The 140,698-nt window shown below is 38.2% G+C and overlaps 12 protein-coding genes, 1 long non-coding RNA gene and 9 pseudogenes across 17 annotated transcripts; 4 read left to right on the top strand and 18 right to left on the bottom strand.

The window, feature by feature from the left end:
- Window positions 1-3,686: 3,686 nt before the first annotated feature.
- Window positions 3,687-5,753, bottom strand: LOC111320954 (beta-2 adrenergic receptor-like). The gene has a single exon (XM_022923703.2). It carries the CDS (start codon window positions 5,339-5,341, stop codon window positions 4,385-4,387), a length of 957 nt encoding a protein of 318 aa, XP_022779438.1. The 5' UTR covers window positions 5,342-5,753; the 3' UTR covers window positions 3,687-4,384.
- A 2,031-nt stretch (window positions 5,754-7,784) lies between these two features.
- Window positions 7,785-9,267, top strand: LOC148743163 (uncharacterized; annotated as a pseudogene).
- Window positions 9,268-14,426: 5,159 nt separating this feature from the next.
- Window positions 14,427-17,270, bottom strand: LOC148743162 (ryncolin-1-like; annotated as a pseudogene).
- Window positions 17,271-17,696: 426 nt separating this feature from the next.
- Window positions 17,697-18,434, top strand: LOC148743161 (uncharacterized; annotated as a pseudogene).
- A 1,949-nt stretch (window positions 18,435-20,383) lies between these two features.
- LOC148743160 (microfibril-associated glycoprotein 4-like) lies at window positions 20,384-24,850 on the bottom strand. Its single transcript, XM_088743172.1, has 4 exons — window positions 24,474-24,850; window positions 23,399-23,513; window positions 22,888-23,299; window positions 20,384-21,035 (listed from the first exon to the last, which is right to left on the bottom strand). The coding sequence occupies exons 1-4, from the start codon at window positions 24,795-24,797 to the stop codon at window positions 20,801-20,803; spliced, it is 1,086 nt and encodes a 361-aa protein (XP_088599298.1). The 5' UTR covers window positions 24,798-24,850; the 3' UTR covers window positions 20,384-20,800.
- Window positions 24,851-30,822: 5,972 nt separating this feature from the next.
- LOC148743159 (microfibril-associated glycoprotein 4-like) lies at window positions 30,823-35,637 on the bottom strand. The gene is made up of 4 exons (XM_088762909.1): window positions 35,113-35,637; window positions 33,589-33,703; window positions 33,082-33,493; window positions 30,823-32,386 (listed from the first exon to the last, which is right to left on the bottom strand). The coding sequence occupies exons 1-4, from the start codon at window positions 35,431-35,433 to the stop codon at window positions 32,152-32,154; spliced, it is 1,083 nt and encodes a 360-aa protein (XP_088619035.1). The 5' UTR covers window positions 35,434-35,637; the 3' UTR covers window positions 30,823-32,151.
- A 1,414-nt stretch (window positions 35,638-37,051) lies between these two features.
- Window positions 37,052-38,515, bottom strand: LOC148743158 (ficolin-1 pseudogene; annotated as a pseudogene).
- A 6,331-nt stretch (window positions 38,516-44,846) lies between these two features.
- Window positions 44,847-49,063, bottom strand: LOC148743157 (microfibril-associated glycoprotein 4-like; annotated as a pseudogene).
- Window positions 49,064-49,211: 148 nt separating this feature from the next.
- Window positions 49,212-54,774, bottom strand: LOC148743156 (microfibril-associated glycoprotein 4-like). The gene is made up of 6 exons (XM_088762839.1): window positions 54,400-54,774; window positions 53,608-53,858; window positions 52,964-53,078; window positions 52,570-52,692; window positions 51,928-52,351; window positions 49,212-50,985 (listed from the first exon to the last, which is right to left on the bottom strand). The coding sequence occupies exons 1-6, from the start codon at window positions 54,476-54,478 to the stop codon at window positions 50,748-50,750; spliced, it is 1,230 nt and encodes a 409-aa protein (XP_088618965.1). The 5' UTR covers window positions 54,479-54,774; the 3' UTR covers window positions 49,212-50,747.
- A 4,216-nt stretch (window positions 54,775-58,990) lies between these two features.
- Window positions 58,991-63,594, bottom strand: LOC148743155 (uncharacterized). Its single transcript, XM_088750263.1, has 5 exons — window positions 63,519-63,594; window positions 62,862-63,194; window positions 61,221-61,293; window positions 60,880-61,012; window positions 58,991-60,508 (listed from the first exon to the last, which is right to left on the bottom strand). Exons 1-5 carry the CDS (start codon window positions 63,592-63,594, stop codon window positions 59,975-59,977), a joined length of 1,149 nt encoding a protein of 382 aa, XP_088606389.1. The 3' UTR covers window positions 58,991-59,974.
- On the bottom strand, window positions 60,921-66,599 carry LOC148743154 (ficolin-2-like). The gene is made up of 3 exons (XM_088762981.1): window positions 64,251-66,599; window positions 63,398-64,151; window positions 60,921-63,300 (listed from the first exon to the last, which is right to left on the bottom strand). The coding sequence occupies exon 2, from the start codon at window positions 64,048-64,050 to the stop codon at window positions 63,736-63,738; it is 315 nt and encodes a 104-aa protein (XP_088619107.1). The 5' UTR covers window positions 64,051-64,151; window positions 64,251-66,599; the 3' UTR covers window positions 60,921-63,300; window positions 63,398-63,735.
- A 780-nt stretch (window positions 66,600-67,379) lies between these two features.
- LOC148743153 (uncharacterized) lies at window positions 67,380-70,615 on the bottom strand. Its single transcript, XR_016002415.1, has 4 exons — window positions 70,384-70,615; window positions 69,750-69,823; window positions 69,227-69,468; window positions 67,380-68,568 (listed from the first exon to the last, which is right to left on the bottom strand). It is a non-coding gene; the product is annotated as an uncharacterized LOC148743153 (long non-coding RNA).
- A 3,017-nt stretch (window positions 70,616-73,632) lies between these two features.
- On the bottom strand, window positions 73,633-102,471 carry LOC148743150 (ficolin-1-like). 2 transcript variants are annotated; one of them, XM_088762874.1, is made up of 4 exons: window positions 102,117-102,471; window positions 75,740-75,854; window positions 75,233-75,644; window positions 73,633-74,537 (listed from the first exon to the last, which is right to left on the bottom strand). In XM_088762874.1, the coding sequence occupies exons 3-4, from the start codon at window positions 75,541-75,543 to the stop codon at window positions 74,303-74,305; spliced, it is 546 nt and encodes a 181-aa protein (XP_088619000.1). In that variant the 5' UTR covers window positions 75,544-75,644; window positions 75,740-75,854; window positions 102,117-102,471; the 3' UTR covers window positions 73,633-74,302. The 2 variants fall into 2 exon arrangements, with proteins under 2 accessions (XP_088619000.1, XP_088618994.1); XM_088762868.1 differs by lacking the exon at window positions 102,117-102,471 and adding an exon at window positions 77,264-77,978.
- Window positions 78,413-83,337, bottom strand: LOC148743152 (microfibril-associated glycoprotein 4-like). The gene is made up of 6 exons (XM_088762845.1): window positions 83,219-83,337; window positions 82,467-82,717; window positions 81,833-81,947; window positions 81,454-81,576; window positions 80,496-80,916; window positions 78,413-79,440 (listed from the first exon to the last, which is right to left on the bottom strand). Exons 1-6 carry the CDS (start codon window positions 83,295-83,297, stop codon window positions 79,203-79,205), a joined length of 1,227 nt encoding a protein of 408 aa, XP_088618971.1. The 5' UTR covers window positions 83,298-83,337; the 3' UTR covers window positions 78,413-79,202.
- On the bottom strand, window positions 90,438-92,703 carry LOC148743151 (uncharacterized; annotated as a pseudogene).
- LOC148743149 (microfibril-associated glycoprotein 4-like) lies at window positions 99,410-104,339 on the bottom strand. 3 transcript variants are annotated; one of them, XM_088762864.1, is made up of 5 exons: window positions 104,217-104,339; window positions 103,375-103,676; window positions 101,897-102,011; window positions 101,390-101,801; window positions 99,410-100,694 (listed from the first exon to the last, which is right to left on the bottom strand). In XM_088762864.1, the coding sequence occupies exons 2-5, from the start codon at window positions 103,657-103,659 to the stop codon at window positions 100,460-100,462; spliced, it is 1,047 nt and encodes a 348-aa protein (XP_088618990.1). In that variant the 5' UTR covers window positions 103,660-103,676; window positions 104,217-104,339; the 3' UTR covers window positions 99,410-100,459. The 3 variants fall into 3 exon arrangements, with proteins under 3 accessions (XP_088618990.1, XP_088618984.1, XP_088618989.1); XM_088762858.1 differs by lacking the exon at window positions 104,217-104,339 and adding an exon at window positions 104,088-104,206; XM_088762863.1 differs by lacking the exon at window positions 104,217-104,339 and having other exon boundaries at window positions 103,375-104,062.
- A 6,823-nt stretch (window positions 104,340-111,162) lies between these two features.
- LOC148743148 (uncharacterized) lies at window positions 111,163-112,751 on the bottom strand (annotated as a pseudogene). Its single transcript, XR_015996991.1, has 2 exons — window positions 112,668-112,751; window positions 111,163-112,411 (listed from the first exon to the last, which is right to left on the bottom strand). The product of XR_015996991.1 is annotated as an uncharacterized LOC148743148 (transcript).
- A 3,687-nt stretch (window positions 112,752-116,438) lies between these two features.
- LOC148743147 (uncharacterized) lies at window positions 116,439-118,544 on the top strand (annotated as a pseudogene).
- Window positions 118,512-119,502, bottom strand: LOC148743146 (uncharacterized; annotated as a pseudogene).
- Window positions 119,503-120,879: 1,377 nt separating this feature from the next.
- Window positions 120,880-123,788, top strand: LOC111345958 (uncharacterized). Its single transcript, XM_088762972.1, has 3 exons — window positions 120,880-121,701; window positions 121,852-122,074; window positions 122,258-123,788. The coding sequence occupies exons 1-3, from the start codon at window positions 121,569-121,571 to the stop codon at window positions 122,481-122,483; spliced, it is 582 nt and encodes a 193-aa protein (XP_088619098.1). The 5' UTR covers window positions 120,880-121,568; the 3' UTR covers window positions 122,484-123,788.
- Window positions 123,789-127,953: 4,165 nt separating this feature from the next.
- On the bottom strand, window positions 127,954-132,767 carry LOC148743145 (uncharacterized). Its single transcript, XM_088762950.1, has 4 exons — window positions 132,209-132,767; window positions 130,371-130,485; window positions 129,864-130,275; window positions 127,954-129,168 (listed from the first exon to the last, which is right to left on the bottom strand). Exons 1-3 carry the CDS (start codon window positions 132,527-132,529, stop codon window positions 129,920-129,922), a joined length of 792 nt encoding a protein of 263 aa, XP_088619076.1. The 5' UTR covers window positions 132,530-132,767; the 3' UTR covers window positions 127,954-129,168; window positions 129,864-129,919.
- Window positions 132,768-133,359: 592 nt separating this feature from the next.
- LOC148743144 (microfibril-associated glycoprotein 4-like) lies at window positions 133,360-137,184 on the bottom strand. The gene is made up of 5 exons (XM_088750159.1): window positions 137,161-137,184; window positions 136,686-136,800; window positions 136,307-136,429; window positions 135,349-135,769; window positions 133,360-134,381 (listed from the first exon to the last, which is right to left on the bottom strand). The coding sequence occupies exons 1-5, from the start codon at window positions 137,182-137,184 to the stop codon at window positions 134,144-134,146; spliced, it is 921 nt and encodes a 306-aa protein (XP_088606285.1). The 3' UTR covers window positions 133,360-134,143.
- Window positions 137,185-140,698: the final 3,514 nt, after the last annotated feature.

The following is a 140,698-nucleotide window of genomic DNA, read 5'->3' as shown; positions in this document are numbered from 1 at the left end:
ATCTGACAAAAAAATTCAGGATTGAGAGAGTTATAATTCATTTAAGAGCGCAGATTTTGTTAGGGTACCAAGTCGGCTGGGTTGCTTAAAAAAAGAGAGAACTCTTCAACGTCGGTCTTGCTTAGGAATCAGTGCAACTTTGGTAATATAACATTTTCCTTCTTTGCTTTAGATAGAGAATAAAACTCTTAAAATATCATTACCATTTACATGTTGTGTTCAAGAGCTTTATTGCGTTTTTCTTAAAACCGTTTTTGTATTGTTGATAAGAAATGCCTTGCAAAGTCTATGTTGGCCGGTTTGAACTGATGCAAATAGGTCATTGAAACAGTTTCAACATACATAACCTGTACAATTGTTTGCAGTTCATAAAAGTATCGAACTGAAGGGCAGTGAGACAGAAAACTTCATATGTCTTGTAAAAAAATCACCTAATTATCTTTTGTCCTCTAAAGACTGGATCTATTCTCACCGCGTCCTTTTTCAAAGTATAGACTGATTGGCTAAAAACATCCCTAGTAAGTGTAATTACAAAGAATACAACGCAGATTTTTATATATCACTTAGATTAGCTCTTTATATTCTTACAGAGTCGACTGAATAAATAGAAACGGTTTCATAGAGTGATGGTTCGTTGCTCTCAATTAAGGTTTCTTCTCTCTACTTTCCGACGATGAGGCTAATTTGCATAAAAACCAATCTGGCCTTCCATAAAATGGCCAGATTTCTCTATGTGCAATCGCCTTGGACGTGCTTATGACCTTTTGCAATTAAGAGTTTGTATCCAGCTGTAAAAGTGAGACATTCGTTTACTTCATAAGAATTAGTTACTAGAAAAGAACATTACTTTTCAACTTAAATTGCCTTACAATCTCTTTTTTTCCTTTCTAAATGAGGGTGAGCACAATTTATGTTTCAATTTATGACTCATCGGAAAATAACAATATTCTTTTCAGAAAGAATGAGTCTTTTCTGTCGCAGTATCTTCATTTTGGACAACCCGTTATTTCCCATTGTTTACGCTGACGTACCTCTTGAATAATCAAAGGTTTACAATGACCCACTTCAAAATATGACAATGACAGACTTAAAAACGTGATATATACCACTATCAAGGTTTGTTTAAGCGTTTTAAAGAAACTTTTATATCGATTTTTGTCACTTAAGCTTCAACGCGGAAAGGATCTCAACAAGAAAATTGAGTTTGCCACAGAAATGAAGGAACAAAATAACGATGTAGTGCATATAAAATGCTGTCTTTCAACATTAGATAACATAACAGTTAAATTTAGAACGAAGGCAGAACACGATCAAATTAAATTCTGCGACCAGTTGTATGAGATTCGCAAACCGCGTGCTCCGCTTGCACACTAATTCTGCGGAGCCAAAAGAATCTCACTTCCTCTCTCCGTAACTGCTAAAACTATCTTTTACGTTGAGTTCATAAAGTTAGGAGATATTGTCATAAAGACAGCCGCAACAATTTGAGGTTCATAATGTTTCTAACAAACTGAGGTATTGTTTTTAAATTCCTTTCTTACGACTCGAGCAATCTGTCTAGACAACAAACTCAACAGAAACTCACTGACCAACGATCGTGGCAGAATATAGATAAAAGCTTAATCAAGTTAAACGCTAGTTTAACTCGTAATCAACAAGTAATCATTAAAATGGATTTGATAAAGTCAACGAGACCTCCTCTTCATAAAACTGTGGAATTGTGTTGGTACAATTTAATGATAGAGTGTCATCAACCCATAATGTCGTCGGCCTCTCTTTACGAACTATCAAGGCTTAAGAAAATTCCCAAATAATGAATCTGTTATTGCAATAATCATTATAAAAAAGTTTACGGTATTTATTGTTGGCAGACATCTCGGCATCTTTTGAACTTTCCATACAATCTTGCAGTTTTTCAAACCACCTGTTCGCTGTATTGTGTTGAAGTTCTTGTGGCAACGGAATAACGTTCAAATGAAACAAGTGCAGTTTTGTTCAATTGACCAAAAAAAATCCTACCTGTAGAAGCCAAAATTAAGTTGTTAAAGCTCGTTTTCTTCAACATTGCGCTGGCTATCGGTATCGTCTGCTTGATACTTATGATATAAATTGTATGTGTATTTATGTGGATGCAGTCTTGTTTTGTGGTGGTAAGTCAGTAAACTAGTCAAAGCAAAAAAAAAAAAATGGCTGATCTCAAAACAGATAACCTTATTTGTTCCCACAATAATAAACCAATGTTTTTACGAGGTATATCTTATGTTGAAGGAGAGTGATTTCATGTAAAAATAAAGTCTAACTTCTATTCTCAATTACTGAATTTACCACGTATATGAAGTTTTTGTTCTTAAAAAGGATATTTCGTTTCAGTCAGAATGCTAAAGGGCTCATTCAGATCCCATTCAAAATTTCTTATACGTAATTGACAGACCCAGGCTGATGAAAAAAGGAAAAAAAGAGAAAAAAAAGTATCACACAAGTGAACATGAAAAGATTCAAGAGGTTAGATAAACTGAACACATTCTATTGATTATTGAAAGCTCTATTTTAGTGAATGTAATCGTTACAAAGGCTTGGCTATAGCTACACTAACAGTGTAATGACGACAAAGTGTATCGGAAAACCCAGTCTTGAAAAGATGGGGTTAAACATGTAACTGAAATCAGTGCTAACGGGAAACACTGCTACGAGCTCGAGAAACAAAGGAAATTATTTCTTGATTAATTTGTTTACAGAAAGGTATTTGGTTTGATGAGGGGGAATAGGACTTTTTGGAGTTAAAAAAGATTGTACAGAGGCTAGTGTTAGAAAGAATAGATGGAAAAACGTTAAAACATTACAAATGGTTATAAGCTTAGGAACAACTTGTACATCTTGTTTAGCTTTTTTAGCGTTTTTTCTACTTAAGATAGAATTTGTTTATTATATCAGAAAAGGTGAGGTGTTAATTTAACACTTTTATCCTTTTTGCATGCACTGATTAATATCAAGCCGCTTTAGAAGTCGGGGGTGACGAAGAGGTTATCAGCGGTTTTATTTCATCAGACAATATGACGCTTCACGCCACGAGAATAGAGGTTTTGTTCTGCTGCCTATTGCCAGCGAGAGAGGATTGGTTGGCAAACTTGTGCTATTTGACAGTACTTGGGAACAGGTGTGTAAATAAAGTAATATCAGTATCCATCGTTGTTATATTTCATCTGCTTGGTGACTCTTTCAATTTATACACTGTTGGAATAGGAACTTAAGAAATGCACGAGCGTGGCAGAAAGAAAGTACTGAATATTTCATTGTAGCTAGCGAAGTTTGCTGGTATGATTCGAGCTTGCAAATTCATCTTTGGTTCAAAATCCTCTGTAATGATCACCATAGAATTATTTTTGGTTCACTGACGAACTGTTTTCAAAACAAAATTAATAATGAAAAATATCAGACTTTGTTTCAAATTCACTTTTAAGAAATTGATTCTCTGAAAATCTGCCACCGAATCAAAGAAAGACTTCACATCTACGTCTTCATTGTTAACGTAACAACTTTCTGTAAGTAAAGAACACCTCCGCTGACGCATCTGCAGTAGAAAAACAATGCAGTTTTCCCAAACTTAAAATGACTGCCTATCTTGCTCTTAAAAGGGCAAAAAAATGTTTTATGCTGGGCTTTCAAAGAAAATTAGCTCCCAACTAAAGTTTTAAGTTATGCAAAAAGACAAAAACTTTTTAATGAAAAGTTTACTTAAACCTGTTCAACAGTTGTATTGTACTTACTTATTATGTCAACATACCTTAATTGAACCTTTTTTTGCTATAGAATCTTTCTAAGTCCCGTATTTTCGGCATTGTTTTACTTTGTATATGGCACGAAATGGACGCTTTAAATTACTAATGAGTAGCGACGTCTTGAAAAGAATCACCATAGCTTACTTTGGCATCTTAAGAACAGTACACCACTTATACTAAAACTAGCCAGAGATGCGATATTCAGCTGGGTACATACAACTATTTAGATAGAATTTACATTTCTAAACGTTAAGAATGACAGATCTACGTCAGTTACAAGTTTTCCACGAAGACAAACTGTTTTTTTTTTGGTACTAAACTACCTTGTAATTCGCCTAGGCGGTTAACGTTTATCGTGAATTGTTTCCTATAGTTTCCTTTCTTTTCTTCAGATCAATTGGAAAGTAAATATATCGAACAGTATTTATGCCGTATTAAAACCTATGAAACCTCTCTCTTGCCGAGGTTTACGCATAAATATTAAAGATGCGCCTTGATGAGAGGCAAGAAAGTCATATCTCTATTCTCAGCTCTACAATATGACTTGTTATGTTTAATGGATTGATTGCATTTCAAAGCATGGTTTATACGGGCCGTTCTTATCGTTTTCAACGACATTTTAATAATTTTAAGTATTCCACTCGGAAAGACCTGTTCATTATTCCATATATAAGGGGGTTTATGGCACTTGAGGTGTAAGCAAAGTAGGTGTAAGCTAAGTATACCCGTCGGGTGAACCATTTCTCCTTCATAATATCCATCAGATCTATGACAATACATGGAATCCAACAAATGAAGAAAGCCAAGACGATTGCAAACAGGGTGCGGGTGACAACAATCTCTGCAGGATTGAGACTGTTGAAAGAAGCCTTTGATATCTTCCTGGCGGCCAGTCGACGAAAATGCTTTCGTATTCTAGTAAACACCTTCGCATAGCACCATATGATTACTACAGCAGGCAGTAACACGAACAAGGCACTGGAAACAATGGTGTATACTTGTGCTGTCAACATGCTTCGGTATACGTTGACACAGATGGTCTTACCAGGGTGAAATATGAATGAGTTGCCATGCTGCGCGAATGTGATGCTGCTTAAGATCCCAAGAGACAGTAAACTAGCTGAGGTTATCATCAGGATAGTGTAGCCGGTAGTAAAGACCTTTTTGTACAAATCTGGTTTTATGACTCGAAAGTAGCGGTTTACTGCTGTCATTGCCATCATCTGAAGCGAAAGGAATGCCAAAAAGAGGGTCAGAAATCCTTGAAAGTGGCAGAGAAAGTCCCCAAAGATCCATTCTCCAGCAATGAGAGCACCTTCCGACAGAGGCATGGATGTAATGGACATTACAATATCACACACCGTCAGTGTTAAAACAAATATATTTGTCACTGATCGTAGATTGTTGTTCTGAAAGAATGCAATACATAGAAGTATGTTTCCAAAAAGAGCTGCTAGGTTTATAACGAAGAGAGGTGCAACATCCACCACTATCTGAAACGTTGAACGATTGCTCAATGTGTTGGGAAAATGGGGTTGAGAAAAATTGTCGTCTTCCATGTTCATAAAAGCGTTCGTTTATGAGCGAAGTTGAAACGTCTTATATTAAATATTTTCGTTTTTATGCGGACAGAACTTCTTCAGTTGCAAGCTGTGTCCTGGCCCAAAGCGTTTTAGTAGGCGATTTCCTTCAAAGCGTGTTTCGTGATCCAACCATGCAATTGATAGCGGACAGCTCACTGAAATGTGTCGTCAGCAGGTTGTTATACACGATAATCCTTCCTCGATGATAGTGTAAAGAAACTGCGACAAAAACAAAATTAACGTCCCACATATAGGGCGGATGGGTGCTGCAGGAAATAAAACAAAAGGACACCACGATGACGTCGACACGTGCTTAAATGGAGAATTTTATCAGAAGAACTAGCTAGATCCTTGCCGCTGTTTGACCGCAGAGAGAGACTCTCACGTATTTACATATCAGCCTGTACCAAACTAATGAATACCATTTCTATTGTTTGCTTATTACTGACTAGGTATGTTTAAGAAGACTTTGAAAATTGCACTGGATTCTGAATGTCAAAGGAAACAATAGACTGATCGAGAAATTTGATCTACAATATCTCTAACATCGGTGTTGACAGTTCAAACGAGATCAATTTTTTTTTATTATCTTAGATTGTAATAAAGAAACAGCTGAAAAAGAACTGTTTATGGCAAATTCATTAAATGGTCTTTCCGGGGAAAACCATTAATAACGTTAAGCGGATAAACTTCGAGGATCCAACCAGACAAAATAATGAGAATATCGCAGAAGATTCTAATGTGTGACATATTAATTTCAGGGGGCCCCTCTTGAAATGGCAACCGAAGATCAAATAAAAAGAATGTCAACTTTTAACTTATAACGCCCACTAAGCTACGAGAAAACGCCCACGATATTTGTACCCAAGGAGAAGAGGGAAAAGTAATAAATCAAAGGAGAATCCGATCACGTACGCTGTTAACCACGTATAACATTTTTAAATGAATAATCACTGCACACGCAAATTCACCGCTACAACAAATGTTTAACAAGATAAGGGATAAGCTGGCTAAAATTAATTTTCCAACTCGAGAATCCCCATGCTTCCCAGCGGGGAATCATTCGCGATAGAGACTTATACCCGGCTATTGTAGTCTTGAAGGAAAACATTCTGTTCCAAATTCTAAATACATTTTTGGACTGTTTTTTTGCAGTTGTCAAAAAGGTGTAATATCGACGCAATCAGCACTAAGAATCCTAGTAACAAGAAGACCCTCATAAAACTACGAATCAATAATAATAACTGGCAGCATTCTCGTTTGTTATCTTGACGAATGTGTGAATTCTATGACAGTCAAGAGATTAAGAATCTGATGGAAAAAGTTTTAAATTTTTCAAAATGCATCCAGTTCTTCCTAATGTAGAGTAGATTGTTTTGAAAATGTTATTATGTGGACAATGTTAATTTATTTACTGTTAACGACAAGAATGAATTCCGGGTTCCGGTTAAAAAGAAAAATTTCAATCCAAATTATTATTTCATTTCGCAAATAAAATATCTGCTATGACATCGATTGCTATCTAGTATAAAAGGATTACAGTAAAGCATTTATCTGAGGTTAAGACATCGAATTTAAAAACAGTGTGCCAACGAAATGTGTTTATATAAAGCGGAGTGCAACATTTCTTTGGATTGTCTCCTGCGCCATCAACAAAAGACAAACGCAAACGATAAACACTTTACCTATTTCAGGGTTTCGTTTCCGGAAGTTTCGCAGGTGTTTACAGAGGAAAAACCAGAAATATCGCAAAATACACTTAAAAGTTTTGATATCGTTTTCTGGCGGACTTTTTTATTAGCTAGAATTTAATGCACTGCAGCTTAACGCAAAGCGACCTTAAGGCTAAAATGAGCCTTTTTCAAAATTGTTTTCTCAAATATAAGATATATAACGTAAAAACACGCATAAGACGGAGCTGAGGAGTTTCTCGTGAAAAGGTCACAGTAAAACGTGCTGAATTCATAAACTCGTAAAGTTTTTATTTACTTATCGGGATTAATATCTGTCTGCGCCGACGTGAAAGGCAGTTCAGTTTATTCGCATCGCAGCCCTCGAAACAGTATACATTGACTAGTTTTCTACAAAAGAACATGAAATCAATGTCAGAGCCAACGCAACTCAATATTACCATAAACGCTAATAACTTTTGTTACATATCGCGATTAAAAGTTTGGCCACCATCCACGTAAAGGAAGTTCAAACAGTCTGATTCATACCCTATACCAACGATATCTATTTAATCTATGTGTCAGGGATATTCTTTTGAGAAATATTAGACCAGAATCCAAACTCAAAGTAATAGCATTACCCTTCAAGGAAAACGACACATTTTGGAAGGAAAAATTTCGTGGATCTCAAAGAAGGTAGTAGTAGCCGGCTTAAAGATTGAAAGAGTGACAGTCTTATTACTTTCAGATTAAGATTCACACTTTATAAGATATATTAGGCTCGGTTTAAACGTCAAACTTCACATGTGCCGAACTAAACTCCAGTTTGGGTCGACCCAAACTATAAAATTCGACGTTTGATTTAAACATCAAATTTAATTCTGCCCCATTTTATTCACCAACAAGAGGGAGTTGGTTCCCAGGCCCTATTTTCATTTCCCGCCTTATCCTTTCCAAAGATAGCGGATGTTGGAAGCTTTTCCCGCTCTGGAGGTTTTTTTTCTTTATAAAATGATAAGTGCCAACAGAAGGCAAAGAACTTTTATGCAAATGACCTTACAATATTTTACAGCAAGAAGAAAGCGACTTCTTCAAATTTCCTTAGTTCTGCTGCTGCCAATCTCAGCGCACAGACACAGTATCTCTTCTGTTCCTCGATCAGTTCGATCTCGAGTTCGATCTTGTCGTCGTTTGAACCGGAATGCTGGTTGGTGGCAGAAGGTTTGGGGCAACTATTCTGATATGAGGTTCAAAGTAACTCTTCGAGTTTTTCGACAAACTTTTAATTTTATTTTAAGTCACATTCGGCACCGATTCGAAAAACAAACAGTGACAGAAGAGCCGATCTCGCCAGAAGAAAGACTAGGCATCTGCCTATACAGATTAGCGAGAGGCGACTACCATTATACGATAGCCGAAATGGTAGAAAGGGGTGTAGGCACCGTGAGCCGTATTGTGCATGATGTCTATGAAGTTCCGGTTGATGATTTATGGACTGAAAGTGTATCAACTTTTATGCCATGTACCCAGGATGAATTTAAGGCAAAAATGTTGGACATGGATGAATTTTGGCAGTTTCCGTGCTGTTGGGCAGCATTAGATGGCTGCCACATCCCAGTGAAATGCCCACCCGGAGGTTTGGAAGCCTGCAGGGAGTATCACAATTTTAAAAATTTTATTCCATTGTTTCGATGGGCATGGTGGACTCACACTACTGGTTTGTTTGGGCCAGCTGTGGGTATCCTGGCAATTCCCATGATGCAATAATTTTCAAATCAACACATATTGGGTGGGCAATCCAGGATGATGATTTAATACCCAATATTGCAAAATCAGTTGATGGGATAAATGTCCACCACTTATTTTGGGTGATTCTGCCTTCCCTCTCCAAACTTGGCTTGTGAAATCCTACACCAGTGCAGTGCTGAGCCCTCAACAGAGATACTTAAATTATAGCTTTAGTAGAGCTCGGATAGCTACCGACAACTTAATGGAAGGTGGAGGGTTATTTTGCGAAAAAGTGAAAGTAGTATAGTTCCCATTCGCACAATTACACTTGCATGTGTTGTACTACACAACATTTGTATCACTCAGGGAGATTCCATTTCCTGGAAACTTGATTTGTCCATTACATAACAGGACCAAGAAAAGAGAAATAGGGAAGAAATTAGAAAAATATTACAGATGAGAGAGTGTAGACCGATCAATGACACAGCAAGTGAGGCAGCAAATGTCCGAATCGTATATGTGAACGATCCTTCGCAGTAAAGCACTATTTGAGCAATAGTGAAAATCAGACCTGAAAAAAATTTCAGGCCTGTACGGGATTCGAACCACTGACCTCTGCGATACTAGTGCAGCGCTCTACCAATTGAGCTAACAAGCCAACTGGGAGCAGGTCATCAAATTAATTCGACATAAACCCGTAGATGATAAATCAAACAACAACAAACATATGAAACATATGTATGAACTGCGGTTATGAGACGTATATGTGAACGATCCTTCGCAGTAAAGCACTATTTGAGCAATAGTGAAAATCAGACCTGAAAAAAATTTCAGGCCTGTACGGGATTCGAACCACTGACCTCTGCGATACTAGTGCAGCGCTCTACCAATTGAGCTAACAAGCCAACTGGGAGCAGGTCATCAAATTAATTCGACATAAACCCGTAGATGATAAATCAAACAACAACAAACATATGAAACATATGTATGAACTGCGGTTATGAGACGTATATGTGAACGATCCTTCGCAGTAAAGCACTATTTGAGCAATAGTGAAAATCAGACCTGAAAAAAATTTCAGGCCTGTACGGGATTCGAACCACTGACCTCTGCGATACTAGTGCAGCGCTCTACCAATTGAGCTAACAAGCCAACTGGGAGCAGGTCATCAAATTAATTCGACATTGCTCAAATAGTGCTTTACTGCGAAGGATCGTTCACATATACGTCTCATAACCGCAGTTCATACATATGTTTCATATGTTTGTTGTTGTTTGATTTATCATCTACGGGTTTATGTCGAATTAATTTGATGACCTGCTCCCAGTTGGCTTGTTAGCTCAATTGGTAGAGCGCTGCACTAGTATCGCAGAGGTCAGTGGTTCGAATCCCGTACAGGCCTGAAATTTTTTTTTTTTCAGGTCTGATTTTCACTATTGCTCAAATAGTGCTTTACTGCGAAGGATCGTTCACATATACGTCTCATAACCGCAGTTCATACATATGTTTCATATGTTTGTTGTTGTTTGATTTATCATCTACGGGTTTATGTCGAATTAATTTGATGACCTGCTCCCAGTTGGCTTGTTAGCTCAATTGGTAGAGCGCTGCACTAGTATCGCAGAGGTCAGTGGTTCGAATCCCGTACAGGCCTGAAATTTTTTTTTCAGGTCTGATTTTCACTATTGCTCAAATAGTGCTTTACTGCGAAGGATCGTTCACATATACGTCTCATAACCGCAGTTCATACATATGTTTCATATGTTTGTTGTTGTTAAATGTCCGAATGTTTGTCACAAATTATGGCTTGAAAAAGAAACTGGTCAAGTATCCTGACAATGTTGTAAACAGTGACCATGGAACTGCTTGTATTTGCTGGAGTTATATTTTTGTTATGTTTTTTACACTCAAAAGGTCTACCTCCCCATATTCAAATGATGCCACATTGCAAAACCTCTATGCAGCAAAATTATCAAAATTAAACATCCCTGCAAAAAACACAGTTTTTAACAAACAGAACATTAACTTTGAAATACAATATGAAAATATCAATTTCTGCAATGTCTACCATATCTTACAAGTACACTCATATGTTGCAGTAAACTGCACGTATAATTTTGTGGTCACCTGCATTACAGCTTTGAGTGACTACTGTTTTTGATGCAGTATAGTGATAAACATAAAGTCAATTACTTTTCCAAAACCTCCATATATAATTTGTTTAGTTTATTATTAAATATTACTTCAATATAAAACTTACATGATGTAAATTGATTCATCTTGAGTGATAACCTCTTAAAACAATAAATGGAAACCAAATTTTATAAAATTATATTTTCTCTTACAAATCACTTGAACTTAATTTCTCATATTCACTAATATTTTTCCTGTTTAACTTTTTAAGACCTAACTACGACAAATAACTACCATAAGAAATTCTCCCAAACAAATTCTACATTTTTCATTTTGACAGTTTGGAAGATTTCTCTTAAGTTTATCTTAAAAAATCCACCAATTGTGGCTGATAAACCACATTGGACTGAAAGGATTAATCAAAATTCAGTGGATGATAGTGGTGAATAAAGGTCTTGGTAATAGACTTTTTGGTGTATTAATAAAAATCATAATTATACCAATACAGAATATAACTGTAACAAATATATTTCAGTAATGTGCAATATTCATAATACTTGCTTGCACCAGCATAAAAGTTGTCAAAGGCAGAGGTGCTTGGTCTGTGGTTACGTGTTGGCCAGTACTCTTCTTGCCACTGGCCGTTTTCTCACTAGAGGACGGACAAATCGTCTGGACGGACAAATCGTCTGGCATTTGTTCGTCGAATTTGAATTCGAGAAGGCCATATGCCGAAAAGTTGTCCGTCTTATGAGCGCAAAGAGAACAGGAACTAGGTCGTGCTGTAAAGCAAAAAGGCTGCTGTCATGTTGAAACTTCCCATAAAACCTCGCTCTGTTGTTAGTCCCATTTCCTCGTGGCGAGAAAATCGAACATTTCACCGTCTGATAGGAATTTAAGTCGTACTGTCGTCGACTTGTTCGTCTCGACGGACAAATCGTCTTCAAAAAATCGTCTTTCCAGACGGCCAAATATCAGACGATTTGTTCGTGGAAAAATTTGTTCGTCCCGTTTTCACATCAGACGATTTGTTCGTCTAAGACGATTTGTCCGTCCAGACGATTTTTCTGTCCTCTAGTATGAAAACGGCCACTGTGGATAGTTGTTTGGTGTCTCCCCTAGCTGATGGTTCCTCTGGTACCCATTCTGGGGTGGTGCAAAACTTGTGTTAGGCATGGGGTTGGTAATAAGCAACAGCATTTTGAGCTCATGTTCCCTTGATTTTGCCATTTCATCCTTTAAAAAACTAAGCAATTCCTTTGTGGGGTCATCGTTGACAAGATCCTTAATGACAGTAAGAGATTCAGAAACGGCATTTCCAAGTTCTGTGTTTGACTTTACTTTTTTGTGGCTTTTCACCGGCACAAATAAGTGTGAACTTTGGGAGTCTGTACTGCTACTATTTTCGTGACTGTCTTGTTGTGGTGGTGGGGCTGTTGCTGCTGGTTCATGTGCCTTCTCAGGCACGAGTTTCTTGTGTTGAGGGGTTCTACCACTCGCTTGGCAAATTAGCAAGAGGTACTGAGACTCTGTAATTTTCTTCTTTATTCTCCTATACTGCTGCTTCTACTTCAGCTAATTTTCTCTCTCTCTTGTTCCACTGCTTATTTCTACTACTTTCAGCAAGGAGTGCTCCAGCATTAAATACAGAAATCACAGACATGTTTGGGTTAGCTAACCGTGGGAACTTCCAAAACAGGATGTTCAGTGTGGGTAAAACTCAACGTCAGTTTTACCAACTCAAACATGACCACCTAGCAAACTAGTTATCTTCAACCATAACAAGGGATTAAAATGTCTAGCACGGTAAGTGCTGAGCCAAGTTCAAGCACACACTAAAAATAAATGATCAAAACTATAGATTCATCAAAATAGCATGTAGGGGCGAAAAGGCGAGACTTAATAAAACAAAAGGTAAACCTAAAAAAATGCTTGAAATATCGAGCCTTGAAAACGCTCTGCAACACTTGTTTTAATTAAAATCTGCCGTACTCAACTGACTTAGACATCGAACTTCACATGCATTTAATTCCTGAGTTTAGTTCGGCACATGTGAAGTTCAACGTTTAAACCGGGCCTTACAGCAGTTACGCGGATCAATCACAAAGCGTTGGTGATTGAATTTCATTGCAAATGATTCTGGATTTGTCTTGACAGCCAATCGAACAGTGCTCTTTAAAGTACAAAATCTAAAACCCAGTGAAGCTGCGGGTGATCCTTTTTGTTTTTGTTTTCGTCAGGTCTTTGCAAGTATCCTACAATTTAACCACTAGACTTCGGTTTAACAATTTGATATACACAAAACTCATCAAAACGAAACATTCTTCACACTTCATCAGACGTTTAGGTTATTGCCAATCTAAAGGTCTCAGTTTCATCTGGTTCGTTTTAGCGTGTAATGAGCTCCTCTGAAGGAATTCCATGAGACACCATCAGCATATGCATGACTGAACGGCCCTTAATGATAAAACCCGTTAAAGTCAGAATGCTGACAACTGTTGTACCACCAAACACCCTCATACACCAGTTGAATAAAACGCCATATTACTGCCATCAATAAATCAATCACATAGGCAAACTATTAATCAGCTGTTCAATCAGTCAACCAATTAGTATGTCAGTCAGTCAATCAATCAGTCCATCAATCTGTCGACTTGGAACTTGTGCGGCGAACTGTGAATGGATTGACTGAATGAGGAAAGGGGGGGTAGAAAACTCGCCTGAGGTGAAGGGAGGGCAGGAATCCGACACTAAATCCATATAAGGGGGATTAACGGCAACTGGAATTCAAACAACCTAACAGAAATTTTACAGGACTTGCTTTCACTCGTGTTTAATACTTCGAAATACTCTCGAATACAAGTCAATGTCGCTTTTACAACTTTCGCGGTTTGAAACACGCCATCTTGGATATTGAAGTTGAAGTTCATTTATTTGTTTAAGCAGGTTGATTAATTGGCAGCTGTAATAGCTGATGTGGACCTGCTGTCCTAACCCACCCATCCCACCCCATGGGAGGACATCCGTCACACAGTAATCTCGTGTGTGGGAAATTAACGTCACCTGCCCCAACCCTGCAGGAGACGGGACCTCCATTTATTCGTCCCTATCCGAGAAGACTAGAATATCTAACCATTTCTTGATGTTATAGAAAGGTAGCAAATTCTTCTCAATTATTTTAAGACCTTGAGTGTTGGTCCGGCCGGGGCTCGAACCCTCGACCTCCCGCACTACAGTCCAGCGCTCCATCCATTGAGCTAACCGGGAGGCGGTCAGTTATGACGTAGCAAGTGTCAAACTTCAATTTCCGCGCTTTGCCCTTGTTGACCTGTTTGACCTTTGTGAAAACAATTTCAACTGACTTGTGGTTGAATGTCAAAATACATACTAAAATTTAAAAGGAAAAGGTGTAAGCCTCCACAAGCTACCGGATAGTGAAATATTAAAGAAAAGTTAACGAGCAAGAATAACCCGCGAGGACGGCTTGCCAGAAAGGGATTTTTATGGTACTCAGTTAGTCCACACGAATACCTTTCTTATCTATGGAGTCCCATAGAGTCACCAGCCGTGCCACTGTATCCTCCAATCAAAAGGCGGTACTTATCAGTCTCGTCTGGTACCTTAAAAGTCGTGTAATCAACGTACTTGGCGTTCCAATCATAGTCTTCCAAGTCAACTCTCAACATGACATCTTCAGTGGCTGTCAAACGGTGAAGATTGTCGTTTCCAAGCCAGAACTCGCCATTGAGATCTCCAAAGCCGTATTTGTAAGATTACCATCCAAGAAAAAAAACAACTGAGCCGTCCAGACGTCTCTGAAAAACGGCCCACCCTCCACCGTCCATGGTCATGTCACACAACACTTGGATTGACCTACCGCCGTCTGGATTGATGGTGTATACGCCACACGTCTCCCGGTTAACTCAATTGATAGAGCGCTCGACTGAAGTGCGGGAGGTCGAGGGTTCGAGCCGGACCAACACTCAAGGTCTTAAAATAATTGAGAAGAATATGCTGCTTTTCTATAACATCAAGAAATGGTTTAGATATTCTAGTCTTCTCGGATAGGGACGAATAAATGGAGGTCCCGTCTCCTGCAGGGTTAGGGGTAGGAGACGTTAATTCCCATGCACGAGATTACTGTGTGATGGATGTCTTCCCCTGGGGTGGGATGGGTGGGTTGTTGTCTTGCGTTTACATGAGCCTCTGGTTCGGGCAATATGGGCAACCATGCCCCGCGTAAAGATATTAAACTTGATTATTATTATTATTATTATTATTATTATTATCATTATTGTTATTATTATTATTACGATTTCCAACCGTCTCGAAGCAGTTCGTTGCAGCTTTTCGGCTCTGTAGCTGTAAAACGGTACCAAAAAACAAACAAACAGTCAAACAAGCATACGAGTAAAAGACAGATCTTAACATGCCGAATGAGGCAAACTACTGAAGACAATAAAAAAAGCAGGGAAGCTGAAGCATGAACACTTACTAGACTTACTAAAGGTCGTAGTTTTTGTCAAATTGTTTCGGAAGTGGGTTGTAGGCTTTTTTTTAGATGCTCTCTTTTGAGAGCCTCAGGAACTTCCGCGATCTGAACTCAGTTGGGGGAGAGTTATCCTTTATGAAGAGGTCATTGGTTGGAGCTCTATCCAAGCTTCTAGAGTACTTTTTCTTCTCCAAGTATACCTGTCTATCTAAGCTTCTAGAGTACTTTTTTTCTCCACGTATACCTATATTATTGCTGAAAATACTTTATGTCCGCCTTTCATTGCCACAATACCGAAATCGTTTAAGCTAAAAAAAAAAATGGAAAAAAAAAAATCGAACACTAACCGCAAGCTGGCTCATTGTGGTCATCCTTACATTTGCATTTTACGCTGTCATCTTGAAATTTTGAGATGCAGATTCCGCTCGTCTCACAAGAACTCTGTATTTTGAAAGATACTAACTAAATGCTGATTGCTTACAGCTGTCAAGTTAAAATTTTCAACCCAAGCAAGATAAAATTGGACAAATGAAGAACCAATAATTTAATATTGCTTTGTCCTACCATGATGCTGCTGGGCCTGGGCTTAAAATCGATCATTAGAGCATACAGAGTTTCAGCCACAAACTGATCATGATACTCGAGTATACAATTGATGACTTTGTCCGAAACTCAGCTAAGGCCCGACAGAAACGACAGTGAATTTGGGATCTAAGGTTAACAGCTTTTCAGAAAGAACAGAAAGTGTAGCAATGGCAGGGTTCCGGTGTATATGAAAAATATTCTGTAAGGACAAGAACAGACCGCGACTTCGGAGTGGATAATGTCAGACCGATATGGTTGGAGATTGCGGTTGTAAAATATTGTAAGTAAACATTAATTTTAATTCAAGGTATAAAATTGTCCTTAAAACTTTTGGTGGAAGCTCATTCTCAACGCAACTCGAAGAGAAAAACAATGCATTTTTCCTAAACTCAACATGCCTACCTATATTGCTATTCTTATATGCTGGGCTTTCAAAGAAAAGTAGCTCCCACCTAAAGTTTAAGTCATGCAAAATACAACAATAATTTAATAAAAAGTTTAAATAAACCTGTTGACTAGCTGTATTGTATTTGCTAATAATGTCAACTTACCTTAATTGGACCATGTACTAATACAAAACATTTCCAAGTCCTTTAATATACGTATTGTTTTCCTTTATATTATAATGGCATAAAATGGATGCATTAAAAGGCTAATGATCAGCGAAGTCTTGACAAATATACTCCACCATTCTAAGTACAGTATACCACGTTTGCTAAATAACTGAAAAAAATGAATGAAAAAAAAAGGCTAAAAAATTACACATTAGGTACAGATGAATATCAGTGGTCATAAGGGAGTAGGCCTGACATGGTAAAGTTTGAAGAGAATTTTAAAAAAGGATTCAGTTGCAAAATTTAAACTTTTTAAAGATAAAAAATTCATACAATGAGTTAGAAATAATAGTTGTTGCACTAAGAGGGACGAAGGTTACATTTATTCATCTTTAAATGAAATTTTTATCCGCGGTAAAGTTAACAAATCCAGTCAATCGATCAGTGTCACTTAGTTGACACTTGAATCTCAGTGAGTCGTCCTTTCTGGTCCTAAAGTTGTAAGACTGACAACGCTCTTCATCCACACACTCGGATTGACAAGAAGTTTCCGAATCCACCTCTACCTCTCTTATCAGGCTTCCGTTCAGCTTTTTTCCCGCCATCTTGTCGGCAAAGTTAACAGCCTTAAAATCCCGATCTGAAATACGGCTTATGCCGTACACAACGGCACAAAGAGGAAGCCTTATACAGAGATGCATGTGCAGTCTTCACTGTTAGAAAGTGTAAGATAAGTGAAACATTAAAAAAAGTGTTTTTTTTAATATCTATTGCCTGACTAGGCTAGCAGGTGCCGAGAGATCATTACCGCGATTAAATCAATTCGAGCTGCTTTTCTGTCGACAGTAAGTGTATCCCTGTTGCTACATCAGTATTAGAGTGCACCTGACCCCTAAATTTTTTTTCACTTAAAAAAATCTTCATGCTTTGGTGAGTATTTCTTCGAAAAAATTGTTGGATTTAGTTAAATCCTCAATTTTTTATGGCCCGTTGAAGTCGAGATCCGAACGGACCACGACCGCGTAAATGGGGATCTGGGCAGAGTGGACTTGTGACGTCACTTCGAGAAGACGCTGAAGGAATTCTCAGCCAGTCGTCGATCTGCAAAAGCCTTTCTAGCACGAGATTCATTCTATTTGGTCTTCGTAGCCTGTGAAATTCAAGTGAAAATTACAATGTCCTCCGAGTCATCGGACATGGAGACGAGCTTCGACTCACGACTCGGAAATGAATTTTATCGCTGGATACGAACTTTAACTGAAGAGGGGCCGTCATCCCGCGTTTCACCATTATTACCAGAAACTTCGAGCGATTCAAGCGATGACGATGCTGCTTGTACTGACGAGCCACTGACTGATGCAGAATGAATAGAAAAATACCAAGAAGAAGTGAAGGCTAACGAAGAGCTCGAACGAAGACTAAAGGACAGGTTACGGGGCAATGTAGAACAGAAGGAACGGTGAGATTCGCGGGTTTCTCCCTTATATACATATTCGCGTGAGCTTTAGTTATGCATTACATGTGTTGGCACGATTGCTTCTGGCGCTATTGTGTATGTATTTCTTGGATGATTTTTCTGTAACATAAATTTGCTGAACTTTAGGTGCAAGTGTGGAAATTGCAACGTCACTTTGTTACAAAACATCAGTGAATGTTATTATTGTTGTGAACTGGAAGGCTGCGAGGAATCGATCAAGAGTGACTTTGACATGCAAGATCTTGCCCCTGATGTTAACCTGACCTGTATCACTGAACACCCAGGATTTCATCCCGTTTGTCTTCCGAAGTGGAGTCTGAGATTAGCGGCGGACAACTTCAAAACCAAAGGGAAGGAAAGGTATTGGCAGACGGGAAGCGAAGAAAGGTTAGCAATATTTAGTGCTGGTTGGTGTGATTCCTTTTCGAGTTTATGAAAACATATCGCACCTGGATTTTCAAGTTATGAAGTTCGAAATAGTCTCGTTTGAAAACTGACGCATAAAAAATATCCCGATGTTTGAAAAGTGGCTTTTGTCGTCTGTCGATTGACTTTGTTGAGAGTCTACGGGAAACCACCACCATTCTTTTGCCTCGATTACTCAGGGGTCGTTCGTCCTCTGCTACATGTACTTCAGTATGAATTGTTGGGAAAGTGGTAATTCCGAAGCTGTCTCGCTCTAAATACGGATTTGATAGAGTCTTTTGGTCCTTCAACAACGTGTAGTTTCGAACAAAATCATCTGGCTCGAAATGCTTCGAGCATATCACAGAACTCTTCGATGGCTCCCATTTAGCACGTTTCAGTCTCATAAAATCTATGCATCTCTTCTTTCGTTTCTTCGCCTCTGGACGCTCATCGTCGTAAAACGGTATCGTATGGAGCGCTTTTCCATTCTCCAAGCTTCTGACGTTACTACAACCCCCAACAACACATCATGTGCGGCATATTTGCGACCAATATCGATCTAACCTTCCAAACATAATCAGTGAACTGTGCAAAATGGCGCGAAATACAGATTGTTGGGTTCTCGAAGTGACGTCACATTAGTCGCCAGACTCTTGATCCTTGAAACGCGGTCGTGAGCCAAAATGGCGGTGATTTTAATGCGATATTCCTTACTTGAACGGGCCACAAAAATTCAAGGATTTGACCAAATCGGCCAAATTTTTTTTCGAAGACTCACCAAAGCATGAATATAGTTTGAAACGAGAAAATAATTTAGGGGTCAGGTGCACCTTAAATTCATTGTTCCATTTCTAGTAGTTTATAGTGCTTAAACATTTTTTCACCGAGACTCTGTTGATTGAAGAGTTGGAGTTAATAGATCTACATGTTTACTAATGCAGTGAACCTGAATAAAAGTTATGATGAGGTTTGTTTACTTTACATGAATGCAGTTTAACAAACAAAACCGCTATTCACATGGCAGAGTCTTAAAAGACGTTTTTCCCGCTAATAAGTAATGAATTTTGAAAGCGATGATGGGAGTTTCGGGAAGGTTTTTCGCGCCTTTTGAAAATTTGAAAATTTGAAAATCTTATTAGCCTCTGTGACGACGACTACGGAAATGATCAAAATCGTAAAAGATAAAGCTACCTAAGTTGGCCTCATTTTGTGACATAATTATTACTGTGAAGCCCTGCTTCACGTAAAATATCGAAAATGTAGGAAATTATTGTAGAATTATTGTAGGAAATTAAAGACTGGGGTACTTGCAGAAATGATTGAAGAATTATTAGAAACGGACGAAAACGTGGGAGAAATCAAACAAGTAAAAGAATGAAAACTCTCGGTTCACAACGCGCGCGCGTGATTTTCCGAAAGTTTACCCGCACAAGCAGGTTTAATAAAACTTTGATAAAAACCACTCGGCTGCGCTAGTGGTTTCGCTTTAGTTTTTAACGTTGTTGAAGTCATTTTTATGATCAACAAGGTTACAGACGATGGAAAATTGACGTCAATTTGTTAATTAGATGGGTAATCAGAAAAGAGACTGAAAAGAATTGTGACGAAAAATTTCTGTCTCTACACTACAGTGGCGATAAGTTTTCGACTTAAAAGGTATTTTTTAAGTTGTTGTGCCAATATCTGGAACTGATTTAACTGAACGAACATTGTGGAGAAATTCAACTCAGAAAACTCGCCAGGCGTGACGGGAGGGCAGAAATCCGACACTAATTTCCATATATAGAGGATTTGGGGTGACTGGACTTCGAACAAACCAAGAGAATTGTCACAAGACTTTTTTTCATACTCGATTAATGCTTCACAATGCTCTTGAATACGAGTCAATATAAGTCTTCAATGATGGTGGAGAGAGCACATGATGTGACCAAACAATGGCTGCGAAGGAGACTACAATGTAAATGGTACGTTTAGAATATTGGTCGCAAATTTTGAGTTAATCGAAGTTGTACTTGAAGGCTACTCTTTTTTCGCTCTGACGGTGACGCGAATAATAAATCAGGTGAGCGACCGATGAGCTTTATGCACGAGTTCAGCCCACTGAAAGTCAATCAACACTTTATGGACCGTCATCGCTTTTACAAATGTTCTACAGTCAGTTCCGTACAGTAATTGCTATTACAGGCGGTTTTTTATGAATAAAGGTAGGAAAACGTTTACTTAAGGCTGCTCCTAATTAATTGTCTGTCGGATTTTATTGTATTGAAGCTATGAAAAAAGTCTAACTTAACGATGTCATCATGTGTATGTATTTACTTGCTAAGTTAGGTTTAGAGCGGGTTTAACTTCAAATCGTCTAATTTCCTTGTCAGCTACTCTTGGATAGACATCGCCTTATATCTTGGTTTTGATTTTCATCTCAGTGCGCTTCAGTGAGTAGTGATGACCCTTGAAAGCTTTCCAGTTGACTCCATCAGCAAGAGAAGCATGGGGACCAGCAAGGTATAATCCATTCAGATTTGAGCCATGGCAGTTTTTGTACCACCAGGCTCCCTTGTATTGTTGGGCGCAGTTGGACACGTGTTGACCGAGATCATTGTCTTGATCTTTGGTAGAAAACTGCATATTGCTGAAATGAAATAAAATCTCATGTAAGCCTCTCTCTATCAAACTTAAATGTGTGGAGAATGTATTCTGTTAAGAAGGCTTTGCAACGGAATCTACTTATAGAATTATATCAATAAATTTGCATAGAGATAGTAGAGATAGACACCCAATAAGACAAATAGATAGACAAAGATTGATTGTTAACTTTATTTGCTTACGGTGAAAAATTCCCTCAGTAAAATTTACTGGTAAAAAATCTTTCGAATCTAGCAAATAAAAAAAAAGATAAGACCTATCATGTCCAAAGGATGCTTATCAAGGATGCCGTGTCTCATTAGAAAGCTGTCATGACGTAATCTGTTTTTGGGATTTATCTAAGGGAGCTATAGAACGCAGAGGTTGGGATAGGCTGGTTCACGCTTCAGCACCATGGTAAGAGAAACTTATTTTTAAATAATTGGTGTAGGGCTGTGTAATTGCAAAATTTTTTTTCGGAATTCCTTATTCGGGAGGAAGAAACGTCATTTTCAGGCACCAGTCGAGATCTTAGAAATTAGGGAGTCATTCCGTGCAGTGTCTTTCTTGTACATCACACTGAAGCAGCTGCTAGACCTCTATGATTGAGTTTACGCCAACCTAGGACACGGATCAGCTCCTTAATATTAAGTTCATTGCTTACATGCATTAGATTGCGTGTAGCACGTTTTGGAGCTTCTGCACACTTTCAGAGGGGCAAGTGTGCATTTTACCCAAACACCATTACAGTAATCAAAATGTGGTAGGATTAAACTATTGTACAAACTAATATTATATTAAAAGGGATACGATTTCTGTCGTTTTCTTTTAATTCCACTCAAAGCAGAGGCAATCTTTTAAGAAGTATTCTGAATATTGCGCCGAATAGCTCTTATTCCAGGTCCGCGTGCGCGGTTTAGTTGGACAGCGGCTTCTTGTATTAACTTACGCGAAAGAGAGGCTCTCGGGTCAAGCACCTCTGAAGACTACTAGGAGAATTACATACAAAGTTAAGAACGTCGTGAAAGTTTAGGTAAAACATCATGGAAGCTCTCAGGCAGACGTTCACAACAAAAGTGTGTTCTATCAGTGTCACACGCTAGTTCGACTTTTCGCGCATGACCATATCTAAATAAGGCAAATGCTTTATTGTTTACGTTCTTATAATCTTTATTTGTTTCGTCATCTTGAGCTTTTCTTTCGATGAAACAGCAGACAACGTTTTTGCCTACCACAAACAGGGGGGTTGTCTCCCCCATTTACCAGGGATGAACATTCTGGACAATCAGGAAGACCAGTACTTGTAACAGCTGCGGTAGTAGTTGTTTTGTTTGCTCCGTTCACTTGTTTTCATGCTAAGCCAACTGCTGCCACTTTTCACGAAAATCGTCTTCTCATTCGTTCTTGATGTAGTTCATAATCCTGTTTAAAAGTAAAGGTACGCAGACATTTAAGATTTTGAGATAATTTTTCATCAAGATAAAAACGCCAAAATTTAAAAAAACATTATGAACTCACCTTTGGGTTAGTACGAGTTTCGAAGCTGTCAATCAAGCACATATATCCATCTTTGACAGTTCCTTTACGATACGAAATCCCCTCTTTGGCCCTTTTTTTCGTAAAACACGTAAAAATTACCGCCTGACATTTTCACTTTCTCTTCGGCTGACAAAAACGCTGATTTTGGGAATAATTTAACATTTTCGACGCCCATGCCTATAACTGACCTCGCAGATCTTGGAAACTTCAGAAAAGCTTGACCCGATAGCCTTGCTTTCGCGTACGCTTATATAAGGAACCGCTGTCCAACTAAACCACGCACGCACAACGCTATTTGTCCACATTAATGCCTTTCTTACTTATGGACTCTCAAAGAGTCACCAGCTGTGCCATTGTATCCTGCAATCAAAAGCCGGTACTTCTCAGCCTTGTCTGCCACCTTAAAAGTCGTGTACTCAGCGTAGGTGATGTTGCCATGAAAGTCTTCCAGGTCAACTCTCAACATGACGTCATCAGCGGCTGTAAAACGGTGAATGTTGTCATTTCCAAGCCAGAACTCGCCATTCAGATTTCCAAAGCCTTTTTTGTAGGACTCCCATCCAAGATAAAAGTCAACAGAGCCGTCCAAGCGTCTCTGCAAAACGGTCCAACCTCCACCGTCCGTTTTCATGTCGCACAACAATTGTATTGCTTTACCGCCATCTGGATTGACGGTAAACACCCCACTGGAATTGAGACCATCTTGGAATAGCTGAGAGCAGCTTCTCGCTTCTTTTGGTAAGAAAACGAAGAGAATTTAGAAATTGATTTTATAGATAATTAAATAATAACTGATGTTGAAACAACAAAGTATCTAACTCCTCAGCTTACTGCAAGGTTTTCCCGTGTAGCCATCGTCACATTTGCATCGTACGCTGCCATCTTCATAGTTGGGAATGCAGATTCCTTTTTTGCCGCATTGAAAACTGTCTTCCTCACAAGCACTCTTTGAAGAAAAAATCTTGGATTAACTATTTTTATTCCCTTAATATGAATTATAATAGTTCGAGTTAGAGGCTTTTAAAGGACAAGTACGGATTTTTTTTTGAGTGTTTCTCAAACTTTCTTCAACTGATTTAAAAAAGAGATGAAAGGATTCGACATTTTTTTCGTCGATGAGACGTTCCAAAAGGTTGAAGCCGGGCAAAAGCGCGAAAACGTTCTCGAGCAAGATTGATGTCAACACCAAAATCAATATCAATTCCAAAGGCCTTTTGAAGAACGTTTTTTCCGGTTATTGTCTGGGATCTTAATTTTCATAGTTAGTTTGCATCGCTGCGACGTCTTGCACCGCACAACAGTAGGGAATATCTGTCGCATTTCGCAAAACATTGAGAAATAAGAATCTTCATCTAATGGTAAACGAGAGCAGTCGCCTTTGGTAGAATCTAAGAGAAAGCCTTGTCCACACTAACTGAAAGCGGACTTTTCCTTTTCTCAAACTTTTTTTTCCCACTTTTCCTTTCGTTCCCTGTTCCCAATAAATTTTTGGACTTTGCTTTTATTAATATAAATTCATGTTCCCTGCTGTGGTCGCGAAATGATCTTCCTTGCGAGTTTCAATGAACGTAGCCTAAATGAGGCGTAGAAACTGTAAACGGGCCCAAAATGAGCCTTGAAATTAAATCCATCTATACCTTTCGTTCTAGCATAAAAATATTAAATGTTAATAACTCGGAAAGCTCTAAAAATTGTACTGTTTAGCTTTTCTTACAGAAGGAAGAATTTTAAACTGTAATCTTTTCACCGATAAGTTCAAGGAAAGTGAGTGGTACAACTTGAAAAATTGGTGAGGCATAATATCAAATCAGAGAAGATTTTTTATGGGAAATAAATGCTTGTCTGAAAACTTCTCTTTTTCTTTTCTCACTTGTATTTTCCTCCATTATGCCCAATTTCGCAATACCTGTATTCCCCTGTAGGAAAATTCGTCCTCTTGAATAAAATTTTCTAATGCAGCAAATCGATCAGAGTCGCTTAGCTGACATTTAAATATCTTCCCATCTTCCGCCGGTCCAAAGTTGTAAGACAGACAACGGCTTTCGTCCACACATTGCCACTGGCATGTGTCTTCTGAATCCACTTTTGTCTCTTCGATAACCCGCCCAATAAGCTTACGTCCTCTGATCTCTGCCACAAAGTTTACAGCATGCAAATCGTTTGTACTCATCCGACCAAGTCCTGACACCATCGCTGTTGGCAAAGAGACTGAGAGCCAGAACAAGAACATATTTTGTGTCCCGTTAGTTCGATCTTAACACAAAGTTCGACTTATGCGTTATGAATCCCTTATTCTAATTCCGGGCGGACCCACATGATTTATTCATCGTTGACACAGAGATTGAGATCGGAACAAAAACATGTTTTGTTTTCGTTGAGTGGGATATTGACACAACGTTCGGCATATGCAATATGAATCTTTGACTATAATTCCAGATTGCCTCACATGATTTACTCATTGTTATGATCTCAATAACTGCAGGTTCAACAATCATGTATATAAAAAACTCGAACTTTTCGTTTTTTAATCGACTTACAACGGTTTTCAAAGAATTCTCATAAGATTACGTTAGGCTACGCCCTTCTGTAGACAGAAATTTGGACAAATGCATTTGAAAGAAGTGAGATCTCTCTCTTTAAAGCCCAGGATTAAAGGAAATGCTTCAACAACGAATTAGAGTAATTAATTCAAAGTGTTATTTAAATTTCAGCAACCTCCTGATTAGAAAAACGTATTCCCTGCAGATATCGATCAGATATCAGCAATTTCACTGCAATTACAAGCTACATGTCAATGAACATAATCGGCTTCAAAATCAAGTCGATGACAGATGGCCAAATAACTTTTATCATTGATTCTAGAATTAAGTTTTTTAACAACATACAAGGTTTCAATGTTGGTTTATGGCTCTACTCAATATTTTTTTAAAGAAATCATATTGATCAATTATCGAATAATTTCGCTCAATTTGTGCTTTCTCGAATCTTTATCTGAATACCTATTCATAGTTCAGTATTATGCACTTCTGTTTTTCTGTCCCGATTTATATTTATATTTTAGAGGTGGCTTTAATTTCCGCAACATTCTAGGTGTAACTTGATTTTGCGAGACCATACTCACATGTAGCATGTAGCATGCTCCTTATACCTTTAAGTGCAGGTGACGTTGAAATTTTATCTCGCTTGAAATACTACAAAAAATGCATCTTATCTTAACAATACAAGCTAGAGGTAAGATAGCTTACATGTAGCTGGCTGTCACTAGAACGGAGTATTCCTCGGATCTTTGGCCTTGTGAAATCAATCAAAAGACATATCAGAATATCGGAATAACCTCGACGCAGTTTTTGTCTTCAGGTAAGGGTCGAGAGTTCAAAAGTAAGGATTATAGCATTTCCAAAGTAAAGCGCGTGCTCTGATTGGTCGATTCAGTGTCCACTATTTGGCCATAGGTGTACGCTGCTGACGTGAGCAAATGCAAGGACCAGTTTCCGAGTGCTTTTTTTCTGGTCACTTGAGATTTCAGTGTTAAATAAAGGGGTACTCCTTCGCCCCAATGTATCAATGTTATGTTATAAAACAAATGGTAAACACCATAGTGTACAATATTGAGTTATAGATGCACTTGGGAGGTTTGCTAAGCGATCAAGAGGCTAGAGTCGCTGTTGGTTATTGCCTCGTGCGACTCTTACGCTTCTTTCGTCCTTAGCAACCTCCCGTGTGCACCATAACCTAATAGTGTACGCTGCGGTGTTTACCATTTGTTAATTATTGTATGCTATCGGTATAATAGCTATTTTAATAAACATCTTCTTACAAAATGAATCAAATTACGTCAGTTATACGTGAAAGTTTTTTTTTCTCAAAAATGGCATTCTATAGATAAGGCACCTATACTATAGCGGTAAAGCAAGCCAATTGGCTTTGAAAGATCTTTTTACCGATACTTGGACTTTATCAACGCCAATAATCGGCTTTGCTACGTTGTATTGAAACGAACCTTGTTCCTCTTCCAGACAATGTTCATTTTCTTGAACAATTCCTGTTACAGTACCAATACACAGAAAGAGTGCACAATTATTGTTTATTCATGATATGGGATCAGAGATTTAATATAATAATAATAATAGCAATAATAATGGCAATAATAATAATAACAATAATGAACTAAAATTTATATAACGCTTATTGCAAGCCTCTAAGCGCTTAACAATGTTTTGCGGGGGACTTAAGAGACTGCTTGCAGCAGTTAACAGTTTTTTGTGGACTAATTTTTAACAGATGCCCCCAATTTCAGTAAACAGGCCAGACCACAACACCGGGAGCTACGCGTACGCTCCCTACTCTTTGAGATAAGTGTGTGGGTTCTTTAACGTCCCCTTCTAACCAGTACAGAGAATATGCAGGAGACGGGGCCTACGGTTTTTCGTCCTTATCCAAGAGTTCTAAAATGTATAAACATTTGCAGATATCGTAGCAAAGGCAGCACATTTCCTCAGTTATTTTAAGACCCTGAGTGTTGGTCCGGTCTGGTGCTCGAACCCTCGGCCTCATCACACGGCAGTCCGGCGCTCTACCACTTGAGCTAACCAGGTATATTTAACTTTGTGCGCTTAAGTGAGTATTGAAAATTTTTTAATCGTTTCCCATAAATTCCGTGGACGAGTAATATAAATGCCACTGTGATAGATACCGTTGAGATTGGAATGATGGCAAATATTGTTCTGAAGCACCATGCAGTCCAAACGGTCCAACCTCCACCGTCCCTGATCATGTCACACAACACTTGGGTTGACTTGCCACCATCTGGATTGATGATGTATACGCCACTGGAATTCCAACCATCTCGAAGCTGTTCGACGTAGCTTCTTCGTTTTATAATTGTAAAAATGATAGGGGAAAAAGCCAACAAATAAAAAACAAATTAGAGACCTTTCTCATTTTTTTTCCATGCCCTAAAGGGAATCTTAAATGGATTTTTTTGTGTCAAAAGGTCAAGTTTTCTCGGTTTTGCTTAGTTTTGTTTCGTTCTGATTTTTTTTTCCATCCACTGTACTAATAAGTTTATGGCTCAATTATTTTTCTTTGGGTTCTCCTTCATCTCAGGGGGCAATGATACAGAAAAAAATTATAATATCAGTCGCCTTCAGTTTTCAGGTCACAAGGAGCCAGAACAGTCTTCTCGGGTACAACCGAAGAAGACAAGTATTTGCCGCTGACCGCTAAACCTCCTTCACTCAATTTAAGTTCCTGGCAAGTCTCCGCGGGCAGCTCAGAAATAAAACTAAGAGCGACTGGAAGAAAATAGCCTTGTAAAAGTTGTATTATGTGGCTAATGTATCATAAGCTATGGATTTTATTGGTTGCATGGCGGAAAAAGCTTCTCAATTAATTTTCAAGCAGTAAAATAACGAGAAGAATTATATCAGTCAAGGAATATGGTTTGATTGAACGACAAATTCCTGAAGCCAAAAGGATGCGAAATGTATGGAAGTCAGAGGAGAGAATTTATATCTAGGGCTTGACTGACTTACCTCTGTTAAGATCTCGTTTGAATACTGTTCGAGGTTCGGAACATAATCGTCGGGCCCGGCTTCCTTGGTGCTATTATTTAATTCACAGAACTTTTGGGTAAAAACGTAGTTGAAACTTTGACATCGGATGTCAGTGATACACTCACGGTAACAAACGTCCCCAGGGCAGCTCCCGTGATCCTCTTAAAGATGTGACGTTGGAGCATCATACCAACTTTGTAGACACCTATAAATTTAGATTTCTACATCGAGTCAAATAAAAATCGCTTAAGAGCTGAATAGATCGCTCATGGAAAAAAAAGAAATGAAATACGCGATGGCGCTCGATCGGTGCATTACCATTAGCTGCTAAGAAATGTCATTGAGTTGTTTTCCAGTTCTAAAATTTAGCATGTGCCGAGTTCATCCCGCGGTCCTCAGTTCTGCAGCTTAGCTTACCTTGGCAACTAATGATGCTCGCTTACAAAACTGTTATCTCTAAATAAATAGCGTTTCTAAATAGAAAAAAAAATCCTACTTACGTTTAATCTTCGTAATCTGCTCACTTTTTGTGTCTTGAACTTCATGTTGATACGATCCAAACTGAGATATGTATCTACAAGGGAATGACTACTTTACCTCTGTCAATGAAAAGTAGGCGTCTGAATACATTGGTCCTGTACAGTGGTTAATATATACCTTGCAAATACAAGAATGCTTACTCATGGCGTTGTTTTTTATCAAGACCTTCGACTTACAGAGCAAGGTGAGCGAAAAGATAAAATAGTCATTGGTAGCCTCCTGGACAAAAAAAATTGCTATCGGGAAATCTCTTCACCTATTCTGTTTAAAAGTTTCAATCAAAGTGACATCAAAATAGGAAAAAAGTTTTATCTCTAATTTTATGGGCTTCCTTAAAAGAAGTTATGTCAACAAAGAGTTTTCAAATTAAAGGTTTTTGTACAATAAAGCTTATGCAAGACAAGTGACGTCCTTTAACCGCAGGGGTCGAAAATACAATAAGGACTTTTAGCAGTAAGGAAGGCAACGCTAAGGAAGAAGTCCAATATTAAAAAGTGAATTTATGTGTTTAGGTAGCATTTCGCGAATGGGTGGATGTGTTTACCGTCCGTATGCATAGGACTGCTAAAAAAATTTACGAAGTTTTAAATCGCACGTGCTAAACTTTAGCTCTGCCCATCAGACCTTTTTTCCCCGCGTCCTCGTTGCCGTCGTTATCGTGATCTGCTTAAGGTCCGTAACATTGCTAATTACAACGTCTACACTGTTATAAATCCCTCTCTTTTCCGCTCCTATAAAGTAAAAGCTAAGATAAAAAAAAAAAAAAAACAGTTAAGAAATGCTGACTCTATATTGACGGTTACACTGCATTATTGGCAGTTTCCATTGTGACAGTGAGCCGTGAAACATACTCTGAGTTATTGAATCTGTAATTCGCCTCTGCATCTTAATTGAAAATATCACTCGGAGATATGAAATGTCCTTTCCAAGCCTGAGGATGACATGCCTAGAGACCGTTTCTGTAAAGATCAAACAGCTTGCCTGAGAAAACTGTACGTATTTATTCATTTAAGGCAAGCTTTTCTTGCTTTTGTTGTTGTTGTTTTTTTTTTTTTAAGTCGAAAGCTCTTTCGAATTTCGATTGTAACGATTAGGTAGTAAAACATCTGCCGCTTTTGGGCTGAGTTCATTAAACATTTATCTTGTTTACCCCCTTATTACAAACTGGACAAGCTAATGTAAAAAAGTCCTTATTTGTGCATCACTTATTGGCTCTATAACGTTCTATCCGTTGCAATATTAATGATGGAAATGCGATGCTTAGCCCTTCTATGAGCTGTTCCTCGTTAGTTCACAACATTCTGACCACTGTGATGACAAATATCGTTGTCAATAAGAGTAAAAATCACGCTAAACCACTGTTAATGCGTTAAATACCACACAAGTAAATATCTCCCGCGCTGATCAGCTTGCTCGATAGTCTAGCGAGTACTATTTACCTCCGAGCATCCGAAGAGACAAAATTGCGTTTCATGAGTTTCATTTCCGACCAAGTTTTCGGTATATTGATAGAAACAGTCTTATTTTTCGGTATCTTTGTAGTATATACTAAAATAGTTATTCAGCTGCACTTCGGTAAATAATTGTTCTACGTGAAAGTTCTTTTTTCTCAAAAATGGCATTGCATGGATAAGGCACTTGAAGTATAACGTAAAGCAAGCCATTCCGCTTTAAAGCATCTTTTTACAGATACTTGTACTTTATTAAAACCAATAATCGGCTTTGCTACGAATCTTGTTCCTTCTCAACACAGTGTTTGTTCATTGTCTCTAACAATGACTGTACCAGAACACAGAAAGAGTGCACAATTATTGTTTATTCATGATATGAGATCAAAGATTTATCTCTGTACGCTTAAGTGAGTATTGCAATCCTTTAAATCGTTTCCAGTAAACTGTATCGGCGTATAACGTATATGGCTCATTGTGATGGATACTTTGAGATTCGAATGATGGCAACTGTTGCAACACGAATCACCTTTGTTCCTCAAAGCACAGCGGAAAAGAGAGTGAAAAAAAATCACAGCTGACTGAACCATGAATTTAGTGAGAAGTCCTAGTCAAGTACTTATCTGTGCACCATTGCCAGCAGCACTCCACCTCCTTTCTTTTGGCAAGCGCAAAACTGCTATAAGAATTCGTTCTTTGTTGGGATAATTAATGCCTGGAATAGCCTGTCTAGTAAGGGAGAACAGGTGCACGCTAGATAACTGCCTCTATTTGGAACAAGACTTTTATAGACGTTAAGTGAACTTTAGAATATTCTTAGCTTAATATGTAAATGTCTTACAATTTTCAACCTATAGACTAATTGATATTGCATTTTAATATAGCTTGTAAATAGGTCTTAGATTGTACAAGTCATTTACACTTTTTATTTATGGGAATTGTCTCGCACAGGCTTAAACTCTCGATTTCCACTTCAATTAAGAGGACTTTTTTATTGTTATTTGTATCTCCTGAATAAATGATAAAATAATTAAGGTTAAGCTGTAATAAAAATTGTAAGGGAAATCATCCTATTCTTAGAAAATACTCCATACTCCATCAGTGGCTTTCCCATTTTGCCATTTAGTGCTTTTTATTTTTGACCCCAGAACTTAAAGAGCAGAGATTTTGATCTGAAAAATCGCATTGTAAAGTCATTACTGGAATACGAATTCACTTTTTTTGAAAAAACATTGCTACGTTGGTTGTTCTGATAGCAAGCTGGTATGGGGGACCACTGACGAATAATCCGTGCAGGTTGTCATGTTTATGATGTATCGCTTACGGGTGTCGGAGCCAGATAGCCAGGTAGAAAATAAGAGAGCCGAGAAGACTTTGTTAATCATAGAACCTATGTATATATAAAGAATAAGAAAGGTGGTAAGTTTTGAGCTCGGTAAAGAAATGTAGAATGACGTTTTATCGTCCAGCTACGAGCGTAGGACAAAGATAAAATTCTTAGTTCCCTTGAGGAATCGCGCTCCGATGCTCTACCACTGAGACAGACTCCATGCTGAGCAAGACCCATTACGACGCTCATATCTGACACGCGTCTTTGCATACTGCTAAGATCGGCAATGTACAATCGCCATAATTTGGATATATCAACAAAGTTGAAGTGGTAAATTGGCCACCGTAACGATTACAAAAACTGACGTTTCGAGCGTTAGCCCTTCGTCGGAGCGAACAAGCTGACGTTTCGAGCGTTAGCCCTTCGTCGAGCGAACAGGCTCGGTTAATTCAATTTTATTCATGCGTGGGATCAATGTGGGCAATCCCGAGCGGGCAAGATGGGTTCATCTTGCCCGCTCGGGTAGCCAATCAGAACACAGGATTTGCTTCATCTTGCCCACGGGCGCTGCGAGCGATGTAATAACAACACTTACAATGAATTGTATTGAAGCTATCGAAAAAGTTTAATTTAAAGGTGTCGTCATGCATAATTATTTACTTGCTAAGATAGTTTAGTTTCTTGATCGGGTACTCTTCGATAGACATCGCCTTATATCTTGGTTTTTAATTTCATCCCGGTGCGTTTCAGTGAGTAGTAATAACCCCTGAAAGTTTTCCAGTTGACTCCATCAGCAAAAGAAGCATGGGGACCAGTAAGGTATAATCCATTCAGATTTGAGCGATGGCAGTTTTTGTACCACCAGGCTCCCTTGTATTGTTGGGCGCAGTTGGACACGTGTTGACCGAGATCATTGTCTTGATCTTTGGTAGAAAACTGCATATTGCTGAAATGAAATAAAATTTTATGTAAGCTTGTCTCTATCAAACTTAAATGTGTGGAGAATGTTTTCCGACAAAAAGGCTCTGCAACTTAGTCTGCTTTTAGGATTACGTGGAAAAATTTGCAGAGACAGTAGAGATAGACATCTACTGAGACAAATAGATGGACAAGGATTGATCGTTAACTTTATTTGTTTGCGATATGAAATTCGTTCAGTATATTTAGAAGTAAAATATCTTTGTAATCTCACTTATAAAATAATAGAAAACCTATCATGTCCTAAGGATGCATTGTCTCGTTAGAAAGCTATCGTGATGAAATCTTCGTTGCAATTCACTTAAGGAAGCTACAGAACGCAGAACTTGGCCGGTTCACACAGAACTTAGCCGGTTCACGCTTTAGCTCCTCGGTATTAGAAAATTATTTTTAAAAAATTGGTGTGGGGCTGTGTAAGTGCCGATTTGTTTTTGGAAGGAAGTAATGTCATTTCGCAGTACTAATAGAGATCTTAGAATTTCGAGAGTCATACCGCGCAGTGTCTTCAACGGCCTTTGATGATTTCTTGTGCCAACCAAGCGCACGGAAAAGCTCATCGTTATCAAGCTCATTGCTTGTTTCATTTTAATTTCACGAAAATTAATCTTTTTAAAAATAGTCTGTATGTGGTGCTCAGTTAGTCCACACGAATGCCTTTCTTACCTTTGGTATATCATAGAATCACCAGCTGTGCCACTGTATCCTGCAATCAAAAGCCGGTACTTATCAGCCTCGTCTGCCACCTTAAAAGTCGTGTACTCAGCGTAGGTGACGTTGCCATCAAAGTCTTCCAGGTCAACTCTCAACATGACATCATCCGTGACAGTGAAACGGTGAATGTTGTCGTTTCCAAGCCAGAACTCGCTATTTAGATTTCCAAAGCCTTTTTTGTAGGATTCCCATCCAAGATAAAAGTCAACAGAGCCGTCCAAGCGTTTCTGCAAAACGGTCCAACCTCCACCGTCCGTTTTCATATCGCACAACACTTGTATTGCTTTGCCGCCATCTGGATTGACAGTAAACACCCCACTGGAATTGAGACCATCTTGGAACAATTGAGAGCAGCTTCTCGCATCTGTTAGGAAGAAAACGAAGAGAATTTTGAAATTTTTCTTAGAAGATGATTAAGCAGTGATTGATATCAATGAAATATCTAACACTTTAACTTACCGCAGGGTTTTCCCGTATAGCCGTCATCACATTTGCATCGTACGCTGCCATCTTTATAGTTGGGAATGCACATTCCTTTTTTGCCGCATTGAAAACTGTCCTCCTCACAAGCACTCTGTGAAAAAATAATCTCTTAGATTAACTAATCAGTTTTCCTCATATGAATTATAATAGTTCCGAAAAAAACAAGTGGTTTACAGGACATGTATGGATTTTTAAGTCCTTTTTCAAACGTTCTTAAAATGATTTAACAAAGATATGAGAGGAATCGGAATTTTTCGACGATAAGACGTTCCAAACGGTTTACGCCAAATAACAAAACGCGAAAACGTTCTTGAGCAAAATTGATGTCAAAAAATAAGATCAAGGTTTGTTATTTAACGCATGAATAGTGCCATCAATCGTGGACAACACCTTGCAACTTTCTATAGGGACTTCTGCAGGGTCCTTGTTCATAGATACATTAAAACATGGGTACTGAGTAACTTTCGTGAGGGGTTCAGCAGCGAATAAAAGCATGAAAATTTAAGGGACAGATGGACATTGATGATAAACCAGAAGGGTGAGGCTCATGTAGCCAAGTCAGAAGAGATTTAGCGAAAGGTTTCATAACATTTTCATAATCCCAAAGGCCTTTTAAAGAGCGTTTATTACTTCTTTACATCGCGTCTTGCACCTCACAACAGAAGCAAATTTCTGTCACAGTTTGCAAAACGGTCTCAAGGAGAGGAGTCGGGAGGAGTCAAAGATAAAGCCCGTTGCAAAATAATTGAGAGCAGATTTTTGCTTTTCTCTAACTTTCTTTGCCCCCTTTTCTTTTCGTTTCCTTTTCCCAATGAATTTTCGGACCTCGCCGTATCAAATGTAAATTCATGTTCCCCGCTGAGGTCGCGAAACGACCTTTCCCGCGAGTTCCAACGGACTTATAGTAAACGAGGAGCGAAAACTGTAAATTTCTTTTCAGGCCGAGAACTACAGGTACGTTTTTCGAGAATTACCTCTACTCAATTTTTAAGGGATCAATAGAGTAGATAGAATTTTAATAGAACAGGATTTGTTGGATTTTGATGTAACTTGGGCAGAATATTCGTCAGATATCAACGCATCAACGTGTGTGAGGAATTTACGACGAAGTATGAGTACAACGGAAATATATTCCATCGTCCAACTTTAGAATAACATCACACATTTCTTTAGCCTATCATCTGTTGAGTGATGCTGTCCAGTTTGTTTAGATGGCCGCGATAACGCGGAGGCTGGTGATTCAGTTAAGCAAATACCGTCAGTTTTGTGTCAAAGGCTCGCGTGTGCCTAACTGTGGTTTGTTATTTTCAGAACCTATACTTTATAAGCTTAACAATACTATATAGTTTTGTACGGTTTCCTCTAAAGTAGAGCGTGCAAGACGATTTTCCAATGCCAGAAGATACCCGATTTAGTTGATAGTGAATAAAAGTTAATTTATTTCATTGAACAGTAACTGTCACTGGGACATTGTGATCGTGACAAGTTCATTTTGATTACCTTTATTCCTCTGGAAGTGAAATCATCATCCTTAGTAAAGTTAGCAAATGCAGCAAAACGATCGGAGTCACTTAGTTGACACTTGAATTTCCTTGAGTCGCCCTTAATGGTTCCAAAGTTGTAAGACTGACATCGCTCCTCATCCACACACTCAAACTGACAGGAACTTTCCGAATCCACCTCTGTTTCTCTTATTAGGCTTCCGTTCAGCTTTTGTCCTGTTATTTTGTCGGCAAAGTAAACAGCCTTGAAATTTGGTCCTGAAATACGGCTTATGCCATCCACAACGGCACAAAGAAGGAATAGTATGCAGAGATGCATGTTTAGTCTTCACCGACAGAAAGTTCATGCAGAAATTTTAAAACTTTGTTTTCAAATTTCTACTTATTGCTTGACTATGCTAGCAGGTGCAAAAAAATTGCAAATCAGTTAACCGTCAGCATATCGGTGTTTAATTTCCCCTTTTTTCACCCAGGCCCTGTTTTTGCGGAGTGAGGGTCAACTCAGTCGCCTTCTCCATGTAGTGAGCCTGGTTAGAACATAAAATGAGTTTGTTCACTTAAAAGAATGCAGCTCAACAAACAATAACATTATTCAAAGAGTGGTCGCGACATACGTTTTGCCTGCTGAGTAATTAATTTTGAAATTGATGATAGAAATTCCAAGAAGACTAGAAAATATGAAACGTAAAATAAACGAAATACAACGGAAAGCTTTCTAATCTATAACAAGATGGAGATATACGTTTCGTTAACCAGAATTTTAATTAAACAACTGAATCTTGAAGAAGAATTGTGTCAACTCATTAAGTATTGATAGTTTTGAGGTGCCCGTGTACAAAATTTATAGCTGTTCCTTTCAGTCAGAAACGTAAGCAAGAACAAACTGAAAGGAACTGTGGCGAAGAATTTATACTTCTACACTACACCTTTTGGTGTTCATTACGAGAAGATACGCATTCATTTTCGTTAAAAGGCGAATAATTGCGTGAAAAGACAATCATCAGAGAAAAAAAAGTCTGCGTAAAGCGGTACCATCGCGCCCTTTTGCGAAATTTCAATGAAAATAAAAATATAAAATGCGAATAGACGAAATACAACGGAAAGCTGCCTGAGGTGGGTAAAACATGACTGAGATGAAGGTTTCGTTTTCCAGAATTTTTAATGACTGAATCTTGTACAAGATTTGTGTTATAACTGATTAAGTATTAATAAATTTAGGCGCTCCTTTCAAGTTTTATTCCTTTTCCTTTCAGTCAGAAAGTAATGAAGAACAAACTGAAAAGAACTGAGGCGAGAAATTTATACTTCTTCACTACTGTAGCGTTTATTTTCGACTGGGAGGTAAATTCGCACTTGGTTGGGCGATAACTTTGCTTAACTGCTAGACCAAATGAACTATGTAGGGAAAATAAACTCGCTTGTATAGTAGGAAGGCAGAGAAACAAGACTAATTTTCTTATACCAGGGATCTATATATAGCAACTGAACTTAGAATAACCAAGAAAAATTTCGCTTGACTTGCTTACATTCGTCTTTACACTCCACTATACTCACGAGTGTAATTAGTCAATGTAAATACCCTTTGAAAATCGTGTATGTAGAATCCTGGTTGTAAATCTGGATGTTGAATCGAAGTTGCAGCTTCAGAGTCTATCTCTTGGGGTTCTTACTTAACATAAATTATCACGACGAAACAAACACGCGAGTTATTTCTTTTCAAAGAAGTAGTCGGATCCACTAACGCCATTAATTCAGAGAGATGTGGAAAATTTGGAAAAAAACTGACTGCTTTAAATCAGCCAAACTTACTGATTGGGAAAACAAATGGACTAAACTAAATATTTTCAAGACCTACAACTGTTAGCTTAAATAAATGTTAATCACAAAAATGGTAATCGATCATGAAACTATTGACCACAGTTTTCAGCACCATTTAGTCATTTCCAATTTGAAGGTCGCATCTTCATCTCGGTACGTTTCAGTGAATACATATATCCTCTGAAGGAATTCCAAGAAACACCAGCTGCAGGCGAATCACTGAATGGGCCTCCATGATACAAGCCGTTGAGGTTAGAATGATGACAATTGTTGTACCACCAAGCACCTTTGAACAAAAGTGCACAGTTGTCACCGCTCAGGTCGCTGTCCATATCTTTCGTCGTAAACGACATATTACTATAATCAATCAATCAATCAATCAGTCAATCAGCCAATCAGCCAATCAGCCAATCAGTCAATCAGTCAATCAGTCAATAAGTCAATCAGTCAATCAGTCAATCAGTCAATTAGTCAATCAGTCAATCAGTCAATCAGTCAATCAGTCAGTCAGTCAGTCAGTCAATCAGTCAGTCAGTCAGGCAGTCAGTCAGTCACTCAATCAGTCAATCAGTCAGTCAGTCAATCAGTCAATCAGTCAGTTAGGCAATGAGTAAATTCATAACTCAATCAATCAGTCAATCAAAAATTTATTCAGTCAGTCTCCTTATCATTAATAAAGGCTGATAGTTTCTAAAGAAACTGTTTGGGGCTGCGTCGTTGGGGGTAACGAAATAGTTTGAATATATCAACAAAGTTGAATTGTTAAATTGACCACCGTTACGATTATAAAAGCTGACGTTTCGAACGTTAGATTGCCATATGTTGTTAGAATGGTTAGGTAAATTAAAATGTCTAGTGACTGGTTTCGATGTGTTCTTGTCATTCCTCTCCACGTCGCGAAGGTGTTCTCGGAATCGTAACAGTGGCCAATTTACTGTTTCAACTTTGTTAATATATTTCAATTATTTTCTTATCATTAAGTCCATTACTGTTAATAATCTCATCATTTAAACAACTTGTCCACCAGTTTATAAAATGGTCATATCCATAGGGTTAGGGTTTGATCAATAAGTCAGTCAGTAATCGATGGCAAACACCGAATTGGGATACTAAGTATTCCAGTGCACTTTGTGTTACCGATTCCACATACCTTAGCGGTTGTCCTTCAGTCATAGAGTCCCCAGCAGTACCGGTGTATCCTCCAATCAAAAGCCGGTACTTGTCAGCCTCGTCTGCCACCTTAAAAGTCGTGTACGCAGCGTAGGTGATGTTCCCTTCAAAGTCTTCCAGGTCAACTCTTAATATGACATCATCAGCGGCTGTCATATGATATAGATTGTCGTTTCCAAGCCAGAACTCTCCATTAAGATCCCCAAAGCCGTGTTTATAAGATTCCCATTCAAGAAAGAAGTCAACAGAGCCGTCTAAGCGTCTCTGAAAAACGGTGCAACCTCCACCGTCTGTGGTCATGTCACACAACACTTGGACTGACTTGCCACCATCTGGATTGATAGTGTATACGCCATTGGAATTCCAACCATCTAGAAGCAATTCGGCGCAGCTTTTTCGTTCTATAATTGTAGAATAGTGGGAAAAAAATTAAAAAATAAACAGACAAACGATACCACTTTCCTCATCAATTTGGTAGCCTAGGTTTTATTATTTGCCGTTTTCCATTCATAATAGCATCATTCAGGTTGAGGTTATCTTTCTTAGATAAAAGATACAAAGCGAAGTAAGTTTGTAAATCAGAAACTGAACCCTATTCATAAAAGACCGAGCTAAACAACTTGTTTTAAGTGCGAACCAGTTCAGGAATAGAAGCCTTTAGGCAAATTGAGCAAACCTTATACCCACGCGTCAGTGCCTTGGGCTAAGAAACCTCAGACATTCTGGAAGCCAGCTTCAAATGCAAGGTAATGTTAAACGCGCTTAACTTCTAGGCTTCAAGTTGTCTCGCAGAACCATTCTTAAAAAAGAGTAGCACTACTAGATAGGATCTCAGGGCTCCTCTACCTCACGGTAGCTGCCTTAATGAAAATAGAATCTCTCCTTACTAGAGTAGAGATTGCTTTATACTCCAACTGGAACAAAACTTAATATTCACCTTCACATAGATACCCATCGCCTTTATATCTATCCTTGCACCAGCACCTGTATGACCCTTCGGAATTGTTGCATAAGGCGTTCACGTGACAAGCATGAATTCCTTCTGAGCACTCGTCTACGTCTGCAAAATATTTTTAAAGCTATCTCAAGGATGTCTGATCTGTTTAGTCAATGAAATTAATTAAGTTTTGATATTCCCCCTCCAACCCGTGTTTGATCAAGGGTGATTTCTGGAAAAACTGAGTGTTTTCGATGAGTTACTCATTCACTCGGAAATGCTATAAATCTCTTCGAAAAGAAACTCTCTTCGAAAAGAAACTCTCTTCGAAAAGAAACTCTCTTCGAAAAGAAACTCTCTTCAAAAAGAAACTCTCTTCGAAAACTAAAGGAGGAAAGGATCAGAGTATTATGTAACTGGAAATGTCAGACTAATCTCTCTCACTCACCTGTTTTACACTTGTCTCCAGTGAATCCCGGTGAAAAAACGCAGAGATGAGTTTCGTGTTCAAAATCTGAATAACATCGCGAATTCGGAGGACACTGAGCGGTAGCACATGGATTCTTTAATAAGGTTTAAAAGAAAGTCATGCATAGACTGGACAACTTAAAAAAAAAAATTGTTGGCTTCTTCGAAAGATGTTGAGAAGACGAACACTTCTTTATGTGAATAAAGAAAACAAAGGCAGAAAAGATGGAAGTAACCTTCTCTATTGATTGGCTTTGGTTTCTAGTTAGGTGTTGAAGACGCAACCCTGCCCAATCGCCTCTCCAAGCGCTATAAGTCACTGTATATTATTGTATTTACCGTGTTGACAGACTCGAAGCAAGCGACAACGAAATACAAAGTTTGAGAACTTTTCTAGATGTAGAATAAAAACGTACTAAGCTAAAATCTGCAAAATCCATGGTTTTTCCAAGCTTTGAGAGGTCTTAAGCCAACATTTCGTGTCTCAAAAATGAGCAAATTCACTCTGTATCAAAAGTAATTCTACATATTTGTGTTATTCTTTTCTCCACACTCCCTCTCCCTATCCATGATACCTTTGTCGCGCGATAGAGGAAGTCCTGCCGTGTGACCAAGTCGTCTGGTTCTCTGACACCATCAGAATCACTCAGCTCACACACGTTATCACCATCCTCATTTCGACCAAAGTTGTATGATACACACGTGACTTCAATGAAACATTGTATCTCACAACTCATTGCTGTCTTTGCTCTCGGTGTGCTGATCACGTGATTTAAAAGAGCCTTGTTTGTCACTGGCTCTTGAAACTCCTTTGTTATGCATGGAACTATTTAAAAATCACAAGACCGAACAACTATCAATTATTGATTTCTATGAGTCGCCAACTGTCTCATTTATTTTATCGCTCTTTTATGAATGAAAACATTTCAATTTTATTTTACAGCGAGACAATAATGTTTAAAAGCCCAAATTTCAGTTCTTGACATCTGCTGCACCGACTTTGTGAATCACGTAATCATAATTTGGAATTGAAATTAAAATTAAAACATAATTTCAGGGCTTTGCTTTCCATAGATTCGCTTATTACATCTTTTTTTTATAAAAAAAAAGTAATAGTTATCATCAGAGATTAGATAGTTGACGAAAAACAGTATACTTGGTAAAATAGATTTTCAATAATTTGCAGACATATATAGAACATTTAGGATAATAATGCATTCTCTTTTTTGTTGCCAAGCATATTCATGCTATTTAATATTTGATGACCTCTACGTCCCAATGGGGTTCTTCGCTCCCATACTTTGGGTCCCTGGAAAACAAAATAAAGGAGAAAACTCTCGCAAAGCAACAATTTTGAGTCCTCCATGAAGAAAATCGAACCTCCAATCGAATTCTGCACGTCGATTCTCTGAACCACAGACTCTCCATAGTGGGCTAGATTTTTATTAGTTTAACATCTGACACGTGTCATACTAAGGTCAGCCATCTCGAAATCGTCATGTCTGAGGATGAACTACGGAAAACCATTCAAAGCCACGAGAAGGATGTCTTCATTCTTAAATTCTCTTTCAGCACTTATTCGCACCAACTCCCAAAAACAGTTAACTCGCAGAGACATTCCCTTCAAAGACATGCTTTTGGCGAGTGTTTCACTCGAAAACGTAGCTTTGAAATTCGTGCAGTTAAACTCAGCGGGCCTACGCTTTTGGTGAGTAATGTGCATTCATTCGCATTAACAAATCAAATCAATACTTTGTTTTGATGAGATATTTTCAAGCATACCTAACTTAAACGGGTATCCCGTCAAAAGTACTTGTGGTGGTAAGTCCCTCTGGCAGAAGATGCATCTCTGGACTGCATTTCTTGTTTGTAAACTTATATAAGGCATTAGCCACATTTTAGAACCAGACATAAAAGCTGTCAATTTTGCTGACAGTATAGGTGGGCGAAAGTTGGACGAAAGACTGATGAGAGAAACAGAAGTGTAAATGTCTGGATCGGAATAGCGATAAAGCAGAAGCATGAAGGGTGGCTGAGAGAAATTCTGGTGATAACTAGGTAAATCTAATCGATTTGCTGGATTTTTTAACATCACCCACGATGAAGGGTTCTACTCACAATGGCTGAGAGGCGATGTAAACAACAGATATAAACAAACTGAGTTTGCCAGTGACAAAACATATACGTTATGCCTTGTTACCTTTGCACAATTCTTATATTTTTAAAGCGAATTTAGGGATTACTTTGTCTACAAAAACGACTAGAAAATCCCCATTATTCTTCTGGGGACCCATCAGAAAATGATGTCGCATTCAGAACAAATGTTGAGAATTTTTTCATCATATAGTTGAAACAAGGTCAGACAACTTAAGTGAAAGTCACTTTTGGCCAATTTCTTTTAGCCTAAGCTTGGTTCATGTAAGAAAGTACCTGGTGTTTGCCACAAAGAATTACCTGTTTTGGCTAAGCAAAAAAAAAAAACACTCACGACTAATAATGAAAATATCTGGATGTTATTAATAAGAATATTAGAAAGGAATGAAAGGTGAACTGATTTAACGAAATACATCAGAGGGCTATAAAAGTGCAACATGATGAAGACAAAAGTTTTTTCACAGATTATTTAATATCTGCATACTATATAAAACAATCGTGTTCTTACTCATCAAGTATTGATAGTTTTGTGAATCGAAATTGGTGCTTCCATAAACCAATTAAATTACAAGTAGGGTAAGATCTCGGTCCTGACTAAATTTACCCTTCAAATAATAGAGCTTTTAGTTTTATTTGAAGTTTTAGAATTTTTATAGATTAAACTCGGAAGGTAAACGAAAATGATGAACATGTCAGCTTTCTTGACAAGAAGACGCGTTTAACAAAATTTCATTGATTCTTTAATACAATTATTTTTTATTAAACAAATTGGCTCAAATTTTATTTTTATTCGACGGTAAGAAATCCGTTATTTTTATCAAAATTGTTCAGCCTATCAAATCGATCAGATTCGCTCAGTTGAAGTTTTATACAATTTCTTGCCGTTACAGCATTCAAAGTTGTTCGACAGACAAACTTTTTTCAGCACTTTGCAGTCGAAGATAATTCAATAAATCTTCTTCTATTTTCCTCTTAAATCTCCAAAAAGGTTAACGGCCTCAAAGTTTACTGTTATCATTCGAGCGTCTCTGTTTATAGCAATTGTTGTCACAGAGGCTAAAAGGAGCGTTATGTAAGTACATCCTTTTTTAGTGAGCTAGTCTGATTAATGGTGGCTACAATGGCTGAACACAGCATCCATTTATTGAAATCGATAAGACAAAAAACAAAACAAAACAAACAAAAAAAAACAAAAACAAAGCATCACCCTATACCTGTTTGAGGCGCGTGGTGTTTGTTCCCATCGGATATATACCATAGTTATTACAAAACTATGGTACTGTTTAACCTCTTCTATGGTACTGTTTAACCTCTTCTTCGCCTGCGTTCTCAGCCATGCTGTCAGAGACATCGAGGATGGAGTATATATAAGGTACAGACTGGACGGATCTCTCTTTGACCTTCGACGCCTCAATGCTAAAACCAAGACAATTGAGAAACTGATCCTAGAGGCCCTCTTTGCCGACGACTGTGCCCTCATGGCTCATACAGAATCCACCCTCCAGCTCATTGTCGAAAAGTGTGCTGAGGCATCCCGCCTATTTGGCCTCACCATTAGCCTGGAAAAAACAGAAGTGCTGTTCCAGCCCAGTCCTCTCGCAACAGACCACCGCCCATCTATCTCTATCGAGGGAACAGAACTGAGGACTGTAGAGGAATTCAAATACCTCGGCAGTGTCATTTTCAGCGACGGCTCCCTTGACAAAGAGATTAACGCCAGGATCTGTAAGGCAAGCCAATCCCTGGGCAGACTGCGAGCTCGTGTGCTGAACCAACACAACATCCAGCAGTCTACTAAGCTCAGGATCTACAAGACAGTTGTCCTCACCAGTCTCCTCTATGGTTGTGAGACCTGGACCCTATACAGAAGACACATCAAACTGCTGGAGCGCTTCCACATGCGGAGCTTGCGCTCAATCCTGGGCATCAAATGGCAGGACATGATCACAAACCTTGAGGTCTTGGACCGTGTAGAAATCACCAGCATTGAGGCTATGATTCTCAAAGCCCAGCTCAGATGGACGGGGCATATCATGCGAATGAACAGTGACAGAATCCCAAAGGAACTCCTCTACGGAGTGCTCAGTAAGGGAAAGAGAAAGCAAGGCAGGCCACTGAAGCGCTTTAAAGACTGCATCAAGGCCAACATCGCCTACACTGGCATCGCAACAAAGCAGCTTGAGGAGTGTGCACAGGATCGCACTGGATGGCGTGCATGACATGCGAATCAACAAAAGCCTTCGAAGCACACTGGCGAGCCAATGTCACTGAGGCTCGCGCTAAAAGGAAGGCAGCAGCAGAGACACCCAAACCTCCAGGCCAGTTTCCCTGCTCCCACTGCGGACGTTTTTGCCGTTCCTGCCTTGGACTCCTCAGTCATCAACGATCCCAGCCACGCACATAGACGTCATCATCGAAACCGATGGACCACCGATGATATTACATAATCTGAATTCTATTGGTAAGCACACCTTAACCGCAGTCACTTGACTATTTATATATTTATCATTGTATATTAAGTTCATCAGTATTCTAAAAAAGCAATTGTGCAGAGCACTTGATCTGTGCACGCATTACTCTATAGTAGTATATATTGAACCCTAATACACAACAAGGTGTTTGGGAACGCTTTCACTTCCTTATCAGATTCAGAGTTAACCAATTCCTGGAGTTTTAATCGAGGTTTCTTATGTTTTATAATCAACAAGTTTGAAGAATGTTAATAACCTGATTGTGAACTGATTGACTGAACGGACAATGTGGAGAAACGAAACTCAGAAAATTCGCTTAGCCTGACAGGAGGAAAGAAATTCGTCACTAATTTTCATATACCTGGGATTTGTGGCAAGTGGACTTCTCGTCTTCAATACTTCACAATACCTCCACATAATGTTAGTACATCAGTGCAAATGATGCATAGAGAATCCTGGTTGCCAAATCTTAAATGATAATTTAAGTTACAGTTTTAAGCCTTCCTTTTAACATTATTCTTATGGTTACGCGAACAATGAATCAGTCCATCCCACTAAAAGTTACTTTCAACACTTACATTTCATAAGTCTTCGTTGTCGTTAAAAAAACAAAAACAAAAAAAATTTCAGACAGTTCAGTGAAGTAATTCATGTTGCAGGCGGTTTTTATGCATAAACTTATGAGAACGTTAACATAAGGCTACTCTTCTTTTACTGGTTTGTCGGTATGAATTGTATTGAAGGTTATCAGCTGAAGAAAAGTTCAATTTATTTGCTTACTGAGGTAGGCCTAGTGCAGTTGAAGTTCAAATCATTTCCTTGCCGTTCCCTCTAACGTAGACAGCATCCTATGCCTCCGTTCTTACTCTCATCACAGTGCGTTTTAGTTAGCAATGATGGCCCCTGAAAGTGTACCAGTTGACTTCATTAGCATAAGAGGCATGGGAGCTGTTGAGATACAATCCGTTCAGATTGGAGTAATGGCGCTTAGCGTACCACCAGGCTCCATTGTAAGGTTGGGCGTAGCTCACCAAGTTAAGAAGATCCTTGTCTTGATCTTTTGTAGAAAAGGGCATGTTACTGAAATGAAACAGATTTTCGTGTAAGCTTCTCTGTACCATACCTATATGTACGGAAATTTTTGTTCAAAATCTATGCACCTTAGTGTAATAGAGTTACTTGGAGGAATTTTCATTGAGACAGGAACGATATGCACCAGTAAGAAACACAGATAGACAATATAGGACTCTACTCCCTATTTTAATAATCTTTTTTGTTTCTCAGTTTATTGTATTTTCAAAATCAGCTCGCATTGTAATAGATTCTTTATTTTGTTATTTTTGTATTTCAGCTTTCAAACAGCTATATAAAACCCATTCGTTTAAACGTCAAATTTTAAACAGCCGTATGGCTTCTGTTTCAATAGAAATATCTTGAAATTTCACAACATAACACCTTTTTCTTGACAATTCAAGGAAACTAGAGTTTTTCTCATGATGATAGGCGCAGCAAAAAGGAAACCAAATACAGCGGAGATAGAGAGAGAGATAACCCGAAGGCCGTGCAGTTTTTTGTAGGGCGTAAATCCCAGGCACGTAAATGTAGTTGCAATTTCCGAAATTGACTGGAAATTAAATGGGAGACATGAAACTTCCAAAATAAACATGACTTTTTGTGCGAACATAAAATCTCTTCAGGTACACAATAGCTGTGATTACACTCACCTCCATCCTGAGGTAACCCAATGGTTAATAATCTTGGGTTGGGATGGGTTTGGGTTTCCGGTTAGGTTTAATCCTACGGTTACATCGCAAATAATTACCAGAGGTCAACTTTTGACCTGGCAGTGTTTGGCGGGAAATTAATTCATCATGGAGAACACAAACCGCGAAACCTATGGTTTTATTGGAGTATTCAGTGCAAAGACGAGTGAAACATACTTAATGTGAACCTCGAAAGTTGGTCATGTTTGATGCCGCGTGTCTTGAATTTGGTACTTGCGAGGATATTTGCCGCGATTTCAGCGCAACACCACAAAAATGCCCAGCATGTGCTGTGGTTTCCGGATTTACTATTTTCTTCCATCTGACTGGTTGAACTACTCTTGTGGTTAGATAAACTACTGCTAAACCCTACGACTTGGTTCGGGAAACGTCATGGGTGATTTGTTCTTTTTGATGTATCCATAGCGATTTCCCATGGGCAGTTTCACTGTGGGAATAGAGGTCACACACAAAACACAGACTTCCCGTAGGTAAGGTCTCACATTCTCGTGGGCAAAAGGTCTAGTGTAACCACAGCTAATAGCTGTCGAAATCGCTATGGATATGGTTATTACCCACAGGGTAATAACCATATCCATAGCGATTCTGTGGGTAATAACCCACGGTTATTACCCACAGGGTTACCTCGGGAAGGAGGTGAGTTAAACCACAGCTAATACAATCGAAGCCTGATAAGTGTTTAAGTTTCCTTCGGTGTCAGTTTACTAACGATCTACCCGCTAATTACAACGTGCTCTCCTCAGCTAGTGAGGGATACTTTCTTTGTTAACACGAACACCGTTGTCATCTATGGTATGCCATTGACTCACCAGCCATACATATGACATCCACTCTTTGAGGATCAGGATTTAAATTTTAAAACTAAATTTATACTAAACTTATTAACTGAGGGTTTCTTATTGTGATGCAAATGACCCAGAATCGCCAGCCGTGCCACTGTATCCTCCAATCAAAAGTCGATACTTATCACCCTCGTTTGTCACCTTAAAATTCATGTACTCAGCGTAGATGACTGTGTCATCAGTCTTCCCGCTCAACTCTCATTATGACGTCACCAGCGGCCGTTAAACGATGAAGATTATCGCTTCCGAGCCAGAACTCGCCACTCAGATTTCCAAAGCCGTTTTTATATGAATCCCATCCAAGATAGAAGTCAAAGGAGCCGGTCCATTCTCCACCATCCGTGGTCATGTCACATAGCACTTGGATTGGGCCGTCACCATCAGGATTGATGGTGTATACGCCACTGGAATTCCAACCGTTTTGAAGGATCTTGGTGCAACTTTTTGGCTTTAAAGCAGCTAGATGTGCAAACAAGTAAACGTTAAGCAATAACACGAAAAAGAAAAAAAGGAAAACCTTGCTCAATGGTAGGGCGCCGGATTCGCAAATTACAACTTAAAGCTTTTCAAAGATTGTCCCTAAGATCGTGGTTTCTATCGACTGTTTACATAACAAAACAGTACGAATACTCACCGCATGTTGGCCCTGTATGGCCATCTTCACATTTGCATCTTAAGCTACCGCCGCCTTGATCGTCACGGATGCAGATTCCTTTTTTGCCGCAAACAGAACCACTCGTCTCACACGACCTCTATCTGTGTAGGCTATCCCATGGGGTCGAATGAAATTAGAGGTTAAAATTATTTGTGTTTTCAGAAGTTGTAGAAAACACACTCGATTATTTGTTATTAATACAAAGGGAAGAAGAAGATCAAAACACACGCTCTAAGAAGTCATTTCAGAGTTCACGCAGCTTCAACGAACTGTAAAAGGCAGAAATCAGCTCCATGAAATTACATTTTTGCACAACAACGCCAAAACAATGAAACCAGCCCTGCTAACAAAACATTTGCCATCAGTGAGTTTATAAAATTTGAGGCAAAGTTAAAACGTCTAAAGTTGGAGTAGTTTTGCCCAGGGCAGATATGAAAATCAATGAAAAATGCCCTTTGTCTCAACCATGTTACTTGCGCACCACGTTTCATTTTTGTTTGTTTAGTTAATACTTGTTATCAGTTTTGTTACTTTTAAGCTTTGTTATCCACGCCATGATTGCCAGGAATCAAATTTCGTTACATAACCTTTGAAATCGATATAATCAGCCACTATTACTTTTTATCTGTTGAGTTACGTGATCCGTCGTCCTCTCGCTGTCGAAAGTTCCTAAAGCTATCTTTCTATCGATTGCTATTCGCAGCAGTAAGATCAAGTTCGAACCAGACAACTACAACCTCTATTTTGTCATCTATTTGATTCGCCGCTTCTTCCAATAAATATTCTGATTGATTTAACTTGATTTCTGTGGAATTATTCAAACGATCAAAGTGTGTTAGATTGTTCAAGCTCGTGGGGTTAAATCCCCTCTATTGACACTGCATGTGATTTCGCCCTGAAAGGTCACAAACCAATCCTCATTCAGTAATTTTTCGCTCTTTGTGTCAAAAGAAATAATCCAACTTAAAGTTAAATAATAACAGTTTTGAAGTTTCACACCAAACGAGATAAAATTTGAAAAATCGACAGCCTCATAAAGTGTTCTTTTCTCCTATCCAAAAGACCTTTTGTGTAAGGAAACAAGTATTAAATATTGATTACTCAGACGGCTCTGAAAATTGTACCGTTAGGCTTTTCTTACAGAAGATATGACTTTTGTGCTAAGATATTTTGATATTGATATGTTCATGTCTTTTAATGAAAGCTGAGTGCTAAGGCTACCAAAACTTGTAAAATATACTTCAAATCTGGTGAGACTGTTTATGAGAAATAAATAATGGCTAAAACCTTTTCTTTCTTCAATTTTTTTCTTTGATATTGTACCAAGTTACGTAATACCTGTATTCCCCAGTACAAAAATTCGTCATCTTGAATAAAATTATCCACTGCAAAAAATCGATCAGAGTCGCTTAGTTGACATTTAAATCTCCTCCAGTCTTCTGCTGGTCCAAAGTTGTAAGAAAGGCAACGGCTTTTAGCCACACATTGCAGCTGGCATTTATCTTCTGTCTCCTCAATAACCCTTCCAATAAGTTTATGTCCTCTGACCTCCACTGCAAAGTTTATGGCATGTAAATCATTTGTATTTACCCGAACAAGTCCTAATACCATCGTTGCTGGCAAAGAGACTGAGAGCCAGAACAAGAACATAGTTTGTGTTCTTTTAGTTCTTTTCAAGTTAGTAGCGTCAAGTTTGCCAAATGAGCTTAAGAAAAAACACAGCACTTCCTCTTTCAGAAATGATTTGAGAAATTATTTTATTGATTCTTAGAAAGACATTGATTCTTCTGAGGTTACATTGCAATGTATGTTTTATTCTATATATTCTATTTATATTTGTTTTTAATAGTTACTTTGCTAGGCTAGTTCCAATTTTAATTCTAGACTTGCACGTATTACTTACTAATCCTTAGTTTCGAGGGCCACTGGTTTGTCAGCGTAAGCTGTTATGTGTACACCCTCTTTAAATAAAGTTGACTTGCTTACTTGACTTAGTTCGATGTTGACACAACCCTCGAGTTTTGCGTTGTGAATCTCTCATTCTTATTCCGGGTGGACTCACAGGATTTATTAATCGTTAAGGTTTTCATAATGAACTGCTGGTTCACCAATCATAACTATGATGAACTTAAACCATTCAATTTTTGAGTGTAATGTAAGGTTGCTCTATAAACACGCCACCCTCACGACATAAATCCTAACAAATGCATTTAAAAGAAGAATATGTATGTCACATCTCTTTTCAAAGCTCGTTTCTAAATTGAAATAGTAAGTTGATGAGAAAATGAACTTGGCAAGGTGCTGATAATTGTTTGCTTCAGCCAGCTGGAGTCCTTAACATCTAATTACTGTCTCAAAATAACAGAGATAGTAGACTAAATATTTCTTTTCATTCCTAAGGTTTTTCAGTTCTTTTTTTTATTTTTTAATTTTTTACTCCAACATAACGACAATTTTCTAAACACGCAAATGAAGATCTTTCTTACGTCACATCTATCTACATTCTTGCACCAATTTGTATATACCTTTCACAAGTATAAAACATCAAAGTATAGTGTGATCACTGGCATGGTGTTATCACTGGTATGGTGTTATCACTGGTTATCACTGTGGAATGTCCAGGTGCAAATTGATTCATAACATTCTAGGCCTGTGCTTTGAAGCAGGTGCTTCAACAACGAATTACGGAAAATCATTCCCATTGTAGTTTAAATGTTAGTAAATTCTTCATTAGATATATGTATGCCGTGCACATCTAGCAAGCCATCAGCAGTCTCGCCGCAATTCTTAGATCTAAACGAACATTATGTAAAAGGCCGATCCAAGCAGTATGCAGTAAGCATATGATATATGAACTTCATAATGGGCCTTGCTCACCATATATTCTCTGTGGCTCAGTGGTAGAGCATCGGTGCACGAAATCCGAAGTTCTGAAGTTCGATTCCTGATTCATGCTGAAAGTTGAACTGAATGGCTTGGAAAAATCGAATCCGAATACATAGAACCTCCACTGGAAATATAATTAATCTGGACTACTTTTTTTATTATTATTGTGTATGCTCTAGCCGTTCAGTACTTTTTTAAAGAATCTTTGCGAGAGACGTCTCCCAATGGACACACATACGAGACCCTCTACCATTAGTTTACATTGATAATTTGCTAGGGGTGGGTTCTTTAATAGAACAACAAATAGTCGATTGTGTTTCTTCTTAACGATGCGTGCGGACTTCTAGCTGACCCTTTTGTGATTTTGTTCTCTGATACAATTAGTATATCTATTTCTGTCTAATTACGTGCTGACGTAGGTTTGGCGCTAGTTCAAGTTCAAATTGTTTCATTGTCCGACCGTTTTTATTTTCATCTCGGTACGTTTTAGTGAGTATTTATAACCCCTGAAAGTGTACCAGTTGACTCCATCAGCAAAAGAGGCATGGGAACCATTGAGATACAATCCGTTCAGATTGGACGAATGGCAGTCGTTGTACCACCAGGCTCCCTTGTAGTTTTCAGCGCAGTTGGACACGTGTTGACCAAGATCATTATCTTGGTCTTTCGTAGAAAATTGCATATTGCTGAAATGAAATGACATCTTATGTAAGCTTGTTTGTACCATATTCTTAGTCTACGTATGCTAAGTTACTCTGATAAATTGCATAAAGTCAGTAACGATAAACACTCAGTTGTAATTAACTGAAGCATCGGTATTTTTCCCATACGGCGATCTATAATGAGGAGAAAGCACCTTTATTACGCAACCCAGAAAAGATTTATTCAACTTCTCATCTCCGTTATCAGCATTTTAACTGAAATTTTGATCGCTGCTAGCCATCAGCTTCAAAGTATCACCAGCCAATATTGTTTACAATTGCACGTGGATCAGTTTAGTTTCTTTGTGACGTAGGGAAGTCTCTTTTAACTATCTGTTTACTGAGTTTTTTAAAGGGTGTTCTTAAAGGCGAGGAAATGAAGAATGGGAAATGGGAAATGGGAAATAGGAGAATAATTTTTCTTTTAAGATTTACTGCTTTTTTATTCATAGTTACCTATTTCTTAAATTTTAATTCAACTTTTAAAAAGAGTGATTCGTTTAATCCATCCAGATTTCTATCATGCGTTATATAAGTTCTATGGTCCCTTTTTCCACTGTGTACCTTCAAATTTCAATAACGAAAGAGTTAATGGGTTTGTTATTTATTGATACGGGGATTCCTCTCATGATAATGGTAGTTGTAACCAGACAGTCATCTAGAACGCTGGGAGAGAGAGAAGCAACTTGGAAACTTTGCAGTTTTTGTTGGTCTTATTTAATTATGCAGAACGATTCGAACCTAACACACAGAGGAACACCAGTAAGATGGCGAACTTCCAAACTAAACAAAAACGTCTGAGATTTTTTTTTTTATTTTGCGAATGTAAAAGCTCTTCAGCTGCAAATCCAATCTAGCACCGATAAGTCGTTAAGGTTCCTTTAAAAGGTAAATTCGAACTAGACTTGGAAATTAAGGGTTTCTTACTGTGTTTGATGTGGTTCTGTACCCATAGAGTCGCCAGCAGTGCCACTGTATCCTCCAATCTTGAGCCGGTACTTATCACGTTTATCTGCCACCATAAAAGTCGTGTACTTTGCGTAGGTAATGGTCCCTTCAAAGTCCTCTAGGTCAACTCTCAAAATGACGTTATCAGCAGATGTTAAGCGATGAAGGTTGTCGTTTCCGAGCCAGAACTCACCACTCAGATTTCCAAAGCCATTTTTGTAGGATTCCCATCCAAGATAGAAGTCTACGGAGCCGTCTAAACGTCTCTGAAAAACGGTCCAGCCTCCACCGTCCGTTTTCATGTCACAAAACACTTGGATTGGACTGCCGCCAACAGGATTGATGGTATATACGCCACTGGAATTCCAGCCATCTCGAAGAAGCTCGGTGCAGCTTTCTCGCCCTATCAAAATACAGACAAACGAAAACTAAGAGAGGCTTACCGCATTTTCTCCATCAATTATCAGCGTAGGTTTAGTCAAGAAAGTTTGTCAATCGGCTAGCTGTATCCCACTCATGAACGATAGAGCTGAAAACTTTGACCTTGTGTTAGGCACCAAACCTAGATAGAAGAGGGATGACTTTATAGTCCATCTGGAACAAAACTAACAAACTATTCACCTTCGCATAGAAACCCATCGCCTTTATATCCATCCTTGCACCAGCAGCTATACGACCCTTCAGAATTGTAGCATAAGGCGTTCATGTGACAGGTATGATTTCCTTCTGTGCACTCGTCCACGTCTGCAAAATATTTTAAAAGCTACCTCTAGCATTACTGATCCGTTGAGTCAATGAAATTGAGTTTTTATATTCCCCCTCCAACCCATTTTAGATCAGGCGTAAGTTGTGAAGCAACTGAGTGTTCTCCGTGTTATATTCTCAGTCGGGGGCGAGGGGGGGAATTATTCATTTATTGTAGATGCTATAAAGCTCGTCAAAAAACTATTCGAAAACAACGAAAGGATCACAGGATTCTGTAATCGGCGATGCCAAACTTATCTCTATCACTCACCTGTTTCACACTTGTCCCCAGTAAATCCCGGTGAACAAACGCAGAGATAAGTTTCTTGTTCAAAATCTGAATAACATCGTGAGTTTGGAGAACACTGAGCGGTAGCACATGAATTCTTTAATAGGATAAAAAATAAAATAATGCGTAGATTAAACAAAAAACCAAATTATTGGCCTTTTCGAAAAAATGTTCAGAAGACACTTTTTTATATAAATAAAGGAACAAAGACAGAAAAGACGGAAATAGCCTTTTCTATTGTTTGGTTTATGTTTCTAGTTAAATGTCGAACATTTTCCAAATATTATCGTGCACGCAACTCTTGGTAGGATAAGAGCAATATCTTTCATAGCTGCTAAATTTACGCTTCGTCTACCCTAGCCCAATCGCCTCTCCAAACGCTTTATGATGACCGCAAGTCACTATAGTGACCATGTTTTGCGAGCTTGAAGCAAGCAACAACGAAATACAAAGTTAGAGAAACTCTGTTGATGTAAAATAACAACGAAACTGAGCTACTAAATGCAAAATCTATCGTTGTCAAGAGGCTTCTCTGAGATATGCGAGGTTCTGAGCCATTTCTTGTCGCAAAAAAAAAATCAACAAATTCATGTTATGCTTTTCTCCACACTCCCTCTCCACGATACCTTTGTTGCGCGATAGAGGAAGTCCTGCCGTGTGACCAAGTCATCTGGATCTCTGACACCATCAGAATCACTCAGCTCACACACATGATCACCCCCCTCGTTTGGACCAAAGTTGTATGACTCACAAGTGACTTCCATGAAACATTGTATTTCACAACTTTCTGCTGTCTTTGCTCTCGGTGTGCTGATCACGTGATTTAGGAGAGCCTTGTTTGCAAGTGGCTCTTGAAACTCCTTTGTTATGCATGGAACTATTTCAAATTGTCAACACCGAACACCTATCAATTATTGATTTCAAACAATCGTGAAAAATCTATGATTCCTTTTATGGTATCTTTATTAATAGAAACGTTTCGATTTTACTTGACAACAAAACAATAATGTTTAAAAGCCCAAATCTCAGTTCTTGACATCTAGCCGGTGCACCGATTTTGTAAAGTTCAGAAAATAATCACCCAATCATGATTTGGTAAAAAACCGGCTAAAAAGAGAAAGAAAATAAAATTGAATATATTATGATTTGAGTTAAAGGTTCGCTTTCGAAACGTCTCCTTATTCAATCTTTTTTTATTAAAAACTACTAGTTATCATTCGAGATCAGATGGAAGATAAAAAACAGTATGCTAGTGAAAATAGATTCAAAATAATTCGCAAATGGTAGCATGAAACATGAAACTCAAAAAACTAAAAACCTACACTTATCTTTCGATCGCTATGTTGTCATCGTAGACTTAACTTTATCTATATGGAAATAAAAAGTTGTGTAGAAAAATAAAATCACGATCCTCCTACCTATATTTGAGAGGACAATCCACGAAAGCCTCTCCAAAACCACGAAAAGAAAAATTATCCATAACTGAAAACAATTCATGGAGGCAAGGATGTATTGTAAGTAGCTAGAGGAAACCTCACCTTCGTAGCCCTACAGGTTCAATCGTATTCCTTTATTGCCGTAAGGCTCTATTGTGATGCATAACCGACAAGGTTATGCATCACAAAAAAAAATAAATGAATAAAAAAAAATATATGAACTTCATATATTTATTGAATCGACAAGGTTTGTCTGTGATAAGACTGGCTGGTATATTAAAATTTAGTTATCATAATGATGCATTTTCTTTTATATTTCCAAGCACATTCATGCTAGGCCTCCGGGGGAAACTTTAATCCCATGCTGGGTCCCTGGAAAACAAAATAAAAAAATGTATATATATTACAAAGTTTTCTTTTCTTGTCACGAACGAACGACAAAGCAAAAATTCTGAGTCTTCCTTAAAAAATCGAACATCGAGTCGGATTCCGCTCTGCGATGCTCTGAACTACGGACTCTCTATAATGGGCTTGGTTATTATTAGTTTCACAGTTGACGCGCGTCCTACGCATAGCTACGATCAGCCATCTCGAAATCGTCATGTCTGAAAATGGAATACGAAAATCACCCAAAAACCACGAAAAAATATCTTCACTCTTAAATTGTCTTTCAGCACTCATTCGCACCAACTCACAAAGACAGTCAACTCACAAAGACAGTCAACTCACAAAGACAGTCAACTCACAAAGACAATCTTTTCAAAGACACGTTTTTGGCGAGTGTTTCACTTGAAAACGTCACGTTTTCGAGTGAAACACTCGCCAAAAACGTGTAGCTTTGAAATTCGTGCACTTTAAACTCAAACTCAGCGGGTCTACGCCTTTGTTGAGTAATGAGCATAAATTCTCATTCACAGGCAAATCAATCCTTTGTTTCTATGAAATCTTTTCAAGCATATCTCATTAAGCTTAAACGGGTATCCCGTCAAAACTACTTGTATTTAGAATTTTAGAATTTAGAATTTAATTCATTCGCCACGGGAATGGCAGGAGAAAGGAACAGAAGTTTCGTCCCAATTGACCTTTGTACCCACCATCCACCCCAGGGGAGGACATCCATCACACAGTAATCTCGTGAGTGGGAAATTGACGTCTCCTACCCCTAACCCTGCAGGAGACGGGACCTCTATTTATTCGTCCCTATAAATTTACCACTTGCAGTGGTAAATCCCTCCGGTAGAGTATGCATCTCTGAACGGCATTTCTTTTCTGTAACTTTGTGTACAGCATGGCATTAGCTGCATCTTAGAGCCAGACTTAAAGTACGGCTGTTAATTTTTCTAACAGTATAGATGGGCGAAAATTGAACGGAAGCATGACAAAAAAAGAAACAGAAACGAATTTGGAAAGTTCTTGTCGATAAGAATGCGTGGATGAAGAGCGATGCCAGTCTTAAAACTTCACAGAACCATGAAGGGTGGCTCAGAGAAATTGTAATCATAACTGAGTGAGTCTGATTGATTGGCTGAATTTGTTAATTCACTAACGATGACGGTTTTAATTTACAGTGGAATTAAGTTGATGTAAACAATAGAAATATAAATTGATTCAGTTTGCCAGTGACAAAACATACACATCGATTATCCTTCTCTGGACCTTTCAGAAAACGATCTCGCGTTCAAAACAGATGTTTTCCTATTTATCTCGAAATCTTATAATATTCTGGGGGAATTTTTACTCATTATTTCCAAATTATAGAATGAAGTAATAAAGAGCATTCCTTCTGAAAACCAAAAAGGGGAAAAAATATCAGGATTCTGCCATGAGCGTAGCCCTATGCATGACACTCACCTGTTTCACACTTGTCTCCAGTAAATCCTGGTGGACATACACAGAGATCATCGTCGTTTTCAAAATCCGAAAAGCATTGGGAGTGCACAGGGCACTGGGCGGTACCGCATGGATTCTTATGTAAGATCTAAAAGAAGATAATGTTTAGAGTATATAAAGAGACAACTAGTAGGCTATTTCATGGGATGCCATTTTGAAAATGGTGATAAAATTTACTATCAGTTGGTCAAAAATTCCAGTTAAGTGGCAAAATATCCCAATCTTAATGTATACACAACTCTTGGCAGGTTTCAAATATTAGCACTATCGTCAAAAAACATCCTTGCAGTTGATAACTACGATTTTATATTATTACAAAACGTCTAACCAATCGCAATTGGTTTCTAGGCGCTATTACATGATTATAATGGACTCTGCTCTAACTTATAATGAGCATGTCACCGAACTGGGAATTCACAGGGCACTGGGCGGCACCGCATGGACTCTTATGTAAGATTGAAAAGAGGATAATGTTTAGAATATGTAAAGAGACAACTAGTAGGCTATTTCGTGGGATGCCCAAAAAAACCAATAGACATGAATTTAAAAAAAGGTAGTAAAGTTCACTATTAACTAGCCAAAGTTTTCAGTTAAGTAACGAAATATTCCAATGTTAATGTATACACAACTCTTGGCAGGTGTAAAATATCAGCAATATCTTCAAAAAAACAGCCTTACATCCAATTGGCTTTTAAGCACTTTTGCAGAATCATATTGGACTCTATCTTATAAAGAGCATGCCACTGAGTTTTTGTCAAATGCACTATCAGTGTAAGTCAGATAAGTCGAGTGAAATACATTCTTGATTAGCAGTCTTATAAAAGTTGTAAATGCTTTAGTTTTCAGTAGGCTGGACTGTAATTCCTCTGTATGGTGTAACACATCAAAGAAAATCGCTACAAAATTACAAAACGTGCAAAACTTTGCCGCATGTGTTATAACTAACATTACGAAATACGATCATATAACGCCAGCTTTAAAACGGTTGGTCTGGCTTCCAGTGCGTCAGATGCTAAGAGCAAGAGATGTTGCCATGGCTTCTAGTGTCTCAAAGGTCTAGCTCCGTCGTACAGGTTTATCATAAGATCTGACATCCACGGCCGCAACACTAAAAATAAGAATCTGTTGCAGATTCAGAAGCACTGCTTACCTGCAGGTCAGCGTAGTTTCTTTTATAGAGCTGTTGGAGTATGGAATAATCTACCCGAGAGCGTCAGAAGTATTGACTCTTTTCCAAGTTTTAAACTAGTTTTAAGGAGTATTAAGGAGTACCAATATAATTTTTAAATATAATGATTATGTGCATTATGATATTGCTAGAGTTTTGTTCTTTTAAAATAATTTCTTAAATTGTAATTAAATTCTGGAAAGCCTCAACAGGATAACTTGATAAAGCATTATTACATTATAGCTCACTATATTTCCCGAATTTTGCAAACAAGAGAGAAATGAGCAAAGGCTAAATATAAAAATAAGCAAATATTTTCTTAAACTACACACACGACTTAAGTTTATACATGTACTTTTCATAGCTGACAGTTAGAGTTTAGAATTTAACAATGACTTGTCAGATATAGCTAGCACTCATATTTGTAAATAGCTACTGAAAAACCTTTTTTTTTGGGAGTATTTATCATTAAAGTTTAAGTTTAAGTTTAAGCTGTCGCAAAAGTTTAAGCAAACTTTCCGTCTTTCAAACGATAAGAATTTCAGTCTTATATTCAATAAACAAATCTTCTCTATGTTTGTTTATCTTTGTTTTCAACACACTCCCTCTCCATGATACCTTTGTTGCGCGGTAGAGGAAGTCTTGCCGTGTGACCAAGTCACCTGGATCTCTGATACCATCAGAATCACTCAGCTCACACACGTGATCACCATTCTCGTTTGGACCAAAATTGTATGGTTCACACGTGACTTCCGCAAGATATTGTATTTGAAAACTCTTTGCTGTCTCTGCCTTCGGTGCTGATCACGTGATTTCCGAGAGCCTTGTTTGCAACTGGCTCTTCAAACTCCGAAAAACTAGTTGATTAGAGATAGATTGAGTTGAAACATCAGATTAACAATTATGGATTGCTAAGAATTGCGCAGAATATAGCCATATATGTGGTTTCTTCCAAGGCCTTCACTTGACAGAGAGCTCCATTGCGAGACAAAAAGGCTGAGAGCCTATGTTGCAGTTTTTGACGCTAGTTCATTGACTTCATGAAGTAATCTAACGTCAAATACAATTCCCACTGATATCAAAAGATAGCTAACTGAGGTAAAGGCTTAGCTTTCAAGACGTCCACTCATTTCTTTTTTCATTCGGATAGAAGATGTTATCAGAGAAAAGGGTTTGATGTGAAAGTTATAACCTGTGGCGATAAAAAAAAGTATATTCGGTTAAATGATTTGCAAATAGTTTTCATCCCTTATATGGAACTCGGAAACCAAAAGCTGTACCTATCCATCGATTAGACGTTATCGTGGAGCTATGTGGGTCTATAGAAATATGTAATTGCGAAGGAAAATAAAATCAGATATCTCCTACCTAATCTGACAGGCCATTCCACAAAAGCCTCTCCAAAACCACGAAAACAAACATTAAACCTAACTGAAAACGATTCGTGGGATCCAGGAGCAATTGCAGATAGCTAAAGGATACCTTCCCTTTGAGGCTCTAGAGGAAAAATGATGATTCTGTTATTGTCGCAAGATTTTATTATGATGCATAACCGACAACTCTTATCTGTGATATGACTCTCGTTTATATTACAAAGCATATGGAAACTGATAAATATTCAATAACCTCGACACCTTAATGGGAGATTAGATAAGAGATAAGGTAAGATTAGAGAGCCTTCCGTATAGCACACAAAAAAAACAACGTTGGACATAGCCTGTGCTGCTACTCCCACAAATGGCATTACTTCTTTTGTAAAGTTTAAAATATTAGATAAAAATTTGGAAGCCGGTTACTTTGACCTAAGATTGCAGGTGTGATTGCCCTCGATAAGTAATTGTCAAGCACAGTTCAAATGTTATACAAAATATTTAACTTTCCTTTGCAGGCTCATTGTATACCTAGTGATTTCGTCACTTACTTTTTTTGCACTGGTATCGACTTCTACACAAAGGATTAAAACAACGATTAGAATTTGGAAAACAGCTCCAACCACTGAGGAAATTAATGAACCTTTTGGTTCAAGAAATGCAATCTGGAGTAATCTCAATGGCCTTTATTTCCGTGATAATCACTCCACTTTTAAGAATCATGGAGTCAACTGCTTACACTTGAGAGGATATCGATACTCACCTAGTCGAACTTAATTGAAATTAAAGCAATATTAAGAGGTATTAATTATTGTTCTGACCATTTCTTTGGATTATATATTTCCTTGCGGGACCCTCTTCAATCAGTTTAGATTTCCAGTGAGGAGGTGATAGTTTCGAGGAACAACATTTGCTCGAGGATGTATCTGACTAACTAGTTTGTGGACTTCTACCAGGGTATTTTCAACAATCATGCCCTCTGATATAATCAATCTATCTACCTCAGAAGTGCTCTTAAAATTTCTAAATATTGCGAATGTTTCATGCATAAGGTAATGGAAAGAAGAAACAAAATGCAGTTTATTAGTTAATTATTAGCGTTTCTGCACTTAGTTAGCGAAGCACGAATTTATTTAACAAGGATGTAGCCGTTGGCTTTAATGTGCTTCGCTCCGTTGTCTGGTTTGAAAGCTCCTGCCTCATTTCCACATGAATTGGTACCATCCATTCCACCTCTAGTGCCACCCGAACCAAGTCCAATCCTTGAGTTACAGGAATTGCAATCTTTTTCGTTGTTACTGATAATTCCAATTCTAGTCAAAGCCGAGTCGTCTTTTGCGGTTGGATACTCCACATTGAAACCTTCCATGTTACATTCCTGCTGAAGAGAGGATTCATCGATAAGCGATTTCCATTTGTTTCGACCAAGAGTTGTCGGTTTGTGGATATTTTCTGCAATTAATGAATGCAATGAGGTTGCTTGCAAGTCGATAGTTAGCCATATTGTTAGATCGCCGACCCTCATTCCAAGGAAAATTTGAGTGAAATTATTACTCCAGTAGCTCGGCATCTTTGTTTCCTCAAGGTCAAATCCAGTTGTGCCCGAAACTTCGCTAAATGTGTTCTTGTCGCTCCAGTAGTTTGAACGGTACGAGAAGGTATCCTTTCGAAGAAACACAAGATTGTGTATAAACCTTATTACTCGATAATGCAAAGGAAAAACAAATACATTTCTTCATTTAGAGACCAAATTTTTTTTGTTTTCATTTGCTTGTTTTTTCATTTCTTCATAAATAAGAACTTTAAGATCTTTGATGAAATAATACATGTCGTTGGATTGGTATTACGATTTGGCGGATGGAAACAATATCGGTGGGCGACTAAATTAATGTGGACAAACGATTTTCTGTGTAAGATGAAATCGTCAAAATGTTTCACAGTGACTAAAACTCGAAAGATATCAACATTTTCAATCATTTGTCACAACGGATATAATGGGAAGTCAACGAAAGAGAAAATGTTTCTTGTACCAACCTTGTTGCCATCAATCTTCATGACTAGCGTCCAACCTCCTCTCCCACATTCAGGAATGACATCCATATGACAATAGGTGTGAGCTACTCCTCCCTGCTCCGTTTTGAGATAGTAAGCACCACTTCTAGGATCTCTGAAATAAGACATACTCATGCCTAAAATTGTATTTGGAGGATGAAATGGATATTACCTCACTTTGGACAACTATCATGAATGGTCGTAGCTACAGTTCTACTCTTTTGTCTCTAGTTGTCGTGTTGGACAATTACTTTTAGTTCTTCCAGCCCTTTCAATCGTTTTTCAATCATTCTCTTACTCCCCGCAAATGTGAATAAACTTACGGTCTGTTTGCTAAGATATCTTCACAGGAAATGGCTGGATTCTCTGCTTCATAACCTTTAGGTGCTGCCACAGCTTAGGAAAAACATTTAAGAGAGAGAGATATTAATCTCGTTACCCTTAATATGACCTCCCAAACCTTCCCTTGTTTGATTTTCTCTTTACAGTGTCTAACACAGACACTTTTACGCTATAGAATATCCTTAACTCCTTAAACGCTTAAAGATAACATGCACCCTCGGATATTGTACGTATCAGTCCAAAGGTGCAAACTCGAACCAATCTTTGTATGACAAATCTCATTGAACAAAAGAAGAGGAGTTTCTACTGATACACCCTCTTCTTATAACTGCACGAGTAGTATGTAGTATCTCTTTTTATTCTTGCTGCGATGAAAGGTGTTGTTATATAGATGGAGAAGTTCGGGCAGGGCATCGGTATATTTCAAGGTATTGGCGGCAGTGAAATAGCGATACAGTTTAGATTTTAAGGTGCGAGTGAATTGTTCGGCGATATATTACCCGAGTTGTGTGACCTCATGTAACTAATACACTCCACCTCCGGTATTTCTGCCAAAATAATCCTTTGTTTTATCATCTAAACTTAATGCCCTGTCATTATTGAAAGTGGCAAAAAAAAAAATTAATTTTTTTGGTGAATATTTTTGTCCGACATAATTTTTCTATGTCGAAAAGTAGCATCCAGACAAAGACAGTTTCGACAATGACCGATATGACAGAATCTACTGAGCTTCTAGCTCTTAAAAGACAAAACGATGGCTATGAAGTTACTGTAAAGATTTTCTTGTGTATTTGCGTTGTCCTATCTTGAGACGAACTTAAAGTCGGGCAAAATTAACTTGCTGGCGACCATAAAATATACACGGTGTGCCTACTTGTCGCCTCCATTTACTGGCATAAATCACCACAATTTCTAAAAAAATCGAACATAACATTTTTACCTTGTTTAATTATGATTTTAGTAGCTGTTTCGATCACCATATTACGTTTGGGTTTTACTTTTTTCTAGCAGAAGCCCAGGTTTTGCGTTGTGTTCTCCCCTCATATTATAAGCTTGTCACGCAATAATTGGTACCGACACAAATGAATATTTACCCTGTATAAAGAATTTTGTTTATGTTGAATGGAAAATATTAGAATGTGTGCTTTTTGTGGTTACTAACCGTTGTTTCAGTGACAGCGATGCAGTTAAAGCGGGTTGTTGCTTCAACGCTATCGAAATTTATAGTATACAGACAGGAAGGCAAAGCGAGAGGCTCTGGGAATAAAATGTTACATGGATTGAGTTTTGTTCAAGAACGAGTTCATCCCGGTTGCCACATGATACCAGGGTAAAAATTTATTCCAAACGAGTAATTTTTTTAACAAGTTTATTGGGGTTTTCATTTCAGAACGACACATTCATTCTGAGCGACCTTTTGTACCTGAATGATGTGAACGCTATACGACACTCATATCTGCAGAGAAAAAGACAGAAAAGGACATAGATACTTGTTTTTACAGGCTAAATTATCTCGCATGTAAACGCAGTACCTTAACTACTTTGCACTATCTGTTCATATTCTTTGCATTGTAATACCATCGAAACAATTATGTATAAACAAAACAAGACTCAGGATTTACAGGGAAAGTTCTCCACCAAAGATTCAGTTAGCATAATATATAGTCTCTTGCGCTTTACTTTAATAATGGAGATGTCAAGCTGAAGGGATGAACAGATATCTTGAAGGAAAAGGATGGAGAGTTTGTCCAATTTCTTGTTGGAGGCATAATCACAGAGGTTGTGATTGCCGTGCATGATTGGATGACAGATGGATATGGAATCCATGACGTCCTTCTCAAGATCTTGCAAGACCTTTTCTTTTTCCACAGCCCATTGGTCTTTCTGGGTTTCAGTTTCGACATTTTGAGTGTCTTTTTCTCTGCTGTCGCCAGCGAAGAAAAACTTGCTATTTGCTGAGATGTCAGGTATTCGTCTACTTTAAAAATTGGTTCGCCACTTGGGAGTCTTGCCTTTTCACAAAAATCGTCTTCTCATTCATTCTAGATGTAGTTCATAATCCTGTTTAAAAGTAAAGGTACACAGACATTTAAGATTTTGAAATAATTTTTCATCAAGATAAAAACGCCAAAATTTAAAAAAAACATTATGAACTCACCTTTGGGCTAGTACGAGTTTCGAAGCTGTCAATCAAGCACATATATCCATCTTTGACAGTTCCTTTACGATACAAAAGCCCCTCTTTGGCCCTTTTTTCCGTAAAATCACGTAAAAATTACCGCCTGTCATTTTCACTTTCTCTTCGGCTGACAAAAACGCTGATTTTGGAAATAGTTTAACATTTTCGACGCCCATGCCTATAACTGACCTCGCAGGTCTTGGAAACTTCAGAAAAGCTTGACTCGAGAGCCTTCCTTTCGCTTACGCTTATATAAGGAACCGCTGTCCAACTAAACCACGCACGCACAACGCTATTTGTCCACATTAATGCCTTTCTTAGTTATGGAATCTCAAAGAGTCACCAACTGTGCCATTGTATCCTGCAATCAAAAGCCGGTACTTTTCAGCCTTGTCTGCCACCTTAAAAGTCGTGTACTCAGCGTAGGTGACGTTGCTATCAAAGTCTTCCAGGTCAACTCTCAACATGACGTCATCAGCGGCTGTGAAACGGTGAATGTTGTCATTTCCAAGCCAGAACTCGCCATTCAGATTTCCAAAGCCTTTTTTGTAGGACTCCCATCCAAGATAAAAGTCAACAGAGCCGTCCAAACGTTTCTGCAAAACGGTCCAACCTCCACCGTCCGTTTTCATATGGCACAACACTTGTATTGCTTTGCCGCCATCTGGATTGACGGTAAACACCCCACTGGAATTAAGACCATCTTGGAATAGCTGAGAGCAGCTTCTCGCTTCTGTTGGCAAGAAAACGAAGAGAATTTAGAAATTGATTTTATAGACAATTAAACAATAACTGATGTTGAAACAACAAAATATCTAACTCCTCAGCTTACTGCAGGGTTTTCCCGTATAGTCATCGTCACATTTGCATCGTACGCTGCCATCTTTATAGTTGGGAATGCAGATTCCTTTTTTGCCGCATTGAAAACTGTCTTCCTCACAAGCACTCTTTGAAGAAAAAAATCTTGGATTAACTATTTTTATTCCCTTAATATGAATTATAATAGTTCGGATTAGAGGCTTTTAAAGGACAAGTACGGATTTTTTTGAGTGCTTCTCAAACTTTCCTCAACTGATTTAAAAAAGAGATGAAAGGAATCGACATTTTTTTCGTCGATGAGACGTTCCAAAAGGTTGAAGCTGGGTAAAAGCGCGAAAACGCTCTCGAGCAAGATTGATGTCAACACCAAAATCATTATCAATTCCAAAGGCCTTTTGAAGAGCGTTTTTTTCGGTTATTGTCTGGGATCTTAATTTTCATAGTTAGTTTGCATCGCTGCGGCGTCTTGCACCGCACAACAGTAGGGAATATCTGTCACATTTCGCAAAACACTGAGAAATAAAATCTTCATCTAATGGTAAACGAGAGCAGTAACCTTTGGTAGAATCTAAGAGAAAGCCCTGTCCACACTAACTGAAGGCGGACTTTTCCTTTTCTCTAACTTTTTTTTCCCACTTTTCCTTTCGTTTCCTGTTCCCAATGAATTTTTGGACTTTGCTTTTATTAATGTAAATTCATGTTCCCTGCTGTGGTCGCGAAATGATCTTTCTTGCGAGTTTCAATGAACATAGCCTAAATGAGGCGTGGAAACTGTAAACGGGACCAAAATGAGCCTTGAAATTAAATCCATCTATACCTTTCGTTCTAGCATACAAATATTAAATATTAATAACTCGGAAAGCTCTAAAAAAATTGTACTGTTTGGCCTTTCTTACAGAAGGAAGAATTTTTAATCTATAATCTTTTTACCGATAAGTTCAAGGAAAGTGAGTGGTAAAACTTGAAAAATTGGTGAGGCATAATATCAAATCAGAGAAGATTTTTTATGGGAAATAAATGCTTGTCTGAAAACTTCTCTTTTTCTTTTCTTACTTGTATTTTCCTCCATTATGCCCAATTTCGCAATACCTGTATTCCCCTGTAGGAAAATTTGTCCTCTTGAATAAAATTTTCTAATGCAGCAAATCGATCAGAGTCGCTTAGCTGACATTTAAATATCTTCCCATCTTCCGCCGGTCCAAAGTTGTAAGACAGACAACGGCTTTCGTCCACACATTGCCACTGGCATGTGTCTTCTGAATCCACTTTTGTCTCTTCGATAACCCGCCCCATAAGCTTACGTCCTCTGATCTCTGCCACAAAGTTTACAGCATGCAAATCTTTTGTACTCATCCGACCAAGTCCTGATACCATAGTTGTTGGCAAAGAGACTGAGAGCCAGAACAAGAACATATTTTGTGTCCCGTTAGTTCGATGTTGACACAAAGTTCGACTTATGTGTTATGAATCCCTTATTCTAATTCCGGGCGGACCCACATGATTTATTCATCGTTGACACAGAGATTGAGATCGGAACAAAAACATGTTTTGTTTTCGTTGAGTGGGATATTGACACAACGTTCGGCATATGCAATATGAATCTTTGACTATAATTCCAGATTGCCTCACATGATTTATTCATTGTTATGATTTCAATAACTGCAGGTTCAACAATCATGTATATAAAAAACTCGAACTTTTCGTTTTTTAATCGACTTACAACGGTTTTCAAAGAATTCTCATAAGATTACGTTAGGCTACGCCCTTCTGTAGACAGAAATTTGAACAAATGCATTTGAAAGAAGTGAGATCTCTCTCTAAAGAGAATAAGACATAAAATAGTGCTATGTTCCTGAATTTCCTAATTTGAGCAACTTATTTCATGAATATTTCAAGCCCAGGATTAAAGGAAATGCTTCAACAACGAATTAGAGTAAATCATTCAAAGTGTTATTTAAATTTCAGCAACCTCCTGATTAGAAAAATGTATTCCCTGCAGATATCGATCAGATATCAGCAATTTCACTGCAATTACCAGCTACATGTCGATGAACATAATCGGCTTCAAAATCAAGTCGATGACAGATGGCCAAATAACTTTTATCATTGATTCTAGAATTAAATTTTTCAACAACATACAAGGTTTCAATGTTGGTTTATGTCTCTACTCAATCTTTTTTCAAGGAAATCATATTAATCAATTATCGAATAATTTCGCTCAATTTGTACTTTCTCGAATCTTCATCTGAATACCTATTCATAGTTCAGTATATTGCACTTCTGTTTTTCTGTCCCGATTTATATTTATATTTTAGAGGTGGCCTTAATTTCCGCAACATTCTAGGTGTAACTTGATTAAAAAAAAAAACTCTTAACTAATTTGGGGTACTATAAACGAAACATATTAAGTAAGAATCCTTTCCCCTCTAAAATAATTTTAGGGGGTCTAATAATATTATGATTTTGCGCGACCATACTCACATGTAGCATGTAGCATGCTCCTTATACCTTTAAGTGCAGGTGACGTTGAAATTTTATCTCGCTTGAAATACTACAAAAAATGCATCTTATCTTAACAATACAAGCTAGAGGTAAGGGAGCTTGCATGTAGCTGGCTGTCAGTAGAACGGAGTATTCCTCGGATCTTTGGCCTTGTGAGATCAATCAAAAGACATATCAGAACATCGGAATAGCCTCGACGCATTTTTTTGTCCTCAGGTAAGGGTCGAGTGTTCAAAAGTAAGGATTATAGCATTTCCAAAGTAAAGCGCGCGCTCTGATTGGTCGATTCAGTGTCCACTATTTGGCCATAGGTGTACGCTGCTTACGTGAGCAAATGCAAGGACCAGTTTCCGAGTGCTTTTCTTCTGGTCACTTGAGATTTCAGTGTTAAATAAAGGGGTACTCCTTCGCCCCAATGTATCAATGTTATGTTATAAAACAAATGGTAAACACCATAGCGTACAATATTGAGTTATAGATGCACTTGGGAGGTTTGCTAAGCGATCAAGAGGCTAGAGTCGCTGTTGGCTATTGCCTCGTGCGACTCTTACGCTTCTTTCGTGCTTAGCAACCTCCCGCGTGCACCATAACCTAATAGTGTACGCTGCGGTGTTTACCATTTGTTAATTATTGTATGCTATCGGTATAATAGCTATTTTAATAAACATCTTCTTACAAAATGAATCAAATTACGTCAGTTGTACGTGAAAGTTTTTTTTCTCAAAAATGGCATTTTATAGATTAGGCACCTATACTATAGCGGTAAAGCAAGCCAATTGGCTTTGAAAGATCTTTTTACAGATACTTGGACTTTATCAACGCCAATAATCGGCTTTGCTACGTTGTATTGAAACGAATCTTGTTCCTCTTCCAGACAATGTTCATTTTCTTGAACAATTCCTGTTACAGTACCAATACACAGAAAGAGTGCACAATTATTGTTTATTCATGATATGGGATCAGAGATTTAAGATAATAATAATAGCAATAATAATAGCAATAATAATAGCAATAATAATAGCAATAATAATAGCAATAATAATAGCAATAATAATAGCAATTATAATAGCAATAATAATAGCAATAATAATAGCAATAATAATAATAATAACAATAATGAACTAAAATTTATATAACGCTTATTGCAAACCTCTAAGCGCTTAACAATGTTTTGCGGGGGACTTAAGAGACTGCTTGCAGCAGTTAACAATTTTTTGTGGACTAATTTTTAACAGATGCCCCCAATTTCAGTGAACAGGCCAGACCACAACACCGGGAGCTACGCGTACGCTCCCTACTCTTTGAGATAAGTGAGTGGGTTCTTTAACGTCCCCTGCTAACCAGTACAGAGAATATGCAGGAGACGGGGCCTACGGTTTTTCGTCCTTATCCAAGAGTTCTAAAATGTATAAACATTTGCAGATATCGTAGCAAAAGCAGCACATTTCCTCAGTTATTTTATGACCCTGAGTGTTGGTCCGGTCTGGTGCTCGAACCCTCGGCCTCATCACACGGCAGTCCGGCGCTCTACCACTTGAGCTAACCAGGCAGAATTAACTTTGTGCGCTTAAGTGAGTATTGAAAATTTTTAAATCGTTTCCCATAAATTCCGTGAATGCGTAATATAAATGCCACTGTGATAGATACCGTTGAGATTGGAATGATGGCAAATATTGTTCTGAAGCACCATGCAGTCCAAACGGTCCAACCTCCACCGTCCCTGATCATGTCACACAACACTTGGGTTGACTTGCCACCATCTGGATTGATGATGTATACGCCACTGGAATTCCAACCATCTCGAAGCCGTTCGACGTAGCTTCTTCGTTCTATAATTGTAAAAATGGTAGGGGAAAAAGCCAACAAATAAAAAACAAATAAGAGACCTTTCTTAATTTTTTTCCATGCCTTAAAGGGAATCTTAAATGGATTTTTTTGTGTCAAAAGGTCAAGTTTTCTCGGTTTTGCTTAGTTTTGTTTCGTTCGGATTTTTTTTTCCATCCACTGTACTAATAAGTTTATGGTTCAATTATTTTTCTTTGGGTTCTCCTTCATTTCCGGGGTAATGATACAGAAAAAAATTATAATTTCAGTCGCCTTCAGTTTTCAGGTCACAAGGAGCCAGGACAGTCTTCTCGGGTACAACCGAAGAAAACAAGTATTTGCCGCTGACCGCTAAACCTCCGTCACTCATTTTGAGTTCCTGGCAAGTCTCCGCGGGCAGCTCAGAAATAAAACTAAGAGCGACTGGAAGAAAATAGCCTTGTAAAAGTTGTATTATGTGGCTAATGTATCATAAGCTATGGATTTTATTGGTTGCATGGCGGAAAAAGCTTCTCAATTAATTTTCAAGCAGTAAAATAACGAGAAGAATTATATCAGTCAAGGAATATGGTTTGATTGAACGACAAATTCCTGAAGCCAAAAGGATGCGAAATGTATGGAAGTCAGAGGAGAGAATTTATATCTAGGGCTTGACTGACTTACCTCTGTTAAGATCTCGTTTGAATACCGTTCGAGGTTCGGAACATAATCGTCGGGCCTGGCCTCCTTGGTGCTATTATTTAATTCACAGAACTTTTGGGTAAAAACGTAGTTGAAACTTTGACATCGGATGTCAGTGATACACTCACGGTAACAAACGTCCCCAGGGCAGCTCCCGTGATCCTCTTAAAGATGTGACGTTGGAGCATCATACCAACTTTGTAGACACCCATAAATTTAGATTTCTACATCGAGTCAAATAAAAATCGCTTAAGAGCTGAATAGATCGCTCATGGAAAAAAAAGAAATGAAATACGCGATGGCGCTCGATCGGTGCATTACCATTAGCTGCTAACAAATGCCATTGAGTTGTTTTCTAGTTCTAAAATTTAGCATGTGCCGAGTTCATCCCGCGGTCCTCAGTTCTGCAGCTTAGCTTACCTTGGCAACTAATGATGCTCGCTTACAAAACTGTTATCTCTAAATAGATAGCGTTTCTAAATAGAAAAAAGAAAATCCTACTTACCTTTAATCTTCGTAATCTGCTCACTTTTTGTGTCTTGAACTTCATGTTGATACGGTCCAAACTGAGATATGTATCTACAAGGGAATGACTATTTTACCTCTGTCAATGAAAAGTAGGCGTCTGAATACATTGGTCCTGTACAGTGGTTAATATATACCTTGCAAATACAAGAATGCTTACTCATGGCGTTGTTTTTTATCAAGACCTTCGACGTACAGAGCAAGGTGAGCGAAATGATAAAATAGTCATTGATAACCTCCTGGATAAAAAAATTGCTATCGGGAAATCACTTCATCTATTCTGTTTAAAAGTTTCAATCAAAGTGACATCAAAATAGGAAAAAAGTTTTATCTCTAATTTTATGGGCTTCTTTAAAAGAAGTTATGTCAACAAAGAGTTTTCAAATTAAAGGTTTTTGTACAATAAAGCTTATCCAAGACAAGTGACGTCCTTTAACCGCAGGGGTCGAAAATACAATAAGGACTTTTAGCAGTAAGGAAGGCAACGCTAAGGAAGACATCCAATATTAAAAAGTGAATTTATGTGTTTAGGTAGCATTTCGCGAATGGGTGGATGCGTTTACCGTCCGTATGCATAGGACTGCTAAAAAAATTTACGAAGTTTTAAATCGCACGTGCTGAACTTTAGTTCTGCCCATTAGACCTTTTTTCCCCGCGTCCTCGTTGCCGTCGTTATCGTGATCTGCTTAAGGTCCGTAACATTGCTAATTACAACGTCTACACTGTTATAAATCCCTCTCTTTTCCGCTCCTATAAAGTAAAAGCTAAGATAAAAAAAAAACAGTTAAGAAATGATGATTCTGTATTGACGGTTACACTGCATTATTGCCAGTTTCCATTGTGACAGTGAGCCGTGAAACATGCTCTGAGTTATTGAACCTGTAATTCGCCTCTGCATCTTAATTGAAAATTTCACTCGGAGATATGAAATGTCCTTTCCAAGCCTGAGGATGACATGCCTAGAGACCGTTTCTGTAAAGATCAAACAGCTTGCCTGAGAAAACTGTACGTATTTATTCATTTAAGGCAAGCTTTTCTTGCTTTTGTTATTGTTGTTTTTTTTTAAGTCAAAAGCTCTTTCGAATTTCGATTCTAACGATTAGGTTGTAAAACATCTGCCGCTTTTGGGCTGAGTTCATTAAACATTTACCTTGTTTACCCCCTTATTACAAACTGGACAAGCTAATGTAAAAAAAGTCCTTATTTGTGCATCACTTATTGGCTCTATAACGTTCCATCCGTTGCAATATTAATGATGGAAATGCGATGCTTAGCCCTTCTATCAGCTGTTCCTCGTTAGTTCACAACATTCTGACCACTGTGATGACAAATATCGTTGTCAATAAGAGTAAAAATCACGCTAAACCACTGTTAATGCGTTAAATACCACACAAGTAAATATCTCCCGCGCTGATCGGCTTGCTCGATAGTCTAGCGAGTACCATTTACCTCCGAGCATCCGAAGAGACAAAATTGCGTTTCATGAGTTTAATTTCCGACCAATTTTTCGGTATATTGATAGAAATAATCTTATTTTTCGGTATCTTTGTAATATATACTAAAATAGTTATTCAGCTGCACTTCGGTAAATAATTGTTCTACGTGAAAGTTCTTCTTTTTTCTCAAAAATGGCATTGCATGGATAAGGCACTTGAAGTATAACGTAAAGCAAGCCATTCCGCTTTAAAGCATCTTTTTACAGATACTTATACTTTATTAAAACCAATAATCGGCTTTGCTACGAATCTTGTTCCTTCTTAACACAGTGTTTGTTCATTGTCTCTAACAATGACTGTACCAGAACACAGAAAGAGTGCACAATTATTGTTTATTCATGATATGAGATCAAAGATTTATCTCTGTACGCTTAAGTGAGTATTGCAATCCTTTAAATCGTTTCCAGTAAACTGTATCGGCGTATAACGTATATGGCTCACTGTGATAGATACCTTGAGATTCGAATGATGGCAACTGTTGCAACACGAATCACCCTTGTTCCTCAAAGCACAGCGTAAAAGAGAGTGAAAAAAAATCACAGCTGACTGAACCATGAACTTAGTGAGAAGTCCTAGTCAAGTACTTATCTGTGCACCATTGCCAGCAGCACTCCACCTCCTTTCTTTTGGCAAGCGCAAAACTGCTATAAGAATTCGTTCTTTGTTGGGATAATTAATGCCTGGAATAGCCTGCCTAGTAAGGGAGAACAGGTGCACGCTAGATAACTGCCTCTATTTGGAACAAGACTTTTATAGACGTTAAGTGAACTTTAGAATATTCTTAGCTTAATATGTAAATGTCTTACAATTTTCAACCTATAGACTAATTGATATTGCATTTTAATATAGCTTGTAAATAGGTCTTAGATTGTACACGTCATTTACACTTTTTATTTATGGGAATTGTCTCGCACAGGCTTAAACTCTCGATTTCCATTTCAATAACGAGGACTTTTTTTATTGTTATTTGTATCTCCTGAATAAATGATAAAATAATTAAGGTTAAGCTGTAATAAAAATTGTAAGGGAAATCATCCTATTCTTAGAAAATACTCCATACTCCATCAGTGGCTTTCCCATTTTGCCATTTAGTGCTTTTTATTTTTGACCCCAGAACTTAAAGAGCAGAGATTTTGATCTGAAAAATCGCATTGTAAAGTCATAACTGGAATACGAATTCACTTTTTTTGAAAAAACATTGCTACGTTGGTTGTTCTGATAGCAAGCTGGTATGGGGGACCACTGACGAATAATCCGTGCAGGTTGTCATGTTTATGATGTATTGCTTACGGGTGTCGCAGCCAGATAGCCAGGTAGAAAATAAGAGAGCCGAGAAGACTTTGTTAATCATAGAACCTATGTATATATAAAGAATAAGAAAGATGGTAAGTTTTGAGCCCGGTAAAGAAATGTAGAATGATGTTTTTTCGTCCAGCTACGAGCGTAGGACAAAGATAAAATTCTTAGTTCCCTTGGGGAATCGCGCTCCGATGCTCTACCACTGAGACAGAGACTCCATGCTAAGAAAGACCCATTACGACGCTCATATCTGACACGCCTCTTTGCATACTGCTAAGATCGGCAATGTAGAATCGCCATAATTTGGATATATCAACAAAGTTGAAGTGGTAAATTGGCCACCGTAACAATTACAAAAGCTGACGTTTCGAGCGTGAGCCCTTCGCTCCGACGAAGGGCTAACGCTCGAAACGTCAGCTTTTGTAATCGTTACGGTGGCCAATTTACCATTTCAACTTTGTTGATATATCCAAATTATTTCGTTACTCCCATCGACGCAGCCCCGAACAGTTTCTTTCGAAACTATCAGCCTTTATAGAATCGCCATAGTTTGTAACGAATAAGAAAGATGATAAGTTTTGAGCTCGGTAGAGAAATTTAGAGGGATCGATGTTTTTTTCGTCTAGTCTAGACAAGCTAGACTAATAAAAACATATTTCTACAATGTATATATACTTTTACGATATAATTCATACAACCCTGACAATTTTATTAAATAAAGTGTACTATGATCGTTCAAAGGAGCGATTCCTATAGGCAATACTCTTAAAGAGCAATTGCGTAATTACTAAGTCAAAGCCAGAACAGTTCAGTATTTTCTGATACGTTCAGAAAATAATTAGGGAAAAACTGAGAGGAACTGTGACGGGACCTTTTTGCTTTTGTACTATTGTGACGATGATAATTAAATTCAGGAGGATAAATTTGAACTTTGTTGTTTGATGAACTGTGAAGTGATTGCTTGAACAAACAATGTTGGGAAACAAACTGAGAAAACTTATTTCCATATACATAAACCGGGAATCTGCGGCAACTGGATCTCGGACAAACCAAGAAAATTGTCACATGAATTTTTTCTTACTCGTTTAATGCTTTGCAATACTCTCGAATACAAGTCAATGTAAATCCCCTATGTTAATGGGGAAGAGAGCGCCTGTCATGTGACCAAACAATGGCTGCGAAGGAGACTGCAATGCAAATGGTTGCAAGTTTGAAAAGTTAATCGAAGTTACACTTGAAGGTTTTTACGCGAGCAATAAATCCGGTGAGCAACCAATGAGCTTTGCGCACTAGTCCAGCCCACTGAAAGTCAATACATATGCGTTATTATTCAAGCGTGAGGTCAAGATGACTGGATATTGGCCGAGCTATTTTTTCGCATTTTTGTGGACCGAGACGAAGTCAAGGTCCACAAAATGCGAAAAAAAAAAAACCAGGCTAATATTCAGCTGTCTCGAGCGAACAGTCTCGGTTAAATCAATTTTATTCATGCGTGGGATCAATGTGGGCAATCCCGAGCGGGCAAGATGGGTTCATCTTGCCCGCTGGGGTAGCCAATCAGAACACAGGATTTGCTTAATCTTGCCCACGGGCGCTGCGAGCGATGTAATAACAACACTTACAATGAATTGTATTGAAGCCATCGAAAAAGTTTAATTTAAAGGTGTCGTCGTGCATAATTATTTACTTGCTAAGATAGCTTAGTTTCTTGATCGGGTACTCTTCGATAGACATCGCCTTATATCTTGGTTTTCAATTTTATCTCGGTGCGTTTCAGTGAGTAGTAAAGACCCCTGAAGGTGTTCCAGTTGACTCCATCAGCAAAAGAAGCATGGGGACCAGTAAGGTATAATCCATTCAGATTTGAGTGATGGCAGTCTTTGTACCACCAGGCTCCCTTGTATTGTTGGGCGCAGTTGGACACGTGTTGACCGAGATCATTGTCTTGATCTTTGGTAGAAAACTGCATATTGCTGAAATGAAATAAAATTTCATGTAAGCCTATCTCAATCAAACTCAAATGTGTGGAGAATGTTTTCCGACTTAAAGGCTCTGCAACTTAGTCTGCTTTTAGGATTACGTGGAAACATTTGCAGAGACAGTAGAGATAGACATCTACTGAGACAAATAGATGGACAAGGATTGATCGTTAACTTTATTTGTTTGCGATATGAAATTCGTTCAGTATATTTAGAGGTAAAATATCTTTGTAATCTCACTTATGAAATAGTAGAAAACCTATCATATCCTAAGGATGTACTGTCTCGCTAGAAAGCTATCATGATGAAGTCTTCGTTGCAATTTACTTAAGGAAGCTACAGAACGCAGAACTTGGCCGGTTCACACAGAACTTAGCTGGTTCACGTTTCAGCTCCTCGGTATCAGAAAATTACTTTTAAAAAATTGGTGTGGGGCTGTGTAAGTGCCGATTTGTTTTTGGAAGGAAGTAATGTCATTTCGCAGTACTAATAGAGATCTTAGAATTTCGAGAGTCATACCGCGCAGTGTCTTCAACGGCCTTTGATGATTTCTTGTGCCAACCAAGCGCACGGAAAAGCTCATCGTTATCAAGCTCATTGCTTGTTTCATTTTAATTTCACGAAAATTAATCTTTTCAAAAATAGTCTGTATGTGGTGCTCAGTTAGTCCACACGAATGCCTTTCTTACCTTTGGTATATCATAGAATCACCAGCTGTGCCACTGTATCCTGCAATCAAAAGCCGGTACTTATCAGCCTCGTCTGCCACCTTAAAAGTCGTGTACTCAGCGTAGGTGACGTTGCCATCAAAGTCTTCCAGGTCAACTCTCAACATGACATCATCCGTGACAGTGAAACGGTGAATGTTGTCGTTTCCAAGCCAGAACTCGCTATTTAGATTTCCAAAGCCTTTTTTGTAGGATTCCCATCCAAGATAAAAGTCAACAGAGCCGTCCAAGCGTTTCTGCAAAACGGTCCAACCTCCACCGTCCGTTTTCATATCGCACAACACTTGTATTGCTTTGCCGCCATCTGGATTGACAGTAAACACCCCACTGGAATTGAGACCATCTTGGAACAATTGAGAGCAGCTTCTCGCATCTGTTAGGAAGAAAACGAAGAGAATTTTGAAATTTTTCTTAGAAGATGATTAAGCAGTGATTGATATCAATGAAATATCTAACACTTTAACTTACCGCAGGGTTTTCCCGTATAGCCGTCATCACATTTGCATCGTACGCTGCCATCTTTATAGTTGGGAATGCAGATTCCTTTTTTGCCGCATTGAAAACTGTCCTCCTCACAAGCACTCTGTGAAAAAATAATCTCTTAGATTAACTAATCAGTTTTCCTCATATGAATTATAATAGTTCCGAAAAAAACAAGGGGTTTACAGGACATGTATGGATTTTTAAGTCCTTTTTCAAACGTTCTTAAAATGATTTAACAAAGATATGAGAGGAATCGGAATTTTTCGACGATAAGACGTTCCAAACGGTTTACGCCAAATAACAAAACGCGAAAACGTTCTTGAGCAAAATTGATGTCAAAAAATAAGATCAAGGTTTGTTATTTAACGCATGAATAGTGCCATCAATCGTGGACAACACCTTGCAACTTTCTATAGGGACTTCTGCAGGGTCCTTGTTCATAGATACATTAAAACATGGGTACTGAGTAACTTTCGTGAGGGGTTCAGCAGCGAATAAAAGCATGAACATTTAAGGGACAGATGGACATTGATGATAAACCAGAAGGGTGAGGCTCATGTAGCCAAGTCAGAAGAGATTTAGCGAAAGGTTTCATAACATTTTCATAATCCCAAAGGCCTTTTAAAGAGCGTTTATTACTTCTTTACATCGCGTCTTGCACCTCACAACAGAAGCAAATTTCTGTCACAGTTTGCAAAACGGTCTCAAGGAGAGGAGTCGGGAGGAGTCAAAGATAAAGCCCGTTGCAAAATAATTGAGAGCAGATTTTTGCTTTTCTCTAACTTTCTTTGCCCCCTTTTCTTTTCGTTTCCTTTTCCCAATGAATTTTCGGACCTCGCCGTATCAAATGTAAATTCATGTTCCCCGCTGAGGTCGCGAAACGACCTTTCCCGCGAGTTCCAACGGACTTATAGTAAACGAGGAGCGAAAACTGTAAATTTCTTTTCAGGCCGAGAACTACAGGTACGTTTTTCGAGAATTACCTCTACTCAATTTTTAAGGGATCAATAGAGTAGATAGAATTTTAATAGAACAGGATTTGTTGGATTTTGATGTAACTTGGGCAGAATATTCGTCAGATATCAACGCATCAACGTGTGTGAGGAATTTACGACGAAGTATGAGTACAACGGAAATATATTCCATCGTCCAACTTTAGAATAACATCACACATTTCTTTAGCCTATCATCTGTTGAGTGATGCTGTCCAGTTTGTTTAGATGTCCGCGATAACGCGGAGGCTGGTGATTCAGTTAAGCAAATACCGTCAGTTTTGTGTCAAAGGCTCGCGTGTGCCTAACTGTGGTTTGTTATTTTCAGAACCTATACTTTATAAGCTTAACAATACTATATAGTTTTGTACGGTTTCCTCTAAAGTAGAGCGTGCAAGACGATTTTCCAATGCCAGAAGATACCCGATTTAGTTGATAGTGAATAAAAGTTAATTTATTTCATTGAACAGTAACTGTCACTGGGACATTGTGATCGTGGCAAGTTCATTTTGATTACCTTTATTCCTCTGTAAGTGAAATCATCATCCTTAGTAAAGTTAGCAAATGCAGCAAATCGATCGGAGTCACTTAGTTGACACTTGAATTTCCTTGAGTCGCCCTTAATGGTTCCAAAGTTGTAAGACTGACATCGCTCCTCATTCACACACTCAAACTGACAGGAACTTTCCGAATCCACCTCTGTTTCTCTTATTAGGCTTCCGTTCAGCTTTCGTCCTGTTATTTTGTCGGCAAAGTAAACAGCCTTGAAATTTGGTCCTGAAATACGGCTTATGCCATCCACAACGGCACAAAGAAGGAATAGTATGCAGAGATGCATGTTTAGTCTTCACCGACAGAAAGTTTATGCAGAAATTTTAAAACTTTGTTTTCAAATTTCTACTTATTGCTTGACTATGCTAGCAGGTGCAAAAAAATGGCAAATCAGTTAACCGCCAGCATATCGGTGTTTAATTTCCCCTTTTTTCACCCAGGCCCTGTTTTTGCGGAGTGAGGGTCAACTCAGTCGCCTTCTCCATGTAGTGAGCCTGGTTAGAACATAAAACGAGTTTGTTCACTTAAAAGAATGCAGCTCAACAAACAATAACATTATTCAAAGAGTGATCGCGAAATACGTTTTGCCTGCTGAGTAATTAATTTTGAAATTGATGATAGAAATTCCAAGAAGACTAGAAAATATGAAACGTAAAATAAACCAAATACAACGGAAAGCTATCTAATCTATAACAAGATGGAGATATAGGTTTCGTTGACCAGAATTTTAATTAAATAACTGAATCTTGAAGAAGAATTGTGTCAACTCATTAAGTATTGATAGTTTTGAGGTGCCCGTGTACAAAATTTATAGCTGTTCCTTTCAGTCAGAAAAGTAAGCAAGAACAAACTGAAAGGAACTGTGGCGAAGAATTTATACTTCTACACTACACCTTTTGCTGTTCATTACGAGAAGATAGGCATTCATTTTCGTTAAAAGGCGAATAATTGCGTGAAAAGACAATCATCAGAGACAAAAAAGTCTGCGTAAAGCGGTACCATCGCGCCCTTTTGCGAAATTTCAATGAAAATAAAAATATAAAATGTGAATAAACGAAATACAACGGAAAGGTACCTGAGGTGGGTAAAACATGACTCAGATGAAGGTTTCGTTTTCCAGAATTTTTAATGACTGAATCTTGTACAAGGATAGTGTTATAACTGATTAAGTATTAATAGTTTTAGGCGCTCCTTTCAAGTTTTATTTCTTTTCCTTTCAGTCAGAAAGTAATGAAGAACAAACTGAAAAGAACTGAGGCGAGAAATTTATACTTCTTCACTACTGTAGCGTTTATTTTCGACTGGGAGGTAAATTCACACTTGGTTGGGCGATAACTTTTCTTAACTGCTAGACCAGATGAACTATGTAGGGAAAATAAACTCGCTTGTATAGTAGGAAGGCAGAGAAACAAGACTAATTTTCTTATACCAGGGATCTATATGTAGCAACTGAACTTAGAATAACCAAGGAAATTTTCGCTTGACTTGCTTACATTCGTCTTTACACTCCACTATACTCACGAGTGTAATTAGTCAATGTAAATACCCATTGCAAATCGTGTATGTAGAATCCTGGTTGTAAATCTTGATGTTGAATCGAAGTTGCAGCTTCAGAGTCTATCTCTTGGGGTTCTTACTTAACATAAATTATCACGACGAAACAAACACGCGAGTTATTTCTTTTCAAAGAAGTAGTCGGATCCACTAACGCCATTAATTCAGAGAGATGTGGAAAATTTGGAAAAAAACTGACTGCTTTAAATCAGCCAAACTTACTGATTGGGAAAACAAATGGACTAAACTAAATATTTTCAAGACCTACAACTGTTAGCTTAAATAAATGTTAATCACAAAAGTGGTAATCGATCATGAAACTATTGACCACAGTTTTCAGCACCATTTAGTCATTTCCAATTTGAAGTTCGCATCTTCATCTCGGTACGTTTCAGTGAATACATATATCCTCTGAAGGAATTCCAAGAAACACCATCTGCAGGCGAATCACTGAATGGGCCTCCATGATACAAGCCGTTGAGGTTAGAATGATGACAATTGTTGTACCACCAAGCACCTTTGAACAAAAGTGCACAGTTGTCACCGCTCAGGTCGTTGTCCATATCTTTCGTCGTAAACGACATATTACTATAATCAATCAATCAATCAATCAGTCAATCAGCCAATCAGCCAGTCAGCCAATCAGCCAATCAGCCAATCAGCCAATCAGCCAATCAGTCAACCAGTCAATCAGTCAATCAGTCAATCAGTCAATCAGTCAATCAGTCAATTAGTCAATCAGTCAATCAGTCAATCAGTCAGTCAGTCATTCAGTCAATCAGTCAGTCAGTCAGTCAGTCAATCAGTCAATCAGTCAATCAGTCAATCAGTCAATCAGTCAATCAGTCAATCAGTCAGTTAGGCAATGAGTAAATTCATAACTCAATCAATCAGTCAATCAAAAATTTATTCAGTCAGTCTCCTTATCATTAATAAAGGCTGATAGTTTCTAAAGAAACTGTTTGGGGTTGCGTCGGTGGGGGTAACGAAATAATTTGAATATATCAACAAAGTTGAAATGCTAAATTGGCCACCGTTACGATTATAAAAGCTGACGTTTCGAACGTTAGCCCTTCGTCGGAGCGAATAGAGGAATTGTGGGTTGTGTGTGCTTTTAAAGGCAGAAAATGGTGCTACGTTATTGGTGGGAACATGGCAGCGAGAAAAACACGAATAAATTAGTGGAATGAAAAGCTTTCGTTGATACCTGTGGGATTTAGACTGCCGGTTTGAAAGATGAGCTTTTGTTTAAGAGTTTTACGGCTTTCCTTGCTATCTAAGTGTAAGGAAAGACCGCAGATTGCCATATGTTGTTAGAATGGTTAGGTAAATTAAAATGTCTAGTGACTGGTTTCGATGTGTTCTTGTCATTCCTCTCCACGTCGCGAAGGTGTTCTCGGAATCGTAACAGTGGCCAATTTACTATTTCAACTTTGTTAATATATTTCAATTATTTTCTTATCATTAAGTCCATTACTGTTGTATTAATAATCTCATCATTTAAACAACTAGTCCACCAGTTTATAAAATGGTCATATCCATAGGGTTAGGGTTTGATCAATAAGTCAGTCAGTAATCGATGGCAAACACCGAATTGGGATACTAAGTATTCCAGTGCACTTTGTGTTACCGATTTCACATACCTTAGCGGTTCTCCTTCAGTCATAGAGTCCCCAGCAGTACCGGTGTATCCTCCAATCAAAAGCCGGTACTTGTCAGCCTTGTCTACCACCTTAAAAGTCGAGTACGCAGCGTAGGTGATGTTCCCTTCAAAGTCTTCCAGGTCAACTCTTAATATGACATCATCAGCGGCTGTCATATGACATAGATTGTCGTTTCCAAGCCAGAACTCTCCATTAAGATCCCCAAAGCCGTGTTTATAAGATTCCGATTCAAGAAAGAAGTGAACAGAACCGTCCAAGCGTCTCTGAAAAACTGTCCAACCTCCACCGTCCGTGGTCATGTCACACAACACTTGAACTGACTTGCCACCATCTGGATTGATAGTGTATACGCCATTGGAATTCCAACCATCTCGAAGCAGTTCGGCGCAGCTTTTTCGTTCTATAATTGTAGAATAGTAGGAAAAAAAATTAAAAAGAAACAGACAAACGATACCACTTTCCTCATCAATTTGGTAACCTAGGTTTTATTATTTGCCGTTTTCCATTCATAATAGCATCATTCAGGTTGAGGTTATTTTTCTTAGAAAAAAGATACAAAGCGAAGTAAGTTTGTGAATCGGAAACTGAACCCTATTCATAAAAGACCGAGCTAAACAACTTGTTTTAAGTGCGAAACCAGTTCAGGAATAGGAGCCTATAGGCAAATTGAGCAAACCTTATACCCACGCGTCAGTGCCTTGGGCTAAGAAACCTCAGACATTCAGGAAGCCAGCTTCAAATGCAAGGTAATGTTAAACGCGCTTAGCTTCTAGGCTTCAAGTTGTCTCGCAGAACCATTCTTAAAAAAGAGTAGCACTTCTAGATAGGATCTCAGGGCTCCTCTACCTCACTGTAGCTGCCTTAACCAAAATAGAATCTCTCCTTACTAGAGTAGAGACTGCTTTATACTCCAACTGGAACAAAACTTAATATTCACCTTCACATAGATACCCATCGCCTTTATATCCATCCTTGCACCAGCACCTATATGACCCTTCAGAATTGTTGCATAAGGCGTTCACGTGACAAGCATGAATTCCTTCTGAGCACTCGTCTACGTCTGCAAAATATTTTTGAAGCTATCTCCAGGATATCTGATCTGTTTAGTCAATTAAATTAATTAACTTTTGATATTCCCCCTCCAACCCGTGTTTGATCAAGGGTGATTTCTGGAAAAACTGAGTGTTTTCGATGCCTTACTCATTCACTCAAAATGCTATAAATCTCCTCGAAAAGAAACTCTCTTCGAAAACTAAAAGAGGAAAGGATCAGAGTATTATGTAATTGGAAATGTCAAACTAATCTCTCTCACTCACCTGTTTTACACTTGTCTCCAGTGAATCCCGGTGAACAAACGCAGAGATGAGTTTCGTGTTCAAAATCTGAATAACATCGCGAATTCGGAGGACACTGAGCGGTAGCACATGGATTCTTTAATAAGGTTTAAAAGAAAGTCATGCATAGACTAGACAACTTGAAAAAAAAAAGTTGTTGGCTTCTTCGAAAGATGTTGAGAAGACGAACACTTCTTTATGTGAATAAAGAAAACAAAGGCAGAAAAGATGGAAGTAACCTTCTCTATTGATTGGCTTTGGTTTCTAGTTAGTTGTTGAAGACGCAACCCTCAGCAGATTAAGAATGTTAGAAATATCTCTCACATCTAGCCCAATCGCCTCTCCAAGCGCTATAAGTCACTGTATATTATTGTATTTACCGTGTTGACAGACTCGAAGCAAGTGACAACGAAATACAAAGTTTGAGAACTTTTCTAGATGTAGAATAAAAACGTACTAAGCTAACATCTGTAAAATCCATCGTTTTTCCAAGCTTTGAGAGGTCTTAAGCCAACATTTCGTGTCTCAAAAATGAGCAAATTCAGTCTGTATCAAAAGTAATTCTACATATTCGTGTTATTCTTTTCTCCACACTCCCTCTCCCTATCCATGATACCTTTGTCGCGCGATAGAGGAAGTCCTGCCGTGTGACCAAGTCGTCTGGTTCTCTGACACCATCAGAATCACTCAGCTCACACACGTTATCACCATCCTCGTTTCGACCAAAGTTGTATGATACACACGTGACTTCAATGAAACATTGTATCTCACAACTCATTGCTGTCTTTGCTCTCGGTGTGCTGATCACGTGATTTAAAAGAGCCTTGTTTGTAACTGGCTCTTGAAACTCCTTTGTTATGCATGGAACTATTTAAAAATCACAAGACCGAACAACTATCAATTATTGATTTCTATGAGTCGCCAACTGTCTCATTTATTTTATCGCTTTTTTATGAATGAAAACATTTCAATTTTATTTTACAGCGAGACAATAATGTTTAAAAGCCCAAATTTCAGTTCTTGACATCTGCTGCACCGACTTTGTGAATCACGTAATCATAATTTGGAATTGAAATTAAAATTAAAACATAATTTCAGGGCTTCGCTTTCCATGGATTCGCTTATTACATCTTTTTTTTTATAAAAAAAAAAGTAATAGTTATCATGAGAAATTAGATAGGTGACGAAAAACAGTATACTTGGTAAAATAGATTTTCAATAATTTGCAGACGGTAGCCATCATTTGCATGAAACCCAAAAACTAAACATCTGTACTTAAATTTCGACCGGTAAGTTGTCATCGTGGACTTAACTTGGTCTTTATGGAAATAAGAAGTTGTGTAGAAAAATAAAATCATAATCCCCTACCTGTTTTTGAGAGGATATTCCACGAAAGCATCTCCAAAATCAGGGAAAGATAAATTATCCATAACTGAAAACAATTCATTGAGACAACGATATGTTGCAAGCAGCTACAGGAAATCTTCCCTTTGCAGCCCAACAGGCTCAATAATTATTCCTTTACTGTGGTAAGGCTCTATTGTGATGCAAAAGCGACAAGCTTCGTCTGTGATAAGACTGGCTGATATATTAATTTCACTAAACACATATAGAACATTTAGGATAATAATGCGTTCTCTTTTTTGTTGCCAAGCATATTCATGCTGTTTAATATTTGATGACCTCTACGTCCCAATGGGGTTCTTCTCTCCCATACTTTGGGTCCCTGGAAAACAAAATAAAGGAGAAAACTCTCGCAAAGCAACAATTTTGAGTCCTCCATGAAGAAAATCGAACCTCCAATCGAATTCTGCACTTCGATTCTCTGAACCACAGACTCTCCATAGTGGGCTAGATTTTCATTAGTTTAACATCTGACACGTGTCATACTAAGGTCAGCCATCTCGAAATCGTCATGTCTGAAGATGAACTACGGAAAACCATTCAAAGCCACGAGAAGGATGTCTTCATTCTTAAATTCTGTTTCATTACTTATTCGCACCAACTCCCAAAGACAGTTAACTCGCAGAGACATTCCCTTCAAAGACATGTTTTTGGCGAGTGTTTCACTCAAAAACGTAGCTTTGAAATTCGTGCAGTTTAAACTCAGCGGGCCTACGCTTTTGGTGAGTAATGTGCATTCATTCGCATTAACAAATCAAATCAATACTTTGTTTTGATGAGATATTTTCAAGCATACCTAACTTAAACGGGTATCCCGTCAAAAGTACTTGTGGTGGTAAGTCCCTCTGGCAGAAGATGCATCTCTGGACTGCATTTCTTGTTTGTAAACTCATATAAGGCATTAGCCACATTTTAGAACCAGACATAAAAGCTGTCAATTTTGCTGACAGTATAGGTGGGCGAAAGTTGGACGAAAGACTGATGAGAGAAACAGAAGTGTAAATGTCTGGATCGGAATAGCGATAAAGCAGAAGCATGAAGGGTGGCTGAGAGAAATTCTGGTGATAACTAGGTAAATCTAATCGATTTGCTGGATTTTTTAACATCACCCACGATGAAGGGTTCTACTCACAATGGCTGAGAGGCGATGTAAACAACAGATATAAACAAACTGAGTTTGCCAGTGACAAAACATATACGTTATGCCTTGTTACCTTTGCACAATTCTTATATTTTTAAAGCGAATTTAGGGATTACTTTGTCTACAAAAACGACTAGAAAATCCCCATTATCCTTCTGTGGACCCATCAGAAAATGATGTCGCATTCAGAACAAATGTTGAGAATTTTTTCATCATATAGTTGAAACAAAGTCAGACAACTTCAGTGAAAGTCACTTTTGGCCAATTTCTTTTAGCCTAAGCTTGGTTCATGTAAGAAAGTACGTGGTGTTTGCCACAAAGAATTACCTGTTTTGGCTAAGCAAAAAAAAAAACACTCACGACTAATAATGAAAATATCTGGATCTTATTAATAAGAATATTAGAAAGGAATGAAAGGTGAACTGATTTAACGAAATACATCAGAGGGCTATAAAAGTGCAACATGATGAAGACAAATGTTTTTTCACAGATTATTTAATATCTGCATACTATATAAAACAATGGTGTTCTTACTCATCAAGTATTGATAGTTTTGTGAATCGAAATTGGTGCTTCCATAAACCAATTAAATTACAAGTAGGGTAAGATCTCGGTCCTGACTAAATTTACCCTTCAAATAATAGAGCTTTTAGTTTTATTTGAAGTTTTAGAATTTTTATAGATTAAACTCGGAAGGTAAACGGAAATGATGAACATGTCAGCTTTCTTGACAAGAAAACGCGTTCAACAAAATTTCATTGATTCTTTAATACAAATATTTTTTATTAAACAAATTATCTCAAATTTTATTTTTATTCGACGGTAAGAAATCCGTTATTTTTATCAAAATTGTTCAGCCTATCAAATCGATCAGATTCGCTCAGTTGAAGTTTTATACAATTTCTTGCCGTTACAGCATTCAAAGTTGTTCGACAGACAAACTTTTTTCAGCACTTTGCAGTCGAAGATAATTCAATAAATCCTCTTCTATTTTCCTCTTAAATCTCTAAAAAGGTTAACGGCCTCAAAGTTTACTGTTATCATTCGAGCGTCTCTGTTTATAGCAATTGTTGTCATAGAGGCTAAAAGGAGCGTTACGTAAGTACATCCTTTTTTAGTGAGCTAGTCTGATTAATGGTGGCTACAATGGCTGAACACAGCATCCATTTATTGAAATCGATAATACAAAAAACAAAACAAACAAAAACAAAACAAAAACAAAGCATCACCCTATACCTGTTTGAGGCGCGCGGTGTTTGTTCCCATCGGATATACACCATAGTTATTACATAACTATGGTACTGTTTAACCTCTTCTATGGTAGTGTTTAACCTCTTCTTCGTCTGTGTTCTCATTCATGCTGTCAGAGACATCGAGGACGGAGTATATATAAGGTACAGACTGGACGGATCTCTCTTTGACTTTCGACGCCTCAATGCTAAAACCAAGACAATTGAGAAACTGATCCTAGAGGCCCTCTTTGCCGACGACTGTGCCCTCATGGCTCATACAGAATCCACCCTCCAGCTCACTGTCGAAAAGTGTGCTGAGGCATCCCGCCTATTTGGCCTCACCATTAGCCTGGGAAAAACAGAAGTGCTGTTCCAGCCCAGTCCTCTCACAACAGACCACCGCCCATCTATCTCTATCGAGGGAACAGAACTGAGGACTGTAGAGGAATTCAAATACCTCGGCAGTGTCATTTTCAGCGACGGCTCCCTTGAAAAAGAGATTAACGCCAGGATCTGTAAGGCAAGCCAATCCCTGGGCAGACTGCGAGCTCGTGTGCTGAACCAACACAACATCCAGCAGTTTACTAAGCTCAGGATCTACAAGACAGTTGTCCTCACCAGTCTCCTCTATGGTTGTGAGACCTGGACCCTATACAGAAGACACATCAAACTGCTGGAGCGCTTCCACATGCGGAGCTTGCGCTCAATCCTGGGCATCAAATGGCAGGACATGATCACAAACCTTGAGGTCTTGGACCGTGCAGAAACCACCAGCATTGAGGCTATGATTCTCAAAGCCCAGCTCAGATGGACGGGGCATATCATCCTAATGGACAGTGACAGAATCCCAAAGCAACTCCTCTACGGAATGTTCAGTAAGGGAAAGAGAAAGCAAGGCAGGCCACTGAAGCGCTTTAAAGACTGCATCAAGGCCAACATCGCCTACACTGGCATCGCAACAAAGCAGCTTGAGGAGTGTGCCCAGGATCGCACTGGATGGCGTGCATGACATGCGAATCAACAAAAGCCTTCGAAGCACACCGGCGAGCCAATGTCACTGAGGCTCGCGCTAAAAGGAAGGCAGCAGCAGAGACACCCAAACCTCCAGGCCAGTTTCCCTTCTCCCACTGCGGACGTGTTTGCCGTTCCCGCCTTGGACTCCTCAGTCATCAACGAACCCAGCCACGCACATAGACGTCATCATCGAAACCGATGGACCACCGATGATATTACATAATCTGAATTCTATTGGTTAGCACACCTTAACCGCAGTCACTTGACTATTTATATATTTATCATTGTATATTAAGTTCATCAGTATTCTAAAAAAGCAATTGTGCAGAGCACTTGATCTGTGCACGCATTACTCTATAGTAGTATATATTGAACCCTAATACACAACAAGGTGTTTCGGAACGCTTTCACTTCCTTATCAGATTCGGAGTTAACCAATTCCTGGAGTTTTAATCGAGGTTTCCTATGCTTTATAATCAACAAGTTTGAAGAATGTTAATAACCTGATTGTGAACTGATTGACTGAACGGACAATGTGGAGAAACGAAACTCAGAAAATTTGCTTAGCCTGACGGGAGGAAAGAAATTCGTCACTAATTTTCATATACCTGGGATTTGTGGCAAGTGGACCTCTCGTCTTCAATACTTCACAATACCTCCACATAATGTCATTACATCAGTGCAAATGATGCATAGAGAATCCTGGTTGCCAAATCTTAGATGATAATTTAAGTTACAGTTTTAAGCCTTCTTTTTAACATTATTCTTATGTATATGTGCACGATCCTTCGCAGTAAAGCACTATTTAAGCAATAGTGAAAATCAGACCTGAAAAAAATTCAGGCCTGTACGGGATTCGAACCACTGACCTCTGCGATACTAGTGCAGCGCTCTAACAATTGAGCTAACAAGCCAACTGCTAGCAGGCCATCAAATTAATTCGACATAAACCCGTAGATGATAAATCAAACAACAAACATATGAAATACATATATATGAACTGCGGTTATGAAACGTATATGTGCACGATCCTTCGCAGTAAAGCACTATTTAAGCAATAGTGAAAATCAGACCTGTAAAAAGTTCAGGCCTGTATGGGATTCGAACCACTGACCTCTGCGATACTAGTGCAGCGCTCTACCAATTGAGCTAACAAGCCAACTGAAAAAAATTGCGTACAGGCCTGAAAAAAATTCAGGCCTGTACGCAGAGGTCAGTGGTTCGAATCCCGTACAGGCCTCAATTTTTTTCAGGTCTGATTTTCACTATTGCTTAAATAGCGCTTTACTGCGAAGGATCGTGCACATATACGTTTCATAACCGCAGTTCATATATATGTATTTCATATGTTTGTTGTTTGATTTATCATCTACGGGTTTATGTCGAATTAATTTGATGGCCTGCTCCCAGTTGGCTTGTTAGCTCAATTGGTAGAGCGCTGCACTAGTATCGCAGAGGTCAGTGGTTCGAATCCCGTACAGGCCTGAATTTTTTTCAGGTCTGATTTTCACTATTGCTTAAATAGTGCTTTACTGCGAAGGATCGTGCACATATACGTTTCATAACCGCAGTTCATATATATGTATTTCATATGTTTGTTGTTTGATTATTCTTATGGTTACGCGAACAATGAATCAGTCCATCCCACTAAAAGTTACTTTCAACACTTACTTTTCATAAGTCTTCGTTGTCGTTAAAAAAACAAAAACAAAAAAAATTTCAGACAGTTCAGTGAAGTAATTCATGTTGCAGGCGATTTTTATGCATAAACTTGAGAACGTTAACATGAGGCTACTCTTCTTTTACTGGTTTGTCGGTATGAATTCTATTGAAGGTTATCAGCTGAAGAAAAGTTCAATTGATTTGCTTACTGAGGTAGGCCTAGTGCAGTTGACGTTCAAATCATTTCCTTGCCGTTCCCTCTAACGTAGACAGCATCCTATGCCTCCGTTCTTACTCTCATCACAGTGCGTTTTAGTTAGCAATGATGGCCCCTGAAAGTGTACCAGTTGACTTCATTAGCATAAGAGGCATGGGAGCTGTTGAGATACAATCCGTTCAGATTGGAGTAATGGCGCTTAGCGTACCACCAGGCTCCATTGTAAGGTTGGGCGCAGCTCACCAAGTTAAGAAGATCCTTGTCTTGATCTTTTTTAGAAAAGGGCATGTTACTGAAATGAAACAAATTTTCGTGTAAGCATCTCTGCACCATACGTATGTAGAGAAATTTTTGTTCAAAATCTATGCACCTTATTGTAATAGAGTTACTTGGAGGAATTTTCATTGAGACAGGAGCGATATGGACCCAGTAAGAAACACAAATAGACAATATAGGACTCTACTCCCTATTTTAATAATCTTTTTTGTTTCTCAGTCTATTGTATTTTCAAAATCAGCTCGCATTGTAATAGACTCTTTATTTTGTTATTTTTGTATTTCAGCTTTCAAACGGCTATATAAAACCCATTCGTTTAAACGTCAAATTTTAAACAGCCGTATGGCTTCTGTTTCAATAGAAATATCTTGAAATTTCACAACATAACATCTTTTTCTTGACAATTCAAGGAAACTAGAGTTTTTCTCATGATGATAGGCGCAGCAAAAAGGAAACCAAATACAGCGGAGATAGAGAGAGAGATAACCTGAAAGCCGTGCAGTTTTTTGTAGGGCGTAAATCCCAGGCACGTAGTTGTAGTTGCAATTTTCGAAATTGTCTGGAAATTAAATGGGAGACATGAAACTTCCAAAATAAACATGACTTTTTGTGCGAACGTAAAATCTCTTCAGGTACACAATAGATGTGATTACACTCACCTCTTTCCTGAGTTAACCCAGTGGTTAATAAACTTGGGTTGGGATGGGTTTGGGTTTCCGGTTAGGTTTAATCCTCCGGTTACGTCGCAAAAAATTACCAGAGGTCAACTTTTGACCTAGCAGTGTTTGGCGGGAAATTGATTCATCATGGAGAACACAAACCGCGAAACTTATGGTTTTTATCGGAGTATTCAGTGCAGGGACGAGTGAAACATACTTAATGTGAACCTCGAAAGTTGGCCATGTTTGATGCCGCGTGTCTTGAATTTGGTACTTGCGAGGATATTTGCCGCGATTTCAGCGCAACACCACAAAAATGCCCAGCATGTGCTGTGGTTTCCGGATTTACTATTTTCTTCCATCCGACTGGTTGAACTACTCTTGTGGTTAGATAAACCACTGCTAAACCCTACGACTTGGTTCGGGAAACGTCATGGGTAATTCTTTTGTTCTTTTTTATGTATCCATAGCGATTTCCCATGGGCAGTTTCACTGCGGGAATAGAGGTCACACACAAAACACAGACTTCCCGTGGGTAAGGTCTCACATTCTCGTGGGCAAAAGCTCTTGTGTAACCACAGCTAATAGCTCTGTAACCACAGCTAATAGCTGTCGAAATCGCTATGGATATGGTTATTACCCACAGGGTAATAACCATATCCATAGCGATTCTGTGGGTAATAACCCACGGTTATTACCCACAGGGTTACCTCGGGAAGGAGGTGAGTTAAACCACAGCTAAAACAATCGAAGCCTGATAAATGTTTAAGTTTCCTTCGGTGTCAGTTTACTAACGATCTACCCGCTAATTACAACGTGCTCTCCTCAGCTAGTGAGAGATACTTTCTTTGTTAACACGAACACCGTTGTCATCTATGGTATGCCATTGACTCACCAGCCATAGATATGACATCCACTCTTTGAGGATCATGATTTAAATTTTGAAAATAGATTTATACTTAACTTATTAACTGAGGGTTTCTTATTGTGATGCAAATGATCCAGAATCGCCAGCCGTGCCACTGTATCCTCCAATCAAAAGTCGGTACTTATCAGCCTCGTTTGTCACCTTAAAATTCATGTACTCAGCGTAGATGACTGTGTCATCAGTCTTCCAGCTCAACTCTCATTATGACGTCATCAGCGGCCGTTAAACGATGAAGATTATCGCTTCCGAGCCAGAACTCGCCACTCAGATTTCCAAAGCCGTTTTTCTATGAATCCCATCCAAGATAGAAGTCAAAGGAGCCGGTCCATTCTCCACCATCCGTGGTCATGTCACATAGCACTTGGATTGGGCCGTCACCATCAGGATTGATGGTGTATACGCGACTGGAATTCCAACCGTTTTGAAGGATCTTGATGCAACTTTCTGGCTTTAAAGCAGCTAGATGTGCAAACAAGTAAACGTTAAGCAATAACACGAAAAAGAAAAAAAGGAAAACCTTGGTCAACGGTAGGGCGCCGGATTCGCAAATTACAACTTAAAGCTTTTCAAAGATTGTCCCTAAGATCGTGGTTTCTATCGACTCTTTACATAACAAAACAATACGAATACTCACCGTATGTTGGCCCTGTGTGGCCATCTTCACATTTGCATCTTAAGCTACCGCCGCCTTGATTGTCAGGGATGCAGATTCCTTTTTTTGCCGCAAATATTACCACTCGTCTCACACGACCTCTCTATCTGTGTAGGCTATCCCATGGGGTCGAATAAAATTAGAGGTTAAAATTATTTGTGTTTTCAGAAGTTGTAGAAAACCCACTCGATTATTTGTTATTAATACAAAGGGAAGAAGAAGATCAAAACACACGCTCTAAGAAGTCATTTCAGAGTTCACGCAGCTTCAACGAACTGTAAAAGGCAGAAATCAGCTCCATGAAATTACATTTTTGCACAACAACGCCAAAACAATGAAACCAGCCCTGCTAACAAAACGTTCGCCGTCAGTGAGTTTATAAAATTTGAGGCAGAGTTAAAACGTCTAAAGTTCGAGTAATTTTTCCCAGGGAAGATGTAAAAATCAATGAAAAATGCCCTTTGTCTCAACCATGTTACTTGCGCAACACGTTTCATTTTTGTTGTTTAGTTAATACTTGTTATCAGTTTTGTTACTTTTAAGCTTTATTATCCACGCCATGATTGCCAGGAATGAAATTTCGTTACATAACCTTTGAAATCGCTATAATCAGCCACTATTACTTTTTATCTGTTGAGTTACGTGATCCGTCGTCCTCTCGCTGTCGAAAGTTCCTAAAGCTATCTTTCTATCGATTGCTATTCGCAGGAGTAAGATCAAATTCGAACCTGACAACTACAACCTCTATTTTGTCATCTATTTGATTCGCCGCTTCTTCCAATAAACATTCTGATTGATTTAACTTGATTTCTGTGGAATTATTCAAACGATCAATGTGTGTTAGATTGTTCAAGCTCCTGGGGTTAAATCCCCCTCAATTGACACTGCATGTGACTTCGCCCTGAAAGGTCACAAACCAATCCTCATTCAGTAATTTTTCCCTCTTTGTGTCAAGAGAAATAAACCAACTTAAAGTTACACAATAACAGCTTTGAAGTTTCACACCAAACGAGATAAAATTTGAAAAATCGACAGCCTAATAAAGTGTCCTTTTCTCCTATCCAAAAGACCTTTTGTGTAAGGAAACAAGTATTAAATATTGATTACTCAGGCGGCTCTGAAAATTGTACCGTTAGGCTTTTCTTACAGAAGATATGACTTTGGTGCTAAGATATTTTGATATTGATATGTTCATGTCTTTTAATGAAAGCTGAGTGCTAAGGCTACCAAAACTTGTAAAATATACTTCAAATCTGGTGAGACTGTTTATGAGAAATAAATAATGGCTAAAACCTTTTCTTTCTTCAATTTTTTTCTTTGATATTGTACCAAGTTACGTAATACCTGTATTCCCCAGTAAAAAAATTCGTCATCTTGAATAAAATTATCCACTGCAAAAAATCGATTAGAGTCGCTTAGTTGACATTTAAATCTCCTCCAGTCTTCTGCTGGTCCAAAGTTGTAAGAAAGGCAACGGCTTTTAGCCACACATTGCAGCTGGCATTTATCTTCTGAATCCACTTCTGTCTCCTCAATAACCCTTCCAATAAGTTTATGTCCTCTGACCTCCACTTCAAAGTTTATGGCATGTAAATCATTTGTATTTACCCGAACAAGTCCTAATACCATCGTTGCTGGCACAGAGACTGAGAGCCAGAACAAGAACATAGTTTGTGTTCTTTTAGTTCTTTTCAAGTTAGTAGCGTCAAGTTTGCCAAATGAGCTTAAGAAAAAACGCAGCACTTCCTCTTTCAGAAATGATTTGAGAAATTATTTTATTGATTCTTAGAAAGACAATGATTCTTTTGAGGTTACATTGCAATGTATGTTTTATTCTATATATTCTATTTATATTTGTTTTTAATGGTTACTTTGTTAGGCTAGTTCCAATTTTAATTCTAGACTTGCACGTATTACTTACTAATCCTTAGTTTTGAGGGCCACTGGTTTGTCAGCGTAAGCTGTTATGTGTACACCCTCTTTAAATAAAGTTGATTTGCTTACTTGACTTAGTTCGATGTTGACACAACCCTCGAATTTTGCGTTTTGAATCTCTTATTCTTATTCCGGGTGGACTCACAGGATTTATTCATCGTTAAGGTTTTCATAATGAACTGCTGGTTCACCAATCATAACTATAAAGAACTTAAACCATTCAATTTTTGAGTGTAATGTAAGGTTGCTCTATAAACACGCCACCCTCACGACATAAACCCTAACAAATGCATTTAAAAAAAGAATATGTATGTCACATCTCTTTTCAAAGCTCGTTTCTAAATTGAAATAGTAAGTTGATGAGAAAATGAACTTGGCAAGGTGCTGATAATTGTTTGTTTCTGCCAGCTGGAATCCTTAACATCTAATTACTGTCTCAAAATAACAGAGATAGTAGACTAAATATTTCTTTTCATTCGTAAGGTTTTTCAGTTCTTTTTTTTTTTAATTTTTTACTCCAACATAAGTACAATTTTCTAAGCACGCAAATGAAGATCTTTCTTACGTCACATCTATCTACATTTTTGCATCAATTTGTATATACCTTTCACGAGTATAAAACATCAAAGTATAGTGTTATCACTAGCATGGCTGACACTGTGGAATGTCCAGGTGCAATTTGATTCATAACATTCTAAGCCTGTGCTTTGAAGCAGGTGCTTCAACAGCGAATTACGGAAAATCATTCTCATTGTAATTTAAATGTTAGTAAATTCTTCATTAGATATATGTATGCCCTGCACATGTAGCAAGCCATCAGCAATCTCGCCGCAATTCTTAGATCTAAAGGAACATTATGTAAAAGGCCGATCCAAGCAGTATGCAGGAAGCATGTGATATATGAACTTCATAATGGACCTTGCTTACGTACCATAGAGTCTCTGTGGCTCAGTGGTAGAGAGTCGGAGCACGAAATCCGAAGGTCTGAAGTTCGATTCCTTTTTCATGCTGAAAGTTAAACTGAATGGCTTGGAAAAATTGAATCCGAATACATAGAACCTCCATTGGAAATATAATTAATCTGGACTACTTTTTAATTATTATTGTGTATGCCCTAGCCATTCAGTACTTTTTTTAGAATCTTTGCGAGAGACGTCTCCCAATGGACACACATACGAGACCCTCTACCATTAGTTTACATTGATAATTTGCTAGGGGTGGGTTCGTTGAACCTGTAATTCGCCTCTGCATCTTAATTACAAATTTCACTCGGAGATATGAAATGTCCTTTCCAAGCCTGAGGATGACATGCCTAGAGACCGTTTCTGTAAAGATCAAACAGCTTGCCTGAGAAAACTGTACGTATTTATTCATTTAAGGCAAGCTTCTCTTGCTTTTGTTGTTGTTGTTTTTTTTTTTGAAGTCAAAAGCTCTTTCGAATTTCGATTCTAACGATTAGGTAGTAAAACATCTGCCGCTTTTGGGCTGAGTTCATTAAACATTTACCTTGTTTACCCCCTTATTACAAACTGGACAAGCTAATGTAAAAAAGTCCTTATTTGTGCATCACTTATTGGCTCTATAACGTTCTATCCGTTGCAATATTAATGATGGAAATGCGATGTTTAGCCCTTCTATCAGCTGTTCCTCGTTAGTTCACAACATTCTGACCATTGTGATGACAAATATCGTTGTCAATAAGAGTAAAAATCACGCTAAACCACTGTTAATGCGTTAAATACCACACAAGTAAATATCTCCCGCGCTGATCAGCTTGCTCGATAGTCTAGCGAGTACTGTTTACCTCCGAGCATCCGAAGAGACAAAATTGCGTTTCATGAGTTTAATTTCCGACCAATTTTTCGGTATATTGATAGAAATAATCTTATTTTTCGGTATGTTTGTAGTATATACTAAAATAGTTATTCAGCTGCACTTCGGTAAATAATTGTTCTACGTGAAAGTTCTTCTTTTTTCTCAAAAATGGCATTGCATGGATAAGGCACTTGAAGTATAACGTAAAGCAAGCCATTCCGCTTTAAAGCATCTTTATACAGATACTTGTACTTTATTAAAACCAATAATCGGCTTTGCTACGAATCTTGTTCCTTCTCAACACAGTGTTTGTTCATTGTCTCTAGCAATGACTGTACCAGAACACAGAAAGAGTGCACAATTATTGTTTATTCATGATATGAGATCAAAGATTTATCTCTGTACGCTTAAGTGAGTATTGCAATCCTTTAAATCGTTTCCAGTAAACTGTATCGGCGTATAACGTATATGGCTCACTGTGATGGATACTTTGAGATTCGATTGATGGCAACTGTTGCAACACGAATCACCTTTGTTCCTCAAAGCACAGCGGAAAAGAGAGTGAAAAAAAATCACAGCTGACTGAACCATGAACTTAGTGAGAAGTCCTAGTCAAGTACTTATCTGTGCACCATTGCCAGCAGCACTCCACCTCCTTTCTTTTGGCAAGCGCAAAACTGCTATAAGAATTCGTTCTTTGTTGGGATAATTAATGCCTGGAATAGCCTGCCTAGTAAGGGAGAACAGGTGCACGCTAGATAACTGCCTCTATTTGGAACAAGACTTTTATAGACGTAAGTGAACTTTAGAATATTCTTAGCTTAATATGTAAATGTCTTACAATTTTCAACCTATAGACTAATTGATATTGCATTTTAATATAGCTTGTAAATAGGTCTTAGATTGTACACGTCATTTACACTTTTTATTTATGGGAATTGTCTCGCACAGGCTTAAACTCTCGATTTCCATTTCAATTAAGAGGACTTTTTTTATTGTTATTTGTATCTCCTGAATAAATGATAAAATAATTAAGGTTAAGCTGTAATAAAAATTGTAAGGGAAATCATCCTATTCTTAGAAAATACTCCATACTCCAGCAGTGGCTTTCCCATTTTGCCATTTAGTGCTTTTTATTTTTGACCACAGAACTTAAAGAGCAGAGATTTTGATCTGAAAAATCGCATTGTAAAGTCATAACTGGAATACGAATTCACTTTTTTTGAAAAAACATTGCTACGTTGGTTGTTCTGATAGCAAGCTGGTATGGGGGACCACTGACGAATAATCCGTGCAGGTTGTCATGTTTATGATGTATTGCTTACGGGTGTCGCAGCCAGATAGCCAGGTAGAAAATAAGAGAGCCGAGAAGACTTTGTTAATCATAGAACCTATGTATATATAAAGAATAAGAAAGATGGTAAGTTTTGAGCCCGGTAAAGAAATGTAGAATGATGTTTTTTCGTCCAGCTACGAGCGTAGGACAAAGATAAAATTCTTAGTTCCCTTGAGGAATCGCGCTCCGATGCTCTACCACTGAGACAGAGACTCCATGCTAAGAAAGACCCATTACGACGCTCATATCTGACACGCCTCTTTGCATACTGCTAAGATCGGCAAAATAGAATCGCCATAATTTGGATATATCAACAAAGTTGAAGTGGTAAATTGGCCACCGTAACGATTACAAAAGCTGACGTTTCGAGCGTGAGCCCGTCGCTCCGACGAAGGGCTAACGCTCGAAACGTCAGCTTTTGTAATCGTTACGGTGGCCAATTTACCATTTCAACTTTGTTGATATATCCAAATTATTTCGTTACTCCCATCGACGCAGCCCCGAACAGTTTCTTTCGAAACTATCAGCCTTTATAGAATCGCCATAGTTTGTAACGAATAAGAAAGATGATAAGTTTTGAGCTCGGTAGAGAAATTTAGAGGGATCGATGTTTTTTTCGTCTAGTCTAATAATAATAATAATAATTTTATTTATAATAATAATAATAATTTTATTTATATAGCGCTAAAATCCAATAATTGTCCAAAGCGCTACCTAATTACAATATAAAATATAAAAATATATAATATAAAATATCTACAATATACAATATAATTCAAATATAGCCTAAGTTATCTACTATATAAATCAAAAACATCTCAAAACAAAACGAATCTCATAACCTATATGCTAACTTAAATAAAAAAGTTTTAAGGGATTGCTTAAAAGTTGCCACTGAAGCACATTTCCTAATCTCTAGAGGTAAATCGTTCCACAATTTAGGTCCTGCAATAGAGAAAGCTCTGTCTCCATATGTTTTCAATGTGCTTCTTGGAACCACTAAATATTCTTTACATGAAGAACGCAATGACCTAGAGTATGTTTTAAAATTCAAAAGGTCAGAAATATAGGAAGGTGCAAGGCCATGAAGGGCCTTGTATACCAATAAAAGGACTTTAAAAGTTATTCTAAACTCAACTGGTAACCAATGAAGATTAATTAAAATAGGAGATATATGAACATGCCTCGGTGTCAATGTGACAACACGAGCTGCAGCATTCTGAACTGCCTGTAGTCTAGCTAACAGATACTTAGGAAGGCCATGTAATAAGGAATTACAGTGATCAATTTTCGAACTAATAAATGCATGGACTAAGATTTCCCATGTATCTTGGCTTAAGTACTTGCGGATTTTAGCAATATTTCTCAAATGATAGAATGATGATTTACAAATGTTCTTAATGTGCTCCTCAAAACTAAATATGCTATCAAACTGAACCCCTAAATTACGAACAGAGTCACGAGGTGCAATGCACTCAGAACCAACAGTAATGTGACCGATGTCAGGCATGGGATGGTATCTGGAACTGATGACTACAAGGTCCGTTTTGTCCTGGTTTAGTTTAAGATAGTTTCTTATCATCCATTCATCAATGTCCCTCACACAGCATTCCACTCTCAACTTCACTTGTTGGATGTCATTCAAGCTGGTAGATTTAAAGGTAATATATAATTGGGTGTCGTCAGCATATAGATGGTATGATAGTCCATGATCATTTATTATGTCCGCAATAGGTGATGTGTATAACAAATACAACAAAGGGCCCAGAACTGATCCCTGAGGGACACCACACTTCAATGCACGTTGTGAAGAATGACTATTCCCAACTTTAACAAACAGCTTACGTGAAGACAGGTATGATTTCAGCCACTTAAGCGCAGTTCCTTGAAAACCAAAACAAGTAGACAGCCTTGTCACTAGAAGAGTATGGTCCACCGAATCAAACGCCGCCGACAGATCCAAAAGTACCAGTATGACCGACTCATTACGATCTAAAGCACAAAGAATGTCATTTTGAACCCTCAGTAGAGCCGTTTCAGTGGAGTGAAATGACTTGTATGCGGATTGAAACGTTTCCGAAAGACCATTAGATGTAATATAGTCTGTAAGCTGGACACATACCGCTTTTTCCGCAAGCTTAGACACAAACTTCAAATTAGAAATAGGTCGAAAACTTTCATATTTAGTGAAATCAGCATTATGTTTCTTTAAAGTCGGTGTCATAGCTGCAATCTTCAAGACATCAGGCATAACTCCAGTAGATAAAGATGTATTCACTATGTTAGTCAACGCAGGAGTTAGTAAATTGAAACATTCCTTCATTACCACTGCAGGCAGAGGATCAAGTACACAGGATTTATTAATAGATCTCAATGCAAGTCCCTTGATGTCTTCGTAACTGACATTAATAAAGTCTGAAAACACAGAGTTACATTCCACGTAGTTACCAAGAGTAACTTCATTAGCATCATTACCTTGCGCAGAATTCTTCTCTATTAGTGTGGCATGGATACGATCAATCTTGTCAATGAAATAATCAGCGAAAGAATTAGCTAGTGCATCGCTACAAGATGATGGATACCGTGCAGTTGATTGCTTTTGTAGTAGTTTTGATACTGTATTAAACAAAACCCGTTGATCACTTGAGTTTTCAGTAATGATGGTAGTGTAGTAAGAGGATTTCAACGACTTGATCAAATTATTCACAACGCAGCACTGACGATTATATTCTTGTTGATCAGCCTGCAGCCTGGTTCTTCGCCATTTTCTTTCAAGGCGTCGTCGCTTACGCTTCTCTACAGATACCTCATTAGTGTACCACGGAGCAGCAGGCCTAATAGTAACAACTCGGCGCTTGACAGGAGCATGCTTGTCAATTATTGATCTTAATAAGGTGTCATACTGTTGAACTAGATGATCAAGATCGCTGGATGGGTCGATGACGAGAGGGCAGTCAGCAACATCACTAAGAAACGACTCCATGTCAAGAGACCGAAGCTTCCGATAGAAGATAACTTCCTTCCTAAACTGGGGCTTTCTTATGGAGACATCACACATTACCGCCAAATGATCAGAGATGTTAGGATCATAGACTTTGATATTATTGAGCATGTTATCATCAGACTTATTTATAAGTAGGTCAAGAGTATGGCCATTGCGATGAGTCCCAGCACAGACACGTTGTTTAAGGTCAAAAGATTCCAAGATGTCAGTAAAAACGTTTAGTCTAGACAAGCTAGACTAATAAAAACATATTTCTACAATGTATATATACTTTTACGATATAATTCATACAACCCTGACAATTTTATTAAATAAAGTGTACTATAATCGTTCAAAGGAGCGATTCCTATAGGCAATACTCTTAAAGAGCAATTGCGTAATTACTAAGTCAAAGCCAGAACAGTTCAGTATTTTCTGATACGTTCAGAAAATAATTAGGGAAAAACTGAGAGGAACTGTGACGGGACCTTTTTGCTTTTGTACTGTTGTGACGATGATGATTAAATTCAGGAGGATAAATTTGAACTTTGTTGTTTGATGAACTGTGAAGTGATTGCTTGAACAAACAATGTTGGGAAACAAACTGAGAAAACTTATTTCCATATACATATACCAGGAATCTGTGGCAACTGGATCTCGGACAAACCAAGAGAATTGTCACATGAATTTTTTCTTACTCGTTTAATGCTTTGCAATACTCTCGCATACAAGTCAATGTAAATCCCCTATGTTAATGGGGAAGAGAGCGCCTGTCATGTGACCAAACAATGGCTGCGAAGGAGACTGCAATGCAAATGGTTGCAAGTTTGAAAAGTTAATCGAAGTTACACTTGAAGGTTTTTACGCGAGCAATAAATCCGGTGAGCAACCAATGAGCTTTGCGCACTAGTCCAGCCCACTGAAAGTCAATACATATGCGTTATTATTCAAGCGTGAGGTCAAGATGACTGGATATTGGCCGAGCTATTTTTTCGCATTTTTGTGAACCGAGACGAAGTCAAGGTCCACAAAATGCGAAAAAAAAAAAACCAGGCTAATATTCAGCTGTCTCGAGCGAACAGTCTCGGTTAATTCAATTTTATTCATGCGTGGGATCAATGTGGGCAATCCCGAGCGGGCAAGATGGGTTCATCTTGCCCGCTGGGGTAGCCAATCAGAACACAGGATTTGCTCCATCTTGCCCACGGGCGCTGCGAGCGATGTAATAACAACACTTACAATGAATTGTATTGAAGCTATCGAAAAAGTTTAATTTAAAGGTGTCTTCGTGCATAATTATTTACTTGCTAAGATAGCTTAGTTTCTTGATCGGGTACTCTTCGATAGACATCGCCTTATATCTTGGTTTTCAATTTTATCTCGGTGCGTTTCAGTGAGTAGTAAAGACCCCTGAAAGTGTTCCAGTTGACTCCATCAGCAAAAGAAGCATGGGGACCAGTAAGGTATAATCCATTCAGATTTGAGTGATGGCAGTCTTTGTACCACCAGGCTCCCTTGTATTGTTGGGCGCAGTTGGACACGTGTTGACCGAGATCATTGTCTTGATCTTTGGTAGAAAACTGCATATTGCTGAAATGAAATAAAATTTCATGTAAGCCTGTCTCTATCAAACTCAAATGTGTGGAGAATGTTTTCCGACTTAAAGGCTCTGCAACTTAGTCTGCTTTTAGGATTACGTGGAAACATTTGCAGAGACAGTAGAGATAGACATCTACTGAGACAAATAGATGGACAAGGATTGATCGTTAACTTTATTTGTTTGCGATATGAAATTCGTTCAGTATATTTAGAGGTAAATTATCTTTGTAATCTCACTTATAAAATAGTAGAAAACCTATCATATCCTAAGGATGTACTGTCTCGCTAGAAAGCTATCCTGATGTAGTCTTCGTTGCAATTCATTTAAGGAAGCTACAGAACGCAGAACTTGTCCAGTTCCCGCAGAACTTAGCCGGTTCACGCTTCAGCTCCTAGGTAGTAGAAAATTATTTTTAAAAGATTTGTGTGGGGCTGTGTAAGTGCCGATTTGATTTTGGTAGGAAGTAATGTCATTTCGCAGTACAAATGGAGATCTTAGAATTTCGGGAGTCATTCCGTGCAGTGTCTTTAACAGCCTTTAATAATTTCTTGCGCTAACCAAGCGCACGAATAAGCTCATCGTTATCAAGGTCATTGCTTGTTTCATTCTAATTTCACCAAAATTAATCTTTTCAAAAATAGTCTGTATGTGGCGCTCAGTCAGTCCACACGAATGCCTTTCTTACCTTTGGTATATCATAGAGTCACCAGCTGTGCCACTGTATCCTCCAATCAAAAGCCGGTACTTATCAGCCTCGTCTGCCACCTTAAAAGTCGTGTACTCAGCGTAGGTGACGTTGCCATCAAAGTCTTCCAGGTCAACTCTCAACATGACATCATCCGTGACAGTGAAACGGTGAATGTTGTCGTTTCCAAGCCAGAACTCGCTATTTAGATTTCCAAAGCCTTTTTTGTAGGATTCCCATCCAAGATAAAAGTCAACAGAGCCGTCCAAGCGTTTCTGCAAAACGGTCCAACCTCCACCGTCCGTTTTCATGTCGCACAACACTTGTATTGCTTTACCGCCATCTGGATTGACGGTAAACACCCCACTCGAATTGAGACCATCTTGGAACAATAGAGAGCAGCTCCTCGCATCTGTTGGGAAGAAAACGAAGAGAATTTTGAAATTGTTCTTAAAAGATGATTAGGCAGTGATTACTGTCAATGAAATATCTAACACTTTAACTTACCGCAGGGTTTTCCCGTATAGCCGTCATCACATTTGCATCGTACGCTGCCATCTTTATAGTTGGGAATGCAGATTCCTTTTTTGCCGCATTGAAAACTGTCCTCCTCACAAGAACTCTGTGAAGAAAAAAATCTTGGATGAGCTATTTTTATTCCCTTAATATGAATTATAATAGTTCGAATTAGAGGCTTTTAAAGGACATGAACAGATTTTTCGAGTACTTCTCAAACTTTCTTCAACTGATTTAAAAAAGAGATGAAAGGAATCGACATTTATTTCGTCGATGAGACGTTCCAAAAGGTTGAAGCCGGGTAAAAGCGCAAAAACGTTCTCGAGCAAGATTGATGTCAACATCAAAATCAATATCAATACCAAAAGCCTTTTGAAGAGCGTTTTTTCCGGTTATTGTCTGGGATCTTAATTTTCATAGTTAATTTGCATCGCTGCGGCGTCTTGCACCGCACAACAGAAGGGAATATTTGTCACATTTCGCAAAACATTGAGAAATAAGAATCTTCATCTAATGGTAAACGAGAGCAGTCGCCTTTGGTAGAATATAAGAGAAAGCCCTGTCCACACTAACTGAAGGCGGACTTTTCCTTTTATCTAACTTTTTTTTCCGACTTTTCCTTTTGTTTCCTGTTCCCTATGAATTTTTGGACTCTGCTTTTATTAATGTAGTATTCATGTTCCCTGCTGTGGTCGCGAAATGATCTTTCTTGCGAGTTTCAATGAACATAGCCTAAATGAGGCGTTGAAACTGTAAACGGGATGAGACGTTCCAAAAGGTTGAAGCCGGGTAAAAAACGCAAACACGTTCTCGAGTAAGATTGATGCCAACATCAAAATCAATGTCATAATCCCAAAGGTCTTTTGAAGAGTGTTTTCGCCAGCGCTATTGTCTGGGCTCTTGTTTTTCATAGTTCGTTTCCATCGTGTCTTGCTTCGCATAACAGTAGCAAATTTCTGTTACATTTCGCAAAACACTGAGAAATAAGAATCTTCATCTAACGGTAAACGAGAACAGTCGCCTTTAATAGAATCTAAGAGAAAGCCCGGTCCAAACTAACTGAAGGAAGACTTTTCCTTTTCCCTAACTTTCTTTGCTCACTTTTCCTTTCGTTTGCTGTTCCCAATGAGTGTTTGGAATTTGCTTTAGAAAATGTAAATTCGTGTTCCTTGCTGTGGTTGCGAAATGATCTTTCTTGCGAGTTTCAATGAACATCGCAAGTTATTAAATATTAATAACTCAGACAGCTCTAAAAATTGCACTGTTTGGCTTTTCTTACAGAAGGAATGATTTTTAATCTTAAGCTTTATTAATATTTTGGCTGATGAGTTCAAGGAAAGTGAGTGGTACAATTTGGAAAATTTGTGAGGTGTATATCAAATCAGAAAAGATTTTTTATGAGAAATAAATGCTTGTCTTTTTCCTTTCTCAGTTGTCATTTCCTTCATTTTAACCCAGTTTCATAATACCTGTATTCCCCTGTAGGAAAACTCGTCATCTCGAGTAAAATTTTCCACTGCAGCAAATCGATCAGAGTCGCTTAGCTGACATTTGAATATCTTCCCATCTTCCGCCGGTCCAAAGTTGTAAGATAGACAACGGCTTTCGCCCACACATTGCCACTGGCACGCATTCTCTGAATCCACTTTTGTCTCCTCGATAACTCCCCCAATAAGCTTACGTCCTCTTATCTCTGCCGCAAAGTTTACGGCATGCAAATCATTTGTATTCATCCGACCAAGTCCTAATACCATCGCTGTTGGCAAAGAGACTGAGAACCAGAACAAGAACATAATTTGTGTTCCTTTAGTTCCTTCTTCAGAATACACAAAATATCTGCATACCATATTGTGCGAGCCTTTCCACGGAGGAATAAAACATTAAGTAGTGCTGTGTCAGAGAATGTCCCAAAGAAGCTTATTTCACGAATATTTAAAGCCCAGGGTTACAGGAAGTGCATTAAAAACGAATTAGAGTTCATCATTCAAAGTGTAATTTAAATTTCAGCAAGTTCCTGTTTAGAAATACGTATTCTGTGCACGTACACAGATATCAGTAATTTCGCTGCAATTCCTAGTTTCATGTAACTGAACTTAATCGGCCTTAAAATCAAGTAGATCACTGATGGTCGAATAATTCTTTTCAAAATCACACAACGTTTCAATTTTGTATCTGCACTCACTTTTATAAGGATGAAATTTTCGAAGGTCAAATAACCTCGCCCATTTTGTACTTTCTCGAATCTTTATCTGAATACCCATTTATAGTTCAGAATTATACATTTCTGTTTTCCTGTCTCGATTTGTCATACCTTGAAACAATTAATTTTATCCCAATCAGTCAGGGAATTACACTACCACTGTACGGACCGCTGCATCGAAATAACTTTCAAGATAATTTAGATAGCCGAGCCCCGGCCGGACCAACACTCAAGGTCTTAAAATAACTGAGGAGAATGCGTTACCTTTCTTGAATTAGAACCTTGAGGTGAAAAAAATATTTATTTTGTGCTGACTATCATTTGTTGATTTGAAATGTTCCTGTCTTTTAGTAAATTTAAGTTTCAGGTGTTCTTTAAAAGAAGTTGTGTGCACAAAGAATTTTCCAATTAAAGGTTTTTGTACAAGAAAGTTCTACGAAAACAAGTGACGTCCTTTAACCGTAGGTGTCGAAAATACAATAGGGACATTTAGCACTCAGGACGGCAACGCAGATGAAGACGTCCATTAAATTATGATATTTATTTTGTGCTGACTATTATTTGTTGATTTGAAATGTTCCTGTCTTTTAGTAAATTTAAGTTTCAGGTGTTCTTTTAAAGAAGTTGTGTGCACAAAGAATTTTCCAATTAAAGGTTTTTGTGCAAGAAAGTTCTACAAAAACAAGTGACGTCCTTTAACCGTAGGTGTCGAAAATACAATAGGGACATTTAGCACTCAGGACGGCAACGCAGATGAAGACGTCCATTAAAAAGCGAATTTATGTTTTTAGTTAGGATTTCGCGAATGGCTACATTTCAGTTACTCTGCATTGTATGCAGAGGACGGCTGAAAAATGTACGAGGTTTTAAAAAACCGCCCCTTTAAAGCTAAGAGAAAAAAACAGTGATAAATGATGACTCTATATTGACGATTACACTGTGTTATTACTAGTTTCCATTGTGACAGTAAGCTTTCAAACATGTTCTGAGTTATGAAAACTGTAATTCGCCTATGCATCTTAATTATAAATTTCACTCGGAAATATGAACTGTCTGTTGCGAACCTGAGAGTGACATGCTTCGCGGACTTCCTGTTTAAAGACTTAAAAGCTTGTCTAACAAAAATTTATTTACTCATTATTAGGCAAGTTTATTTTTTTGTTTTTGTTTTTTTTTTTTAGGTCAAAACCTCTTTCGAATTTCAATTCTAACGATTTGGTACCAAAAAATTTGTCGGTTCTTGGCTGAGTTCGTTAAACATTTACCTTGTTTAATCCTCATTACTGAACTCGACTAGGTAATGTAAAAAAGTTCTTTATTGGGTATCACATATTGATACACGTACTCTCCGTGCTCCTTACGACATCCACATAACAAGAGAGCCTAGATTGAAGAATAACAGGTCAATACCATGACCACCGAAAGAATTGTATAGGGAATGATGTTGATTAAAAACTCTCAATTTTTTTGTGTTTCAAAATGCATAAAACGGTGAAGATAGAGACGCCACCGGTCATGGTGCGTTATGATGGCTGACACCAGGCAGCCCACTTACCATTCCTGAGGTGATTTGCTCACAGTCATCCATAAGCGAATCGTTATTGCATGATGATTGTTTTCACGAATAAAATTTAAATTCCTTATTTTAATTTGAGGAGAGCGCGCGTTCAAATCCATATAACTCATTATGGCGGGCCGATGCAAGCAACTTTGTCATGTGGCTGAAAGCTTTAGACTTCTAAGGTTGAAAGAGAAAAAGCCATGGCACAATGGTATATCTAGAATTTATTTTAAAGATCATTCATTTCATGATTCACACCTTTTCTTTTGTTATTCGACAACCTTTATTTAACTTACAACCCTGTTGAATATTAAAAAACTTAAAGTCCGGGGAGGGCATGATAATGTAGCAGGTAAGAGCGGGGCTGACGAATTGAATTGGATTGTGAATGAGGGATTTTATTTGTAGAAATCCTACGTTTCAGGGATCATTCCGTTTCGTTCCACTGCCCATTCAGACCAAGTACGAACTGCCCACGATGTATTTATTCTTGTAATTTAAATATATCAACAAAGTTGAAATGGTAAATTGGCCACCGTTACGATTATAAAGCTGACGTTTCGAGCGTTAGCCCTTCGTCGGAGCAGAGTTAATAGAGGGAAATGGTTATGAAAGCCGGCGGACTTCAAACGATGGAACTCTTTGTGTTGGTTTATGGCATGTCACTTGACGCGAAGGTGCACAAAACTGAAGATGGCGACCAGTGTGTAGGCTTGCTTCGAGTTTATTCTTTTTTTACGGATGATCTAGAAATAATCTAACTGAAATATTATCTTAAGAGGATTCATAAGTGATGCCAGGGGTCAACTGCTCCGTCCTTGGCTGCGGATCGTGCCGACGATCGAAGGGAATAGGAATTTTAAGCTGCCTGTCGTGAAAGACGAAAATGGCGCAACAACTGGCTCGGAGAAGTAATAAAAGCACGCAAAATCGACCAGGCTTTCGGGGAGCAGATAAAAAACGACAAAGTACACGCTTGCGAGAAACACTTCAAACCCGAGGATATTGAAATATGTAAGTATCGCTTTATTTTCAGTCCGACATGTTAAAAGAAAGCTATTTCCAATTATTATTGATACTTTTTATTTGTTGACAGGTTTAGAAATAATAAAATGTGGCTGACAGGATCAGTGCACAGGCAGCTGGATTTTTTTTCTAAATGATAATCTATGACAAATATCTCCTTACTACTCCTTCAGTAGATCACTGATGGTCGAATAATTCTTTTCAAAAATCACACAACGTTTCAATTTTGTATCTGCACTCACTTTGATGAAATTTTCGAAGGTCAAATAACCTCGCCCATTTTGTACTTTCTCGAATCTTTATCTGAATACCCATTTATAGTTCAGAATTACACATTTCTGTTTTCCTGTCTCGATTTGTCATACCTTGAAACAATTAATTTTATCCCAATCAGTCAGGGAATTACACTACCACTGTACGGACCGCTGCATCGAAATAACTTTCAAGATAATTTAGATAGCCGAGCCCCGGCCGGACCAACACTCAAGGTCTTAAAATAACTGAGGAGAATGCGTTACCTTTCTTGAATTAGAACCTTGAGGTGAAAAAAATATTTATTTTGTGCTGACTATCATTTGTTGATTTGAAATGTTCCTGTCTTTTAGTAAATTTAAGTTTCAGGTGTTCTTTAAAAGAAGTTGTGTGCACAAAGAATTTTCCAATTAAAGGTTTTTGTACAAGAAAGTTCTACGAAAACAAGTGACGTCCTTTAACCGTAGGTGTCGAAAATACAATAGGGACATTTAGCACTCAGGACGGCAACGCAGATGAAGACGTCCATTAAATTATGATATTTATTTTGTGCTGACTATTATTTGTTGATTTGAAATGTTCCTGTCTTTTAGTAAATTTAAGTTTCAGGTGTTCTTTTAAAGAAGTTGTGTGCACAAAGAATTTTCCAATTAAAGGTTTTTGTGCAAGAAAAAACCAGGAAAGATTTATTAGTCGACGTTTCGGGGTCATCGTGACTCCATTATCAAGAGACTAGTTTAAAAACATGCAAATAAGGAAAGGTACAAGAATAGCATAAATTAGACTGAACGGCTTAAACAAACACCTTGGCGCGGATGGAATCCGTTTGCACGTTCAGTGTTGGCTTACGCAGTGTTGGCTTACGCAAATTAAGCCCCCTATTGTTAACCAACAATGTGTCGTTTATGAATTTAAATGTAACCTGTGTGATGCAGGGTATTTGGGCTATACTCGTGGTCACTTACACGAGCGCGTAGAAGGGCACACAAGGAAATCATCTTCTATCTACAAACACTACCACCTCCAGCACAATAGTGAAATGCCTGAACGCTTGATCGAGCAATTCAACGTCATCACGAAATGTAACGGCAAATTTGATTGCCTTGTTAATGAAATGTTGTATATTCGCATGCGTAAGCCAACACTGAACGTGCAAACGGATTCCATCCGCGCCAAGGTGTTTGTTTAAGCCGTTCAGTCTAATTTATGCTATTCTTGTACCTTTCCTTATTTGCATGTTTTTAAACTAGTCTCTTGATAATGGAGTCACGATGACCCCGAAACGTCGAGTAATAAATCTTTCCTGGTTTTTTCTATGCCTTTGCTTTAGCAAATCCCTGTTGTGCAAGAAAGTTCTACAAAAACAAGTGACGTCCTTTAACCGTAGGTGTCGAAAATACAATAGGGACATTTAGCACTCAGGACGGCAACGCAGATGAAGACGTCCATTAAAAAGCGAATTTATGTTTTTAGTTAGGATTTCGCGAATGGCTACATTTCAGTTACTCTGCATTGTATGCAGAGGACGGCTGAAAAATGTACGAGGTTTTAAAAAACCGCCCCTTTAAAGCTAAGAGAAAAAAACAGTGATAAATGATGACTCTATATTGACGATTACACTGTGTTATTACTAGTTTCCATTGTGACAGTAAGCTTTCAAACATGTTCTGAGTTATGAAAACTGTAATTCGCCTATGCATCTTAATTATAAATTTCACTCGGAAATATGAACTGTCTGTTGCGAACCTGAGAGTGACATGCTTCTCGGACTTCCTGTTTAAAGACTTAAAAGCTTGTCTAACAAAAATTTATTTACTCATTATTAGGCAAGTTTATTTTTTTGTTTTTGTTTTTTTTTTTTAGGTCAAAACCTCTTTCGAATTTCAATTCTAACGATTTGGTACCAAAAAATTTGTCGGTTTTTGGCTGAGTTCGTTAAACATTTACCTTGTTTAATCCTCATTACTGAACTCGACTAGGTAATGTAAAAAAGTTCTTTATTGGGTATCACATATTGATACACGTACTCTCCGTGCTCCTTACGACATCCACATAACACGAGAGCCTAGATTGAAGAATAACAGGTCAATACCATGACCACCGAAAGAATTGTATAGGGAATGATGTTGATTAAAAACTCTCAATTTTTTTGTGTTTCAAAATGCATAAAACGGTGAAGATAGAGACGCCACCGGTCATGGTGCGTTATGATGGCTGACACCAGGCAGCCCACTTACCATTCCTGAGGTGATTTGCTCACAGTCATCCATAAGCGAATCGTTATTGCATGATGATTGTTTTCACGAATAAAATTTAAATTCCTTATTTTAATTTGAGGAGAGCGCGCGTTCAAATCCATATAACTCATTATGGTGGGCCGATGCAAGCAACTTTGTCATGTGGCTGAAAGCTTTAGACTTCTAAGGTTGAAAGAGAAAAAGCCATGGCACAATGGTATATCTAGAATTTATTTTAAAGATCATTCATTTCATGATTCACACCTTTTCTTTTGTTATTCGACAACCTTTATTTAACTTACAACCCTGTTGAATATTAAAAAACTTAAAGTCCGGGGAGGGCATGATAATGTAGCAGGTAAGAGCGGGGCTGACGAATTGAATTGGATTGTGAATGAGGGATTTTATTTGTAGAAATCCTACGTTTCAGGGATCATTCCGTTTCGTTCCACTGCCCATTCAGACCAAGTACGAACTGCCCACGATGTATTTATTCTTGTAATTTAAATATATCAACAAAGTTGAAATGGTAAATTGGCCACCGTTACGATTATAAAGCTGACGTTTCGAGCGTTAGCCCTTCGTCGGAGCAGAGTTAATAGAGGGAAATGGTTATGAAAGCCGGCGGACTTCAAACGATGGAACTCTTTGTGTTGGTTTATGGCATGTCACTTGACGCGAAGGTGCACAAAACTGAAGATGGCGACCAGTGTGTAGGCTTGCTTCGAGTTTATTCTTTTTTTACGGATGATCTAGAAATAATCTAACTGAAATATTATCTTAAGAGGATTCATAAGTGATGCCAGGGGTCAACTGCTCCGTCCTTGGCTGCGGATCGTGCCGACGATCGAAGGGAATAGGAATTTTAAGCTGCCTGTCGTGAAAGACGAAAATGGCGCAACAACTGGCTCGGGGAAGTAATAAAAACACGCAAAATCGACCAGGCTTTCGGGGAGCAGATAAAAAACGACAAAGTACACGCTTGCGAGAAACACTTCAAACCCGAGGATATTGAAATATGTAAGTATCACTTTATTTTCAGTCCGACATGTTAAAAGAAAGCTATTTCCAATTATTATTGATGCTTTTTATTTGTTGACAGGTTTAGAAATAATAAAATGTGGCTGACAGGATCAGTGCACAGGCAGCTGGATTTTTTTTCTAAATGATAATCTATGACAAATATCTCCTTACTCAAATTATTCCAAGTCATATGTTGTTAAATCATCCATATTAATCATCAACATTTTGTTACAGGTTTCAGTTCTTCATCAGTTTGGTTACAATAGTGACACTATTAGAATAGAGTGATCCATTTGATGCCAGAGTGGCAATACCAAAGGAAGGAAAGATAGGAAGAAATCTTGGGAACAGGTTACCAATGCCAAGTTGCCATGCCAAAAAAAAGTCAAACTGTAAAAATCCTGTGTACTAGCATGACTGCCACAGAGTTTTTAAATATCCTGGCTATGCTACTGTATTTAGGCGAAAAAGAATTTTAGATTGCTTGTTAGAAATTTCATTGCAATTCCAGGTTTGTCAGGGTCAACAAAAAAGTAAAGTTTGTGTGACTAAAATTAGAACCTCGTTTGGGCGGTTTGAATTTTTTTTTGCCATATGTACTTCTGTAAATATTATCCATACCTCCCCCACAGAAGGGATTTTTCTTAAGACCCCCTCCCAACACTCTGGAAATTGCAATTAAGGTTCATACATTTCCTTGAAGTTTTTTGCCTTTGAGATCCCCCATTCCCAAGAATTTTCAACCCTTTCTTTAAGCGGAGTATGGAAATTTTCTGGAACTACACAATGCCAATTAGGTTGTACCCTTCCTTTTGCAGTCCTACAAATGTAAGACGACAGAAAGCATAGGGAGTGTTTTTTTTTAATGTAAAATTGAGAAGAACATTGGCACGCCATCCACAAATGCCAGTATTATATAACAGACCACTTTTTTACAATCAAACAGTGATTACCAGGATAACATGTTTTTAGAATTAAATAATTCATAAGTAGTTTTCCATAATCCTCCAAATTCCATTCAAACAAGCTATGATTGTATTTACAAGAAGTTCCACATTCACATGGGAAAGTTTTAATTTGGCATTGTCACATTGTTTGGAACTAAACATTAGAAACTAGGTTCTTTTAATAATGTTGTAAACAACTTTGCTATTTGTTGTTCACAAAAGTAAATTAAATATAAATGGAGAGCTTTAACTTTGCTTCCCTTGTTCATTTTATTAGCAACTCTGACTAATTTCCTTGCGAAGAGACTTCCCCTTTGTTTGCTTCATTTTGATCTTGTTTTTTTCACTTGCATCCTTTGTGAAGGAGAATGAGCATATCTGTACATACAAAGTAATAATGCCATACAATACATCCTTGATCAGTTATGATCAATCCATAGTTAGAAAGAACATCACTATCACTAGTAGCTTTGAGAGTTATTGTAACAATTTCAATTCCTAGTGAAACCACTTTTGGAGCTGGCTGGCGGAAGTAGTGTTCTGCTACTACAAAAATCTTCTGAGCTGGCTCAGTAATTGACCATAGCCCACCATGGTTCAAACTTGAAATCAGATTTTGCATGCTTTGAATCATTGATACAGTCAAGTTTGCCAGCCTTTATTATTGCCATAGCCTGCTGGCTCTCCACAGTACCGGTGCTTGCATGTTTCTTATACAAATTGTGCAGCACATAACCTCCTAGGTATTGCAAGCCAGCCCTTTCCCTCTCAGATGGGATAATTGTCACCAGAGTTCTTGCCTCTCTTACAGTATGCAATGAGGCAGTTGGCAACTTTAGTTGACAATAATGTGGCAGCATTCCTTGACAGTCCAGTGAAGAACTGTGTAGACTTCACAGGGACTGTTGCATAATATTTCTGAAAAACTTCACTAAGTCTCAATTCTTTAAAAACCCATCATACATTGATTTTATACTAGTGAATTCGAAACTTCTTTCCTCTGGCTGTTGAAAAGAATACTTGCTTAGTTCATCCAGATTTAATATGAACTCCGGTTCATCCCTCAAGCTTTTTGTAACAATTCAGTTTCATTTACTTTCCTGATTGCGGAAGCCACAACTTCAGCAAGTATGCTGACACTCAAAGGCTGAATAGATCCTTCGTGAAGACTGCTGTGTTTCAAACTTCTGTGTCGTTCATAACCTCCTTTGAATTATACTTTTTCCCACAGTCTTCGCAGATAATTTCATGTTGCTGGACCTACAACAAACAAAGAAAAATTACGATTCGTGCAACATATTGCTACAACCAGCTAAAATTCGATGTGATACTCTGAACTCAGAGCTGTTTCCAGCAAGTACTTCTCATATTAAACGAGACATTCAGTGCAAAACATATTCTTAGCTTTTTTTCGGGTGACTCGAGTAACTTGCCATGCCACAAATATATAACCGAGCGAACGTTTTGGGTCGGTAGAAAGAAATTAGACACGTGAATTAGCACAATTGTAACTTACATTGTTAACTGTTGCTACAAACTGCTGATTGACTGTTTCATCACCTTCTAAAATGTCTAAAATAACTTCGAAATCGTCTCCCCATTAACTCTGGTCGGAGCGAATAGAGAAATTGTGGGTTGTGTGTGCTTTTAAAGGCAGTAAATGGAGCTATGTTATTGGTGGGAACATGGCAACGAGAAAAACACGAATAAATTAGTGGAATGAAAAGCGTTCGTTAATACCTGTGGGATTTAGACTGCTGGTTTGAAAGATGAGCTTTTGTTCAAGAGTTTTACGGCTTTCCGTGCTACCTAAGTGCAAGGAAAGACCGCAGATTGCCATATGTTGCTTAGAATGATTAGGTAAATAAAATTGTCTAGCGGCTGGTTTGGATGTTTCCTTGTCATTCCTCTCCACGTCGCGAAGGTGTTCTCGGAATCGTTCACCAAGTCCTCTGCCTGTTTCGCCGATGTAAATCTTTTTGCAACAAGTGCAAGTTATGCAATAGATTACATAGGTGGAGGTGCACGTGAAGTGATCGGTGATCTTAATGGATCGTTTGGGTCCCGATATTTGGTTCTGTCCTTGTGAACCGGTTCACAAGGGAATTACCATTGTTCTTTCTTTAGGAGTTATTGGTTAGCTATTGTGTATTGTTTGGTCTTTTGTATTGGCTCTAGTGAACCGGTACACGAGGACAGAACCCGATATTTTCTCAGTGTTGTGAATGAAAGGACACGTTTTGCATCGTGTACGAGCGCATTTAAAAGTGCCTGGTTGGTCATTAGTCTGAAAAGAACTTCTGACCAAAAAATTTCCTATGTTTTTTGTCGCGTTTGAATGAAATGAGCGGAGGCTGCGAAAAGATAGTGCTTGTCTCTGGATCGTTTTGAAGTAATTTAATGTTTCGAAAAGGAGTTCAAATATTTGAAGTGATGAATAGGGTTACCAAATTAAACAACTGGATGTGTCCATAGTCGAACAGCAGATCTGACCTAAAAGATTAAGCGTTGGAATGGAAGAATTTCCGGTTTGAATAGTCCATTTAACAGTTCTGTGCTTGGTTGCCAGGCCTTTGAATGGGAGTGGGGCTAGGGTTGACCTTGTCATGATACAAACCTTGCTGCCTTTCAAATGTAAATCACTTTGTTATCATGCTAAGTAGATACAGGTCTCTATCACAACAAGGTCACCTTCAGCCTCACTCTGAATCAAAGGCTTGGCAACTAAGTACACAACTGTAAAATGGCCTATTGAAGAGTATAGTGTTTGAATTGCAGAACGATTGTTTCAAAATGAAGGATTGCGTGTTTCTGTGGACAAAAAGCCCGTTTGAACTGGCGAATAGTGTATTTGAATTGACGAGTAGCAGGTTTGCGGTAAAGAAATGCATATTGGAATAGAAGGATACCATTTTTACTTGCGGAGCTGACTATTTTGAATTGCGAGATTGAAAATTTGAAATGCACAGTAGCATGTTTAAATTAGACGACTGAATGTTTAGGTAGTAGAAAATCATTTTTAAAACGAAGGATTGCACGTTTGAATAGAAAATCAGCATGACTGAATCGAAGAAATATTGCTTTGAATTGAAACAATGGATGTTTCAGTAAACGAATAGTGTATCTGAATTGTCAAACAAGAGGTTTGAATAGCCGAAAAATAGCAAGTCTGACACGAGCACAGGACGAAATCCCACGTTTCCGCATTCTGCAAGTGTGACGGAAACATAGAGCTTTGATATTTCCGCGACATTTACGTCTTGCGGAAACATGTTGTACCAAGCTTGGCGATTCTATCAAGTTTCCGTCATGTTTCCCGAACGGAAATTCCAAGCAAAGTTTCCGTCATATTTTAGCCAGCACGTTTCCGCTGCTGTTTGATTCCGTTATGTTAATGCAAACGGATTCTTAATATCCTTGTTGAATCTTTGCAATGACGGAAAACAAACTGATCATGAATGAAAACATTTCAATTTTATTTGACAGCGAAACAATAATGTTTAAAAGCCCAAATTTCAGTTCTTGACATCTGCTGCACCGACTTTGTGAATCACGTAATCATACTTTGGAAGTGAAATTAAAATAAAAACTTTATAATTTCAGGGCTTCGGTTTCCATAGATTCGCTTATTAAATCGCTTTTTCATAAAAAAAAGTAATAGTTATCATCAGAGATTAGATAGGTGACGAAAAACAGAACACTTGGTAAAATAGATTTTCAATAATTTGCAGACGGTAGCCATCATTTGAATGAAACCCAAAAACTAAACACCTGTACTTAACTTTCGACCGGTAAGTTGTCATCGTTGACTTAACTTGGTCTTTATGGAAATAAGAAGTTGTGTAGAAAAATAAAACCATAATCCCCTACCTGTTTTTGAGAGGACATTCCACGAAAGCATCTCCAAAATCAGGGAAAGATAAATTATCCATAACTGAAAACAATTCATTGAGACAACGATATGCTGCAAGCAGCTACAGGAAACCTTCCCTTTGCAGCCCGACAAGCTCAATGATTATTCCTTTACTGTCGTAAGGCTCTATTGTGATGCAAAATCGACAAGCTTTGTCTGTGATAAGACTGGCTGATATATTAATTTCACTAAACATATATAGAACATTTAGGATAATAATGCGTTTTCTTTTTTGTTGCCAAGCATATTCATGCTAATTAACATTTGATGACCTCTACGCCCCAATGGGGAACTTCGCTCCCATACTTTGGGTCCCTGGAAAACAAAATAAAAGAAAAAAACTCTCGCAAAGCAACAATTTTGAGTCCTCCATGAAGAAAATCGAACCTCGAATCGGATTCTGCACTTCGATTCTCTGAACCACAGACTCTCCATAGTGGGCTAGATTTTTATTAGTTTAACAGCTGACACGTGTCCTGCACATAGCTAGGGTCAGCCATCTCGAAATCGTCATGTCTGAGGATGAACTACGTAAAACCATTCAAAACCACGAGAAGGATGTCTTCATTCTTAAATTCTCTTTCAGCACTTAGTCGCACCAACTCCCAAAGACAGTCAACTCACAGACATTCCCTTCAAAGACATGTTTTTGGCGAGTGTTTCACTCGAAAACGTAGCTTTGAAATTCGTGCAGTTTAAAGTGCCAGTATGATCAAAATTTCGCATTGCCTTTTCTTTCCACTTCTGGAAACTAGAAGTAAGAAACACTTACCATGCCAAGTTTAATCGCAAAATTCGCACGGGAAGTATGATTATTTTAACCTTGTTTTTCGGTTTTGGTCGCCTGCCATTACTCAATCCAAAAATGGCAGAAAAAGAGGTGGCATTAGTTGGAGCCCTTCGGAAGTGACGTCATATGCGCAGCTCGACAAACCATTTCTACGATGGCCCAGAAGGCTCACAGTTCCCTTCTGATTTTTCATAGTTCGCAGTTCTGATTTTTCACAGTTCCCTTCTGATTTTTCACAGTTCCCTTCTGACTTTTCACAGTTCGCAGTTCTGATTTTTCACAGTTCCCTTCTGATTTTTCACAGTACCCTTCTGACTTTTCACAGTTCCCTTCTGATTCTCCGAACAGTTCCAAAAGGTCAGAACAATTCTGATCTTTTGGAACAAAAGCTCCGCCCTTGGTACTTAATTCGTCACATCCGGGCTTCCAAGTCTAGAAAAAGCGGGAGTTTTCGAAGGAAACATAGCAGCAATCTTTTATACGTGCAGTTAACAGTGTTCTAGAAGTAAGAAAATGCGCTACCAGTTTACTCACCGTGTATGAATGTGAATAGTGTTGTACAGGATGACCAGTTGGAATTGATCTCGAGCTATTTTAAACAGGGATACAGCAACTTGGAAATCCTGGAATTTTTAAAACTACACGGAATAACAGTAAGTATATCAACGCTGAAAAGACGACTTCGAACCTTAGGCTTGTCAAGACGTCCCATGAATATACATCTTGATGAGCTTAAGAGTATCATAGAGAGAGAGCTCGGTGGCAGTGGCTGCTTCGTGGGCTACTGTAAGATATGGGCCAGACTGAGGAAGAAAGGATTCTTGGTAAAGAGAATAAAAGTCATGAAACTTCTAAGAGAGCTGGATCCAGAGGGAGTTGAGAGCAGAAAAAAGAAGAGACTTCGCCGAAGAATATACCATGCAAAAGGGCCCAACTTTGTCTGGCACATCGATGGCTATGACAACTGAAACCTTATGGATTCTGTGTGCATGGAGCCATCGATTGATTTTCAAGGAGGTTAATTTGGCTCGAGGTTGGTCCCACAAATAACAACCCTGAAGTTATCACTAAATTTTACCTTGATGCTGTAAAAAAAAGTCGGTGATTTACCAAGAAAAGTGAGATCAGATGACGGAACTGAGAACGGCATGGTTGCTGCAGTACATACATTTCTGAGGTCAAGCCACAATGACGAGGATGCAGGTCTTGGGTGTTTTCTTACAGGCAGGTCTACAGCAAATCAGAGGATTGAGGCCTATTGGTCCCATCTAGCTAAGGATGGTCCTGGTTGGTTGATTAACTTTTTTAAAGATCTACGTGACTTGGGTCTATTTATTGACTCAGATCCAGTTCATGTTGACTGCATTCGATTTTGCTTCATGCCTATTCTAAGGAATGAGCTATATCAAGTGGCAGAGTTGTGGAATCAACACAGAATATCGTCCAGCAAATTTGGAAACAGCAGTGGTCCACGGGGACGACCTGATTGCATGTTTTTTCTACCTCACCTGTACAGTACAGACGACTACAAAACGGACGTAGACGAGGATGACGTTCAGGAGTTCTATGATCACTCCACATTGTGCCCACCTGACTACAGTGACGATTTTAAGGAATTTGCTCTAACTGTTATGAATGAACATCACCTTCCAGAGCCACACGATGTTAGCTCTGCTCTTGATCTCTATATGGAACTCCTCAAAGAGGTGGAAACTTTAACATAATTTTTTTTCTAAGCATATCCTTCGAACGTGTTCTTCCAGTTTTGTAACCAACAACACGAGCCTTTGGCATATTTCAAATTGCACCTGTATGTATAAAATTGATTTTCTTTATCCCAACTCTCTCACTGAGAATGTAGAATCCTTAATGAGATAGCTTAGAAGGTAAGACAAGGCAACATCGAAAATTCAACATCTTCGATCTTGAACTGCAGGGATGGTGTTTAATACGCTTTTTAGTCTGAGACCAAGATGTGTTTATGTCAGAGTTTTCACAAAAACAAGAAGCAAATCAATAAAATCATCTTCTAGCAGCTTGCCTTTTCGCCCACCCTGTAATAAGCACTGGGGTGAAATGAGGACCTAATTCTATCGAATAGTAACTATTTTATTGCGCAAATGACAATGGTGTTTTTGTGTACACAGAAATAACTGCTTACAACTCTACATGTAAGCAACTCTAAATTTTAAGAACCAAAAAGACTTAATAAGTACAGAACTGGAGTGTTGTGCAAACTGAAACTGACAAAAGCTGTGACTCAAACTTCTTATGAAAACAATTCAAAGTAAAGTTTGACCAGATGTTCAGTCTGCTCCTTTCCTTAGCCTGAAATCTGAGGTCACCTCCTCCAATGATCTCTTATAATCTACCCTTGAATCAGAACTTTATACCTGAGATACAACAGACTAACACAACATTCTACCCAGCTTGAAAACATGGCTGTCACAGACCTCTTGTTTTGAGGCTTATTAGTTTAAACTACAACAGTGATTACAGTCGAGAACAGAAAAAAAGGAGTTTCTAGGTCATTTCAGACATCAATTTTGTGCTTTCGAATTTAGTAGCCTGTTATTTACAGGGCATGATTCAACCCTTCGACAGGTACTTTGTAACAGAAAAACACTGATCAAAAACCTAGGCCAATAAAGTTTCTTTCATATAATATCCATTTCTCAGTTGCCTCGATTAAGAATGCTTGTAAAGTCTTCCCTTAATTCCACATAGTTAGTGTATGTGGATGGAATTTCTAAAAGGGGTCCACAGGTGTGGGAAATGGGTCTTGCACTCAAACCCTCACACTTAATGAAAGTAACCTCTATCTTCTTGTAAATCATAACATCCAGAGCTGTTGTAAATCGCAAAGACTGCAGGAGTTTTGGCATCTCCAGACCTCTTACAAATCGCTACAAAAATTTAAATGCATCTCTCTCCCCTTCATTTTATGGATTTGAGGCGAGAGAAGAGAGCACTTTTTTTGTTGTAGGTTTAAGACTATCATAGAAGCCCTCGACGGCTGAGATAGTTTGGAACTGGAGATACTGCTTTAACTGCTGTACAAAAGGTTGCAAAGATGAAATCATGAGATGTGGTTTCTGAACTAGTTCCAGCTTGGAAATTTCAAGAATGACTTGGCTGAGGTTTTCACCCTTCTACGCTTGAATCTTTCAAGAAAATCAGTAAATTCATCTTCATCATCTGGAAGCTGATTCTTTCTTATAATATCTACAATAAACTCCTCCTCTACTGGGGATAGGTATTTTGTGAATGAATCAACAAACATGGAATCTGGAACTTGGTTGCCAAAGAGGCAGTAGCATATCTCTCCTATAGTCATGGAGATAGAAAATTCACTCCAGAATAAAGTATACACTTCACAAATTACCCCAACACCTACACCCTGTTCAAACTGTCGTCGTAATGAATCCAGCGAACTTGGATTCGATGTTCTTTATTGGTCTTTCTTTTCTTCCCTCTTGACTGACCCCTGATGCATTCGAGCAATGCAGACAATCGATTTGCCGTTCGCTGGTTTGCTTCACGGGACGCTGCTTTAGAACTCGTAAAGGCAGATTCAACGCGTTTGTTGTTGTTCTGACCCTGATGTTCTATTTCCTCCCGTACAGTCTGCCTTATTATAGCATTCATCGTTTAAAACGCCAAGCACTGCCCACAAGACGAACGAGTGAACATCATTACCGCCTTCTAAAATGGCGGGAGAAGACTCACACGCGTCAGTTCCCGTATGTTAAGTTCCGGTCTCTTTCGTCCAACCGAAAATCAGAACTGCGAACTGTGAAAAAAGCAGAAGGGAACGGTGAAAAATCAGAACTGCGCATTGTGAAAAATCAGAAGGGAACTGTAAAAAGTCAGAAGGGAACTGTGAAAAATCAGAAGGGAACTGTGAAAAATTAGAAGGGAACTGTCAAAAATTAGAAGGGAACTGTCAAAAATTAGAAGGAAACTGTGAGTCTTCTGGGCCATCGTACATTTCTGAGAAGTGAGAGGTATTTGCAAAGCATAATTTGCGAGCAGAATGCCTCCAAGGCGTTGTGTCGTGCAAGATTGCGACAGGGTGGCCGACAAACAGTTAGGAATATCTGTTCATACCTCTCCTGGTACAGGAACCGAGCGTGCCATGTGGAAAAGATTCGTCAGCCAGCATAGAAAGCATTTTAGGCCCAAAGGGACATTTGGCATTTGCTCACTTCACTTTACCGACGACTGCTTCACTCTTTCGGTACATATAAAAGGGACAGAGAGACGACTAAAGCCGGGATCCGTCCCAAGTATTTGGAAAAAAGGATCTGTTTCCCTTAGCGAAAGAACTCTTCGTCGGGTGAGTTATATTGGTGGATTTCTTTTTTGCGCACAGTACGAGTACAGGACTGTCACTTTTATGGTATTTTTCTTGAATAACAAACACCCTCTCTTTAACTCGTTTGACAACATTTGAAAAAAATTCCACAGAAGTTTAAGTGCTTTGTATTTCGTCGACGCTGATCTTCATTTACCGATATTCATTGATGTACAACAAACTTTCAGCACTTTCGATGTAGCGAATGTAAATTTCACAGGTCTCACATTTTCGTTGTGTTAATCCTAAAGTTTAGCGGTCTTGATGTTTTCCTTCGCTTTTTTTTTTTATGTAGTAGTTTAAGGTTGAGAATTACAGTCTCAAGTTAAGCGGAAAATTAAGTCTCAGTCTTGGAGGGAAAGCAAAAGACCAGCAAATACCTAAGATCCAGTTGTGAAAAATTACCAGCTAACAAACAACTTTTTCCAGGGTTTACTGCTAAACGTGCGACAATTTCTCTATTTCAATGGACATTCTTTGTGGAATGAGGTAATTGTTTCTTAGAACTGCTGCTTGTGTCTAATTTGCTTAGCAATTAAACTTCTGTATCATTGATAATATTTATAATTCGCTTTCGAAAATGTTCCACAGTGACACAGCACTGCCATGTAACTACTACTGATGTTTTTTCAAGATTCTAATCTAATTGTCCTAACGGTCTCTCATTGTATCGCTCAAACTTCTAATTGATCTGCACAGAATGTTTTTATTTGAAATTGTAATTTTTTTTCAATGTGCATATGTGGATGAGGCTTCTTGAGCTTGAACTCTCTTACCAAAAAAAAAATTTCCACTCGTATTTCAGTTGATGTAATAGGTTTTCATCTGTTGATTTCTTCATACTCTTTTGCCTGACAGATATTGAATGAGATTATGAGAGAACAGAGTCAAGATGCAAATATAGAGCAAGAAGCAGTTGTATTGGAGGAAAATCAGGTGATACAGGTGAATGATGAACTGCAAGGTGACTTAGGGTTGCAAGCTGTTGGGTGCGTTCAGACCACCGAGGCGGATGAGGCTCGGGCAGAGGTGACACAGGTAACTCACGAGGGGGGGTTCAGGATGAGGAGTTAGTGCTGGTGGCTGATGATGGAGCTCAGGCAGAGGTGATACAGCGAACTGATGAGGTTCAGGCAGATGAGGTGTTATTGGCACAGATGGCTGACGAGGGAGTTCAGGACAAAGAGGTGATACTGGTGGCTGATGATGGACTAGTAAGAGTGATTTCCTAAAGAGAAGATTTTATTTGTATTGTATCTGAACTTATCACCCCTCTCTCCATCTCATGTTTGGATCTGTAGTCATGTAAATTATCATTTTTTTTTTTCAAATAACTCCATGTGAATCATGCAGGGCAATGCAAGCAGAATTGACTCAGCTGAAAGCTAAGATGACCCGGTTTAAGAACAAACTTTCCTCCAACCAAGAGCAGTGGGTTCAAACATTCAAAGGAATTCAAGAGCAGAATCGTCTTTTTATGGTCAATACTGGTAAGATTACAGGTGTCCTGTCAAAAATGAAACTGATTAATCTGACAAAATTTAATTTCCAGGAAATTACCTTTTTTTAGGCACACTACACTGATTATATCGTTTTTCTAATCTCTCATTGATATTATAAACTTTTTTGTAACATTTAAGCTGTCCAAATTGGACCAGTTGTTGAAACAGAGGATACTAGCCCGACAAAGTCTATGGATCAACCAACTGAACAGGACGAAGATTTTGATGAAGACGCAACTGATGTCAATAGCACTACCTGGCATGATAATGATGACCCTACCTGGGACCCTGAAAAAATTGATAGTGACTATCAAAAAGTTAAAGATGAAGATGACAGTGGCAAAATACATGAAAACCCAAGGTAACTAGCACATTGATTAACTGGCCAATAGTATCTATAAAAAAAAAACCAGAGAACTGAATAAAAAAAAAGGGCTTTATATTTGCAATAACAATTTATTCTATTTTTAATAACACATACATGCAATCACTCTTACAGTTTATATCATGTAATTAAAAAATGTTTCTTTTAACTGCCTTTTAGGCCACACATGGAAGGAAAAGACATCAGGGAAGAACCAAAGGGAATAGTCTTTTTATCGAAGTTACTTCTGCTGTTTGAATTCTGCCACTTGTGCTTCTTTCGCAAGCCTAAGATTGCTGTTACACAAACAGGAACCATGTTGACCATAGAATCAGAGTGCAGCAACTGTGGAGAAACAGTCACCTGGAAAAGTCAGCCAGATCTCCTGTGTCGGTTTCCTTGTTAGCTCAATTGGTAGAGCGCTGCACTAGTATCGCAGAGGTCAGTGGTTCGAGTCCCGTACAGGCCTGATTCTTTTTTCCTTTTTTTTTTTCAGGTCTGATTTTCGCTATTGCATAAATAGCGCTATCTACTGCGAGGATCGTGCACCATACGAGAAGAATTATATCAGTCAAGGAATATGGTTTGATTGAAAGACAAATTTCTGGAGCCAAAATGATGCGAAATGTATGGAAGTCAGAGGAAAGAATTTATATCTAGAGCTTGACTGACTTACCTCTGTTAAGATCTCGTTTGAATACCGTTCGAGGTTCGGAACATAATCGTCGGGCCTGGCTTCCTTGGTGCGATTATTTACTCACAGAACTTTTGGGTAAAACCGTTGTTGAAACTTTGACATCGGATGTCAGTGATACACACACGGTAACAAACGTCCCCCAGGGCAGCTCCCGTGATCCTCTTAAAGATGTGACGTTGGGGCATCATACCAACTTTGCAGACTTCGCCTACGCTGCATTGTTTTGCGTTAGCATTGGAATTTATATCTAGAGCAATAGTACACACACAATGGGTACTATTGTCATGTAATACAGCTTTGGGAGGACCATTAATTCTCTTCAGCGCTGCGGCAAAGATTGCCTTAATTATCAAAAAGTATTTGTTAAAAAATATCCGAGATAGTAGAGACACTTTTGTATATTGTCTAAATTGTTTTGATTTCGTGCAAAGGGCTCAGATACGATCTTAGTTAAATTGTTTATATTTTTAAAGCCCATAAATGGTCTTTCACTATACTCATTTTAGTCGACCGAGAAAGTATCCATATCAACACACTCCCATAAACTTCGCAAGATCAGAATAGCTTTGCATGGTAAGGAACGCGAAGAAAACTCGGGAATGTACGAGTACGAAAGCGTGAAGGACGCGCGTGAAATTAAAAGGAGGGACTTATTTTTAGCAAATTATGGATTTCTCACCCAAACCTCCTCTCGCGCCATTAGTTTTCTTGCACTCATGAACAGTGATCATTTAAAAGTGAATTCTTCCTTTCGTTTAAAATATTTTACTGCACGTTCGGGAGGTGTTGATCTGTTACTAGATAATTAAAGCAGTATTATTAAAGAGAAAAGGCAAGAAATCGTCTGTCCATAGCATACCCCAACCGCTTTTTAGCGTATGAGACTTTTTGCCTTAAAAAAAACATAGTTGCTGCCTTACTGCAAACTTAATTTTTCCACTTTTGTTTTTCTTCTTTTTTCGGTTGCCTTGCTAATTCAAAAGAAATTTATAAAGAAGACCGGTATGCCAAACTGTCGCTATTGGAACTGCTGAATTTCGAATTTATTTGGAAATGTGTGATTAAAGAAAAAAAATAAACAAAAAAAAAATTGCATGGAAATTACTTGACCAGTAAATGTGGTTATTCTTTTGTTCTTCCTTCGTTTTTGGATCGATTCGGAAGCTGTCTTATCTACATATTTTTCAATTTTTTTCTTGAGTCTTTCATTTCTAGTTATACAATTCAACCAGTAAGCTTGGCAATAACCAACTTGAGTGTCCTCAGATATTACGAAACTTCTCTTCATCCATTTGGTTCTTAGTTTGCAAAATAACATTCTGAAACTAGTTATCTAAATCAAAACTATTTACAAGCCGATACGTTTTGGTTTAAGAATTTTGGCACTGAGTCAGGTTTCATCCTATTTTTCAACAATCAAACGGTTATTACAAAAAGCGTCTAAATTTTGTAGGGTCATACACCCACAATTTTAGACTTCTACATCGAATCAAAGAAAAATTGCTTAAGAGCTGAAAGATTGCTCATGGAAAAAAAAAATGAAATGCGCGATGGCGTTTGATCAGTGCATTACCATTAGCTGCTAACAAATGTCACCGAGTTGTTTTCCAGCTCTAAAATTTAGCGTGAGCCGAGTTCAGCCCGCGGTCCTCAGTTCGGCAGCTTAGTTTACCTTGGCAACTAATGATGCTCGCTTACAAAATTGTTATCTCCAAATAAATAGCGTTTCCAAATATAAAAAAGAAAATCCTACTTACGTTTAATCTTCGTAATCTGCTCACTTTTTGTGTCTTGAACTTCATGTTGATACGATCCACGATCCACGATCCAACTGAGATATGTATCTACAAGGGAATGACTATTTTACCTCGGTCAATGAAAAGTAGTCGTCATTTGCTTTTAGGCGTCTGAATACATTGGTCCTGTACAGTGGTTAATATATATGCTTTGCAAATACAAGAATGCTTAGTCATGGCGTTGTTTTTTATTAAGACCTTCGACGTATAGAGCAAGATGAGCGAAATGATAAAATAGTCCAGTTGGTAACCTCCTGGATAAAAAAATTGCTATCGGGAAATCTCTTCATCTGTTTTGTTTAAAAGTTTCAATCAAAGTGATATCAAAATAGGAAAAAAAATTTATCTTTAGTTTCATGGGTTTCTTGAAAAGAAGTTATGTCAACAAAGAGTTTTCAAATTAAAGGTTTTTGTACAATAAAGCTTATCCAAGACAAGAGACGTCCTTTAACCGCAGGGGTCGAAAATACAACAAGGACTTTTAGCAGTAAAGACGGCAACGCTGAGGAAGACGTCCAATATTAAAAAGTGAATTTATGTGTTTAGGTAGCATTTCGCGAATGGGTGAATGTGTTTACCATCCGTATTCAGAGGACTACTAAAAAAATGTACGAAGTTTTAAATCGCACGTGCTGAACTTTGGTTCTGCTTATTAGACCTTTTTTCCCCGCGTCTTCGTTGCCGTCGTTATCGTGTTCTGCTTAAGGTCCGTAACATTGCTAATTACAACGTCTACAATGTTATAAATCCCTCTCTTTTCCGCCCCTATAAAGTAAAAGCTAAGATTAAAAAAAAAAAACAGTTAAGAAATGATGACTATATACTGACTGTTACACTGCATTATTTCCATTGTGACAGTGAGCCGTGAAACATGATCTGAGTTATTGAACCTGTAATTCGCCTCTGCATCTTAATTGAAAATTTCACTCGGAGATACGAAATGTCCTTTCCAAGCCTGAGGATGACATGCTTAGAGACCGTTTCTGTAAAGATCAAACAGCTTGCCTGAGAAAACTGTATTTATTCATTTAAGGAAAGGTTTTCTTGCTTTTGTTGTTGTTGTTGATTTTTTTAAGTCAAAAGCTCTTTCGAATTTCGATTCTAACGATTAGGTAGTAAAACATCTGTCGCTTTTGGGCTGAGTTCATTAAACATTTACCTTGTTTACCCCCTTATTACAAACTGGAAAAGCTAATATAAAATAATCCTTATTTGTGCATCACTTATTGGCTCTATAACGTTCTGTCCGTTGCAATATCAATGATGGAAACGCGATGCTTAGCCCTTCTATCAGCTGTTCCTCGTTAGTTCACAACATTCGGACCACCGTGATGTCGAATGTCGTTGTCAATAAGAGTAGAAATCACGCTAAACCACTGTTAATGCGTTAAATACCACACAAGTAAATATCTCCCGCGCTGATCGGCTTGCTCGATAGTCTGGCGAGTACTATTTACCACTGAGCATCCGAAGAGACAAAATTGGGCTTCGTGAGTTTAATTTCCGACCCATTTTTCGGTATATTGATAGAAATAATCTTATTTTTCGGTATCTTCGTAGTATATACTAAAATAGTTATTCAGCTGCGCTTCGGTAAATAATTGTTCTACGTGAAAGTTCTTCTTTTTTCTCAAAAATGGCATTTCATAGATAAGGCACTTGAACTATAACGTAAAGCAAGCCATTCCGCTTTAAAGCATCTTTTTACAGATACTTGTACTTTATTAAAACCAATAATCGGCTTTGCTACGAATCTTTTTCCTTCTTAACACAGTGTTTGTTCATTGTCTCTAACAATGACTGTACCAGAACACAGAAAGAGTGCACAATTATTGTTTGTTCATGATATGAGATCAAAAACAATGTCTGCACCAGTACACAGACAGAGTGCACAATTATTGTTTATTCATGATATGAGATCAAAGATTTATCTCTGAACGCTTAAGTGAGTATTGCAATCCTTTAAATCGTTTCCAGTAAACTGTATCGGCGTACAACGTATATAGCTCACTGTGATAGATACCTTGAGATTCGAGTGATGGCAACTGTTGCAACACGAATCACCTTTGTTCCTCAAAGCACAGCGTAAAAGAGAGTTAAAAAAATCACATCTGACTGAACCATGAACTTAGTGAGAAGTCCCAGTCAAATACTTATCTGTGCACCATTGCCAGCAGCACTCCACCTCCTTTCTTTTGGCAAGCGCAAAACTGCTATAAGAATTAGTTCATTGTTGGGATAATTAGTGCCTGGAATAGCCTGCCTAGTAAGGGAGTACATGTACACGCTAGATAACTGCCTCTATTTGGAACAAGACTTTTATAGACGTTAACTGAACTTTAGAATATTTCTTAGCTTAATATGTAAATGTCTTACAATTTTCAACCTATAGGCTAATTGATATTGAATCATACTATAGCTTGTAAATAGGTCTTAGATTGTACACGTCATTTACACTTTTTATTTATGGGAATTGTCTCGCACAGGCTTAAACTCTCGACTTCCATTTCAATTGAGAGGACTTTTTTTATTATATTTGTATCTCCTGAATAAATGATAAAATAATTAAGGTTAAGCTGTAATAAAAATTGTAAAGTAAATCATCCTATTCTTAGAAAATACTCCATACTCCATCAGTGGCTTTCCCATTTGGCCATTTAGTGCTTTTTATTTTTGACTCCAGAACTTAAAGAGCAGAGATTTTGATCTGAACAATCGCCTTGTAAAGTCATAACTGGAATAGGAATTCACTCTTTTTGAAAACAAATTGCTACGTTGGTTGTTCTGATCAGAAGCTGGTATAGGGGACCATTGACGAATAATCCGTGCAGGTTGTCATGTTTATGATGTATTGCTTACGGGTGTCGCAGCCAGATAGCCAGGTAGAAAATAAGAGAGCCGAGAAGACTTTGTTAATCATAGAACCTATGTATATATAAAGAATAAGAAAGATGGTAAGTTTTGAGCTCGGTAAAGAAATGTACAATGACGTTTTTTCGTCCAGCTACGAGCGTAGGACAAAGATAAAGATAAAATTCTTAGTTCCCTTGACGAATCGCGCTCCGATGCTCTACCACTCAGACAGAGACTCCATGCTGAGCAAGACCGATTACGACGCTCATATCTGACGCGCGTCTTTGCATACTGCTAAGATCGGCAATCTAGAATCGCCATAATTCTGATATATCAACAAAGTTGAAATGGTAAATTGGCCACCGTAACGATTACAAAAGCTGACGTTTCAAGCGTTACCCCTTCGCTCCGACGAAGGGCTAACGCTCGAAACGTCAGCTTTTGTAATCGTTACGTTGGCCAATTTACCATTTCAACTTTGTTGATATATCCAAATTATTTCGTTCAAAGGAGCGATTCCTATAGGCGATACTCCTATGGAGCAATTGCGTAATTACTAAGTCAAAGCCAGAACAGTTCAGTATTATCTGATACGTTCAGAAAATAATTAGGGACAAACTGAGAAGAACTGTGACAGGACCTTTTTGCTTTTATACTATTGTGACGATGACAATTCAATTCAGGAGGATAAATTTGAACTTTGTTGTGTGATGAACTGTGAAGTGATTGCTTGAACAAACAAAGTGGGGAAACAAACTGAGAAAACTTATTTCCATATACATATACCGGGAATCTGCGGCAACTGGATGTCGGACAAACCGAGAGAATTGTCACATGAATTTTTTTCTTACTCTTTTAATGCTTTGGGATACTCTCGAATACAAGTCAGTGTAAATCCCCTATGTTAATGGGGGAGAGAGTGCCTGTCATGTGACCAAACAATGGCTGCGAAGAAGGAGACTGCAATTGAAATGGTGGCAAATTTCAAAAGTTAATCGAAGCTACACTGAAAGGTTTTTACGTGAACAATAGATCCAGTGAGCAACCAATGAGCTTTGCGCACTAGTCCAGTCTACTGAAAGTCAATATATATGCGTTATTATTCAAACGTGAGGTCAAGATGACTGGATATGGCCGAGTTATTTTTTCACATTTTTGTGGACCGAGACGAATTCAAGGTTCACAAAAATGCGAAAAAAAAAAAACCAGGCTGTTATTCAGCTATCTCGAGCGAACAGTCTTGGTTAATTCAATTTTATTCATGCGTGGGATCAATGTGGGCAATCCCGAGCGGGCAAGATGGGTTCATCTTGCCCGCTCGGGTAGCCAATCAGAACACAGAATTTGCTTCATCTTGCCCACGGCGCTGCGAGCGATGTAATAACAACACTTACAATGAATTGTATTGAAGCTATCGAAAAAGTTTAATTTAAAGGTGTCATCATGCATAATTATTTACTTGCTAAGATAGCTTAGTTTCTTGATCGGTTACTCTTCGATAGACATCGCCTTATACCTTGGTTTTTAATTTCATCTCGGTGCGTTTCAGCGAGTAGCGATAACCCCTGAAAGTTTTCCAGTTGACTCCATCAGCAAAAGAAGCATGGGGACCAGTAAGGTATAATCCGTTCAGATTTGAGCCATGGCAGTTTTTGTACCATCAGGCTCCCTTGTATTGTTGGGCACAGTTGGACACGTGTTGACCGAGATCATTGTCTTGATCTTTGGTAGAAAACTGCATATTGCTGAAATGAAATAAAATTTTATGTAAGCCTGTCTCTATCAAACTTAAATGTGCGGAGAATGTTTTCCGACAAAAAGGCTCTGCAACTTAGTCTGCTTTTAGGATTACGTGGACAAATTTGCAGAGACAGTAGAGATAGACATCTACTGAGACAAATATATGGACAAGAATTGATCGTTAACTTTATTTGTTTGGCGATATGAAATTCGTTCAGTATGTTTAGAAGTAAAATATCTTCGTAATCTCACTTATAAAATAATAGAAACCTATCATGTCCTAAGGATGCACTGTCTCGTTAGAAAGCTATCATGATGAATTCTTCGTTGCAATTCACTTAAGGAAGCTACAGAACGCAGAACTTGGCCGGTTCACGCAGAACTTAGCCGGTTCACGCTTCAGCTCCTCGGTATTAGAAAATTATTTTTTAAAAACTTGTATGGGGCTGTGTAAGTGCCGATTTGTTTTTGGAAGGAAGTCATGCCATTTCGCAGTACAAATAGAGATCTTAGAATTTCGGGAGTCATACCGCGCAGTGTCTTCAACGGTCTTTGATGATTTCTTGTGCCAACCAAGCGCACGGAAAAGCTCATCGTTATCAAGCTCATTGCTTGTTTCATTTTAATTTCACCAAAATTAATCTTTTCAAAAATAATCTGTATGTGGTGCTCAGTTAGTCCCCACGAATGCCTTTCTTACCTTTGGTATATCATAGAATCACCAGCTGTGGCACTGTATCCTGCAATAAAAAGCCGTTACTTATCAGCCTCGTCTGCCACCTTAAAAGTCGTGTACTCACTGTAGGCGACTTTGCCATCAAAGTCTTCCAGGTCAACTCTCAACATGACGTCATCAGCGGCTGTGAAACGGTGAATGTTGTCATTTCCAAGCCAGAACTCGCCATTCAGATTTCCAAAGCCTTTTTTGTAGGACTCCCATCCAAGATAAAAGTCAACAGAGCCGTCCAAGCGTTTCTGCAAAACGGTCCAACCTCCACCGTCCGTTTTCATATCGCACAACACTTGTATTGCTTTGCCGCCATCTGGATTGACAGTAAACACCCCACTGGAATTGAGACCATCTTGGAACAATTGAGAGCAGCTTCTCGCCTCTGTTAGGAAGAAAACGAAGAGAATTTTGAAATTGTTCTTAAAAGATGATTAAGCAGTGATTGATGTCAATGAAATATCTAGCAGTTTAACTTACCGCAGGGTTTTCCCATATAGCCATCATCACATTTGCATCGTACGCTGACATCTTTATAGTTGGGAATGCAGATTCCTTTTTTGCCGCATTGAAAACTGTCCTCCTCACAAGCACTCTGTGAAAAAATAATCTCTTGGATTACCTAATCAGTTCTCCTCATATGAATTATAATAGTTCCGAAAAAAACAAGGGGTTTTAAAGGACATGTATGGATTTTTTAAGTCCTTTTCAAACTTTCCTAAAATGATTTAACAAAGAGATGAGGGGAATTGGAATTTTTCGTCGATACGACGTTCCAAACGGTTTACGCCGGATGACAAAACGCGAAAACGTTCTCGAGCAAAATTGATGTCAAAAAATAAGATCAAGGTTTGTTATTTAACGCATGAATAGTGCCATCAATCGTGGACAACACCTTGCAACTTTCTATAGGGACTTCTGCAGGGTCCTTATTCATAGATACATTAAAACATGGGTACTGAGTAACTTTCGTGAGGGGTTCAGCAGCGAATAAAAGCATGAACATTTAAAGGACAGATGGATATTGATGATCAACCAGACAGGTGAGGCTCACGTAGTCAAGTCAGAAGAGATTTAGCGAAAGGTGTCATAACATTTTCATAATCCCAAAGGCCTTTTAAAGAGCGTTTATTACTCCTTTACATCGCGTCTTCCACCTCACAACAGAAGCAAATTTCTGTCACATCTTGCAAAACGGTCTCAACGAGAGGAGTCGGGAGGAGTCAAAGATAAAGCCTGTTGCAAAATAATTGAGAGCAGATTTTTCCTTTTCTCTAACTTTCTTTGGCCCCTTTTCTTTTCGTTTCCTTTTCCCAATGAATTTTCGGACCTCGCCGTATCAAATGTAAATTCATGTTCCCCGCTGAGGTCGCGAAATGACCTTTCCCTCGAGTTCCAACGGACTTATAGTAAACGAGGAGCGAAAACTGTAAATTTCTTTTCAGGCCGAGAACTACAGGTACGTTTTTACGAGAATTACCTCTACTCAATTTTTTAAAGGATCAATAGAGTAGATAGAATTTGAATAGAACAGAATTTGTTGGATTTTGATGTAACTTGGGCAGAATATTCGTCAGATATCAACGCACCAACGTGTGTGAGGAATTTACGACGAAGTATGAGTACTAATCAGAGAATGTTTAGAAATACATTTGATAATAAAAATTAACGGTAAAAAACTACGACGTTTCGAAGTCTGCATGACCTCATTATCAAGTAAAATGTTAAAACTGATGTAAAATTGTAGCTCAGAGATTATATACAAATAAAATGTGTAAACTTCATTAGAATAATAAGCGTTCATTGTTATTGGTGTTTAGCATGTCAGATCGTGCAGTATATGTTTAAATAAATACTTTTGCACGTACTCAATACGTGCAAAAGTATTTATTTAAACATATACTGCACGATCTGACATGCTAAACACCAACAACAATGAACGCTCATTATTCTAATGAAGTTATCACATTTTATTTGTATATTATCTCTGAGCTACAATTTTACATCAGTTTTAACATTTTACTTGATAATGAGGTCATGCAGACTTCGAAACGTCGTAGTATGAGTACAACGGAAATATTTTCCATCGTCCTACTTTAGAATAACATCACACATTTCTTTAGCCTATCATCTGTTGAGTGATGCTGTCCAGTTTGTTTAGATGTCCGCGATAACGCGGAGGCTGGTGATTCAGTTAATTGGTGATTCCAATGCCAGAAGATACCCGATTTAGTTGATAGTGAATAAAAGTTAATTTATTTCATTGAAAAATAACTGTCACTGGGACATTGTGATCGTGACAAGTTCATTTTAATTACCTTTATTCCTCTGTAAGTGAAATCATCATCCTGAGTAAAGTTAGCAAATGCAGCAAATCGATCGGAGTCACTTAGTTGACACTTGAATTTCCCTGAGTCGCCCTTAATGGTTCCAAAGTTGTAAGACTGACATCGCTCCTCATTCACACACTCAAACTGACAGGAACTTTCCGAATCCACCTCTGTTTCTCTTATTAGGCTTCCGTTCAGCTTTCGTCCTGTTATTTTGTCGGCAAAGTAAACAGCCTTGAAATTTGGTCCTGAAATACGGCTTATGCCATCCACAACGGCACAAAGAAGGAATAGTATGCAGAGATGCATGTTTAGTCTTCACCGTCAGAAAGTTTATGCAGAAATTTTAAAACTTTGTTTTCAAATTTCTACTTATTGCTTGACTATGCTAGCAGGTACAAAAAAATTGCAAATCAGTTAACCGTCAGCATATCGGTGCTTAATTTCCCCTTTTTTCACTCAGGCCCTGTTTTTGCGGAGTTAGGGTCAACTCAGTCGCCTTCTCCATGTAGTGAGCCTGGTTAGAACATAAAACGAGTTTGTTCACTTAAAAGAATGCAGCTCAACAAACAATAACATTATTCAAAGAGTGGTCGCGAAATACGTTTTGCCTGCTGAGTAATTAATTTTGAAATTGATGATAGAAATTCCAAGAAGACTAGAAAATATGAAACGTAAAATAAACCAAATACAACGGAAAGCTATCTAATCTATAACAAGATGGAGATATAGGTTTCGTTGACCAGAATTTTAATCTAATAACTGAATCTTGAAGAAGAATTTTGTTAACTCATTAAGTATTGATAGTTTTGAGGTGCCCGTGTACAAAATTTATAGCTGTTCCTTTCAGTCAGAAAAGTAAGCAAGAACAAACTGAAAGGAACTGTGGCGAAGAATTTATACTTCTACACTACACCTTTTGCTGTTCATTACGAGAAGATACGCGTTCATTTTCGTTAAAAGGCGAATAATTGCGTGAGAAGACAATCATCAGAGACAAAAAAGTCTGCGTAAAGCGGTACCATCGCGCCCTTTTGCAAAATTTCAATGAAAATAAAAATATAAAATGCGAATAGACGACATACAACGGAAAGGTACCTGAGGTGGGTAAAACATGACTCAGATGAAGGTTTCGTTTTCAAGAATTTTTAATGACTGAATCTTGCACAAGAATAGTGTTATAACTGATTAAGTATTAATAGTTTTAGGCGCTCCTTCCAAGTTTTATTTCTTTTCGTTTCAGTCAGAAAGTAATGAAGAACAAACTGAAGAGACCTGAGGCGAGAAATTTATACTTCTTCACTACTGTAGCGTTTCTTTTCGACTGGGAGGTAAATTCGCACTTGGTTGGGCGATAACTTTGCTTAACTGCTAGACCAAATGAACTATGTAGGGAAAATAAACTCGCTTGTATAGTAGGGAGAGAAACAAGACTAATTTTCTTATGCCAGGGATCTATATATAGCAACTGAACTTAGAATAACCAAGAAAAATTTCGCTTGACTTCCTTACATTCGTCTTTACACTCCACTATACTCACGAGTGTAATTAGTCAATGTAAATACCCTTTGCAAATCGTGTATGCAGAATCCTGGTTGTAAATCTTGATGTTGAATCGAAGTTGCAGCTTCAGAGTCTATCTCTTGGGTTTCTTACTTAACATAAATTATCACGACGAAACAAACACGCGAGTTATTTCTTTTCAAAGAAGTAGTCGGATCCACTAACGCCATTAATTCAGAGAGATGTGGAATATTTGGAAAACAACTGACTGCTATAAATCAGCCAAACTTACTGATTGGGAAAACAAATGGACTAAACTAAATATTTTCAAGACCTACAACTGTTAGTTTAAATAAAGGTTAATCACAAAAATGGTAATCGATCATGAAACTATTGACCACAGCTTTCAGCACCATTTAGTCATTTCCAATTTGAAGGTCGCATCTTCATCTCGGTACGTTTCAGTGAATACATATATCCTCTGAAGGAATTCCAAGAAACACCATCTGCAGGCGAATCACTGAATGGTCCTCCATGATACAAGCCGTTGAGGTTAGAATGATGACAATTGTTGTACCACCAAGCACCTTTGAACAAAAGTGCACAGTTGTCACCGCTCAGGTCGTTGTCCATATCTTTCGTCGTAAACGACATATTACTATAATCAATCAATCAATCAATCAGTCAATCAGCCAATCAGCCAATCAGTCAATCAGCCAATCAGTCAATCAGTCAATCAGTCAATCAGTCAATCAGTCAATCAGTCAATCAGTCAATCAGTCAATCAGTCAGTCAGTCAGTCAGTCAATCAGTCAATCAGTCAATCAGTCAATCAGTCAGTTATGCAATGAGTAAATTCATAACTCAATCAATCAGTCAATCAAAAATTTATTCAGTCAGTCTCCTTATTATTAATAAAGGCTAATAGTTTCTAAAGAAACTGTTTGGGGCTGCGTCGGTGGGGTTAACGAGATAATTTGAATATATCAACAAAGTTGAAATGTTAAATTGGCCACCGTTACGACCATAAAAGCTGACGTTTCGAACGTCAGCCCTTCGTCGGAGCGAATAGAGGAATTGTGGGTTGTGTGTGCTTTTAAAGGCAGAAAATGGTGCTACGTTATTAGTGGGAACATGGCAACGAGAAAAACACGAATAAATTAGTGGAATGAAAAGCTCTCGTTGATACCTGTGGGATTCAGACTGCCGGTTTGAAAGATGAGCTTTTGTTCAAGAGTTTTACGGCTTTCCTTGCTATCTAAGTGTAAGGAAAGACCGCAGATTGCCATATGTTGTTAGAATGGTTAGGTAAATTAAAATGTCTAGTGACTGGTTTCGATGTGTCCTTGTCATTCCTCTCCACGTCGCGAAGGTGTTCTCGGAATCGTAACAGTGGCCAATTTACTATTTCAACTTTGTTAATATATTTCAATTATTTTCTTATCATCAAGTCCATTACTGTTGTATTAATAATCTCATCATTTAAACAACTAGTCCACCAGTTTATAAAATGGTCATATCCATAGGGTTAGGGTTTGATCAATAAGTCAGTCAGTAATCGATGGCAAACACCGAATTGGGATACTAAGTATTCCAGTGCACTTTGTGTTACCGATTTCACATACCTTAGCGGTTCTCCTTCAGTCATAGAGTCCCCAGCAGTACCGGTGTATCCTCCAATCAAAAGCCGGTACTTGTCAGCCTCGTCTGCCACCTTAAAAGTCGTGTACGCAGCGTAGGTAATGTTCCCTTCAAAGTCTTCCAGGTCAACTCTTAATATGACATCATCAGCGGCTGTCATATGATATAGATTGTCGTTTCCAAGCCAGAACTCTCCATTAAGATCCCCAAAGCCGTGTTTATAAGATTCCCATTCAAGAAAGAAGTCAACAGAACCGTCCAAGCGTCTCTGAAAAACTGTCCAACCTCCACCGTCCGTGGTCATGTCACAGAACACTTGAACTGACTTGCCACCATCTGGATTGATAGTGTATACGCCATTGGAATTCCAACCATCTCGAAGCAGTTCGGCGCAGCTTTTTTGTTCTATAATTGTAGAATAGTAGGAAAAAAAATTAAAAAGAAACAGACAAACGTTACCACTTTCCTCATCAATTTGGTAACCTAGGTTTTATTATTTGCCGTTTTCCATTCATAATAGCATCATTCAGGTTGAGGTTATTTTTCTAAGAAAAAAGATACAAAGCGAAGTAAGTTTGTGAATCGGAAACTGAACCCTATTCATAAAAGACCGAGCTAAACAACTTGTTTTAAGTGCGAAACCAGTTCAGGAATAGGAGCCTATAGGCAAATTGAGCAAACCTTATACCCACGCGTCAGTGCCTTGGGCTAAGAAACCTCAGACATTCAGGAAGCCAGCTTCAAATGCAAGGTAATGTTAAACGGGCTTAGCTTCTAGGCTTCAAGTTGTCTCGCAGAACCATTCTTAAAAAAGAGTAGCACTTCTAGATAGGATCTCAGGGCTCCTCTACCTCACTGTAGCTGCCTTAATCAAAATAGAATCTCTCCTTACTAGAGTAGAGACTGCTTTATACTCCAACTGGAACAAAACTTAATATTCACCTTCACATAGATACCCATCGCCTTTATATCCATCCTTGCACCAGCACCTGTATGACCCTTCAGAATTGTTGCATAAGGCGTTCACGTGACAAGCATGAATTCCTTCTGAGCACTCGTCTACGTCTGCAAAATATTTTTAAAGCTATCTCCAGGATATCTGATCTGTTTAGTCAATTAAATTAATTAACTTTTGATATTCCCCCTCCAACCCGTGTTTGATCAAGGGTGATTTCTGGAAAAACTGAGTGTTTTCGATGCCTTACTCATTCACTCAAAATGCTATAAATCTCCTCGAAAAGAAACTCTCTTCGAAAACTGAAAGAGGAAAGGATCAGAGTATTATGTAATTGGAAATGTCACACTAATCTCTCTCACTCACCTGTTTTACACTTGTCTCCAGTGAATCCCGGTGAACAAACGCAGAGATGAGTTTCGTGTTCAAAATCTGAATAACATCGCGAATTCGGAGGACACTGAGCGGTAGCACATGGATTCTTTAATAAGGTTTAAAAGAAAGTCATGCATAGACTAGACAACTTGAAAAAAAAAAGTTGTTGGCTTCTTCGAAAGATGTTGAGAAGACGAACACTTCTTTATGTGAATAAAGAAAACAAAGGCAGAAAAGATGGAAGTAACCTTCTCTATTGATTGGCTTTGGTTTCTAGTTAGTTGTCGAAGACGCAACCCTCAGCAGATTAAGAATGTTAGAAATATCTCTCACATCTAGCCCAATCGCCTCTCCAAGCGCTATAAGTCACTGTATATTATTGTATTTACCGTGTTGACAGACTCGAAGCAAGCGACAACGAAATACAAAGTTTGAGAACTTTTCTAGATGTAGAATAAAAACGTACTAAGCTAACATCTGTAAAATCCATCGTTTTTCCAAGCTTTGAGGGGTCTTAGGCCAACATTTCGTGCCTCAAAAATGAGCAAATTCAGTCTGTATCAAAAGTAATTCTACATATTCGTGTTATTCTTTTCTCCACACTCCCTCTCCCTATCCATGATACCTTTGCCGCGCGATAGAGGAAGTCCTGCCGTGTGACCAAGTCGTCTGGTTCTCTGACACCATCAGAATCACTCAGCTCACACACGTTATCACCATCCTCGTTTCGACCAAAGTTGTATGATACACACGTGACTTCAATGAAACATTGTATCTCACAACTCATTGCTGTCTTTGCTCTCGGTGTGCTGATCACGTGATTTAAAAGAGCCTTGTTTGTAACTGGCTCTTGAAACTCCTTTGTTATGCATGGAACTATTTAAAAATCACAAGACCGGAACAACTATCAATTATTGATTTCTATGAGTCGCCAACTGTTTCATTTATTTTATCGCTTTTTTATGAATGAAAACATTTCAATTTTATTTTACAGCGAGACAATAATGTTTAAAAGCCCAAATTTCAGTTCTTGACATCTGCTGCACCGACTTTGTGAATCACGTAATCATAATTTGGAATTGAAATTAAAATTAAAACATAATTTCAGGGCTTCGCTTTCCATAGATTCGCTTATAACATCTTTTTTTTTTATAAAAAAAAAAAGTAATAGGTATCATCAGAAATTAGATAGGTGACGAAAAACAGTATACTTGGTAAAATAGATTTTCAATAATTTGCAGACGGTAGCCATCATTTGCATGAAACCCAAAAACTAAACATCTGTACTTAAATTTCGACCGGTAAGTTGTCATCGTGGACTTAACTTGTCTTTATGGAAATAAGAAGTTGTGTAGAAAAATAAAATCATAATCCCCTACCTGTTTTTGAGAGGACATTCCACGAAAGCATCTCCAAAATCAGGGAAAGATAAATTATCCATAACTGAAAACAATTCATTGAGACAACGATATGTTGCAAGCAGCTACAGGAAATCTTCCCTTTGCAGCCCAACAGGCTCAATAATTATTCCTTTACTGTGGTAAGGCTCTATTGTGATGCAAAAGCGACAAGCTTCGTCTGTGAAAAGACTGGCTGATATATTAATTTCACTAAACACATATAGAACATTTAGGATAATAATGCATTCTCTTTTTTGTTGCCAAGCATATTCATGCTGTTTAATATTTGATGACCTCTACGTCCCAATGGGGTTCTTCTCTCCCATACTTTGGGTCCCTGGAAAACAAAATAAAGGAAAAAACTCTCGCAAAGCAACAATTTTGAGTCCTCCATGAAGAAAATCGAACCTCCAATCGAATTCTGCACTTCGATTCTCTGAACCACAGACTCTCCATAGTGGGCTAGATTTTTATTAGTTTAACATCTGACACGTGTCATACTAAGGTCAGCCATCTCGAAATCGTCATGTCTGAAGATGAACTACGGAAAACCATTCAAAGCCACGAGAAGGATGTCTTCATTCTTAAATTCTCTTTCAGCACTTATTCGCACCAACTCCCAAAGACAGTTAACTCGCAGAGACATTCCCTTCAAAGACATGTTTTTGGCGAGTGTTTCACTCGAAAACGTAGCTTTGAAATTCGTGCAGTTTAAACTCAGCGGGCCTACGCTTTTGGTGAGTAATGTGCATTCATTCGCATTAACAAATCAAATCAATACTTTGTTTTGATGAGATATTTTCAAGCATACCTAACTTAAACGGGTATCCCGTCAAAAGTACTTGTGGTGGTAAGTCCCTGTGGCAGAAGATGCATCTCTGGACTGCATTTCTTGTTTGTAAACTCATATAAGGCATTAGCCACATTTTAGAACCAGACATAAAAGCTGTCAATTTTGCTGACAGTATAGGTGGGCGAAAGTTGGACGAAAGACTGATGAGAGAAACAGAAGTGTAAATGTCTGGATCGGAATAGCGATAAAGCAGAAGCATGAAGGGTGGCTGAGAGAAATTCTGGTGATAACTAGGTAAATCTAATCGATTTGCTGGATTTTGTAACATCACCCACGATGAAGGGTTCTACTCACAATGGCTGAGAGGCGATGTAAACAACAGATATAAACAAACTGAGTTTGCCAGTGACAAAACATATACGTTATGCCTTGTTACCTTTGCACAATTCTTATATTTTTAAAGCGAATTTAGGGATTACTTTGTCTACAAAAACGACTAGAAAATCCCCATTATCCTTCTGTGGACCCATCAGAAAATGATGTCGCATTCAGAACAAATGTTGAGAATGTTTTCATCATATAGTTGAAACAAGGTCAGACAACTTCAGTGAAAGTCACTTTTGGCCAATTTCTTTTAGCCTAAGCTTGGTTCATGTAAGAAAGTACGTGGTGTTTGCCACAAAGAATTACCTGTTTTGGCTAAGCAAAAAAAAAAAACACTCACGACTAATAATGAAAATATCTGGATCTTATTAATAAGAATATTAGAAAGGAATGAAAGGTGAACTGATTGAACGAAATACATCAGAGGGCTATAAAAGTGCAACATGATGAAGACAAATGTTTTTTCACAGATTATTTAATAGCTGCATACTATATAAAACAATTGTGTTCTTACTCATCAAGTATTGATAGTTTTGTGAATCGAATTTGGTGCTTCCATAAACCAATTAAATTACAAGTAGGGTAAGATCTCGGTCCTGACTAAATTTACCCTTCAAATAATAGAGCTTTTAGTTTTATTTGAAGTTTTAGAATTTTTATAGATTAAACTCGGAAGGTAAACGGAAATGATGAACATGTCAGCTTTCTTGACAAGAAAACGCGTTTAACAAAATTTCATTGATTCTTTAATACAAATATTTTTTATTAAACAAATTATCTCAAATTTTATTTTTATTCGACGGTAAGAAATCCGTTATTTTTATCAAAATTGTTCAGCCTATCAAATCGATCAGATTCGCTCAGTTGAAGTTTTATACAATTTCTTGCCGTTACAGCATTCAAAGTTGTTCGACAGACATAAACTTTTTTCAGCACTTTGCAGTCGAAGATAATTCAATAAATCTTCTTCTATTTTCCTCTTAAATCTCTAAAAAGGTTAACGGCCTCAAAGTTTACTGTTATCATTCGAGCGTCTCTGTTTATAGCAATTGTTGTCACAGAGGATAAAAGGAGCGTTATGTAAGTACATCCTTTTTTAGTGAGCTAGTCTGATTAATGGTGGCTACAATGGCTGAACACAGCATCCATTTATTGAAATCGATAATACAAAAAACAAAACAAAACAAACAAAAAAAAAAACAAAAACAAAGCATCACCCTATACCTGTTTGAGGCGCGTGGTGTTTGTTCCCATCGGATATACACCATAGTTATTACATAACTATGGTACTGTTTAACCTCTTCTATGGTACTGTTTAACCTCTTCTATGGTACTGTTTAACCTCTTCTTCGTATGCGTTCTCATTCATGCTGTCAGAGACATCGAGGACGGAGTATATATAAGGTACAGACTGGACGGATTTCTCT

This window comes from Stylophora pistillata, chromosome 1 (assembly GCF_964205215.1).
Source record: "Stylophora pistillata chromosome 1, jaStyPist1.2, whole genome shotgun sequence".
NCBI classification, from domain to species: domain Eukaryota; kingdom Metazoa; phylum Cnidaria; class Anthozoa; order Scleractinia; family Pocilloporidae; genus Stylophora; species Stylophora pistillata.
This window is presented reverse-complemented; position numbering and strand designations above follow the sequence as displayed.

Excerpts from the sequence above, each read along its gene's own strand:
- LOC111320954 (XM_022923703.2), bottom strand. The coding sequence starts at position 5,341 with ATGAACATGGAAGACGACAATTTTTCTCAACCCCATTTTCCCAACACA.
- LOC148743160 (XM_088743172.1), bottom strand. The coding sequence starts at position 24,797 with ATGTTCTTGTTCTGGCTCTCAGTCTCTTTGCCAACAGCGATGGTGTCA. Across the intron at positions 23,514-24,473 it reads TTTCCTACAGGGGAATACAG|AGTGCTTGTGAGGAAGACAG; the intron begins GTATTGCGAAAT and ends TTTTCTTCAAAG. Across the intron at positions 21,036-22,887 it reads GACTCTTTGAGAGTCCATAA|CAATATGCAGTTTTCTACCA; the intron begins GTAAGAAAGGCA and ends ATTTCATTTCAG.
- LOC148743159 (XM_088762909.1), bottom strand. The coding sequence starts at position 35,433 with ATGCATCTCTGCATACTATTCCTTCTTTGTGCCGTTGTGGATGGCATA. Across the intron at positions 33,704-35,112 it reads TCACTTCCAGAGGAATAAAG|AGTGCTTGTGAGGAGGACAG; the intron begins GTAATCAAAATG and ends ATTTTTTCACAG. Across the intron at positions 32,387-33,081 it reads GATTCTATGATATACCAAAG|CAATATGCAGTTTTCTACCA; the intron begins GTAAGAAAGGCA and ends ATTTCATTTCAG.
- LOC148743156 (XM_088762839.1), bottom strand. The coding sequence starts at position 54,478 with ATGAATTGTTTTCAGTTATGGATAATTTTTCTTTTCGTGGTTTTGGAG. Across the intron at positions 52,693-52,963 it reads TGGGGACAAGTGTGAAACAG|ACGTGGACGAGTGCACAGAA; the intron begins GTGAGTGATAGA and ends AATATTTTGCAG. Across the intron at positions 50,986-51,927 it reads ACAGAACCACATCAAACACA|CAATATGCAATTTTCTACGA; the intron begins GTAAGAAACCCT and ends ATTTCATTTCAG.
- LOC148743155 (XM_088750263.1), bottom strand. The coding sequence starts at position 63,594 with ATGGGCGTCGAAAATGTTAAACTATTTCCAAAATCAGCGTTTTTGTCA. Across the intron at positions 63,195-63,518 it reads GAAAGTGAAAATGACAGGCG|CAAATAGCAAGTTTTTCTTC; the intron begins GTAATTTTTACG and ends CTGACATCTCAG. Across the intron at positions 61,294-62,861 it reads TTTGGTGGAGAACTTTCCCT|CTGTGGCAGCACCTAAAGGT; the intron begins GTAAATCCTGAG and ends GTTTTTCCTAAG.
- LOC148743154 (XM_088762981.1), bottom strand. The coding sequence starts at position 64,050 with ATGAAAACGGACGGTGGAGGTTGGACCGTTTTGCAGAAACGTTTGGAC.
- LOC148743150 (XM_088762868.1), bottom strand. The coding sequence starts at position 77,584 with ATGCATCTCTGCATACTATTCCTTCTTTGTGCCGTTGTGGATGGCATA. Across the intron at positions 75,855-77,263 it reads TCACTTACAGAGGAATAAAG|AGTGCTTGTGAGGAGGACAG; the intron begins GTAATCAAAATG and ends ATTTTTTCACAG. Across the intron at positions 75,645-75,739 it reads CTATACGGGAAAACCCTGCG|ATGCGAGAAGCTGCTCTCAA; the intron begins GTAAGTTAAAGT and ends TCTTCCTAACAG.
- LOC148743152 (XM_088762845.1), bottom strand. The coding sequence starts at position 83,297 with ATGAATTGTTTTCAGTTATGGATAATTTATCTTTCCCTGATTTTGGAG. Across the intron at positions 81,948-82,466 it reads TCCTCTATCGCGCGACAAAG|AATCCATGTGCTACCGCTCA; the intron begins GTATCATGGATA and ends ACCTTATTAAAG. Across the intron at positions 79,441-80,495 it reads ACTGAAGGAGAACCGCTAAG|TAATATGTCGTTTACGACGA; the intron begins GTATGTGAAATC and ends GATTGATTATAG.
- LOC148743149 (XM_088762858.1), bottom strand. The coding sequence starts at position 104,166 with ATGGGTATTCAGATAAAGATTCGAGAAAGTACAAAATGGGCGAGGTTA. Across the intron at positions 103,677-104,087 it reads AAAATTTCATCCTTATAAAA|TCTCTTTGCCAACAGCGATG; the intron begins GTGAGTGCAGAT and ends TCTGGTTCTCAG. Across the intron at positions 102,012-103,374 it reads TTTCCTACAGGGGAATACAG|AGTTCTTGTGAGGAGGACAG; the intron begins GTATTATGAAAC and ends TTTTCTTCACAG.
- LOC111345958 (XM_088762972.1), top strand. The coding sequence starts at position 121,569 with ATGCAAGCAGAATTGACTCAGCTGAAAGCTAAGATGACCCGGTTTAAG. Across the intron at positions 121,702-121,851 it reads TCTTTTTATGGTCAATACTG|CTGTCCAAATTGGACCAGTT; the intron begins GTAAGATTACAG and ends GTAACATTTAAG. Across the intron at positions 122,075-122,257 it reads AAAATACATGAAAACCCAAG|GCCACACATGGAAGGAAAAG; the intron begins GTAACTAGCACA and ends ACTGCCTTTTAG.
- LOC148743145 (XM_088762950.1), bottom strand. The coding sequence starts at position 132,529 with ATGCATCTCTGCATACTATTCCTTCTTTGTGCCGTTGTGGATGGCATA. Across the intron at positions 130,486-132,208 it reads TCACTTACAGAGGAATAAAG|AGTGCTTGTGAGGAGGACAG; the intron begins GTAATTAAAATG and ends ATTTTTTCACAG. Across the intron at positions 130,276-130,370 it reads CTATATGGGAAAACCCTGCG|AGGCGAGAAGCTGCTCTCAA; the intron begins GTAAGTTAAACT and ends TCTTCCTAACAG.
- LOC148743144 (XM_088750159.1), bottom strand. The coding sequence starts at position 137,184 with ATGGATTTTACAGATGTTAGCTTA. Across the intron at positions 136,430-136,685 it reads TGGAGACAAGTGTAAAACAG|ACGTAGACGAGTGCTCAGAA; the intron begins GTGAGTGAGAGA and ends AATATTTTGCAG. Across the intron at positions 135,770-136,306 it reads CGATGGGTATCTATGTGAAG|AACAAAAAAGCTGCGCCGAA; the intron begins GTGAATATTAAG and ends CTACAATTATAG.